The 144,179-nt window shown below is 36.6% G+C and overlaps 6 protein-coding genes across 7 annotated transcripts; 2 read left to right on the plus strand and 4 right to left on the minus strand.

Moving 5' to 3' along the window:
* The first annotated feature begins 206 nt into the window (after positions 1-206).
* On the plus strand, positions 207-83,934 carry LOC134671245 (activating transcription factor 3). Its single transcript, XM_063529049.1, has 6 exons — positions 207-666; positions 65,120-65,540; positions 72,387-72,476; positions 78,197-78,355; positions 81,575-81,733; positions 82,460-83,934. Exons 2-6 carry the CDS (start codon positions 65,283-65,285, stop codon positions 82,961-82,963), a joined length of 1,170 nt encoding a protein of 389 aa, XP_063385119.1. The 5' UTR covers positions 207-666; positions 65,120-65,282; the 3' UTR covers positions 82,964-83,934.
* A 4,922-nt stretch (positions 83,935-88,856) lies between these two features.
* Positions 88,857-108,665, minus strand: LOC134671241 (histone acetyltransferase Tip60). Of its 2 annotated transcripts, XM_063529045.1 has the most exons (14): positions 108,550-108,665; positions 108,348-108,474; positions 107,771-107,926; positions 106,196-106,342; positions 103,721-103,881; positions 102,909-103,094; positions 102,090-102,173; positions 101,668-101,869; positions 100,228-100,350; positions 99,677-99,839; positions 98,458-98,566; positions 95,002-95,105; positions 92,717-92,756; positions 88,857-91,109 (listed from the first exon to the last, which is right to left on the minus strand). In XM_063529045.1, the coding sequence occupies exons 1-13, from the start codon at positions 108,592-108,594 to the stop codon at positions 92,750-92,752; spliced, it is 1,614 nt and encodes a 537-aa protein (XP_063385115.1). In that variant the 5' UTR covers positions 108,595-108,665; the 3' UTR covers positions 88,857-91,109; positions 92,717-92,749. The 2 variants fall into 2 exon arrangements, with proteins under 2 accessions (XP_063385115.1, XP_063385114.1); XM_063529044.1 differs by lacking the exons at positions 88,857-91,109; positions 92,717-92,756; positions 95,002-95,105; positions 98,458-98,566 and having other exon boundaries at positions 99,673-99,839; positions 107,795-107,926.
* Positions 108,666-115,228: 6,563 nt separating this feature from the next.
* Positions 115,229-116,392, plus strand: LOC134671261 (mitochondrial import inner membrane translocase subunit Tim9-like). The gene is made up of 3 exons (XM_063529074.1): positions 115,229-115,398; positions 115,700-115,795; positions 116,194-116,392. The coding sequence occupies exons 1-3, from the start codon at positions 115,360-115,362 to the stop codon at positions 116,326-116,328; spliced, it is 270 nt and encodes an 89-aa protein (XP_063385144.1). The 5' UTR covers positions 115,229-115,359; the 3' UTR covers positions 116,329-116,392.
* A 1,365-nt stretch (positions 116,393-117,757) lies between these two features.
* Positions 117,758-123,277, minus strand: LOC134671570 (uncharacterized). Its single transcript, XM_063529430.1, has 3 exons — positions 123,002-123,277; positions 119,495-119,631; positions 117,758-118,606 (listed from the first exon to the last, which is right to left on the minus strand). The coding sequence occupies exons 1-3, from the start codon at positions 123,027-123,029 to the stop codon at positions 117,758-117,760; spliced, it is 1,014 nt and encodes a 337-aa protein (XP_063385500.1). The 5' UTR covers positions 123,030-123,277.
* A 453-nt stretch (positions 123,278-123,730) lies between these two features.
* On the minus strand, positions 123,731-127,019 carry LOC134671210 (UDP-glucosyltransferase 2-like). Its single transcript, XM_063529003.1, has 4 exons — positions 126,060-127,019; positions 125,293-125,515; positions 124,758-124,974; positions 123,731-124,320 (listed from the first exon to the last, which is right to left on the minus strand). The coding sequence occupies exons 1-4, from the start codon at positions 126,870-126,872 to the stop codon at positions 124,017-124,019; spliced, it is 1,557 nt and encodes a 518-aa protein (XP_063385073.1). The 5' UTR covers positions 126,873-127,019; the 3' UTR covers positions 123,731-124,016.
* A 1,851-nt stretch (positions 127,020-128,870) lies between these two features.
* On the minus strand, positions 128,871-139,365 carry LOC134671571 (uncharacterized). The gene is made up of 8 exons (XM_063529431.1): positions 138,491-139,365; positions 135,668-135,890; positions 135,005-135,221; positions 133,603-133,878; positions 132,152-132,974; positions 131,554-131,776; positions 129,753-129,969; positions 128,871-129,388 (listed from the first exon to the last, which is right to left on the minus strand). Exons 1-8 carry the CDS (start codon positions 139,310-139,312, stop codon positions 129,121-129,123), a joined length of 3,069 nt encoding a protein of 1,022 aa, XP_063385501.1. The 5' UTR covers positions 139,313-139,365; the 3' UTR covers positions 128,871-129,120.
* Positions 139,366-144,179: the final 4,814 nt, after the last annotated feature.

A 144,179-nucleotide genomic window follows, 5' to 3' on the forward strand; every position in this document is an offset into this window, starting at 1 on the left:
CGCAAATTGGACCTGTATTGTGGTAGGTAATCCAAAACGGCGTCGCAGCCAATCGCGGACTGCTATGTCGCGATATTCGCGCGCACCGATTGGTTGAAAATGACGTGATAGTTATTTTGGTGCTTGGCGAGTACGCGCGCGCGGATCGTGCATGTATGCGTTGGAAGCTTGTACGCGGAATGTGGGTGTGTGCGTGTGTTGTCGAGGCGCGCGTTGGTCTGTTTACCGAGCGAGCCAGCAGCCGGCGCGCGCACTGAGCACGGACTCACGTGCGAACAAGAGTTTCCAGCGCTGCTGAATTGTAATAGCTTTCCATGGTGTTTTCCTTTCAGTTTATCGGTGCTAATTCGTTCCGGGCGTAAACTAAACATTGTGTGTGCCGTTCGGAAACTCCGGGTTTGATTTTCGTGCGGCTAATAAAAAATTATACGTGTTTTCGGGCGGATGCGATGAATAAATTTTGCAAATCGAGTCTGTGTGTCGAAAAGTTTTGTGAGAGCTATGCTTTGATCGGTCGACGAGTGGTAGTGGATGTTGTTGGGGTTCTTTTGGTGATATCAGTGAGCTTGAGGCTGTGCCGGCTGTTGCTGTGGCCTCTGGGACTCGGAGACATCAGTGTTGGGATCATCACACACTTGTTACTCCGCGATACTGCCGGCGTCTAAGGTAAATATATACAAAACCTTCCTTCGCTAAGTGTTTGCTTCACTAACACAGCTTTTGGTATTTTCTTACTGCAATCGCTAATCATTATTATCTTTATTACTTATATCCTTAACAGTCCGCTTCATTTCGTTTTTAGGTATAACAACATTTATGTACCTAAAGGCTTTGCATGTTTGGATTTTTCATAGCAGTCATTTTACGAGAAAACTTCAGTAAACATCATGGTACTAAAATCGACAAACTAACAAAATTTCATGGTCACTCTCACTACATACCTAAGTGTTATGCATGCTCATACACCTAATTAAAACTTCAATTGTTTCAGTCTGCTTTGTTATGTTGCCAATCGCTGAAAAACAGTAGAATTCTTCAGTAGATACTAGATAGTCAGTTAGATTTTAACCAAACAGTTTTTCAGAAATATTTCAGATTACTTCATGAAGTTCATCACATTTGGATAAATAAATCATCTCTTTATATTATTATTCATCTATTTATATTAACTTTTTTATGTATTTTTTTTTTTATTATGCATGGGTTTACTCATGGCCACAGACTAGCCGAGTTTCATTCGAGTTTCGAGGTTTCGAGTTTTTATTGGTTTCATTTTGCTTGCAGATTTTGTTTACGACTGAACACATATTAACTACATGTTTCACATACATAAGACACATCTATTAGTTATGGTAAAACAGGTGCATATCGTCAGATGAAAAAATAAAACCAAAACTAATTGCAAAACAATAATTTAATATAAATCAACCTTATTTCGGTACTATGTATTACCTATTATACTATTCACTAGGGTTCTAAACTTGTGATAGTATTTAATTATAATTAGTAATTTTTGGGTATCACATGACGAAATAGAGCCCGACTAAGCTAACTTATTAGACTTTGACAGAACAAAGTGTGTGTGTGCCATTATAAACGTTATATTTTCATAGAAATTTTCATTACATTCCCACAGAGTCATCGCAAATGCCATGTAGAGTAAGCTTAGTTTGTCTCTACATACACGGTGTAACATGAGGAAACCGAATAATTTTAACCACGCATTTCTGAGGTCAAAAGAAGGAAAAAATGTAATATGAGTTTAGGTCAATTTCGCCAAAAAAAAATTTTTAATTTTTTGAATGTATTTGTACTTAAAAAATAAATGTTATTGGTAAACTTCTTACTTTAAATTGATTTTTACATTTTTTTTTTCGTAAAACCTTTTTGCAAAGTGTTACTTGTCACTTTTTGACATCTATCAATAAGGATATTTAGACTACGTCCCATAGCAGCAACATTACCATCAAAAAGGCATTTTACATTATGTAACAACAAAAACTTGTTTATTTTTAAATTAATATTATCTCTGAAACTAGGCGTTTAAAAAAAAGTTTATAGGGCATTTTAGTCTCTAAATATGATCAGGAATACGCTGTTAAAATTATTCGGTTTACTCATGTTACACCGTGTATTTAGGTATCTAAGATAGGTACCTGCCGCTAATAAGTCTTTTGAGACCTGTCATTCCAATAAAATATGTACCAACAGCGTCGTTTATAGGGTTCCGTACCCAAAGGGTAAAAAGCGGACCCTATTACTAAGACTGTCTGTCTGCCACCAGGCTGTATCTCATGAACCGTGATCTCTGGACATTTGAAATTTTCACTGATGATTTATTTCTGTTGCTGCTATACGACAAATATATGTGATGATAATATTTTATTTTCTGATGTTGACTTGTAATATTTTAAGAATATTATTACTCATTTGAGTATGAGTATGAGTAATAAAAAAGTACGGAGCTCTCGGTGGGCGAGTTCGACCCGCACTTGTCCGGTTTTTTTTCACACGCAATGCATTAAATTAAATCTGTTATGGGTTTCAAAATAGATTGGTACGCGAAGAGCAACAGTAAACATTTCACCAACATTATTTTATTTTATTTTCACCAATATTAAAATAATGCGATTGCTTCAATAACAACTGCCCCAATATTGCAGGTTTCTATGTTACATTTTCAAGATACTTGAAATTCGCCTTAATTATGACAATGTTCAAATTTCAGTTCGATAAAAGTAAAACATTAACCCTGTAATATTGGGCCAGCGAATTGTCTAGTTCCAAGAGTATAACCAGGGTATAGAACTGAATAAAATTATAAACAAGCCGAGTAAAGTTGAACTGTTAAACCATTAATCAAATACAAAATAAGTATATTCCATTGTCCAGGCGTCAATGAAGAGACCATACATACGTGACACGAATGTTTTAACGCCAATATTACCACGCGGTTGTAATAACCAAGTATGAATAAATTATTTGCAAGGCTTTATGCATAATTTATGTCATAACCGAAAAATTAAATTCGAATTTAAGTTTCGCTTCTTCTTGACATTAACTTCGACGAAGTTGAATCCTTTCCGTGAAATCAAGATTAAAGATATTGGTCCTCGATATTGAAAGTCTTTTTTTTTATTTTTTTTAGTGTGGAGCAGGGCTGTTTACTTTGGGGACATAGTCTCTTGCTAAAGTGCATTCTCAAGTCCTAACAAATACTTATATTATTATGAGGGAACAGATGTACCTTACATACCAGTCAAAATACCCTCATATTGCTTCGCTATAGTCGGGTAAAAATTACTTTTGTATCTACGAAAAGCCTCTGTAGACTTTCATTATAATTTCAAAGGTAACGATCGAATATCAATTTGTCGTACAAAAATCAGGACTGTAATTGTAGTATGCGTTCAATAAATCGTTATATGCGTGAGGCACAATTCTTTGTTTTAAATATAAAATGAAACAAACGACAAGCAACTGGAAACCGTGTAGTCGACAGTCGACACGCACGCTGTACCGAAAGAACAATGACCAATAGCAAATAAATAATATTTTACGACTAGAAAAACCAAGGGAATTATTGTTCGTGGTCGAAGCGAGTTTACTGTTTGTAAGTAACTAATACTAAACTCGAATAATTCTTAGAATAGTTAAAGGATCCGTAAGAATCGGCGAGGATAGCGGTGAAATGTACCTAAATAACGTAAACAATGTTTTTTTTGAGAAAGGCAAGAAGAGCCTGGTTTTAAAAAGGCAGTTAGGCCAGTATACTGAGGGCTTAGCCAAGATAACAATTGTTGATAGAAAACGCTAATATAAACTTAAATAATGTATGGAACTAGTCAGGTGACTTTCCTTAGCATCTGTCATCTCGATACATTGCATCTTTTCGTTTGGCGTTTGTCTATGTACGATTTCCATCTTGGCCAGGGCTATAACTGTGGTAATCGAAGTTCGCAGATTGCGAGCATCTTTCTCTGTCACTCTAGTTACGCCTTCATTGGAGTAGGTATAAGAGAAAGAACCCCGCAATTTACGAACTTCGGATTTCGCGGTAGGCCCTCCGGCCCCCTTTAATTTAAAATACCTATCTACCGATTTAAAAACAATTACTACATACTATAAATAGTAACTATGTAGCTCTATAATACACTTATACTAATGATAAAGCCTCGAAGTACAGGGCAGTAGACAAAACAATAAGAAAGATACATAAGGGTTCAAGAACGCCAACTTTTTTCTCCAACCAATAATTTGCGAACCTTTACGATATGAACGGGTCATTAAAAGCGAAATCTCGTTTAGTTTGAATACATTGCGGCATTTTGATAGATCGACGAAAATGACTGTGGCAAAGTAGTCGGCAATGTAACAAACGAGTTCTGAAAATGTGTCTAAACCTTTTACTCGTAACCCTCAAAGACCTTGGTCCATTTGGGCGTTTCTAGGAACCAAGAGGGAAAACGAAGAAGTTCGATCGTTATTCTTTGAAGCCAAATGGAGAAATTACAAGGATCTTTTGGGTTTACCCACTGACTGTGGCCTCATTTAATTAAGCGTTTCTGACAATAGGAGTAATGACGCTGAATAATTAAAAGACCTAAAAATAAAGTGGCAAGTGTCTAGGGTCAAGCTATATTTGGCCAATGGCCTCGTGTTCGTTTTTAAGTACGCGTTTTTAGTTTCCCTACATATGTCGCTTGTTAGAAAAAATTAAATAGATACTCGTTATCTTATGCACATTTGAAAAAGTTCTAAATTAATGGGTAGTACTTCATAAAAAAGCTATGGTTACTAAATAACATTTTTTTTTGCAAAAGTAGTGTCTGGTCTAGATGTAAGATATCTAGACCAGACACTACTTTTGCGAAAAATTCTGTATCACAATCTTTGTATCTTCGATAACTAAAATGAAAACATTAATTAAAATATTAGTAATTCCAGACCAAATTCTTGTTCCAAATAAAATTTGCTTGCCTACTTTGTATAGGTACCTATATAGTATACAATTTACACAGCGAATAGCGGTAATAAATATAGTAAATTTATATTTTATGCCCCTTTCGCAGCTGCCGTTATCCAAAATGACGCACAACTTCATGTGCTATAGGGACAGGTAGTTATGTCCAAAGTTTTCCCCTTCGCCCTTCGTTCTGTGGTATATTATCCTGACCGTATTGCGCATTTTCCCCTGATTTTAATGCTTAGCAGTTTTCCTTTTGTGAATTTGTTCCATTAACTGAAGCAATGTGTTTACAATTTGCAATGAGATTATCAAGAGCCATTGACGAATGTGATAATCTAATAATCTAATCGAAACTGACTTGTAAAATTTTGGCGGATTTATATTACTTCATGAAAGATTAATCGAAGTTGCCATAAAATTTATATGAAGTAGACTTAAATAACCTAAGTTCAAGTCCACTAAAATACATACTCGTGTGTGACTTATATTTTTGTGGGTGCTGATTAAAAGTTACTTGTTTTTACTGTTCCTAATCTGAATTAAGGAGTTGTGACATTAAACCCACGGATTTGGCACAAGCCAAATAAAATTAAGTACCCACCTGCATATAAAAAGAGGATTGTATGAAGTGTTTAACACTTATTGTAACTATTGTATCCGATTCTCCTTTTCACTTTTGCACAAGATGGCAATAAACAATTAAAAAAAAAATAATTATTAGGTACTGATTTTCAGAGTTGTTGTCATATCTCCATTATTCGGTTTGCACTGTTTGCAGTTTAATTAGAATTATATTCTTGGACCAGACCTGACTGACATACAGGAAGCCAAATTACATAATAATCGGCTTGTTTACCGACTTTCATTTTATAAATGTGCCAAAGTCCAATAACATAAACCCCAATATCATAATAAAACAATCCATTCAAAAGAAGAAATTCGTAATTTACGTCGAGAACGTGACATATGCAGCCGTTTCGCGAAGTTGGACACTTCATGAATGGTCCTGCGCCCACGCGGCTGTTTTTATAGCCCACGGCTCGAAAATAATTGTTTTAACAGTGCTGTCCTCGGTCCCAATAGAGGTCGAGTGTGCATAGTGCACGAAGACAGGACAAAAGGAATGTTATGGATTCGATATTTTTTTTACGATTGTTTCTGATGCGCCTATGGTCGCGTTGATCAAGTGATAGAGCCAAGACAAATCATTAGCTTTTTAGTACCTTAGTTGGTGGCGTTTTGGAAAGTTCTGTTAATGCTGAACACACAAATATTTTATCCTTTTTACCAATAATAATGTAATTTGTATTTGTGACATGCCTTTTGATTGGTTAACTCGATAAAATGTCTCTATACTGCTTTCGTGAAACTAATTTTCTGGTCGCTGATAGCACGCACCAATCAAGGTCGGCATTGTTTTTTTAATGAACTGGTTATTTTCTTAAGAAATACCACATATAATATTAAAATATGTATGTGCATCCATTCACACCAAGCAAATTACGATTGAATGCATGCATAACATTGTAATTGTAATGCAAATTTGGTCCATTTCTGCCGTTGCACATGTGTTATGTTATAAGTGCACGTTGATAAGCACTCACCGACAAGGACTCGGCGAGAATGAATGGATGTTAATTAGACATGTTTGTTTTTAACTTATCACACTCATACTTACACACACATGGAGCTAAGAACACGGAACTCACATATTTGAATGCCTAAATATTCAATTTGTGAATGTTTTTGTGCAAATCAAAACGTATGACCATGATTATGTATATTCATTTTTGCATTTTCATATACGTCTTCTTGTTTACATAGCTCATCTACACGTGTCTATGTATCATATATTCACAGAAAAATAAGCGTTAAGCATACACTAATAAGGCCGGTATTACCTTCACACATACTTTTCGGCTAGGCAATACAATCGTGAGAATCATTTGTACAAAGTTTTGTTATTTTTTATCGAAACCAACACTTAATCACTTCCTACAGCTCAAAGGGCGGAAGTCAGGCGTTTAAAAAAATAATAAATTAACGCATTTGGGTGTTTCAATTTGAAGCCTCTCGTGCCCTTGACAGAAGGTCAATTTGGCTGGGTTTGGTTACACGGTTACAACACACGTTATTAAATGCTATGAACGTTTGTTTACATCTTAGTTGTTATGTGTTCGTTAATTCTCAAGTAGCTGTCGAACACTTCACATGTGCCGAAGGACGTTTAGCGCCTACGCAGAAACTGTCACCTATCTTATCTTTATCCAATAGTTCATACATTGTCCGTTTATTAGCACCTATTGCTGTGAATTTTATTATAAATGATATTAAGTACACTCTAGTCAACAATAATTGAGTCGCTTAACTTCAAACTCGGGTAAATCCATCTGTCAGATTATGCGATTTTGCTAATAAGAAAACGTAATAGGGTAGATATTTGCTGAGAGGGTCCAATGGATTTACCCGAGTTTGAAGTTAAGCGACACAATTAATGGTTCAGTTGCTTCAGGAAAGTGAATATATATTCGCGACATGATTCATTTTGGTCTTTAAACAATTCCGACTATTCCGAGAAACTATTATATTTATTTTAACACCATGAAACATGTCTTATATGCACTAATGTACCTATACATTACAGTTTTAGTATACAATAACCATATCAAATTAGATATCTTTCTATGCAACGAAACTTTTCGGTTATATTATGACACCTGAGGCGAGTCATGTTTAAAAGGGGCGGTGCATACCGTTGTAGACAATTGACAATCATTCTTCAAATCTTTTATCGTTTTTATCTTGTTAATCGTTGCGATATTCTGCTAAGCCGTGTTTGAAACTAATTAAAGGATTTTACTAAACCATTAGGTATAAACTTATATCATTAACATTCTTTTAAACATGTCTACCTACTAAAGAGACTGCTTTACAATATTTTTTCTAACAACTATTGTCTCTTGGCTGACGTCGTGAAGAGCAACAAAAAATATTTGTAGGGATCTTACCTTCATCCACTAATGTATTTAATAGTCCATCGCATTACCATAGCCTTTAACGTTATCTTAACATTTTCAGTCGACTTTATGGCACGTCTTATCTCGGAAAATTTGCACTTGCAAATGGCTGTCCGTTGAGCTGACCTGGGGTATTATTGCCATCGTTTATTAATCTTAGACGAGTCGAACGATCAACATAACCAGTATATAAACCTTGTATTGTAAACATTTTCTAAAGCTCTGGAGGTAACAGTTACACTGGTCGTGTTAAAGACTCGATTGGCCAGCGCTTGGTAAGCAAAGAAAACGCACGACCTGCTTGCGAGATCTCAAATATTGGCTCTCCGAGCAAACAGCCTTATCCGTCCGTTTACTTCGTTTATATGGCCAGATACAGCTGTGTATAGTGCTTTATAGCTGTCGGGAATTAGCGCACGTGATTTTTGGCTCAAGTAAAGTGATAGATTTATAAATAAAGTAAGTCTTATATAAGATGTTCCCAACCTAGCTATATATTACATTTTATTTTTCTCTCTCTCTCTAAAAATCGACAAATGTTTACCTACTCATAACCCAGTCTTTAATTTGCTGGGATCCCACTATTTCACTTCATATACATATTTTAAACATAATGGTTTCCAGGCCTCTTTTCTTTTAATTCAAGCCTTAATTGACACTCTTCTTTTGAAAATGAGTAGCACATCTGCAACTAACACCTACCGTAAATGACGCTTGACACTGCTTGACCCTGCCCCAATAGTTGTCTCCTTCAAATTCGTTTCCAAACTGTAGAGGTGAAAAGCAGGATGCCAACTACATCTTATAATTAGGCTACATCTGACATTTTATATTTTTCTTCTTGCTTTGATTGATATTTTCGTACAAAAACAATATTGAACTTGAAATTGCCCCAAATGAACGTCTCGTTAGCGTCTCAAGGCCTCAATTTCTGGCTGCGGCGGAAGCATACGCCAGCTGTAGCCCAAAACGCTTAAATAATACAAAGACTCACTTCAGAATGCGAATGTTTTATTTTCAACCGTACCACTTTATGTTCAAGGTTCAATATTGTAATGAAAATTTACGAGAGTTACTAATTTGTGTCTTAAAATTTCATTAAATGTAAAAAAGGCTTATGTCAGGACGAGATTATTCACAGTTATGTCCTTGTTAAGGTGAACTACACAAACAATCGCTTTTTAATTCTTCATCTTGCGTAATCATGCTAATTCTTTTTTAATATTATCTGTGGACGTTTTTTACCCGACTTCTGGAAGGGTGATATTAGCTGTTTATAATATGCTTGTGTCTTGTGCTCCACTGTAGCGTCAAAACTTTGGTGAATGAAGTGTCGAGACTGTCGAGTTAATGAATTCGTTTTTTGTGAAGTGGGTGTCGTAAGTAGTTTACCTATACAAAAAAAGTTTTGCCTTTTTTAACACATATCAGTTGACGTTTTAAATTACGTGATTTTAGTGTTTCATTTACAAAAACTAAGCATTATGATGCTTTTTATGGGAAGGAAAGTAAAAAGTGAAGATATTTAATTATTTCTTAATTAAGTATAATATATTGTTCAATTACGCTCTAGAGCTAGCCAGCGTTACTCCTGGACTTCTTTGTGTTACTACTAGACGTCAAATACATGTTTACACTCTTGCATCTTACTCCTTTGTGATAAGGTAAAAATTGTAAACATAGCTTTGACGTCGATTGTACATATTAGCTAGCAACAAAACGAGACAGTGAGACTCTTTAAAAAATTTTGCCCAACATTGTATTGTACAATTTGTACAGGCATCGTAACACGGTGTACGAAGTCATTAATTTTCTGCCTTTTCATATGACAGTGTACCGGGTAATTTCGTTTATTTTCGGACAACCCACTTTTAGGACATTTATCAGATCGTGCCAGGACTTGACGTATTATATGGCCGTTATTTAAGACCCTGTCGCGTTTAGCTTTACTTTTCAAGATCCGAGAACCAATGTAAACATCATCAGGTGACATTGTATTACTTTATCGCGGTGATGTAAAATGAGGGTAATTTTTATTTGATTTAAAGGCATCTAGTAACTATTAAAATTATTTTAAACGGGTTGCTCACGTAGGTATTATAAAGTCGAATAGCTCGACAATCTCGACATGTTTCTATCCAATTTTTGAAACACGTCGAGCTATTCAACTTAAGGGGCTACCCGAGGTTTTCATCGATTTTTGACAAGTTTTGAATCGTATCTTCTTTTTTTGCACTAAAGATAGAATTATAAGACCAACGGTTATCGGTTCTTCAATCTTTTATCTCCGGTTTTGTCCACCGGATTTTGAAAAAAGTGAATACTTATATTTTTATGAATTTTTTAAACATTGTCTAAATAAACACTTTTTTCGTATCTAGTTTGCAGTGAATCTTACATGTACGAAATCTACATATTTGGGTTCGTCTTTGAAGTCTCGAAAATCGTGTCCAAGGTTTTAATTTTAAACTAATTAACACAAAAGTTATGGCCAGAAAACCAGTTTTTTTGCCTAAAATTGTTCAACTTTGATGCCAAATATCTCGAAGACAATGAACTTTAAAGTAAATATGGGATACTATATTGCTTAAAGCCGTTGCTGTTAATATGATAAGCTACAAAAAACATTAGAAAACTAAGGGATTCAGATCGAAGGTCATTGGCGTGGGGGAGCCCCTTAATAATACGTGAGACCCGTTTACAATAATTTAAATATGTTTGAGTCTCACGGGAGTTTGATATATAAAAATGCATCTAGTAACTACCGGCAAAATTAATCAAGTTACTAATTTGCATTAGAAATGCATTAATTAAAATCATAGCTAGTTAAAATAGACATATGTTATGTACGATGTGCAATTTGCAAAAAGTATCCAGAAAGATGGAAAAGTGCTCGTAAAATTTCAGGAAAATTACACAGAAAACAAAAGAAAACTTTCATTTTGGAAATTAAATATTGCGATTGCTATACAAAAAATTCCATGTGGACATTTCCAACGGCACATACTGATGTGTATTGACATAATATGGAAAATTTAACGAAAACAGCTGCAACGTGGAGGTTTCTAATGTCACGTGCTGTTAAAAATAATAAATAAATGCCACTAATTGGCCTGAATTCCGAGTCAAGACGACATGAGTTAGAACGTATCAATCAGAAAACGTGTGAAATTTCCTATGAGTTTGAGGTTGAAACGTAACAAGACTATTAAGAACACAAAGAGATAAAATCAAAACCTAAACCATTTCACTTGGTTTTTACGCTATCTATGACACAGACGTTTACCTAAAGAAAACCTTTCTGATGGACAGTAGTTCGGTTTTATCCATTTCTACCTAACATAGAACCATTACTCATAATTGAGTCGCTTAACCTCAAACTCGGGTAAATCCATCTGCCTGATTATGCGTTTTTGGTATTAAGAGAAGGTAATATTTGCTGAGAGGGTCGAATGGATTTACGCGAGTTTGAAGTTAAGCGACACTATTATAGTTTAAAGCGACTTATTTATGATATTTGTTCGGCCAAATTTCAACAGTCCACGTATTTTACTTATATGCTAGATGAAAAGCATAAATGCCACTTTGGATTAAGGCATATGCATAAATGAGATTAGAGAAAAAGGGTCAACTAGCCAAGCACCCAAGCACTATTAAATTATTCTATTTAATAGCCGAAACAAAGATGAAATAAAACTACGTACGTACTATCCTAAATTCAACTTGTTCGAGTTTCCAAAGTTTACCTCTATAGTCTGTCGTAGTCATCTATATAGTCTGTGTGTAGTAATAGCCTGCTGTAGAATGGCTATATGTATAGCCTGTACCTAAATGAGAAAAATGTAGACATGTCTGTGTAGGATTGAATCGCTACGCCGCCACTGACCCGGAGTCCTAATCAGGCCACGGGTCGGGCTCGGAATGCCACTTCTTATTGGCGCTTCTAATGTACAGTCAGCTTTAACATACAAATACCTAGATAAAGATATTATAATAATATGTTATACTGAAACCGGTTCACGGTGACGACCGGTCTGGCCTAGTGGGTAGTGACCCTGCCTGCGAAGCCGATGGTCCTGGGTTCGAATCCCAGTAAGGGCATTTATTTGTATGATGATACAGATATTTGTTCCTGAGTCATGGGTGTTTTCTATGTATTTAAGTATTTGTATATTAAATATATATCGTTGTCTGAGTACCCACAACACAAGCCTTCTTGAGCTTACTGTGGGGCTTAGTCAATCTGTGTAAGAATGTCCTATAATATTTATTTATTATTTATTGATGTACCTACCCGTGAATGTTCTAATTAGCAGATTTTAAAGGTCAGCAATACGAAAATGGCACTCCTGGAATCGTTCATGGCTAGATTACGTTACATCCACCATACCGACTGATATGTACTGTCGGAAAGTGTCCAAAATTTTGGATCCTTCTCATATTTTTTCATGGGAATCGATGTTTTCCAGTTTCAAATTAAAAAGTTTTCCGTGTTTCTTGTGAAATTTTCCTGGCATTTTGGAGTTTTTCCGCAACTTACACTTCAGGATGCCTAGCCAAGATGCCAATCGTTTGCGTTACGACCACGAAACGCTATCTGTCTCCTTATCTCACTAATATGTAAGAGTGACAGAGGGACAGAAATCGTTTCGTTATCGTAGCACAAATGATTGGCATCTGTGCTCCCTCTGTACGTACGCTTATTGGCAACCATCCTATCCACGTAAGTCCCCGCGTCCCTACTTAGGTCAAGAAATGAATGCTCAAAAAACGTTGTAGAGGGAAATGCTAGGAACACAATTTTTGACTCCGTAACTTTGTTTGGACTAGTTAGGAGGTGAACATATCAAAAGTTCCCGGCTGTAGCCCCGCTGCTGGGGGGTAGAGGGGGGTAAGAAGGTCTCATTTTTCGGTTTTTCACTTATATCTTGGAAATTTTGCGTCTTAGCGACATGACTACTAAGACAAACCGAAAGCTGATAAAATTAGTTACAAGTTTTATCCTGTCAAGTTTTTCGATATCATGAATAGTTTTTGAGATACCCGCTCTTGAAAGTTTATTTAGGAATTTTAATTTTATCTTGATATCTACGTCAGTGAAGCTGTTAGGCCATGTTTGGTATCATTTTCGTATAAATCGGGGGTGCTGAATTCATTTATAGTATCACATTGACACCATTCCGAAGTAAAACCAAAATTTAAAAATAAATATTTTTTTAAATCCCTCTTCACGCTTAAACCGCTGAACCAATTTCGTTGAAATTTGGTATAAAAATAGTTTAAATCTCGACACACGACATAGGTTAGTTTTTATAACCAAAAGCATCTTTTGAGGGTGTGAAAAGTGGGGTGGAAGTTTGTATGGGGAGTCAATAACCGCTGAACCGGTTTAGATGAAATTTAGGACGGAATACATCTGTGATTTAGATGAAAGTGATACCAAACATGACTTCAAACCTTACCTTGAGCAGTATTAACCTCAGGAATTCAGTTTCGTCGACGAAGTTGAATTCCCCCCATACTCCATTTCACAACTTTAAAGGATGATTATTGAGATAAAAAGTATCTTATGTCCTGTCTTGGGACTCGAAATATCTGTATACCAAATTTCAATTAAATCGGTTGAGCGGTTTAAGCGTGAAGAGGAATTTAAAAAAAAGGTATTTGTTTAAAGTTTATATGTTTTTTCTTAGGAATGGTGTCAATGTGATACCAAAACTGAATTCAGCACCCCCGATTTATACGAAAATGATACCAAACACGGTCTAGCAGCGTCACTAATGTAGATATCAAGATAAAATTGAAAGCCCTAAATAAACTTTCAAGAGCGGATATCTCAAAAACTATTCAAGATATCGAAAAACTTGACTGAATAAAACTTGTAACAAATTTTATCAGCTTTTGGTTTGTCTTAGTAGTCATGTCGCTAAGACGCAAAATTTCCAAGCAATAAATGAAAAACCGAAAAATGAGACCTTCTTTCCCCCCTCTACCCCCCAGCACCGGGGCTACGGCCGGGGACTTTTGATATGTTCACCTCCTAACTAGTCCAAACAAAGTTACGTAGTCAAAAATTGTGTTCCTAGCATTTCCCTCTATAACTTCTTATTGCTTGGCCTAACTTGTAAAAGTACAAATTAAGTTCGAGTGAAATGAACTAAAAGAACGTTCCAAATTCAAAAGCGCAAAAATAGGGACGATTCCTGTACTTAAAATAAATTATTTCAAACCGTGCACGTAATAAAGTACCAGATAATTATTAGAAAAACATAATAGCAGCTAGTTTTAAACACAATTTGTGTTTAATAAATCAGATTGAAATATAAAAAGTAGGTGAGTTTACCGTGACGTCACTACATTCGTTTTCATATAAATTCCATATTAGCAAATCGTTTTGACAGTTCTAAAAAAGAAGCTGATTTGACTAGTAGGAAAGTAGCCTATTGGCTTGGGTCTCGTAAGATTGGGGTGGGTGAGGCTGTCGTAAAAAATCATTGTAACGCTCTCGACACATTCAAATGAATGAATAGTTCGTACAGACTGTACCGCAGCCTTGCAAGCCATTTAGCCGTTTTATTTGGGATTGTAAAACGTTTGCTCTCGTTAAATGGTTATTAGCTCGAATTACCGGCGGCCGTGATTCGATATGTGATAATTACATATGTTGATCAACGCTTTACCCCGTGGGAGTAAGGTGACATTGAAATCGCTAAAACGAAATGTAAGTCAACAAAATATTATGCGAGGATGTCCTACGAATATATTTAATGCATTTTTTTTCATAGATGGTTTTCGATTTTAAAAGGAAAATAAAAGGTCTATGAGTAAAAGGACCCATACCTAGCCTCCTCCCGGAATGAAATTATTTACATGGGTTTAAGGGCCATAAGAACGTCTTCAAGGTCGTTCTTGTCAAGGAGGAGGCCTATGTTCTGCAGTGGACGTCTTATTGCTAAGATGATGATGATGATGATGAAGAACGTCTTAAACCGGCAACTATTTACATAGCACCGGCCTACCTTACGTCCTTACGTCAATTACCTATTTAAACTTGGAAATTACATAAAATTCATACGAAAAAAAAAGTTAAAAAAAACACTTTGTTTTAATTGAATGTATAGCATAAAATATCAATGATGCGGATAGATATATGTGCACTGTGAATCTCTCTGTATACCTAAAAGGTCAGATAACGATAATAACCATTCAACGAGAGGATTCTTGCAATACCCAAGTTTATTCAAATCCAAAACATACGTACCATCGTTGACACAGTTAAGTACATTCGTAAACCATATTGCAAAGAGACAATGTGTAATTGTCATGTTTGCTGGCTTGTTTTTGCTGTTAATACTTACATAAATAAAATCTTTTAAATAACTTGGAAACTTGATAGGCTGTAAAAGAAAGTAGCTGTTGGTTGTTTCGACTCGTGCCAGTACTGTACATAAGCCTAACACTTGTGAATTGACGCAAAGACTGAACAACCGAAGTGGGTCGATAGCACTCTTAATTGCGATAAAAACTATACGCATTCGATCATAAATTGTGTAATTATCTCGCTAGGTTCAAACGCGCCGGCGACGCGACGGTAAATATGTCTTGTCAACTAGAATAGGTTAAGTGCGACAATTGATGAGCAAAACTAGAGCCTAATTAAGTACTTTTATAGTCCATTTTTGCTTAGATGTGAAATGTGTAGTGGTTTGGTCAAAGCTCGGGAATTTATAAAGTTAATCGACAGTGTCGGTAATGAGGCGAACGGTTTCAGGGAGATTAATGATTTAATGACTTGAACAGATCCTGGTTGTGACATTGCTTATGTAACGTCGTTGTTGCTGGAGTTAAAAAAATATCGTAAAGTTAGATTCTATTAATTTTATATGTTAGGTTATAAATAATAACTAACGTACCAAAAGCTAAACTAAATAGTATCGATCATCCGTTGTTTACTTCGTGTTGTCGTTTTTTTTCTGTATTATTTTTTGCTACTACTACTTACTACATAGTTGGCGCGATGACCCAAAATGAGTCTTGGCCTCCAACACAAGAGCACGCCATTTTATCCGGTCCTGCGCGGATTCACGCCAGTTTTCACTGAGTGTGAGTGTGTGTCAGTGAGTGTGAGTGTGAATTATTTTCTGCTATATATATATGTCTATATCTATATATATATGTCGCAGTAAGATAGATATAGCCGTTATATAGTTATAACCCTAGGGATATAATTATATGTCGTAACATAGTTATACGAAAGCGATTCATTACTATCTTACTAGGAATATAACTATAATACGACTTTAGTTTAGTGATATAGTTATATTACTGGATTAAGTTTAGTGAAATAAATGTAGGTACCTAGGAGTGCGGCGGTGCGGCGGAGGTATAGTTATATCCCTAGGGATATAGTTATATGCCGTATAGTACGTATTATAATCATATTCCTAGTAAGATAGTAATTGTAGGTAGGAGTACGGCGGTGCGGCGGAGGTCTAGTTATATCCCTAGGGATATAGTTATATGCCGTATAGTACGTATTATAATCAACTATAATACGTTTCTAGTTTAGTAATATATAATATTTTACGTAATATTGCTAAAAAGTATTACAACTAATTGCAACCAACAAAGTTGATTTTGTAATAAAAATAAAAACGAATATACTTACTGTTTTCTTTGATTCCCTGGCAGATTTATAACCATTTAACCACATTAGTTTAGTCAAATACCGTATTATAATCATATTCCTAGTAAGATAGTTATATCTTAATACGTAATATACGGCATATAACTATATCCCTAGGGATATAACTAGACCTCCGCCGCACCGCTGCACTCCTAGGTACCTACAATTATTTCACTAAACTTAATCCAGTAATATAACTATATCACTAAACTAAAGACGTATTATAGTTATATTCCTAGTAAGATAGTAATGAATCGCTTTCGTATAACTATGTTACGACATATAATTATATCCCTAGGATTATAACTATATAACGGCTATATCTATCTTACTGCGACATATATATATTTGCATGGGTAAAATTACCAAATTTAACTCATAACAAAATTATTTTGTAAATATACTTCAGTTTATAAGAAAGAATACGAACTTAACAGTGAAAAATATAATGTCATTCGGCACATCATCAGTTCTTAGAAAATATGGAACTAAGAATGTTCAAATAAATATTGTACAAATTAATTTTCAACAATGAACGTAATGACAACTGCGGCATAAATAGAATTTATAAACACCAAACCACAATTGCTAGGTGGATCCAAAATTAGGTTTACCAAAACTAAAACCCAGACTGTCAAGGTCGTTGCAATGAAACCCATTGTGTTAGATTCATCTGTTATTCATGCCACGAACTAAACGCATATCGTTAGTAAAATGTATATTATCTATTACCATACATTAATAAGTAAGCAAGCATAGTTAGAGTGCTCACTCCATACAACATTTTTATTACCTGACTTATTATTTTCGTTATCGACATCTAGCGTCAAGTACCGGATTTATAAGTACTTAGGTAAGTAACTAAGTACTAGCAAAGACATATGTAACTTCGTATAAGATGAATAGTTAAAGTCTAAGAAAAAAACGTGCCTCGGAAATCAAGAAAAAGTCATTCTCGGATAGATGGCGCACACACCTTAAGCCTACTCTCGGCTAGATGGCGTGACGACACTGTTTCATATTTAACAATTTTAACACATAGATATCAGTGAGGGAACATGGGTGAAAATGATATAAAAATAATAAAATTATTTATCCATAATATAGGTATTCATTTTTTTGATAACTTTATACTTATCGACACACGACTTTAACTTTGAGTTATAGTCGTGTGTCGATAGATGGCAGTAAGTTTACAGTGACTACAACATGTACTATGACATGACCCCTCTATACTATCTATTCTTTTTGGTACTAGTAATGTGGTAATGTCGTGTGTCGAGTAGCAGTACCTATAATAACAAATATTATAGTAACAATAGTATAACCTGTAGTAACAAATATTCTAAATACTCCACAATTTTCAATAGATTAACCGGAACTCTATTTTTAACTCCTTCTGCTTTTAGTATTAGTTGTAAATTGTTGAGCAATACACTTTTCGTCAGTCTGTACTGATGAATCCGCTACTTGACGCTAGATGTCGACTACTACTATTACGAAAATAATAAGCGTTATGGCAAAGAGAATAGATAGTATAGCGGGCTATTGCCAAAGTAAATTATGTAGTCACGGTACATTTACTGCCATCTAACGACACACGATTAAAACTTAAAATAAAATTGAAAAACAAAATATGTTTACGGATAAATGTTTTTTAATTTTTATTGTTCCATACTGACCCATTTTCTTTCACTGATATGTGTTAAAATTGTTAAATATCAAACGATGTCGTCAACGCCATCTAGCCGAGAATAGGCCAAAGGTGTGTGCGCCATCTATTCGAGAATGACTTTTTCTTGATTTCCGAGACACGTTATTTTCTTAGACTTTATTTATCTTATACGGAGTTCTATATATCTCTGGTTATGGTAACAAAACTGATGTATGGAGTGAGCACTCTAAGCTTACTTAGTTATCTATGCTATTAAGCCCCCTCCAGACTATGCGCGTGAATCGCGGGCGAAGCCGCGAACGCAAGTGTGGAGTCGATTTCGCTGTCTGCGAAAATCGACGCCACACTAACGCTACGTCTTACGTAGGCGAACTTACGGCGGCCGCTTTCGCCGCGCCGCGCCGCGCCGCGTTCGCGCGTTGTTCGCCTACGTAAGACGTAGCGTCACGTTCGCGGCTTCGCGCCGCGATTCGCGCACGCGTGTGGAGGAGGCTTTACAATCAAGTATGTTATGAGAAACCAATTGTGTCTATGAAGACTTTGGTAGTTTATATACTGCTACATTTTAGATTTCAAGTTTCACATAACAATATTGTTATGACTATAAAGTCCATTCAATTAATCTAGTACGTTAATTACAGCAACTAATTAAGGTAAGGGCCAATTTTTATTGCGATGTCGATTTTTTTTGTTGTGTTTGTATATAATTTGGTTGAGCTCCTATATCTAGGCGGAATAAATACGAAATCAAAACTTGTACCGAAAAAAACGTACCTATGTAATTTTTCTTAACTCAAAGAAAGTTTTTTAAGGACAAACGGTGAGATTGCACTTATAATACTTATATTGTACAAACAGGTACAGTACATCTGTGGACCTTATTACAAAAGGTGTAAGGTCCACCGATGTACAGTTAACAGTGTTGGCGATGGTATAAAATAGCTCTATCTATCCAGATGTTATCTAAATCTGACGAAAAAACAGGACAATAAAATAATAACCTGCCCAAGTATGAAAACCTATGAGCTTTGCATGAATTGGAAACTTTCGTACCTACTCGGCGATAACGATAAGCAAAAGGTCTAAATGTCGAACATATCGGCCGAGCCGCCTCTATTATAATTTGTCGGCAATGGCCCAAGCTCAAATCACTACTTACAACTAGATGGAACGTTAAGGCATTCACTGCCAGGGGGCGTGGCCTAGGAACAAACTTGTATGACGGTGAACGCACATGTGCGTTGGGGGCAGTGAATGTGTTAACCTAAAGTTGAAATTTTGCAGGTGGATTTGTGGTATTTGACGATCTACAGATATTTTTTCAAGATTCCAAGATTTAAAGATATTGGTTAACCACGTAGTGAACTTCAAACATGTATTGTGGTCAATTATAAAGTAAGACTGACATTCTATTGTCACTGTCAAAACCTACATAATAATATCAGCCCAGTTAGGATTCATATAACTACGCTGCTAATTGTAGGACGGGAATTACAGTCAGTTCAGTTGGTCGGATGGTCGATCAAATAAATACGTACGTCTAGTATCAGCTATCTATGAGTATAAGTTAACGGTGCGATAAGGGCTGGTGGCTGGGGCTGGTGTACAAACATAACGCCTCCTAACGCTTGAGGTCAATAATTTGTTTATAATGTAGTTGCAATGACAAGTTTTATGAGCCGTATCATTGATGATATGTAATTTAGTTAAAATGTATTAAAAGTTTCATTATTAACTATTCGCTTTAGATTACTAACTACATACGGTAAGGTGGGGTAAGATTATCACCGGGGTGAGACTATCACTTGTATGGAATCCTCATACTGTTTGTCTTGCCCTGAGCGAAATAAACTATGTTAGTCTTACCCCACTTTACCTTAATGTATAAGTAATTTTAATTTGATTGATACATGCTACTTCATAAATAAATACATATTATATACCTACATACAAACATGAACGCTGAAAACAATTCACTCTTTTTTTTGAGTAGTCGTGTAAAAAGGGTAAAATTACTTTTGATTTTGCAGTGACGTTTAATATATACTTTTTTACTTGTAAACCTTTATATTCATAAATTATAATTATATTCATTATTTTTTATAATACATCATTAACAGATTATTATACTTTAACCCTCTTATTCATAAACGTTTACTAAAGTTGATAAGCCGATTATAATCGTTTGTCGCTTTCCGACGTATTGGTATGATGGAAAGGGACAAACGATTATTATCGGCTTGTCAACTTTAGTAAACGTTTATGAATAAGGAGGTAAATTATTTAGCTCTTCTTTATTGGCTGTTCAAAAAATTATAGCTACTTAAAATAAGTTTAAATCATTACACAGTGCAAACGGCGTATCGACGAGATTTTTATCTAGAATTTACGCTTGCTGTATAATCATAAATAATTATATCATCAGTTCATGTGATTATCCGTCATATGAACATTACGTACTGATAGATCGCAAATAATGTATGTTATTAAAAAAAGATTGCCATTCTCACCTTGTGAACAGGTGTGGTCAACCTCTGGTCCATTCCATTCACATCTTATAAAAGTGTTTGTACTGTCATCTGTCTGTCAGATGAGCGTTTAGTTTCAGTCCTGTTCATTTTGTGTGAAGGTTGCTTCTAACACGAGCTGTCTAGAATATGTTGACGCTAATAAGCTTTTGAATCACACATTCATCACGAACTAATAGGTTATACATGGTAATCGGAGGCGTGAAATTTTAATTATCTGTTTAACTTCACCACGTTTTTTCCTTTTTTTTTACATACAATATATATACAGTGGTACTAAACGAAATTAATAACTAGCTTAAATCTGAAATAGGCCCCTTAAGCATTGTACCAAGGTTTCAATTTGGAACATGTCCGTCAAAAGTCGATCATAATAAACAACTTACGATTATTATGTCAAGACAGAAAATTTAATATTATGTTAAACCTATTAAAATTATCTTTCAATACCAAATACGTACATACTTAATAGTTGTTTTGATAAATGTATTTTTAACTCACCTACCTATGCTCGAAGCTAATCTGTTTTATGTTTATCATTTTAAATATGTATTTAATATTACTTAATACGTACAAAAAACATGACATTTCAATTAGTTATAGGATTAATTTTGTCACTATATTCAATAAACGTAACTCCGGCCGAGGCTAAGTACTTTTTTTATGGCACATTAAAGTGAAAATCACTACCTTATTTTCAAGAATATCTCAGATAATGTAGGAGACGCAGCTTAATATATTCTGATGGGTTCCAATAAACATAAATATGTTAATTTAATAGGATATTGATTAATTGTGTTTAGATACGAACCTTGTGGAGGATTGTGGGTTCATCTCAAGTGTGTCAGCCTAGAATACTCGTGGATATTTAAAGGCCACAAGAGCGGAAGATATGACTATAAATTAATTGGTGAACAATACCTAGGATTGTACTCATATTATAGTATGAGGTCAGGGACAAACAACCTTTTAATTTAATTCCTACTCTACTCGATTCCATTTATTTCTGTCGTAAAAAAATATGAATGTGGATAAAAAATAGCAACGTAAATTTAGTGAAATGAGGCGTATTTTGCTAGTGAAATTATTTTAGACAGCGGCAAGCCCAATTCATTATCATTATCAATGCCCCAGGGTGGCTGCAATATTTTCGTACTCGTTTTACAAACACGCCAATGGCATATATTACTTCTTTTTGTGGTATTCTATATCTGTACCTATTTATAACTTAGGTATTTGTATTGTATTTTAGTTCGGGCGATTTTCCGCAACTCGACGTCTTGCGCCTATTTTGCGTGATAGGGGGTGGACTAGTCCTGCCAGCCCAGCTCCTCGAGGAATCCCACCAAACCTTTGATGTTGAGTAGGACCTTGGGGAGGTCTCTCAGAGATCCGAGATGTTTTGCCCTGTATGGGGCCACTCCGCTGCATTCCAACACCACGTGAGAGGCTGTTTCTTCCTTCTCCATGCATCCACGGCATAGGGGACTGTCTGTGTCTGTGACACCTGTTATAAAAAGATGTTTGTTAAGAAGTCCATGACCTGTTATAATATGACACTTAGGTATTTAGTATTATCTATAAAATTAAGTACATAATTATTCATGTTCTGTAGTATTTCCGAGGCATTTATAAATATTTTTTTAGCAAAAAAAATTGTTTAGTAACCATGTTTTAAAGAATATGCATCTATACAATTTAAAAACAAACCTATATGATGTAACTCATAAGATGCTATAAAATAATATACTCATTATAAAAATAAACTTCGCCGAATTTCGTGTGTTGGTTCTTCTGAAGACAGAGATTTATTGTTCCGTAGCGATGGTAATCTCTTGACATTCTTAAGAGCTTTATACGTTATGCTGTCTGAATTTGATGTCAAAATAATAATAAGAGAATATATTTCAGAATTTAATTTAAGTTATTTTCATAATTGGAGTGTGTAATCTTAAATATTTTATTCCTAATACCTTCTCTAATTGTTCATTATAATTACCCAATGTACAAATTGGTATACTAAATTGGCTTTTCTATGATGCCGTTCGGTTCGACACCACAATCGCATAAAGCACGCGGGTGCGGCATCAATCAACACAGCGTTTGAATTTTTATTGCTTCAAATTATATGTTCCGAAACGTTAACTCGCTCACTAATGTGGCAACCGTAATTATATCCTCTACTAAACACGGACACATCTATGTACCATAACAAAACTTATTTAGAGACGTAAAATATAAAGCTTCCCATTAAAAAAATGTTTACAATATCTGTCAAAACTCATCCGCTATCCCTCCCGACCAAAATAAAATAGAAACTGTAAATCCAGCGTTCCTCATATTCGAGAACAAATATATATGTCGAAATTAATGGCATCGGAAACATTATAAGTTATACAGCGAAAATAACGGACGGGCCTTGATCTATTTATTATTTAATAGTTATCGGGTGTGAAACTGTTCACTTTTGCGGGACACGTGTATGAACAGATCAAAATAACATTGTTCCAGAAAACTTTGAAATGGTAGCTACAGTTTGTGCTTAGTTAATTAATAGTAATGACACCCATTTGTTATCTGTCGAGTAAATTGAAGACGACGCGAAATCAAGCTCCATTGACTGCACGAAGTAAAGGATTATTAGAGACTGTCTTTTATCAGAAATGAAGTGTCAGGCGAAGCCGAGTCCATTTATCATTTTCCCTAGTTCACGGCCATGCAGTGCTGCTGCAAATCTAACTGGACGTTGAGCTTAGAGCATTCAATAACCGGAGTCGCTTTTAAGAGCTTACCTCTCTGCCGAAAACTCTGCACGATTGTGCGAACTGTTGTATGGGCTGACGTTTTCTGACATTGCTATTTGTACATTACGTTCAAATCATGTATCACGTGCACCTTCCCCGCAAAAATCGGCAGACTGTTTTGTACAGAAAATGACAGCCAAGGCGTCTCCAGTTACTAAATACTCTAAGCCGTAGAGCGCCGTTTGGCGAAAAGCCAATTCGAGATTGTTTTGTTTTCTAAAAAAGTTAAGCTTATTTTGTAATCTAATAGTACGCGCCATATTGTTTTGTATGTTTAGAACGATAACGTTTGCAAAAACGTTCTATAACGCTTTTTTACAAAAAAATCGAGGTCGTCTTTAAAATAAATACAGCACGTGTAGTGTATGCATATTTATATTGCGTAGGTATTAACATTTGCCTCGCTATTTTTTATTATAAATGAGATAAGATATTTTTTGTTTTTGTTCGATATTTTTCTATCGTGGTCTTAAATGTTAGGTTTGTTATTTGATTGCCTATTGCGCCTGTTTTTCAATATTTTTAATAGGTAGGTATTTTAAAAATAGCTAGGCCTACCTATTTATTGAAGTTGTCAACTCCTGTGATGTATATAATTAATCATTTTAACTCCGCAGATTTTCCATGTAGATTTTAAGAAATTCATTTTATCTTGTAATCCATCATTTGTTCAGCCAGTGGTGTAAGGAATACCCACTGCCCGATTCGAACTTTAAGATACGTCGATTAATAGATCTAGAAACGATATACATTAGATGTGTCAGTGTCAAAAATGACGTTTTTGTTTGAAGAAACGTCACATTTGACACTGACATATCTAATCCATATCGTTTCTAGATCTATTGATCGACGTATCTTAAAGTTCGAATCGGGCCGTCAGTCAGTTGGGTGGTCCCCCCATTGGCACTGTTCCACAGGTAAAGGTAAAGTTATTACGAATCGCCATTCATCTTTGTGTGAATAATTTTTTTTTTTTTTTTTATTATATTCTATACTGAAATCTTACATTAAATCAAACAGAAAAGTGCCGTGAAACCCTATCGGGTTTGAACCGACACGACATTCGTGGATACATTTTACATTACACATTGTTGTGATACATAGGATAATCAAATGTTATCTCTTGACACTATGGGTGGCAGTGGCAGTGGCACTGACTATACTTGGTCAAGCAGATCTTGTCAGTAGAAAAACGCGGCAAATTTGAAAAATGTAGGCGCGAAGGGTTATCGTCTCATAGAAAATTTGAATTTCGCGCCTTTTTCTACTGACAAGATTTGCTTGACCGTCTATACATTTGATGGCTTACGTGAAGTTAACCTTTCTTAATAACACGAAAAAATAGTCGTGTTGTTTTACCACCTCTATAACACGAAGTTATTTACTAACAAAACTCTATAACTCGAAACAGCTCTGAAACGAATTTTTCAAGCGTTCTACCTCTGTGACTAGAAACCTCTTTAAGACGAACAAAAACATATAAGAACCTATCTAAGTCGATGCCCTTGATAAGATGAAACCTCGCCACTCACACACTGGTTAACACGAAGTTTTGGCGTTTCCCTTGAGATTCGTGCTGTAGAGGTTCCACCGTATTAGGGAAGCTAGCTGGAAAGAAAACATAAACATACCGTTAATTAGGGCACGGACTGTACCTACCAGCCATTTTTTCCATCCTATTTTTTTAAATTAATGATGATATTTAAAATGGCGACTTTTGTTACAGGTAAGATTCTACATGTGACTACCACAACGACCACAATACACTGCAAACAACTTTCGTGCGACAAGTGTAAGGACCGTTACACACTGCAACTTTGTGCAGCGCATTTGGCAGCTGTGCGATTGCATTGCTACTGTATCGAAACGGAGGGTCAACCGGGAACCACGCTCTACGTGTTGCCTCCCCTGTCACACTTACGTGCCATTGTACAAGTGCGACAGAGAGGCAACACGTCGAACGTGGTTTGCGGTAGACCCTCTGAAAGATTTGTACTTTTATCATTGCACAAAGTCGCAGAGTGTAAAATGCCCAAGGAAATTAAAATTGCGTATTGCTGGAGTCAATGTCGGTACGTACATTTAGTGGGTTGGTATTTTTATAGCTACATTGGGCTCAGCTGGAATCCGGTCTTAAATTAAACGTGAAAAAGAGAATATCATTTGATATTTACCAGTCGCTTTTCGGTGAAGGAAAACATCGTGAGGAAACCGGACTAATCCCAATAAGACCTAGTTTACCCTCGGGTTGGAAGGTCAGATGGTAGTCACTTCCGTAAAACTAGAGTGCCTACGTCAATTCTCGGGATTAGTTGCCAAGCGGACCCCAGGCTCCCAGCCGTGGCAGCATGCCGGGATAACGCGAGGAAGACAAAACGTGAAAAACCGAAATGGATGTTCGAAAAAATATATTTCAATGATCGAATAAGTATACTAACATATGTCATATTTAAAATAATTATTGGACAAAAATAGTTGTTAACAGTTGTAGCTATTTTGTATTAAAACAACATCAGAAAAGATAACCACTAATAGAACACGATAACGTGCAAATGCCTTGTTTTATAGCTTTTTAATATCCAATTAAGGAGCTATATATAATTATATAGTCACATTGACTGATGATAATGATTTATCAGAAGTATTCGTCCCGCGAAAACGGCGGGCGCGTTGCCAGGCGCTGTTATACCCATCCTATCGTCTGGAACTGTCCGATATAAGTTGATCCCCAATTCGACATAGTATTTACGAATCATGAGGTCACACTTATATAGGTTAGGGTTGAGTTTTTTAAGCGATGGGAAGAAGATAGGGCGAACTGGGTCGACATTCGATATCGCAGTAGATAAATATTATTTGTATTGCTTTTTGGATCATTTTTCATATTCCGATAGTTGACAGGTATAGACGCGGCTTCTGTGGGTGTTTGTGACATTGTATAATGTTGTTTGCTGCAATTCCAAGCCAAATTAGCAGTTCGGCCAAATGCGAATAGAGCTTATTCTAAAATGAATCTTTAAAATTTTATGAAAACTAGTGACGATCAAACGTCGATCGCTTGCCGATTTCGTTCGAAAAGTAGCGAAATAATCGGCGATATGTTAAAGTTTCGCTGTTTAGAAAACTTTTGATATATGTACTTAGGTAACCTTCAGTTACCTACATATATATAGGTAGTGTATAGTAGACAATTAGAGTGGGCACATATTATGCCACTAGGAATTGCCGGACCGAAAATTCGAAATGCTATGGCTCGTCGGTAAGAGATAAGTAGATATACGTCTCAATAATTATCTACAACAAAATAAACTATACGGCTTATTATTTTTAGTTTTGACTTTCGCTGTCTAATCGAATTGGTACAAAAATAGCTAAAGCCCTGCTTTATGTAATACATTAGCAGGGTTTCCCTGCCTCAATAAACACGGGCGCTGTGCCAACTAAACCAAAAAATACAAATTATTGTAAAATATGGCTGCTATTTAACTGATCACCAGATTTAATAAAATTTAATACCAAAAAAATCTACTTTACCACCCTAAAATAATGAATGATCACCAAAATGATAACACCATTTTAATGTGAAATGATTACCAATTTTAATACATTTTACTATCCTATTAAAGGAAATGACACCAAATTATTCATTATTAACCCAAAAATTGTAAATAATTATCAAATTTCAAACCCCAATTTAATGTCAATTGATAACCAAATTTTTACATCGTGCTATCCTATTAAATAAAATGACCCCAAAATAATCATTGTATACCCAAAAATAGTAAATGACCACCAAAATTAGAACTCCATTTTAATGTAAAATTATAACCAAATTTTTAAATTTTGCTATCCTATTAAAGCAAAGCAAAATTTTCTAGTAGCATTTCGTTTCTGTATGGGTTGCAGTTCAAACCTAACCTAACCCACTTTTCTAGTAACATTTCGTTTCTGTAAGGTTCGCAGTTCAAACCTAACCTAACCCACTTTTCTAGTAACATTTCGTTTCTGTAAGGTTCGCAGTTCAAACCTAACCTAACCCACTTTTCTAGTAGCATTTCTTATCTGGAAGGGTCGCAGTTCAAACCTAACCTAACCCACTTTTCTAGTAGAATTTCGTTTCTGTGTGGGTCGGAGTTCAAACCTAACCTAACCCACTTTTCTAGTAGCATTTCGTTTCTGTAAGGGTCACAGTTCAAACCTAACCTAACCCACTTTTCTAGTAGCATTTCGTTTCTGTAAGGGTCGCAGTTCAAACCTAACCTAACCCACTTTTCTAGTAGCATTTCTTTTCTGTAAGGGTCGCAGTTCAAACCTAACCTAACCCACTTTTCTAGTAGCAATTCATTTCTGTAAGGGTCGCAGTGTTAACCTAGCCCTAAGTGGGGGACTGATAGCAGTACAAACCTAACCTAACATACTTTTCTAGTAGCATTTCAGTATGCCTACCTAAGTTATGCGGTGCGGGGTACGGGGGTTGAGCGGGAGGGGCTAGTAATTTTGGCATCATTTTACTTGATTTGGTAATATGTATAAAATTTTTTGGTATCATAGTGGTTTATTTAGGTGAAAATATCGCATTTATTTGGTCTTCAAGATTTGGTGATCATTAATGATTTTTGGTAATCATTCAATATATTTGGTATTCGAATACAATTTGAAGTGCAGTCGTAATTAAAATGGTGGTACATTTGTAATTTTAGGCCTTATTTTTTTGGTGTTCAGTAATTTTTTTTGGTAAGCATGATTTTTTTATTTAGGGTACCAAAGTATTTTTTGGTGGTCATTATATTTGTAGCCGTAAAATATTGCTAATGTTGTGATTTTTTATATCAAATTAGAATTTCTATTCCTCGTTATTTATTAAGGAACGTGATAAAATTGCCATTGCGTGAACCCATTAATCATCGGATCATTTAAAAGTTTCTAGGTATTTATAAAACTTTTAAATATCGCTTATGCGGGTCGATTCCTTATGAGCGTTAGACGTGCCTAGCAACTGATTTTGATAAAAATATGCCAAAGTGTCTATGAGCACTGTTATAATAATCAGTAATCATGGTAAAGTTTAATTTTAAATTCGCTTGAAGCGATTGTCGTCGGAGAGCTCGGGTCATAAGAATACTAAATTACTGAAAAAACTACAATTTCATATGTTACTCCCAAAATATCTACTTACCAAATTTGTGTCTGAAACCGAGAAAGGGGAATGCCCCGTCGAATCATGTAACACTATCACATTACAGTCATCAACATTATAATCCCTACCTTTCAAACAAATTCCAGCTCTGTATCAAAGTAATTAGGTTGCTTTTTAAACGGTTCCTTCTAATACCGGCTGTATGGATTTCTATTAGTATCGGATTTCAAGTCATAACAATAGTGATTCACACTAACACGCCTAGGAATCTGCGGATCCTGCAGCTGCAGGTATTCAGTGAACAATAAACAGACGGTTCGTGACCTTTCCTTTACTCTGCACCTTCGTATTTATTTTACACGTAACATTATTAATTTGGTAGGTATGCGAGCTTAATATTTACAAGCTATGTATTTAGATATTTTTATATTTTTACATTTGAGTGACAAAATTACTGTCGAATATAATTTGCTAAATCAAAGCATTTTCCCTTAGCGCTTTGTTACAGCTGCAACTGCTGCAAGCCTGGGGTCCGCTCGGCTACTAGCTATAATCCCTAAACTTCACCTAATAGATACTATGTTGCTAAATCATCATTGAGTATCAGTATGACTGTATATTCCTATTTAAAATTAGATAAGGTAATACGATAGGGAATAGAATTTTGTATATCAAATGGTATTGTACATAAAAGAGGTATTCTCGATCTGATCATTGGAACATCCTTAATGGGTCAATTTTCAAATAGGCATTTTTTGCTGTCCCACGGCTAAAACTCGAAGTCCATAGGACTAAAAGACTGGGTATGTATATATTTTCATTTAATGTTATAAGCTTTAAAAATCATGCACAACTGTACCTAAAATATTATTAGTTCCTGACAAAATCGCATTTAAAGTTCCAAAAACGGCGAAATTTGCAGTTTTTCGCGTGTCCCAGTGGCGGCATAGCGCAATTAAAAAATCATAACTTTGGATGTAGGCAACGTGTTATAAACAACTTTGTATTTTTATAAAGAACATTTTCTAGAGAATTGATTTAATCATATTGATAAATTAATGCGTTGTTTAATAATACAAGGGAAGCCTTTTTATCGCTGTCCCGCGCAGCACCTGTTTTGTTATGACTTAAATATACCCCCTATAATCTTCTTTGTCTATTGAATAACGGTTAGATTAAATTTACGACGCAATAGTGCGGTTAGTTGGGCATCGATTGACATCGAATATAGACGCGGAAACAGTTTAATTTATTTAAAAACAGGTAAGAATCTCTTTCGATATATTTTGGTACGATACGACTACAATGACATTTGTATGGACGCTTAAAACGTTGGTACATAGTTAAAATAAACATGTTTAATTTGTAATAATAGTTGTCGATATAGTGTTAAAATATATAGTAAACTAAATAAGTGAATCGGTTGTATTGTGTAGGAAATATCGCTAAAAAATATTATTGGCGATATGTCGCGACATTTGTATGGCGACATTTATTTTGACCGTAAAAATGTCGTTTGTGGCATACTAATATCGACATAGTGTCATACAGATGTCGAGAAGGTACCATACAAATGTCGTCAGGGTCTTATAAATGCAAGAAAAATAATAAATAGTGGCATATACATGTTGACACTGCCATATAATGTCGAAAAAATGCCTTATACATGTCAAAAGCGCCTTGCAAATGGCTAAATAGTGGCATACAACTGTCGATCTTTAAACGCCCATTATCTAGCTAACTATAAAAAGTACAGAGGTGCCTCATACAGTATATTTTTTGTTATTAAGAACCCTTCCTAAAACGATAATTAGGTATAAATCAGATTTACTAAAAATAAAAAATTGCCATACAAATGTCGAATAAACACCCTCTTCAAAAATTGACCCTAATATATTAAATTTAATGTTTCTAATCGTCTGCATCTGTAACCAAATTAGGCTCTCCAATTGTTTACACATGTTTAAAAACATCGGCGCATCGGCCAGAGTATTTGTTTTGAGAGATTATCTATTGAAACCCTTTGTGTAAGATGATTGTCTTATTGTCTACTCAAATATTTGCATTAGTCTGTTGTGCAAAGGGATAAGAATTGTTTATTTATCATTGTTAGTCACTGCAAGATAATAAATACCTGGAAAATATCTTACAAGATTAGAATGGGGGCCCGATTCGGATTTTTAAATAGACATCTATTAGATATCTTTTAGACATCAAGATACGATAACGATATGTTTAAGATCTAACCTGTCAAATTTGACATTTGCTCGATTCTGGGGATACTCTTGAACGATTTCCACAGGATATGACTTAGAGATCCAATTCACATCTAATAGATATCTTACTCTATCCAACGTAAAAGTGACATTGGTTGCCCGGATTGCGCTGCAAAAGAGAACTAGTTGATATCTAAACTATAACGTATCTAGAATGGATCTAGTACGAGTCGTCTCTTGTGAATATCTTGAAGTTCGAATACGGCAGTGGGTCTCACCTACAGACTTACTTAAATTATTCTAATACCTAATAAAATCTAATGATTTATGAGGTACTAAAATCACTTAGATGCCAGTAAATAGCGATTGTCCTCAACATTATTTTCACCGATCAGTTTCTAACAGATGATAATGCAGATAGAATGCATAAAGTCACCTTATTTGTTCTCAAAACAGAAAGTAACGATATTGCGCCCACAGACTAACCAAAACTACTTAAGCACCTTTAGTGGTTGGCGTAAACAAATGTTGTCTTGGGTTGAAAATAGTTTTTGAACCAACGCTTTACTTTATTCAAGAGGTTGTTTTGATAAAAATGCACTAACTTCGGTTAGCAACAGTATACAGTTTACTCATTCGCGGTTGGTGTTGTTTAAACAGCTTGGTTGTAGATTAAAAATCGGTTTAATCGTGCATTTATAGTACCTATATTATAATGACAAGATTTCACTTATCACCAACCCATGTTAATATTTTATAGACAAGTATTTATATCTTGATATTGACCAATATTTTAGCGTCTATGCAGAGAAAAGTAACACCTCTTTCCGCTGCATAAAAATATACAATACAATAACTCATTGTTGCACACCTGAATAAAAGAAAACAATACAAAAAAACAGCAACATAAGCAGAGGTAAACAACAGGCGGTCTTATCGCTAAACAGCGATCGCTTCCAGATAACCTATATAAGTAATAATACAAATTGTTACGAAGGCAGGCGTGGCTCACTCCGCGATTTCGTCGCTTTGCTACAGGTAGCTAAAACTTCATCCGTTCGACCCCAATTTTGGGGTTTGCCTTAAGCCGCGCGTGGCGCTGTCGCCACCTAGCGACCATATCTGTGCTGATCGTGACAGACGCGTTTTGTTAGAGAGTGAGTCTTTTGTACCTAGTACTATTATTTATTCTGTGACGAAGGTATACTAAGAATTTCTTTTGTTTTTCTACCTGGTACCAGTATATACAAACAGTACATATAAAAATTATATTTATATCTATAGTGGCTTAAGTACCTACCCAGAGTACCTACTGCCTACGTTCTCATAAAAGCCTTTCAAGTCGAACGCACCGCGGGCGGCGCATTGGGACACGTAACATGTACTTACTTACTTTATTTTTTATAAGACTATATTGTTTGTGACTTGAGAGGGACAAGATAAATTGTCAGTATCATGACAACTGGTTTTTATCAATAAAATAGCTGTAATTACATGCGAGTTTATCGCATTAGGTCAGGGGTCAGTATTGTCGGCAATATTCAATACCATTTCGGCTCAATTAGTTTAATAAAATATGATATTACCAAAGTAAACAACCTTAATTATACTGAAATTCGTGGCATTAGAAGTAAGGATGGTTGTCGTATTAATAAATAATAGAAAATCCTTTCAAAAATAAGTAGGTTTTTATTTACGGACAAAAATAACATTGATGTCGTATTATTTACGATGAAGAATTGTTTTTATTTTTGTTCAAACGTTTGTTGTCATAATATGAACTCTTTTTATAAAAACACAAAGAGTGGCCGTGAATTTATCATGACATGTGATTTTTCCACACCCGCCCATGTCATGTAAGTAGTTTTATCAAATATGACTAATGTTAAATAGATGGTGAAAAAACTGTACTAAGATAAATAGTGTGTAGGACGGTACATTTTAGTATGAAGAGCATGTTGTTACTCAGAAACCTTTGCTAAACGCTACCAAAAAACCAGTTAAAATGTAACCTCTGACTGTGCTCAGTTGTTACGGATTGAGAGATCAATTTATACTGGATAATAAGTAAAAAATGTTTATTAAATTGCCTTGCAGATGCGACGCGTGATCAAAGAGACATAGCTTTTATTATAATGCCTCTGATATACGAGACCCGGCCATTTTGTTAATGCTTTATTGGTGTCGTGTCTCTGTAATGGTTGCATTTTTATGACGATGGAATCTTAAGGACACTGCTGTAAAGAAAACAAACAGAAGCATCATCATCAGCCAGAGGACGTCCACTGCTGGACATAGGCCTCCCCCAAAGAGTGCCACAATGACCGGTCTTGCGCTACCCGCATCCAGCGGACTCCCGAAGAAGTTACGAAGAAAGAAGCTTACATGGTCATAAAAAAATAATTCAATTAATTTGAAGGCTTCATATTACGCCTCAGGGCTGATTTAGATGGCGCACGAACTCGCATGCGATTTTGGTTACATTGCGGACTGTTGGTTACCTCCAATTCAACCGACCGACCAGAAACCGCAACAAATCGCATGCGAGCTCGCGCGCCGTCTAAATCAGCCCTAGAGTTAGAGTTTCAAACGGACGTGCTTTCAGCAATTTAGCAATCATACCACGTACGAAGTGAAAATGCAACTGCCGCCTCAACCCACCAATCACGGATCCCCATTTCCACGAGGCCACGCCCACACGCTGCGCACTGACACCGCTCTGTGTAAACTTAATTTATAACACACTTAATTGCGTAATTGCATATTTTCTGTGCACCAATAACATAGAGGTCGTCACGACGGCTTCTTCACGTATTTGCAATTTACGATTTAACAGACAATCGACCATTATCGCGGAACGTTAAAGTTGATGTTTGATCATTATTATTGATACATTTTGTAGAATAATGAGATATTGATGGATGTTAAAGGAAATAAAGTACCTAATGCTTAAGCGCATTTATTTATGACTACACCTCTCGCGTCGAATGATGGCCCCTATGACAGCGAATTGTGATAGCTAGGCAGTTGAAATTTTCACAGATGATGTATATTGCCGCCATAACACCAAATACTAAAAACAAAATAAAATAAATATTTAAGTGGGGGGCCGTCATACAACGAACGTGATTTTTTGCCGTTTTTGCGTAATGGTACGGAAGTTCGTCCCTCCGCGGACGGAGCTCCGTGCGCGAGTCCGACTCGCGCTTGGCCGGTTGTTTATATGGAGTAGCGTCACGTAAAATGTTTGTAGACAGTTTTTGGATGTAAACATTATTCAAATCTCATCTTTCAGATTTTTTGGAAACTTCGGCGTTTTCTCTTTATACTTATCTTATTGCATGATTTATTTATATTTATTAGTTTTATTACCTATGTTGCCTATAGAGAAAATGTTTAACTTACCTAACCTGCCTCACGTTTTTCATTGACCATAAAACAGAAAGTGAAGTATTTAGGTCAAACGGAAAATCATTTTCTCGACATGAATATACAATAAATTTGTCTCTACAGGATGTAAATAAATGAAGAGCCGATTAAAATATTTTTGGAGCTAAACATTTAGGTCATATCAAATCAAACGTCTTTAGATTATACAGGGTAATTTTTGGACTGTTACTCATATTGTGCCAGGTGATTAGGTAGTTCATACTGAACAACTTTTTCTATGGGACCAACGCCAAAATCCCGAAAAAAAATTTGGTCTTCCCATAGAAAACGGAGACTACCACTCGTCAAAATGTATGAAACGGCCAAAAAAATTTTTGTGAATTCGGAGTTGGTCCCATAGAAAAAGTTGTTCAGTATGGCCTACCTAATCACCTCACACAATATGGCTAACGGTCCAAAAATGACCCTGTATGTATACTCGTAGGTAAGTAGGTAACCTAATAAGATATCGGAATATGAAGCTACTTTTACATAGAACATTAATTAGTAAGTTACTTACTTACTACTTACTTACTTTGTTGGCGCGGTGACCCAAAATGAGTCTTGGCGGCTTAGCACGGTAACCGTGCTGCGCCCGCAGGCCTCCAACACAAGAGCACGCCACTTTGATCGGTCCAGAGCGGTATCCCGCCAGCTTTCGCCGACGCCGAGCTCACGGAGATCTGCCTCCACTCTATCTGCCCAACGGTATTTAGGACGACCAACAGGACGGCGCCCAGTTGGTCGACCCAGGTAGGCCCATTTGGCTGCCCGATCTTCACCCATCCTTTCGAGATGGCCAAGCCAGCGGAGACGATGCGCTTTGGTCTCACCTATTATGTTCGGCTCGGCTATCAGGTGTTCTATTTCGGCATTCTTTTGGATCCTCCAACTGCCATCGTCTCTTTTGACGGGTCCCAGAATCTTCCTTAACACCTTACGTTCTGTGACTAAAAGGCTGTTCTCCTCCTTGAGTGTTAGTGTCCAAGCCTCACACCCATACATCAGAATGGGGCGGATCACGGTCTTGTAGATCCGTAGCTTAGTACGTCTACTAAGAAGCTTAGACACCAAAACCTTATGGAGCGCAGCACTGCAGCGTAAGGCGTTATGAGTTCGGATGTTGATTTCGTCCTCCCTTGTGTATGTATCCGTGACAGTGCACCCAAGGTATTTGAACTTGGACACTCCTTTGTAAGTGTTTTCACCCACAAGTAGGTTCTGTCTTTGGGTGCGACTGTCCCTGTACCGCTTCATGTGGAGGTATTCCGATTTATCATGGTTGATTCTGAGACCCACTTTTGCTGCTTCTTGTTCCAAGATACTTGCCGATATTTCTACCTCTTCACGGCTTTCCCCTAGCAAAGCTAGATCATCCGCGTACCCTATCAGTCTATGCCTTCCATTCAGTTCGACTCCAATGTCAAGCGTGAGTAGTTTTCGGACAACATGTTCCAGAACCAAATTGAAAAGCACAGGGGACAGGGCATCGCCTTGCTTCAGACCGGTACTCACCGTGAAAGCCGCCGTCAGCTCGTTACCAACTCTTACGCGCATTTGGCTTTTACTAGTGGCTACTTGGATCATATCTACAAGTTTCTTGGGAATATGGAACTTTCTCAAAATGGAATACAGGGCGCCTCGGTCAATGCTGTCGTATGTCTAATGTCTAATGTTTTTTTTTTGAATTAGTAAGTTACATTTAATAATTATTTTAGTTTTAATACATATGTAATACCACTTTAGTTTCTAAAAATATCGGTTTATCCAGAATTAGGTAAACTGACAGCAGTGCAATATAACTAATTTATTTTTACATTCGATTCGTAGGTAACTACCTATATGAGTACCTAGGCATAGACTATAGTTTGTTTCTTTTTTTACACCACGTCGGTGGCAAACAAGCATACGGCTCGTCTGATGGTAAGCAGTCTTTTTCGCGTATGGTGTCACGATTTATTTGTAAACTAGGAACACTCTTTGATTAATAACGATTGATAACGATTAATTATATTTTAAGTTTTTTCGTCGTTCACCTATTTCCCACCGTCTATAAAGGTGAGCAGGTTATTATTAAACATCACATTTATTTATTAATAATCATTAATTATTACAGAATAATTAATAATCGTGACATATAAAATGTATTGGGAAGTAGTTAATAATCACGACTAGGCAAGGTCACCACACCCATATGTCATTGTGTCGAGATGAGATAAAATAAATCTATGTGTTATTTTATTCGATATTTGCCATCTGTGTCGGCACGAGTTTTTGAATATCGGAAGGCTGTGTGTAGTCTAGATCGATGAATTAGCTTGACCGGGGTCAAATTTTGTAATGCCGATCAAAAAAATACCGGAAAATTATGTAGGTACGCGATTCGGGAAATTAATTAGAGATACACTAGATATGGCGATTGGCTATGACTAACGTCGCTCCAATATTATTGCGGCGCTATGGTACCAGCCATAATGTACCTTTTCCTGTGGGACGTCACATATCTTTACTATATCGTATCTAATTAATCTCTAATTCATTTCTCGAATCGCGCCGAGTGTCAAACAAGTGACAAAATTGACGTTTTCAAACAAAAACCTCACTTTTGACACTTCTTTGACACTGACATATCCAATCCATATCGTTTCAATATCTAATATTTGACGGATCTCATTGTTTTAATACGGCTGTTAAAATACGGCGGAACTGTAGTAAGAGCGTCTTATATGGGGAGAAATTTTAACATCCGTTCATACTCTGCGTAGTGACTTTATAGGTCATACTGAACAACTGTTATTATGTGGCCAATGCCGAATTCGCTAAAAAAAATGGTTAAAATATCATCCTGTATAATTTGCCGCTGGTCTAGACCAGTCATTAGCAATATTTTAGTAACTACTTTGTACATCAGAACAATACTGCGGAAGTTCCGTTGCAGATAAAATGTGTCATATTAAAATTGGCAGCTGAAGGCAATAATATCTATTGTTTTAAGCAAAGCTCCGATTGAACTTATCCACGTGATAAATGCAAACGTCACTTTTATAACCGCGTGATTAAAAATACAGATCACAGTCACATTGACTATAATAATATCATATTTGCACGCTGTTGGGTAGAAAAGTGTGACACTTATGTATCTGCATTAATAAATAAATAAATAAATATTACAGGACATTTTTACACAAATTGACCGAGCCCCACGGTAAGCTCAAGAAAGCTTGTGTTGTGGATACTCAGACAACGATATATATAATATATAAATACTTAAATACATAGAAAACAACCATGACTCGGGAACAAATATCTGTATCATAATACAAATAAATGCCCTTACCAGGATTCGAACCCGGGACCATCGGCTTCATAGGCAGGGTCACTACCCACTAGGCCAGACCGGTCGTCAAATTAATGGTTATTTCTATCCATCATTCGCTTGCCCTTGTCTCATTCACTTGGGGTCGGCGCAGTATATTTTTTCGTCCATACTTCTCCGTCACCTGTCATCTCATCATTTACTTGCGTTCGTTTCATATCTTCTCTCCGGTTTTTCTCTCCTCGTACCTCCCTCCACATTCATTTTCGGAATTCAATATGTTTTGAGATTCGTGGCCATTTCGCAAATCTTATCGTTACTTACCGTTTTGGTGTAAGGTGTTTAAATAAACTAATAAAAAGAAATATTTCCTGCTTCATTCCATCTAGAACCAGAGAGTTAAATCACATTTTTACTACGCAAAAGCAAAGTGGCGCCATAAAAGACACAACAAAGCCAACTTGAAACACTTAAGATTCCCAATGAGCAGCATGACCCAATTTCAATGGCGGTGTCGAACAATGTGCTCACGAAGACACATTAACAGTAACAGCCCGCGCGACCTATTAACATGATTATTGGGAATAAACTACAGTTCCATTGAAAATTGTATTACTGGACACAATCCTCCTTCTGTGGTTTTAGTATCGTGCACTTGAACTAGTTTTATACTATGTATTTATAATTATAATGTCGAATGTCGTGTATAGTAATTTTCCTTAAATAGCGTTTTAATGATTTAGCTAGTAAGTATCGCAAATGTAAATTATAATTAAACATAAACATGTCGCAAGAGAACCTATTTATTCACAGGAATTTTAAAAAGCACATGCTTTTAAAAATTAGCGAGCGTACAGTACAGTCGCCAACAGATATATCGGAGCAGCCAAGGTGCTCATAAATATCTGAACACGCCTCTATTGTCAAGGCGTTAGAGTGCGTGTTCAGATATCTTTGAGCACCTCGGCCGCTCCAATATATATGATGGCGACTGTACATCCGTTTTGATTTTGATATCGTTTTAGTACAAATTTAGGGGCATACGATCAAAAGGTCTACTTGTCGGGAGCGTTACGCGTATGGCAGCTACCTCTGTACGGATATGATGGTTGTTTTTGTCTACGTGACAGCGTGATAAAACGGTGTCCGTCACTTTCTATCCCACTGTATTAAAGGTGACAGTTATTTTATCACGTGGATATAAAGATGGATAAAGCCATCCATAATACACAGGCGCACACAGGCGAAAAATCAATAAAAGTCGGACAAAACCTAAACATTCAGGATTATTATAGAAATCGTATTAATGCAGGTTTGCCAACTAATAAAAACAAAATTACAATTATATTATGACATTTTATTAAATTTTGATCATAATATCTTCTTCTAAAAGCGAAGCTTCTTGGGAAGCGACTTTTTACCACCCAATTTTCTTAGTCCTGTTATATAAGGATCGGAAGACACTAAAAGTCTTTTGAAAGTGTCTTCCATAGCCATTTGCCTAAAAAAAAATGTCGCTTAGTCACATTTTTGATTAAACTAGTCATCGATTAAAATGAAAATTTTGTTAAAATGTCGCGTAAGGTCGCATAAAATAATGGTTGTATGTTAAAACCCAAGTTCTGTAGTTTCTAAAATTGATAATATCAAAACCGGATCTATCAGGAAGTTGTACTTTTCTCCTTGGTGAAGTTGAACAATGTGCAAAAAATACAAGACATTACACTTATTTTTTTTTATAATAAACAAGCAAGCATAGCTATCAAAAGTAACTATTAGTAATTAGGTTATTACCTCCTGGAAGGGTATCCATCATTAAATCACAACTTTCTGAAAGCAAACGATAAATAAGTAAGCACATAAGTAACACTTCGCAGAGCACTAAAATATTCGCCTTTGAACAAGTCGAACTTTGGAATGAGAACGTGTCGCGTAGATGACTCTAACATGAAAATGATTATGCGAGTAGTGTGCACTGTTTATTGGACTACCCGCTAAGATTGGTTTTTGCCTGTTGGGGCTACTTAGAAGTTTTTTGGTTTTGTCCGACTTTTATTGATTTTTCGCCTGTGTGAGGCGGAATAACTTGCAGAAATCTGCATTATATCAAATGTTATCAAGCTTCATAGCTTTATCAGAAGTGTTAAAAAATAGCGTCACATACCCGATCCCTTTTTTGAATACCCCAATAGACAGTTTTCTTATACCTAAGCCTACAACAATGTTATACCTACTTAACTCAACCATTTACTTGGATTAGCAACGGTGACCTACCTTTCTGAAGAACTAGAACTAGATCATTAAGTATCCCTTGATTAATGATATCTAATCTTATCTACTTCAAGTCGGTTATATTGGAATGCAGTGTACGTACACTACTGGAACTATTGGATACAATATACAATGCCCACTGGTTATTACAAACTATAAACACATCCATCAAAGTTTAACAAAGGCGTTTAATAAATTATTGTCGTATCAGGGTATTCGAAACATTTTACTACCATTGCAAGTTTACGTAATGTTATGGTGAAAATTGATTTCCTCAACAATTTTCAAGGCTTTTGCATTTTTCTTTTGTTTAGTATTCTTGATTTCTTATCGCAGTAGTGACGTTGGTTCGTAAAAGCGTAAAAGCAAAAAGAATAGATAGTAAAGAGGGGTCCTGTCAAAGTAAATTTTGTAGTCACGGTACATTTACTGCCATCTTTCTGTCTTTTTTCTTAGACTTTATTTATCTTATACGGAGTTATATATATCTCTGGTAAAAGTAATGGATGCCGGAAAGATTTGATATGGCTATTCGCTGAATAACCATAATAAATAGTTAGTAACGATGGCGGTCGGTTTTGTATGTACTTATAACTCCTATAAGTATTTACATAGAATGGGGCTGTAATTATTAAATTAAATACAATGTTAGAAGACTGCATGATCTGGGAATCAACTTCAATTTATGAATAAATTTTATTATGAATAAATAATATACTATGAATAAATTTTCGAATTTACTTTAAATAGGTAAGTACACTTTGTCAATATGATTTACAGTACACATCTGAAGTAACCTAATAAGAAGATAGATAATAATACATTGAAGTTTCGTAGCAACAAAGATATCGGTCGTAAAATCAATTTTGATTACAAACATTAATTTAAACGACAGCCTATTGTTCGTAATCTGGTTATGTTCGTATATTAAGTTGCTTTCAATGGTGTAATAAGCGAGAAATCTAATACTGCTCTTAAGTGTGCTATAAATTGTTATGGAGAGCGCGTGTAATGCCGGGCATGTTGGAGCCTACTGCATTAGGGGATATTCAGTGCGGCAGGGCAGTTTAACTAGATAGTTAATAGGTATGGACATGGACTTATTTTACAAATGTTTCAAGGCCAAGAATAAGAATATATTTTTGAAGTGAAAACTTCTTTAGCGGGGCTGTGCTCTTTTTGTGATGGGGAAGACGTAAGACGCAAGACGCTTAGTAAGACGGACCCGTGACCTGATCGAAAAACTGTTAAGTACAACGTCATTGACTTTTCACTTCTGCTGGCACTCCCGGAGTACAATCTTTTTTTTATTACGTATATTTTTTAATACTTTATTTTAATACTAAAAAAAACGTAAACACTCGTATAATTAACACCTCCTGTTTTTCTGGCAGCAGTTAACCTGTAAAACGACAGTTTCAGTTTCTATACAGCTGTCTGCCAATTCTCACGGCGACACATTCGGCTCGATTCAAAACTTTAAGATACGTCAAATGTAACGTCTAAAACTAGATACGATATGGATTAGATTATATCAGTATCAAAAGTAATATTTTTGTGTGAAAAAATATTTTAGCAAAGTTGAAAGCTCAGGACACACATCAAACAATCTTCTATGTCATGCACAGTTACTATATTCACTTCACATGGTATGGTACTATTGTACTATGGTCACATAACGACAGTACTGTAAATTCGGATATGAAGATTAATATTCTTTTTATTTTATTTAGGACGAAACTTTATTCTATTTATTTAATTTAGGACGAAACAGGTATGACTTACAGCTATAGGTGGGATAAATGTAAAAGAGGGCTAGTCTATGGTCACCTATAGCTTTTTATAAGTAAGGAACAAGGACCATGTATTTTTCTAACAAATTAGCTGGACCTTCGAGAATTTGCGATGATAATTCGCATAAGCATATAAATAAATAAATAAATATTATAGGACAATTTTACATACACAGATCAACCTAGTCCCACAGTAAGCTCAATAAGGCTTGTGTTGTGGGTACTAGACGACGATATATATAATATACACATATATAATACTTATATACATAGAAAACATCCATAACTCAGGAACAAATATTTGTGATGTACACACAGAAATAAAAGCCCTTTACCAGGATTCGAACCCGGGACCTCCTGCTTCGTAGGCAGGGAAATTTACAATGCGGCTCAATGTGTATTAGTATGAAGAGACTAATCCGCATTATATTTAACATTAATTTAATTCTTCTCTTCTTCTTTCTCCTGGCTTTTGTCCCAGTTTATTTGGGGTCATCCCTCCTAGTAATCTTGCGCCACAGCTCACGGTTGTGGGTTGTCTTGTCTGTTGCGTTCAGCAGTGTCATCTCGTTTTTTGACTGTTTGGAGCCAGGGCTATAACCGGGAAAATCGAAATTCGCAATTTGCGGGCATTTTTCTCTGTCACTCTAATTACGCCTTCATTGGAGTAAAAGAGAAAGATCCCCGCAATTTGCGAATTTCGGTTTTCGCGGTAGCCGCTCAGGTTGTTGGTGGTCGCCGGGTCCTCTCTTCTTCTCTTCAACACACATTAACACACATAATAACATTAATTTAATTATGAGATGATAAATGCTATTTATGTTATTATTTATTTTGCTAAAGCTTGGGCAGCCGAGACGCAAAATATTGATTATTATCTTCTTGGACGGCCCCAATGCAATTAACGTGCCTCGAGGTCGCGCCGCATTGTAAATATCCGCTAGTTTATTGTTAGCATTTTGGGGTTCCTTGGTAATGATATTATATAACTATAGATAGGTTATAATCATACATAAGCACCCAGATTAAATAATAGTACTACCGCACAGAAAGGAATCTTCCTACAAAACCGAAGTTTGACAGCGGTTCGGGGTCGAATCAAGCCCTCCCTTTCATCCCTTCCCCTTTCCCTCCCTTTCATCCCTTTCTAACATATGGCACTAACCCTTTCAGCTATTTAGGGTTGTCAAAATTCAAGAGATTATCTTATCTGTGATCGTGCACGCAAAAGGAAGTCAAGTGGTGCCAACTTTAAAAATTGCTCGGAGCAATGCTGAGCCGAGCGGAGCCGAGTTTGGCCGAAGTCAGGAGTTTCGCACCCCTGATATAAGGAGCACAATAAATACAATCTTATTTATTTCTATTACCTACGAAGAAATCTGTTATTTTTGATTAATTTATTACGCATCCTTTGTCATGTTGTATAAGTGGAATATGTTTATTAAGTAGTTCTAGTCTCGTCTCATCGGAATCTAGACAAGTACTTTAACAGTCGCTACCAGCTGTAGCTAATTAGAAAAATGCTTAATAAAATATACAAGAACATACTTAGTTAATATAATGTATTCGTCTGTATATTAGAATAGAAGGTTTATTCTTTTTTTTGCGACATCATTACATATAATTTCAATAGAATATGATCATAAAACTACTAACTAATCTAGCTCACTAATACTAAAACTATAATAAACCACGAATTAAATATAAAAATAGAAGGTGATATTATATTAGAAGGATAGAATCCCGTGGTTGTTGATTTGTAAAGTGGTTAGGTATTTATAGCGACTTCCAAAATATATAATATATAAATATATAAACCAATTATTTTAATTGATAAAGGAGTATTTGTTGTAATAATTATTCAGATTCACTGCCACGTCACCTCAACTCTTGCAGTTGGTGTTGAATCCCAGACTGAATCAATAAACTTTACGCTCAATACAATACAAATAAATACCAAATGTAAGCGCGAGTCATCGAATCGCAGCTGATAAAACAACGACGGAACCTCATGCAATCAAATCACACACTTGACCATTTTTAGGGTTCCGTACCCAAAGGGTAAAAACGCTGTCCATCCGTCTGTCACCAGGCTGTATCTCATGAACCGTGATAGCTAGACAGTTGAAATTTTCACAGATGATTTATTTATGTTGCCGCTACAACAACTAATACTAAAAACAGAATAAAATAACTATTTAAATGGGGCTACCATACAACAAACGTGATTTTTTGCCGTTTTTTGGGTAATGGTACGGAACCCTTCGTGCGCAAGTCCGACTCGCACTTGGCCGGTTTTTTTACGTCAAGCGTGGGCAAGAGTAACTTAATATTGATCGTCTTGGACCATCAACGAATCAACGTGTCAACATAATGAATCGGGTTTCCGCAATTTGTGTTATCAGTACTGACATTTGAGGCATTTGGGTGTGGGTCGAATAGATTGGGCGGACCACTATTTAGGTCTGGACGTGACGGCTAATATTGGTGTTTTTTGTTGACCATTGAATTGGCTTATTTATAGTTTCACTGCCTATAATTGAGCGTTTCTTTTATTTTTCGCCATTTTTATATATTGTGACCGCGGATCGCGAGCCCTTTTCATGATTATAGGAGAAATATGGCCTAAAATTTCCATACATTTTTCATACTTTCCTATTTGTTACCGCCATACAAAGTATATGGGGAAATGGTAACACAATAGGAAAAAACCCTGGGACATTTTTTATCCCAATAGGATCGAAAGATCTCGTGATTCTGAGAAGAAATAACACAAAAGTGGCAAAAAGATCACAATATTTAAACATGGCAAACAATATAAGAAACGCTCAACTATAGTACTACCACTTGTAATATAAGGTATTCTTGTTAAGAATTTTTTGCTTAAATTTATCGTAATAACAAAACATCTGGTTTTATCTTGAGTATAGGAATACTCAAAGAAGAAGTAGGTATAGTGGCGTTCAAAAGTACATGGATAGATGTCGACCGTAATGATTTAATATTACGATTGAAACATCTCCATGTACTTTTGAACGCCAGTGTACTTCTCGCTTTACCAACGCGTTGTAACTTGAATTAATAACTGTCAATATTTGAGGTTCGTCTACATCAATGGTAAATAAGTTACGCCTGCCTAATAGTAAGTGGTCACCGTATGGCATGAACAACAAATAGATATTAGGTGCTTCTGTCAACAGTAATATTTTATTCAAACGTTTTTATGTGTTGCTGTTGATTGGATGCTGTATACAGTCAGCAGCAGAAGTTGCTAAGCGGGCAATGTGTTCAAAATAACCTTGACGCGCTCTTATTCTCTTAACAATAAAGTCGCGTCAAGATCATTTCGAACACCTCGCCCGCTTAGCAACTATTGCTGCGGAATGTACTCTGACTACTGCTTAGTTCGTTTTTTTAGCGTTAGAAATAAGGTAAACAATATTGATGTGTCTTTTAATTGAAAAATACATTTTAAATAAGTTACGGCAAATAGGTATGTAACAATTATGAATCTAATATGATCATTTATATTCTTCTGCTTTCATAAGTAGGTACCTAATAGTTACTGATTGATGAACGAACTATAGACGAGCACAAGGTTATACTGCCGTATTCGAACTTCAAGATATTCACAAGAGACGACACGTACTAGATCCATTCTAGATACGTTTTAGTTTAGATATCAACTAGTTCTCTTTTGCAGCGCAATTCGGGCAACCAATGTCACTTTTACGAGAGTAAATATCTATTAGATGTGAATTGGATCTCTAAGTCATATCCTGTGGAAATCGTTCAAGAGTATCTCTCCAGAATCGCGCAAATGCCAAATTTGACATGTTAGATCTTAAACATATCGTTATCATATCTTGGTGTTGTCTAAAAGATATCTAATAGATGTCTATTTCAAAATCCGAATCGGGCCCTACTGTCTTTACTTAGACTGGCTGACCAGCTACTGAATCTGTTTATACTATTTTTATTAAACGTTTCATAAAATACATGATTGCCATTGCATCGAAACTGTTAATGCTTGGACAAACATTGCAACTCGAATCAATAAAGCGATAGCCGTGGGAATATTTATTTACATTACATCAACCCGAAATATCGCACGGTATCTCACGTTTTTATGTGCGAGTGTTTGTTTTCATATTCAGGATTACGAAATAGGAAAATCATTTCCGAACCTCCTAAAATGCTATAGTTAACATATTTATTTGTTGTGTTTATTTGTGTATTTAACTTATCATTTTTAACGCATGACGAAAAATTTTAATCTTAGGCAAGCTGGGAGATTTAGCATTCAAACGTATGTAATGTTATTAATATGGTAATTAATTATTAATTTTTGTTTCTAGTAAGTAAATATTTTCGTACTTATATGTACATATATTCCAATTTTCACAAAATAAACTAGTATTCTTAGCTGACCGACCAGTTTTGTTAACCATTCTTAAGTTATAAAAAAAGAAACGTATATGATTCTCTATGAAGCTATCATACTCTCTAAAATAAAATACCTACTACTAGTACTACTTAGGTAGGTATGTATATAAATATTTATAATACTATAGGTAGCTGTCATTCTACACTGGAAACTGGTTTTTAAGTCCCATTAATACTGCCCGGACCGACATTCAAAATTTAAAATAAATATATTTACGTCTCGTTCGTACCAGTATAAAAATGAGGAGAAGACCTCCTGTAGCGGTGCAAGCTATTATACCCATCTCTAGCCAAATGTTTAGCTAAAAGCGAACCATCACTACACCTCGTAAAACAAAGTCCCTAGCCGCGTCTGTCTGTTTGTGTGTAATGTAATTGTATGTTCGCAATAAATTCAAAAACTACTGAACAGATTTTCTTGCGGTTTTCACTTATCAATAGAGTTATTCTTGAGGAAGGTTTAGGTGTATAATATAGTTATTAAGGTTTTGTAAGCCGTCCGAAGCTAGTTATTAATATGACCACATGACCCGTGACTAATCTTAGTATCAGAGAATTCAGAGACCACCTACACTAGTTTAGCTGAACCGTGGGGTGCGGCAAGCGTTGTGAATGTGATGCGCCCGCGCAGGAACTGGTTCCACGCCCACAAAACTCCAAAACCCGCTGGCATTTGCAAAAGTTTAAAAGTCGGAAATATGTAGGTATATAATGATATATAAGATGATTGTCGAGTTGAATGAAGTTGTTTTTGTGGCCTGCGAGATGTAGTTTCTTTAATCCTAAATACACATATACTATAAACATACATATGTCTAATTACGTTATACATCATACTGTCTCACACTTGACTATAACCTCTACAAGTTAGTTCCAATTGTAATAAATGTAGCTATCACAATCCATGAGATACAGCCAGACAGACAGCCGAGTCGTAGTAATAGGGTCCCGTTTTTACCCTTTGGCTGCCTTTGGGTACGGAACCCTAATAACTAAAAAAAATCCTAGAAACAATCACGTGTACTAAATGAGGAATTATGATGGAAATGTACTTATACTACCTATACCTATAATTACTCATAAACATTATGATACATGTGAGAATTTTAAACATAGTGCTTACACAAAATGATCTCATGTTGACCACATTGTCGATTTGATATAAATAATGCTCCGCGCTCATAATTCTAGGAAGCATATATTTAAATACTGCGTTACTGCGTAAAATGAAAATAATGGAATATGAAAGAAAATATGCATCTTCGTGGAAACTATTGTCTCGATTTTTACAAACATTTTAAATGCCAAAACCTTGTCTTTCAATATGTCACTTATAATTATAAGTACAAGTCGCAGCACTTTTTCGGATAAATTATCACCCTTTTAGGAGTCTTAGGTGTTGAATATAAAAAATCCTCTCAGTGCAATTTTAGGCTCGTGGGTCATTCCTCAACAATCTCATTGCCCTGGTTATACCTATTCGCAAATTCCCAGGAGATTCCGCTAAGCAGTTTTGGTTGTAGATGGAGCTTGGCACGGGTCACACAGTCACCAAAAATTTGATGCTAATAAAGAGGTGTCTCCTGTGAATTTGTGAATATGTATGGCTAGGGGAATGAGATTTTTCACGAATGACCCTTTTATCTTCAAATGTTTAGGGTTTTAGGATAGACATACAATACACGATTTCTAAGTATCAAAAGCAACGGCAATACTTTCATATACAGAAGATTAACACACCCTTCCTCTCCATAAGTAAAAATCATATAGATAGAGGAATCATCTAAATGATAATTCTTAAACAGTCAGAAATTATATTCTATGTAAAATATTAAATGGCAGCAAAATTCCATAGGTACTAATAGTACATTACTACAGAGGCCGGGACAAAAGGGGTTGCCGGCCGAAGACATATAGACGGCCGAGCGAAGCGAGGCCGGATAGGTCTGAGCGCGGGCAACCCCATTTCCCGCCGAGGTATGTATAGTGCTTTTCTCAAACATGCAATGAAATAAATAAAATAAAAAATCCACGAAACCCAAGTTTTATTTCTAGAAAAAACTACACCCAAAATATAACCAACACGTACCTATATCATTATCACGCGTATGTTTTACACGAGTCGTGTAGTTTTACTACCCGTATATTTTCATGTATCTTTGATTTTTTCGCCTTGTATCCGTCTGACTGTCGTTTTCGTCACATAAGTTTACATAGTCTTTCATATTGATAATCACGTTTCACATACATCGTTGCTTAAGTTGCTTTATGCATGGAGTAAATAAGTATAATTTCCACAGTGTTGACGAATTTGTAGTTACATTCATTTAAAATATGCCACAAAACTGTTTCTAATAAACTGTAAGCCATTTTTCTTAGTTTATCAAATAATAAAATTGCCATAAGCAACCATATACATACTTCGTCTTTGACTTGGCGGCAGAGCAGCAAGTTATTTAAAATCAATTCTGCTTACGCTGCCAATTCCAACACCTACGATTACAATAAATTTCATTATTTCGTCGGAACTCATATTAAAATAAAATAAGTGTTCCGTGAACAAAGTTTTGTACGGAACACTAAAAATCAACAACGCACTATAAATGCAATAAAACAGAATGAAAATTTTTCAACTTTACCTCCATAAATAAAAAAATAACTACGCGTGTTTGAGTAGACGTTTTTACCGCTAACGTTTAGATGAAATATTTTAAATGTTTTTATTTGTGTAGTTAAATTTATAATTTAAAATTATAAAATTTAGTTAATAATGTATTATTTATTAAGTTCATGTTGATTTTATACAAATAAAACTGCTAATTATAGCAAACATTGTTTTTTTTTTTTATAGGGGTAGTGGCAGTGTCATTACGAACCATAAAGCCAATACTGCCTCTAGTTTTTTTTTATGGATGAATGCCACGATGCTGTGTCACAAATATCTGTGAAATGAAAATTAAAAAAGAGGACTTTGCCGGCCTAGGCCTGCAAGATTTGTATGAAATTCCATTAAATACCTTTTGTCCTAGCCGCACCTGAAACGTCATACTTCGCAGCCTATTATAAGGAACATAACATCAATATTTCATTGCATGTTTGAGAAAAACTTATTTATGTATTATAAAAGCCACATTTTGTAGCTTATGTAAAGTTATGATGATGGGATGTTAAATTAGATAGACTGAATAAACAATAATCATAAATGTACCTTAAGTGTTTGTACTGTGTGAACTATAAATAAAGTTTAGTGCTATTTATTTTATTGCTTAGGTATATTAAGAGTGCAACTTCAACAAAAAGGTTAAATAAATTTATTTCTTTATTTTTTTAAAACATTAAGTATGTACCTACTTAAATCTTTTATATCAATGTCAAAGAAGACGGTACCCCTTAAATGTCGTAATTTTAATAGATGTTTAAGTTTACTTTTAAATTATTTAAAAACATAAATTACTTAGCTTTATGATTTACTTATAGATTTTATCTTAGTAAAATTATATACGTAACAACAACAGATAAATTTTAACGCTTCTACAAAATTATCCATCGAAACCAATGAAATGATATTTTTAAGAAGTTTGTGTTTTATTACGTCGTGCCCATGCTTTAAAATATTGTTTTTATTTTTCGCATTTTTCTTGTGACATGGATAGTTCAGGCCACTTTTTCTAGACCATTTATTATCTTTTATCTAGATGATTACCATTTGCGTATGTTAGTAGCAGTAGCAGCACTGACTATGCCCAGCAATTTGCCTTATCTTGTGCAATCTGGCTTTACTTGACAAATGGGCATGTACTTCTGTAATTAGTCAGTGCTTTGTGTGACTCCAGGTATTATCATTTTATTGGTTTCCTGTCGTAAACGGTTCGAGGTCAAAGCATACAGTGTGAATACTGTGATCAATAGGATGCATAGGTATTCGATGTGTGGGTGCAGTTCTTTTTAATATATGTCTACTCAGATTACTACTGAGCAGCTCTTAAGCCGACCACTGACCGCCGGACGATATCGGCCTGTCAGTTAGAACAAAAATTTGACAGCTCCGAACAACTGACCGGCCGATATCGTCCGGCGGACTGTTAGTTAGTGGTCGGCTTTATAAAATTACTTAAAAATAGCCAGGCTAGACATATTTATAAGGACACCTGCAATAATCCGGGCAATAAACAAACAACAAAAAAAATACGAGTGCGATCTTAGTTGTTAATCGTACATACATTGTTTGAAATTCTAAAAACATTGCATGATTTAATCTCCAAGCAATAAAAGTTATGTTCGACTAATCTAATTATTTATTTTACACACGTGTGTGGCAATGGCTACTTGAACATAAAATGTAAATAAACAAATAAAACATGATATTTTACTAAAAAATACTATTCAAGCATACACATTAACATTCTAATCGGCCACATTAATCGTGACTACACATATAGAAGTGCATAAATAGTAATAACTAAAGACATAAAATCGGTGAAGGCTGTTTTAAACTTATCTAGTATCTTTAATGTAAAATAGTAAACACATCTACGTTATAATGTAGATACCTATCAACCGACATAATGAGACAAACTACAACTTAAAATGTAAGGTATATTTATTCTCCTTTGGTCGCCTTTGCTTTTGTTGTAGTTTTTGTTCGTCTTTAGGTATATTGTGGTAAAGGTCCGACAACAAACTTGAAACTCAATAGAACAATTTTGCAATGTTGTGTTCTCAGATTGTCGGATCGTCACCTATTTATTACCTTACCTGAAGGAGATTCCTATATTGCCGAAGAAACAAATAGGTACAAAGATAAATCCTATAAGTATAAGATATTTTTCTTATAAAAACTGTAAGAAGATTATCGGTACCTATGCTACATATAGCAAAGTAATGTGTTATCCACAATAGTGTAGATTTATTTATGTCATATTTACTCCAAAACTGACGACCGGTCTGGCCTAGTGGTAAGTGACCCTCCTGCGAAGACGATGGTCCTGGGTTCGAATCCCAGTAAGGGCATTTATTTGTGTGATGAACACTAACATATATTTGTTCCTGAGTCATAAGTGTTTTCTATGTAAGTATATAAGTATGTATTAATCTACATAAGTATGTATAATGTCGCCTAGCACCCATAGTACAAATTTTGCTTAGTTTGGGGCTAGGTTGATCTGTGTAAGATGTCCCCAATATTTATTATTTTATTTATAAAACTAGTTTATTAATAAATATATATATCTACTGGTTAATATAGTTAGGCCGGACACATTAAGGAACGTGTCTAGATAGTGTCGATATTATTATTCGAGCGAGCGTATAAACGCTTATAAAAACGTCGGACGTCTGCTACCAATCACATTTCCTAATCTCCGGATACAACACGACGCACGAATTATAAATGGGTGGACTTGGCCTATTAGTTTATGTGAGACGAGAATAATATTAATGAAACTAAAATTTAAACAACAATTATTTTTAACATGCGGTTGTTTCAAGAGAGTATACATTGAAAATCTTTTAAAAACCTTTTTTACGCGGTTAGACACTTTGGTTTTAAGTAGGTAAGTACCTAGTTTCAAGTCCCAGAAAATGATATAAGTAGGTAAGTAAAATACCAAGTTACGAGCATTATTAATAGTATCTGGATACAAAAAAATGTAGTTTTAATCTAGTGTCCTAACCTAATAAAGTGTCATGAAACGCTTCGTCAAAAATTGCACGTAAACACACCTGACCAAAACCACGACTTGATATGAAGTCGTTGCTTGTGGTGAAATGGAGTGATTTTACATCAAGTCAATGGCGGTTTACGAGGTTTAAATTAAGTATTTATAAGCGTTGTTGTAAAAGCAGAAATAAAAACATCAAGAAATGTAGGTACTTAACGCTACATAAATCAAATTAACTATTATATGAAAGTAACATAATATTAGACACAATCGAATAATATGTACATCCTTATCTTTGTAATAACACCTGTGTAACTTAAAATAAGACGAACAAGTACCCGGTACTGCCAATATTATTCTAAGACAACAATATCGTGGGTGTTAAGACCGACACTTGAATTGCAAATATATTTTTTTCGAAGTCAGACGAGAAAATCGAAGGAACAATACGTTGCCAAACTTCCTTTGTCCCGTATATGAGAATACCTATAATATACGAGGAGGCGCCGAATTATAGAGCATTATAATAATGTAGATATGACACATTGTATTAACTTTAATGGGAAAAGAGATTCCGAATAGTGCAAATCTCAAATATCAATCTTTTTTAATAACGAACCTCATAGAGTCCATCTACTTTAAAGCTTGTACATTGCAACCGTAAAATAATGAAACATCAAGATTTTCGTAAAATAACTACGAAGATTATCTTATTACAAACATACACAATTAGGAAAATTTCGTTTCTAAAGAGCTGTAGTAAAATTATTATATTTGCTCCTTTAAAAAGTGTAACGCTCCTAGTGAATAAGTTCCAAGACCATTAAAGGTATCTACAATGACAAGAAATTCAATTTATAAGTAATTAGGTTTTTTATTTTATAGGTAAGTTTCTTTTATTTTAGTATTAATTTTAATTTGTTTGTAGTTTTAGTTTAATTTAAGAACACGGTTTATGTAATACCAAAAACTGACAGAATAATTGTAGAATCTAATAGCTATTACAAAAAATATATTCTCATTTTTAGCCATCTTAATAATAAATTCATAAGTTAGATAACTAAATTCGTCGTTTGTTCTATACCTGCTGCTCCTTTATCTTGTATTAAAACTTAAGATTAAAAATCACGAGTCTTAATAAACTGTTAAGTGTCTGTCTTTTAAGTTAAAGTGAAAACTTAACTCGTCTCTCTACAACGCATTGCTCTATGGCCGGCTTATAGCGAACACACCCACCGGCGAACCCACGAGCCAAATTACGGCCGTCGGCCGCGACTGCCGCGAGTTTTTGTCCGCCGCAGTGTCAAGGACGCCTCTGTTGCCACGTTCCGAATACTCGGTTATATTTAACGTCGGTTAGAGAAAGAAGCGATGATTTTTTTGTACATCTGCTTTGAATGGCTTCAGTTGGGCATTTGTTTTTTGCTGCGGTCACGTTTGAGTGGCGAATTTTGGCTAAATTACTTGGCTTCAAATCTCAACAGCGTCAAATACAAGTATAAAGGCCGAACAAAGGGAGAGGAATCTAATTGCCTTAAGGCAATCTGTATGTACTCGTACGGTCAGCCAAGAAAGTGCTTTGCCACTTTTCGACTCTATCATCTGATTGATAGAGTCGAAAAGTGGAGACCACTTTCTTGGCTGACCGTACATGGCTAGATATATGTACAGATTTCCCGCCTGACTGAGCCTGTCAGATGTTTTAGGCGGAGAAATCTGTCAATTTAAGCTAAACATTGAGCCATAGATCGAAATAAAAACAGACTTAACGTATTACTCGTAATTGCAAGCATTAGTATACTGAAATTGATGTTACGTTGAGATGTGGTGTTGTATTGTATACGAATAAAAAGTGATCAAGGCCTCCAGTGCTCATGCCCAGTGCTGGGCTAGAGCATTCGCGAGAGAAGCGAATTAAGCCTTAGGGCCCGATTCGGATTATGAAATAGACATCTATTAGACATCTTTTAGACATCACCAAGATACGATAACGATATGTTTAAGATCTAACCTGTCAAATTGGGCATTTGCGCGATTCTGGAGATACTCTTGAACGATTTCCACAGGATATGACTTAGAGATCTAATTCACATCTTATAGATATCTTACTCTATCTAACGTAAAAGTGACATTGGTTGCCTGAATTGCGCTGCAAAAGAGAACTAGTTGATATCTAAACTATAACGTATCTAGAATGGATCTAGTGCGTGTCGTCTCTTGTGAATATCTTGAAGTTCGAATATAGCAGTTATGGTCTCTATAGTGGTTATCCACTGGGTCACCAGATCATCATCACTCTTTTACCAAGGTTTTTTACCAAGTTGTGTATGCATGTTAAAAATAATATTACATTTGTATTGGCACTAGCTCTAGTTTTGAGCAGTATTTCAGTATTCCGGATATTGCAAGTCTATCAGTGACTATCCTCTAAAAAGTGTAATGGCATCATGTTTATGTTGTGTTCGGCCAAATTGCTGTTACGACTTGGCTCTGTTTCTGGTTACGTTTTACGTTCTGCCTCAATATTTCAGTGTAATGTCACAACTTTTTGAATTGAAAGTAGTAAGAGCTGGTTTTATATTTACCAGCACTTTTTACCTTTACCCGCCCAGAGGCCTGTAAAAAGGTCTCCCAATTGCATTCTAATTAGAAATTTAATTTTCAAAAATTAAAATTGCATTCGTCTTGGCAAGTTTTGTTGGTTTGGCGGCTGCAGGGCTGAATATATTAAATTAACATTCTTGAAAGTCTTTGCTCAGTATCCATACAAAATGGGATTAGTAAAAAAAACACCAAAAGGTAATGTAAAACCGAAACATAAAAAATAGCATCTCCACTTCTTGTATTCTATTATTTTTATATTTGTAGTGTTCGAATTGGCTACAAATATAATGACCACCAAAAAATACTTTGGTACCCTTAATAAAAAAATCATGCTTACCAAAAAAAATTACTGAACACCAAAAAAATAAGGCCTGAAATTACAAATGTACCACCATTTTAATTACGACTGCACTTCAAATTGTATTCGAATACCAAATATATTGAATGATTACCAAAAATCATTAATGATCACCAAATCTTGAAGACCAAATAAATGCGATATTTTCACCTAAATAAACCACTGTGATACCAAAAAATTTATACATATTACCAAATAAAGTAAAATGATGCCAAAATTACTAGCCCCTCCCGCTCAACCCCCGTACCCCGCACCGCATAACTTAGGTAGGCATACTGAAATGCTACTAGAAAAGTATGTTAGGTTAGGTTTGTACTGCTATCAGTTAAGTGGGCTAGGTTAACACTGCGACCCTTACAGAAACGAATTGCTACTAGAAAAGTGGGTTAGGTTAGGTTTGAACTGCGACCCTTACAGAAAAGAAATGCTACTAGAAAAGTGGGTTAGGTTAGGTTTGAACTGCGAACCTTACAGAAACGAAATGTTACTAGAAAAGTGGGTTAGGTTAGGTTTGAACTGTGACCCATACAGAAACGAAATTCTACTAGAAAAGTGGGTTAGGTTAGGTTTGAACTGCGACCCTTCCAGATAAGAAATGCTACTAGAAAAGTGGGTTAGGTTAGGTTTGAACTGCGAACCTTACAGAAACGAAATGTTACTAGAAAAGTGGGTTAGGTTAGGTTTGAACTGCAACCCATACAGAAACGAATGCTACTAGAAAATTTTGCTTTGCTTTAATAGGATAGCAAGATTTAAAAATTTGGTTATAATTTTACATTAAAATGGAGTTCTAATTTTGGTGGTCATTTACTATTTTTGGGTTTACAATGATTATTTTGGTGTCATTTTATTTAATAGGATAGCACGATGTAAAAATTTGGTTATCAATTGACATTAAATTGGGGTTTGAAATTTGGTAATTATTTACAATTTTTGGGTTAATAATGATTAATTTGGTGTCATTTCCTTTAATAGGATAGTAAAATGTAATAAAATTGGTAATCATTTCACATTAAAATGGTGTTATAATTTTGGTGATCATTCATTATTTTAGGGTGGTAAAGTAGATTTTTTTGGTATTAAATTTTATTAAATCTGGTGATCAGTTAAATAGCAGCCGTTCCAATTAAGTTATATCGTTAAAATTTAAAAACGTAATTAATCTATGTAAACTGCTTTTAAGATAATTCCAAATTCGGAACGGCTTCTTAATTACGCTTCTAATTCCAAAATCGATCGATTCTCGTTGATTGAATGTTTACGACCATAAATAAATCCAGGTGGTCGTTTGATTGGGTAGATCTTCTCGATTCGATTCGATATTATTTGCATTCCAACTCGATTAGGCGTAACGAATCGGTAAACGTAGCCTTTAGACGTTCATAGCCTTTACATACTAACTTTCATTGTGATTTATAAGGACGTTTGGTATTTTTTATTGTAATTAAACAATCAGAAAAAAAAAAACAATAAAACAAACAGTTATAGGGCTCATTTAGACGATGCGAGAACTCGCATGCGAGTTTCATTACATTGCGGGTTTCGATAGGTCGGTTGAATTAGACGTAACCAGCAATTCGCAATGTAACCAAAATCGCATGCGAGTTGGCGCGCCGTCTAAATCAGCCCTTAATCAGAAAACTCTACACTAAAAATTGTCTAAGAAGAAAAAAATAGTAGGTAGTCTAAGTAAGTATTTAAAAGTGTCATCGTCCGTTGAAGCTGCTTTAACTACGACGCAACTTTCATCAGACTTGCAAACTTTTTGAAGCCATAGAAACTGTGATGACGATAGATGGTAAACCAATGTTACTCCTAAATTAACGTCAGTAACGCATCATGTCCCTGCATAAAAATACGCTAGAGGCCGATTCGGACTTACTCGAATTAAGAGATAATATAACCTCGCTCAATTTTTTGCTCATATTACAGGCCACACCCGGTATAAATTTAATGTTAGTGTGCAATTCCTGAGGACCTGTCGCAAACACCGAAGTTAGCAAATTGCGGGCATCTTTGTCTGTCACTAATTACGCCTTAATTGGAGTAAAAGAGAATGATGCCGCAAGTTGCGAATTTCGGTCTTCGCGGTAGACCCTCCACTGGTCAAGTTTCGGTATTCGTGCGTGATACGTTTTGTCTCCTACAGTTTTTTTCTGCGTAAACAAAGTGTGGGTGATCTCTAAGTTACTTAATCGAAGATTTGAGTAGTTTTGACGGATGCATTATATTTTATGGAATTCTCACATCAACATCGTGTGTTGTTTGACAGTTATTAATGGTCAGGTGTTATTTACCTTCAAACGCGTCAAAGCGTATATTATAATATAATCAGCACTATTGTAACTAAACAATAGGCCCTTGTTTTGGTTTCCATTTTATTTCGCTTAATCGTATTGTCGGAGCTTATGTGTTTTGTTTTGGCTGTAAAACGGTTTTTGTTATGCTAATCTTATTGTAATATGATTCGACACGAGTTTAAGGAGAATTTAATGAGGTGGCTTGAAGTGTGAATCTATGAGTTTTCCTTGAAAATTTATGAGTGTGCATTTTCAATAGATTCTTCAAAGTACCTATGTACATAAAAAAAAACAGAAATTAAAGAGATACATATTTACATACCGAGGGGACATACCGAGGGAATACTTCACTCATTCTGCTCTACCGCGACCTACTATAAAGTGGAGTATATGTGAACAACCGCAATAATTAAAACCGGACAAGTGCGAGTCGGACTCGCCAACCGAGGGTTCCGTACTTTTTAGTACCTACTTGTTGTTATAGCGGCAACAGCAATAGGTACATCATCTGTTCAACTATATAGCTATCACGGTTCATGATATACAGCCCGGTGACGGACAGACAGACGGACGGACAGACAGACAGACAGACATAATAGTCTTAGTAATAGGGTCCCGTTTTTACCCTTCGGGTACGGAACTCTTAAAACGACGAAAGAGCTTGCATATGGTCTTCGTCATATTTACCTTACTTACATTTTCATAAAATTCATGCCCTTAAAAAATCCCTCGCAATGTGTCACTTTACCTACACCTAGAATCTGTATCAAGTTTTATACTAAGATACTAAACTTTTACACCGACATTATTTTATATCATTTACCTATACACATGCAAAGGAAAATTGAAAGCTAGCTTTCATTATCTTCCTTTCCACGGTGTTGTGAGCCGTCAACAATATTTACATTTTAATTTCGTTGTGCTCATCTGTACGTGTCGGTGTTGACTCGGTGACCCAGTTCGAACCCCGCCCTAGCCCGTCTGATTAATGGGACTCCATTTAATTGCATTATTCCCGTACATACTTAGTGTTAAAGTTCTTGTAAATTAAATTTTGGATAGAATTATGATAACATTCCATTTCTAACCGCAGCTGCACTACCGGTACTGAACGCGTCGCGGTCATTGTCAATTTCCATAGTAAAATGAACAGTAGTGCAGCTGTCGTTGGAAATGGACTGTCACCTTTAATATCATCATAGCGTAGCACAATGACATTAAAATTTAAACTTGAAATGTAATCGCTTTTGATACCTACATATCAAAGCAAAATAATAATGTTTAAGCCCCTCTAAGATGTGATCTTAGCAATAAGCAATCAAATTGCTTGCAAAAAATGAAATATGTAATCGAATAATGAAATACTTAAAGTTTCCTACGAGGCTACACGTGTATGGATGAATCAAAGCACTATAAACTGAAGTACTATTTTTTTAATATTCATAACTCAAACGTCAATTCAATTGACTCAATTGTCATGATTCATTTACTTATTTAAATTAAACTAGAGATTACCTATTACTGTCTGATCATGCGAAATGGAAATTCCAGCTGAAATTAATGTACAAATACTGTAGGTAGGTAAAACGTAGGATTTAACTGAAGAGGTAAACCGCACACATACCAAAGCGATAAATCCTATAGCACAAACATTGTTTATGTTCTATCATTCAAATACATAGTAATGGTTCATTTCAATAATTCTCTAGCTGTAGTCAATGGCACGATGACCAACTACGGTTATTAGAATTGAATAACTCAATCCTGTTGTTTCATTGAAAAGCGAATTGTAAAAATAGATGTTTATGTTTTACAAGTTTCTATTTTATTTGTAACTAATTTAATATTGTCTATGACAAATTGCGTTTCTATTTTACCTTTGTAGATAGGTCAGGAAACTCGGAATAGCTGTGTTGCGATATGTGAGTGTGTTGCGATAGAACTTTAAGGGCATCCCATGCCCCGATGACCTTCGATCTGAATCCTCTAGTTTTCTAATGTTTACAGAAATGGAGATAAAAGATTGAAGAACCGATAGCCGTTTGTCTTATAATTCTATCTGTAGTGCAATAAGTAAGAGGTACGATTCAAAACCAGTCAAAAATGATAGCCCCTTAACTTTTAAACTAGGTACTTACTTTGACGAGTAGTGTAAAGGGATACACGTGCTAACTATTACTAATTAAATACTACCGTGGATCATAGGTACTTACGTACACACCTACGCAAGGTCATAAGACTAAATCACCATTTTATTATATGTTACTTTATTGAACAAAATAAAAATAACTCAAAGCACCTGTCAATATTTTAATATCTTACATACACATTAAAATAACCTGTCAAGCGACTCCAAGTGGATGTTACAAAAACCATTTCCATTTTTACTAATTGCCAACAAAGTTGGCAAGTATACTCGACTAAGCACTTACCGCTCGACCTCGCTAAAGGAAGCTCATAACCTCGTTCCGAGCTTTCTGTCCTTGGCACTTTAATGCGCTTTTAAAATACTCGGTGTTAAAGTTCCGTACCACATGGGTGCTTGGAAGTTTATCTACGTCTAACCTGCGTAGGTACTCACTTATTTTAACCTTTGATTGTCGCAATTAGCCGTCACAGCTCTAGTCGACAATTATTACAGGAGATTTTCGACTCAATAACTTTTAATAGCTTTGAAAATCAATTTCGGATAGACCCAAACATTGACGTTTAACTTCTTTTCTGTGTATGTTAATGATCCTGACCGAGATTTTAGATTATTAGTCATCTTTTTGATTTTTTTTTTCGATTTTTCTGCTCTAGGTATACCTATAGCACAACCAAGGTTTAGACCTAAGGCCCCCCCCACATCTGGCGTCTTTCGAGCGTCGGCGTCTACAATTCTATGGCCGACGTCGACGCAACGTCGACGCAGCGTCGACGCAACTGCGCAGCGACGTCATTTTCCATAGCGCTGGACCGACGCCGACAGACGCCGACGCTCGAAAGACGCCAGATGTGGGGGGGCCCTAACATGTCCTGGAACCAAGTTAAAAACAGTTTGTTTTTACTGTAGCAACCCAGTTGTTAAGTAGCTACATCGTTATTTAGTTCACCACTTACACAGTGCTTAGTCACAACACCTTAGGTGCACGATTCTCGAATCCTACGCAGACCGGGCGCATAATTTTTCATTTCCCATAATCGGTCGCGGACGTCCTACTAACATATTTGCATCGTATCGGTGCCTACGCGATTAACTCCGAAAGTTTGAACACCTATGGACATGATAATTATACCTACGCTTGTATAAAAAAATGTACGTACCAACGTAAATAGGGGATTTAGGTAAGAGTGATTAAGTAGGTGATTGAAGAGGCGTTGTTAATATTAATCTACGGTCTATTACAATATTAGCATTACAACTTACAAGATTAATTCAGTTACCTAATGAATCGACGTAAGTGCCTAACTACCGTACTATGTTGTATATTTTAATTTATGCTAATGTGTGCATTAATCCAAATGACATTTCATTGAAGAAAACGTAATAACGATAGTTACATAGTTAATTGTTTATTTTTATATTTTTCATAGAATAATAAATGCTTTGTTAATAAATAAACAATAATGCTTCTCTGCTATACATACGCTACGTATTTCATAAAACTTAAGTTTTTGTGTTGTGTTGCCTTAAAAGAAAAAAAAGTGGTAGATATGGTAGGTCTTATTGCGAAAAAAAAAAACAAATTCCTACGCCCACGCTCCGTGACGATTTAAGTAAGTATGTGTAACAGATGGACAAATTAAACCTTCCCTAAATCGTTGAAAAATGTACCTTGATTTCAAATAAATGGTGGGCATGATAAGTGGCAATTTGTTAAAGCATTCTAAATACCGTGGGAGCACGATAGCTACTCTAACAATTGACTGTAGTTCAATTGTTTTATTTTTAAGTAATTTGGAAGTTATCTGCCTATGGCGTGTTAATTATGCCATTAGTTAACACCAACTGACGTTTCGTGCGCAGTTCATTGGAATTATATTTGTTGTCATGGATTCTATAGACTTGTTGTAGGTGTAAGTATGTTATTAAAAGCTAATTTGTGATGCGATTATATTAATCTCCCGATTAGAGGATAAAGCTTACAGTCACTAGGGCTGATTGCGACTTAAGAAAAAAAATGTGAACGTGATATGGGTACAATATTGTATTCATGTGGCATACTTTCTGATAAGTGATGATGATGATGATGATGATGATTTTACGGCCGAACAATAAGGTCTATAGTTTTTTTAATATTTTCCAATTGATCCGGGTCAATGTCATCTGTACATAGAACAAATTGTAACATGCCAAATTGACTTGAGAAAATGATCAAATATGTATCATTACCAAAATATATGGTTACTTTCAAACAATAACAATAACATTACCGAGGGAGCCTATAAATGACGCATTCTTACAAAACTTTCCCCTTTTTCCTTTGTCTCTTTGTTACCGACGCACGAAAGTTAACCTGAGAGGGTGAGGGGCGAAAACGCGTAGAAAACCTGAAAGCCACAGACTAAACAGACACCGTATTATTAAGAGCCCTTCAACGTGCACACTAGCGCCACTGCTAAATAATCGTGATTATTTGAATTTAACGACAGGTATTTAAAAATGGGGGCTGCTACGGACTGTATTGTGTATTTAAGTACCTTTTGAATACATCAAACTAGTTTTTATGTTGCTGGATTCGTCGATCTAGGAACTCAAAACAAAAACGGCCGTGTTTACTTTGGATGCATAGATTGACAAATCCAGCAACATAAAAACTAGTTTGATGTATTCAAAAGGTACTTAAATACACAATACAGTCCGTAGCGGCCCCCGTTTTTAAATACCTGTCGTTAATTTTAAATAATCACGATTATTTACTTAGCAGTGGCGCTAGTGTGCACGTTGATGGGCTCTTAAAAGTTATCGTAGAGCGCGAGTTCATCATATATATACATATAATCAATTTTTTTTTACTCGTAAGTGCTACTCTGTGAGCAGCTACTACTAAGTTTAAGATTTTTTATTGTATGTAAGAATCAGGTTACATTGCAGGTGGAATATATACAATTGCATTTTTAGTTACACCGGAACTTTAATTTTTCAGGCGTAACTACATACATTTACAATATACATATTTAGTTACATATTAGGAACACTCATAAAGTCATGATAAACATAAATAATCATTTATGCAGTAATAACATTTTTCTATTAGCCACATTTTTATATGCTTTGAAAAGCTCTAGATCCATGTCTTTAAAACGATCGGGTAATTTGTTGCATTGTACCTACAACATTTTATACTGTGGCATGTTGATCTCTAGAAATATTTTTGTAAATATTTTCAATTTACATGAATGCAACTTAAATAGGTACCTACATAAGTGGTCGCGCTCCTTCAATGAGTGTACGGGGAGGGCTTTTTTTGTTGACCACCAGTTTTCCATGCCCCACCCTGGTAGTAGATTTTGATCAAAGCAGATTTGACGTTTTTCTCACAGTAATGCGTTGTCTATTTGATGGTAAATTTCTCCTCGTCCAACAATGTAGCGGTTTTATGATCAGTAAGCCGCTTTACGGCGTCGCAACTATGTTTGTATTCAATCCAGAGAGTGTATTTTCTATATTCACTCACATTATTTACGTAGAAGATGAATGTGAAGCCGAGTTTATGAGTTAGAAGGTACAATGTACCTATATCCTAATTTATTAAAATATGTATCAGATTTCTACTATGTTGCACCTTTTCAATTGTTCATACGATTTAAAGACCTCGAGCGAAAAGTTAAACTGTATACTTACCTAAGCAAAGATACCGTGACCTTTAAAAACTATGACATTATTTTGTTTGAAGCTGTCAAACTGTCCATGTATCTACTTAACAGAATTATTTGAATTTTATACAAACATGTAGGCAGGTAAATATGTTTCGATGTGATTTTATGTACATTATTTCGGTGTGTTTTCCTGGTTTGTTTATTTTATGCATCGCACGATTCTCTAAATATACTTAGAAATTCGTATAACAATGTAAACGACTAGCTAGACTATAAAACAAAGTAGCACGGTGGAATATCGAACGAAAAAAGCACTGAGGAATATAAAATGGACATCAAAATTTACAAAATGAAAATGCTGTTTACGGCAACTTATTAGTAGTAAAATTAATGTCCGAGCTTTCCCCGTTGTCCGAACTTTATGGACGTTTGCCCACGTTACATGATTGCTCAGTTGTGTTTCATTTACTCACCAAACAACTAGTCGCTACTCGATGATGTATGAGATTTAATATTGCGTAAAATGTTTGCGAACGTCCTAGAGGCAACGAGTTTTTGCAACCGAAAGTTTTACAAGGTTTCATATAAAAGTTCAATTCAATTTCGTTGAACACATTTGATCGAGCAGCCTGCGTATTATGGATGGCTTTATTCATCTTTATCCACGTGATAAAACAACTGTCACTTTTTAACACCGCGCGGGATAGAAAGTGACGGACAACGTTTTATCACGCTGTCACGTAGACAAGAACGACCATCATATCCGTACAGGAGCTTTTATTTGCAACAAATTTATTATGTTTAATCTAAATAAGTAATTATATTTTATACATTGCTAGGTTGGACTATATGACTCAATATAAAAGCAAATGAGTATTGAGTCGAGTCACTTGTACTAATACCATATGTTCACGTTCATTATTATGTTGCTTTAAAGCAAATAATTACTGCCACATTACACCGAGTCAAATAGATCTCAAGTTAATTTGTATGGATTATTTTAACTTTTGCATTGTATTTAAAGTACAAATAGATGATAGATATTTTTTTATTAGGCTGTTTCATTTTACACATCTATTACCCAAGCGTAGTAATTATTATAGGGATTTAGATAATAGCTAGAGTAGGTAGGTACCTATCTAAATCCCTATAATGTAATAACAATAACTTATAAGGAAAATATCAATAGGTGTACACATATATGTAGGTACATTTGGAACAAAATGATACAAGGAAAATTCGACGGTGTCTACGTTAATTAAAATAATGATTTGCACTCTCGTATGTTGACGGTTTTCGTCCACAAAAAACATAGATTTTAAATGCATCCAATTTTACCTAAAGCATATATTTCTGTGACACATTATCCTCCGTCGCGAGCAGAATAAGCAAACTCGCCGCAACTAGGTTACAGTTCTTTATTGTGTTTACGTGTCTTTGATATGAGATATACAGATATGCAGCAGGTCAAGGCGCCAGACAGCTTTCAACGCACCTATATATGGAAACATTAGCTCCCGTTTTCGCTAAGGACTTTTCGGTCACGACTTTAGACCTAATTTCCACATAATGGCTAGACTCCTTAATCTATGCGTGTCCTCGCATCCGGATTACAGCCTCGTGACAATGAGCGACGCGGAAGAGCCGAGCGCGTCGTAAAAACGCGCTTAATTTCAATTTTATGGCGCACATTCAATTGTGGCCTGTAAAAAAGCGTTTTATTGGAGTCGCATCCTGGCCCCGAGGCCGCGATGCCCAGATAGCCCTAATTAAAACCAGACGCGTACTCTTGCGAAAGAACTTGCGAAACGAACTCTGTCCTCTGTTTTACCGAATTGTTAACATTTGATTTTTATGGCCAGAACAGTGGCCATGTATTTCATTACAACCAACTACGGAATTACTGTAATTTTAAAGGTTCATTCAGTTATTGACTATTTACTTAAGTTACTTTATTTTATTTTACCTCAAATATTTGTAACAACTACGCCCAGATTTAAAAAAAGATTTGACTAATCAAAACCTGCTAATTAATTTATCTTCCTCAACATTTTCCGCTTGTCAACTAGTTGGACGGGTGATTAACGCAAATTTTTCTTTCATTTCAGATATACCCGCGGCGTGCAAAGAAGACTAAGTGCCATTCAACCAGTTTACCACACAGTGATATTTAGCCTTAAACTAGCGTTAGTGTCAGTGATATTAAAGTGTTAATCTAGTTTTACGAACGTTACCAAAAAATCAGCGAAACTGGCTCCTTACAAGGATATAATGAATCAGTCGAGCATGAGCGCAGTGCCGACGATAAAGTGTGAAGAGGTGGCGTCCCCGGTAGGTGGCGCTGCTGGGGCGGATGACCCAGGCGGCTCGTACAATCTGAGTGTGAACCTCAGTGCGTCCGTCATAGGCCTCCTGACTGCGGAGTCTGCGAACACAACGTTGCGGACTCCGGAGATTGTGAACGATCTCATCACCATGACGAATCCTCTGGACCAGTACAACTACAGTGAGAAGACGTCAGGATTCAAGGTAATACTTAATAAGTTTTAGGGCTGATTTAGACGAAACGCGAAATTGCATGCGATTTTAGTTGCATTGCGGACTGTTGGTTTACATCCAATTCAACCGACCGATCAAAACCCGCAATGTAATGAAACTCGCATGCGAGTTCTCGCATCGTCTAAATGAGCCCTTAACTTAACATACGATTCTCAGACTCGTAGGTTTTTAACACAAAGTTGGTAAATAAAGCAAATTAATTCAATACAAGTCCCGTTTTTAAGTTAAGTAAGTAGAGATCGCAATAATTATTCAATTAGACCGTATCGACAACCAACAATTACATTAATTAATTACTGATTAGGTAATACGTTTTGCCGAAAACTGTCATTATTATATTTAGTGTAGGTACCTGCTCATTACACCTTCATATAGGTACTTAATATTATAACACAATTTGCCCATAATACTGGAGTCAGTTATGTAACGCTGCCATACATGACCCAAAAATTTTTTATTAAGCTATGAGCTTCATCACATCTGATATTTGAGTAATTCTAAGCATTTCTAGCCTGAAGTGGGGGGGAGGGTGGGGTACAAAGACGGCCGCCATCCGTCATCTTTAAAAAAAATCTACTCTGATCCTGGTGGGTACTAGGGCAAGTTTGGTATCATTTTCGTATAAACCAAAGACGTAGAATTCATTGCTGATATTTGTTTTTTCAATTTCATAGTAATTTTACAAGAAAAACGTAAAAAGGTGAAAAATTTGGTTGGAGATTTTTGCTACGCGGAGCCGAAACTACAAAAGATAGAAAGTTGAAATTTGCACACTAGATTACATTTATAAAGTGTACAAGAGATAAGAAGCGATTTTGAGAAATTCAACCCCTAAGGGGGTTAAAAAGGGGATGAAAGTTTGTATGGGGTTCAAGTTTTATTTTAAGCTAGGAATTTGAAACTTCGTAAAACGATATATTATTAAAATACAAGAAAACTAATTTCAGCGTTTTTGAAAATTCATCCCCTAAGGTGGTGAAAAAGGAGTTGTAAGTTTGTATGGATATCAAAAAAATTTTCGAACGCGGGACTTGAATCTTTGTATTTGGGGATATTATTAAAAGACAGGAAAAGTAATTTCAGCGTTTTGTAAAATTCATCCCCTAACAGGGTTAAAAAGGGGTTGAAAGTTTGAATCCATTACAAATCCGAGTAGACACACATTTCTTATTGGCTCCCAGGCTTGAAATGCTTAGAATTACTCAAGGAACATATGTGATGAAGCTCATAGCTTAATAAAATTTTTTTGGGTCAACTTTATAACTGCTTCCGCTATAAATATAAAACAAAATGTATATGTGCCATATGGCATGATCTTTTATAATTTGATATGGTTTAATATTTTGCGACTTTCATACAGATAATATTATTATATAATCTGGCAACGAAACCAACAGAACCGTGACTCAGCACAGCACCCATTCTCTATTATTAGCCCTTACATTGTGTTGAGCCATCAAAATGCAAAGAGGTCCCTTAGTGCCTAGGCTATCTAACGCATGCAGATGGACTGTTTAAATGCAAAATAAGTGTTACAAGTATCTTGAAACTCTGCCAAGTAACAATCACATAACGTGGCCCAAGCGTCATGGAGAAAAAGGTCCTAAATGACGGCAGTTTCCTAGGAAAATAGATCATATTTTATAAAACGTGGACTGTCACGTGACAGAAATCACCACCCCTTTATAAACATTGGATAAAGATGCCAACACGCTATGAGTTCATGCACCTTTTTGCTGCATTCCGTAGTTTAATTTCACAACGTCGCATCTCTATCGCAGTTGCATCAACATACGTCATTTCTGCAGCTGAGTGCAGCAACATACTTTAAGCAGACTCAATGGCGCCTCCGTATCAGTTTATCTATATTTAGTTATCGTATAAATACACATTATTTGTACAGATTATCTCATACATGGAAGTGTTGTGAATGAGTATAATTATGTATGGGACGGGATGGCGCATTCAGAGCGTGAAAGGACAAAGGGGACATATTATTTAAAATGTCATTTTGGGTGCATTTGGACTTGACGCGCTTTATCCGATGATGTTTATTATGATAATAAAAGAAGGGTTCATTTTTTAAACGCTGGACGCAACCAAATTTTTCTAAAATGATCTTTGCCGTTGAAATTTTGTGATTAAAAAATTTAGAAAAATTCTCGTTTCAAAATTTGCTTAACCATCTTCCTATGTAAATAAATAAATACTTACTAACATAAATACGGCGACCTGGGGCAAATTTTTTATCTATAGTTTTGTAAGTTTTATTATGTTTGTTTATTCCTTTCTTTGTTTTTATCAATAAATTAACTCATTTATAAAAAAGAAACATAAATATTATAATTATTAAATATCTACTTACATAAATATTGAATTTAAGTTGTTGTACTCTTTATGAAACGGATTTGAGTTCAATATGATATTCTAAAATGTCTTATAATAGAACATGATGTTAAAAACCTGTCACGTAAACTGACCAACTGGTTATTCTATGCATATCGATATTCGGGAACCCAAGCAAATTATCCTCGTCGTGTTTGGTCACGGTGCTACACCGGAAGTCGTTCCATTAGCCTGTAGCTCTACTATGAGTTCCGTGAATGACAGTCGATAGTGAGAAAGTTAAGGAAAATGTATGGAGTAATTGTACAGTGCCTCTACCGGTCACGTAAAGAACTAAAAATTTCAATTTGTACCATGAGTTACAAACGTTTTTACGCGAGTTTTCCATACTTGCCTAACTTCACACCTAAAACGCTCTCTTTCTAATTATATAATGAAAACTGAGCCAGAATTATTCTGCGTAAATACTTTACGCGAGTAAACGTGACAGATGTTATGGAAAAATACGTGCGTTTCCAACGTGACATTTCTGTCAACCTGTAAACACAACAAATACGCAGATTTTTCACGAATATTAATGCAATTTTCAACGTAATATGTATAAATTTATAACAGTATGTGAACTTCAAGCAAAACTTTAAGGGATAAATCAATTAATAGTTCGATAAAAGGCTGATTTAGTACAAAGGTAATGAGTTATACTTGACATCATATTTTCCTATTTCTACTGCTACATTTGCGAAAATCACATTGCTTACGAGCAGTTTTTGGTTTTAGGCAAGAAGCTGATTGAAAACAACATTTCCATGAAAACCCGGATTGCATCATGTATGCATGCGTATGCATGTAGTAAGTTACATATGTATTAAGAATTAAGGCTCAATACAAGGAGCGGTACATAGACATGTTGCTGTTTTTGTTGCTGGGTGCACATAACACATAGTAAGAACATACCGCAAGACCTATTATAATATTTACACAAGAATTGCTACGTATTTTATTAAGCACTATTATCTTAAATAAAATAAAACATACAGATGTTCTGTGAGTTTATTTATTTTTCTTTAAGTACTAAGTAAGTATTATTTTATTTTCCGTTGTTTAAATTATTGTTTTTGGTACCTAGGTTATCGTTTTTCATGTAAACTTGGTAACAGGAAATATAAAACTTTCTTCAAAAACTTTTGCTGGTGGTTCAGAATCTGAAAATTTAAATAAGATTTAAACACATTTATTGCCAAAAACCCGCTGCGTGGATTCATTTTGTATTGGAAATGGGGCGCTTGGCACTGAAATATACTCGAGATCATATAGTTACTATAAAATTAAGATCGCTATTAAGGTCATACGTAGGTCTGTGCGGAAAGAGAAGAGTCGTAGGTATAATGTATGGGCTCCCCTAAATTTCACGACTCTTCTCTCACACTCTATTAGATAATGTTACTTAGCAGTAGGAGACGGCCGCTGTCATGATGCGGACTGAAGCGGACCATTATAATACATACTTACCTATTTTAATATTTTAAGATTTCTCCTCATGTGTGTACTATTTTCGTCATAGGTAATAAATATGTAGCCAAAAGTAGCCTGTATAATCGCGCCGTATACTTTGCTTCCTATTTTTTAACACGCAAAGTCATAATTTTAACTCGATTATTAATGATGTTTACGTAATTATCATATTTTGCAATTTTTGTCTTAAATACAATATATTTTAATTTATACATTGTTTACTAACATTGATGTGTTTATTATTTTCGTAACTATGGCTACGTCAAATCTTTAAAAAATAGAATGAAGGTTGAGTCAGTAACATAGTGACAAAATTGGTCTTAGAGCATTTAATAACTGGAGTGGCCATTGAGTGCTTACTGTTAGGATTTAGGATTAGGGTTCCAAGCAGGAAAGAAAAGCTTGTTTTAACACCATATAGGTAATGTTTATTAATCTCAAGCAAGACTACATTGGCGTCTCATACGAGAAGAAAGAACACCTACATTTGTTTTTTCACGCCACTGTTCGGAAATGTGGCAATAGATGGTCTAAAACCAAGCTGGAAAGTAGGCAATAGCTGTAGCACCTGAACTACCACTACTACAATGTTTCATTGTTATCATCATCTGTCATTGGTGACAGTTCGCTACAGCAATGAGTATAATTTAAAACATAAAAAACAATAAAAGGTCTTTTTTTGCGCAACTTTTTCCTTCAAAAATAAAATTAGGTTATTTATAGAACCAATTTCTTGTTTAAAAAAAAAGAAATGTCAAAACCATTCACTTCATTTTTTTTTACAATTATCCATTCAGTTCACGCTTAAGGCGTTTTTTACTTTTATAGCTGTTTGTGTTTTTTTTTAGCAAAAACGCTTCTAATTTTAGAGTCGGTTTGAAGCAAATAACAGAAAAACGCCTCTTAAAAGTGGTAAAAAAAGTAAAAAAGGCGGGATCTGAAAATACTTACTGAATTGGATAGTGTAAATTGTGTTTGACTAAAAAATATAAGAAACGCGCTCGCTATAAAAATGAGTTCTTCTAGTGAAGAAAATGATATTCTTACGCTGACGCCTACTGAAATTCAAGAGACAGTACAGGCAGTGGCTAGTAATTTGCTACTAGAGAAATCGCGGGCTAGTACTTATAGTTATGCAAATGTTTTCTTATTTCCTCGCAGTAGTCGTGAAAAGCACTATGTAATGCCTCGGCCGGAAACGCTAAAGATGGACTCGTATTATTCGAGGGCCTCCACTAACGTGTCGGCCCTCGAACTCACTCGTCCATCTTTTGGCGGTTTTCCGTCCTCTCCTACAATGTACTATATATTGACAACCGAATAAATCAAATATCATAGTCGTAGTAGTCTCGAAGGTATACTCTTTATTTTTTTGTTGACATTATTACTTCCCCTCTCCCGAAAAACTTGCACAATTGTGCAAACTTTTGTTTAGACTGACATGGCTATTTGTACGTTACGTACAAATCATGTAGAAATAGCAATACATTTGACGTCCCCTCCCCCGCAAAAATCGGCAGACTGTTTTGTAAAGAAAATGACAGCGATGACATCTCCCTTCTAAATGCTCTTAGTGGATGGTAGAGGTAAGGAATACTCCATGTAATTAATAATGAAAAAGTGTCCGTCAAAAACCTTAAGAAGGAAGTATACTACGTAATCGTCCATACAAAAAGAGAAAACGTTTTTCCACTTGTAAATACGAGTATCTTCCATTCTCCATGATTTTTAGTACGGTATTGATACAATGAAAAACTAGGTTTATGTGTTTTCTTTTTTTCGCTACTCTGGAGAGATTTAGAAAAATTATAATAGCTGACAGCGTGCCCAGTTTTTGCAAATATTCTCCCATTAAGGAGTTTTCTCATAAAGTCATAAAGGATTCTCCTTACCTCTACCCTCCATATTCACGGCTACCATCAGTATATGTATGTCAGTCATCAGTGCATCTTACTTGCACTAATATGCGAGAGCGAGATCCATAGATAGTAAATTACGTAGACGTGAGAAAATGTGTCAATTTTGTTATTTAGTTCTTTAGGTGAATCCTAGAGGCGCTGTATAAAACTCCGATATAACTCTTGCTCTGTTGTTTAGTATACTTAGAAAGGGACAGCATCGTTTGGAGTGGAGTGAAGTTAGGTACATAAGACCGTAAAGAAACGTAAAACGTGACTCACGGCACGTTTATTCACTGAAAGTAAGTGAAAAATACTCTGCCAACTGATGGTAGAGGCACTGGACACTGAGACGCGGACAAAAACGCTGAAATCCGAAACCACTGTCGTCCGCTCCCATCAATTCTTGTAAAGAAAGTCGTAGTTTCTAGAAGGCCCGGTTTAATCGGAAATAGTAGTTCTGTTAGAATATTATGTAGGTATATTGTTCCCATATTACAAGTAGTAGAACAAAATAAATCATTCCAAATAAAATCCTATTTAACATATTTTCTTAAATTTGAGGAAGAATAAAAGCGAGGCCTTTGCCAAACAGTGGAACAATATGGGTTCATAATAATAATAAATATTGTCTAATATTAATAAGTCGAAAAACATTAAATTATAAAGAGCCATGCCATATGGCACATTTTTATGGGCAGGTTGTATTTTTTATGTAGGTGTAATTTACTTACATACATAATACGAGATGAGCGTTTCCGGCAATACGTATTTTATTTGTAGTTACTTTTAGTTAGGTTATAAAAAAATATTTTCTTAAATCAGTGACTGATCAGGTGAAGTGTTAAGGCCTGACTCGATTAAGAAGGGAGGCATGTGTTTTTCTTTATAGGTGCTTATCTAAATCCTTTGCGTTACTTTTGAACACCGAATGCTGTGGCTAATGCTTATTATACATATAATTAAGGTAGATAAGTAAATGTCCCAACTAAAATCACAATCGGCTAAGTAAATGGAAGAACGTCTTGTGAATGCTTGTGAATATTATTTTGTGTTTCAGAGTGCGAGCGGGAACGACTCCAATTCCTCCATGTCCAACGGCTCATCGGCGACTTCGCCAGCCTCCGGTACTCCGCCCAGCATACAAAAGGTACCTTAACTACATTCTATTCTATTATTAAAGCTTTTTCTACATTGACATATCTCAGGACTGGCCTTACGGGCAATAAGAATGGTGCATGAATGGGGCCAGTACAGCGGTGTGACACCGCTACAACGCGATTGGTTGATGAGTTCGCATCACGCGCGCGATTGGTCGCAATTAGTTGCGTTAGACTGCACGATTGGCTCGAATTCGTGAGTGATACCGCTAACCTAGCACTATTCTTAGTGCGCGTAAGGCCCGTCCTGAGATATAGTTACGTCAATGATAGCACTCTCTTAACTCTGTTTCCAATTTGAATTCGAATTAGGCAGATTAATCTTGCAAAATCAGGATTTTATGTAGGCCCTGACATAGAGTCTCGCCAGATAAATAAGCTTTGAACTTTCAGTGATTATTGCAAAAAATATGTAAGTAGGTAGGTAGGTAGTAAATTTCAATTAAATCGGTTGAGCGGTTTAAGCGTGAAGAGGAATTTAAAAAAAAGTATTTGTTTAAAGTTTATATATTTTTTCTTAGGAATGGTGTCAATGTGATACCATAAATGAATTCAGCACCCCCGATTTATACGAAAATGATACCAAACATGGCCTAACAGCTTCACTGATGTAGATATCAAGATAAAATTAAAATCCCTAAATAAACTTTCAAGAGCGGGTATCTCAAAAACTGTTCATGATATCGAAAAACTTGACTGGATAAAACTTGTAGCTAATTTTATCAGCTTTCGGTTTGTCTTAGTAGTCATGTCGCTAAGACGCAAAGTTAGATATAAATGAAAAACCGAAAAATTCGACCTTCTTACCCCCCTCTACCCCCCAGCACCGGGGCTACGGGCGGGGACTTTTGATATGTTCACCTCTTAACTAGTCCAAACAAAGTTACGGAGTCAAAAATTGTGTTCCTAGCATTTCCCTCTACAACGTTTTTTGAGCATTCATTTCCTGACCTAAATCGTATGAATTCTTCAAATGATTTGAAATACCTTGGTTTACGATGCGCTCAGTATACTGGCCGCTAATTGCCGCAGCTTCGCACAAGGCTATCTTGTCCGCGCACGTTTGATCTTCTTCATGCCGCCCGCTGGCTATCGCGAGATAATTATATGCGTATTAAAGTTAATCGGTAATATTCACGTTTGAAGTTTGAATAAACAAATCATAGAAGAGAGGTAATGGGTCAGTAATAGGTAGGTCACATAATAGGGTTAGGTAAGAGCTTTGATATACGGCTCGATTCGGAAAATGAATTAGATCTCTGCTAGACCTCAACATGTTACGATATGGATAATTTAAAGATATTTGTAAGCGGAAGCAGTTATAAAGTTGACCCAAAAAAATTTTATTAAGCTATGAGCTTTATCACATATGTTCCTTGAGTAATTCTAAGCATTTCAAGCCTGGGAGGCAATAAGAAATGTGTGTCTACTCGGATTTGTAATGGATTCAAACTTTCAACCCCTTTTTAACCCTGTTAGGGGATGAATTTTACAAAACGCTGAAATTACTTTTCCTGTCTTTTAATAATATCCCCAAATACAAAGATTCAAGTCCCGCATTCGAAAATTTTTTTGATATCCATACAAACTTTCAACTCCTTTTTCACCACCTTAGGGGATGAATTTTCAAAAACGCTGAAATTAGTTTTCTTGGTTTTTAATAATAAGTATATCGTTTTACGAAGTTTCAAATTCCTAGCTTAAAATAAAACTTGAACCCCATACAAACTTTCATCCCCTTTTTAACCCCCTTAGGGGTTGAATTTCTCAAAATCGCTTCTTATCTCTTGTACACTTTATAAATGTAATCTAGTGTGCAAATTTCAACTTTCTATCTTTTGTAGTTTCGGCTCCGCGTAGCAAAAATCTCCAACCAAATTTTTCACCTTTTTACGTTTTTCTTGTAAAATTACTATGAAATTGAAAAAAACAAATATCAGCAATGAATTCTACGTCTTTGGTTTATACGAAAATGATACCAAACTTGCCCTAGTACCCACCAGGATCAGAGTAGATTTTTTTTAAAGATGACGGGTGGCGGCCGTCTTTGTACCCCACCCTCCCCCCCCACTTCAGGCTAGAAATGCTTAGAATTACTCAAATATCAGATGTGATGAAGCTCATAGCTTAATAAAAAATTTTTGGGTCATGTATGGCAGCGTTACATAACTGACTCCAGTAACATATGTAAAATTTGATGTTTCCGCGATTCTGGAGGTCCTCTTGAACGATTTCAACAAGTTATGACCAAGTCACATCTAGTCGATATCTAGTTAATGTAAATCTAGTTGATCTCTATATCGTCTCTAGATCTTGTGATTATCTCGTTTCCCGAATACGCGTGATATTCCCTTACGAAATGTAGTGATAATTATATCACTGCATAAGTACAACTAGGCTTGGTTTCAGTGGTTTTGTAGGTACGAGTAGATCTGGTAGATGTAAAGAGAATACTTTGGTGTCCCAACAAAGCAACTGTAAATAAACATGCATGTATTTATATGTATGTGATATAATTACCCTAGGAAAACGTATTATGTAATTTATGTAGCTCAAGACCATCTCTCTCCTCTCAGTAAGCATTTGAGTTTAAATTAAACATGACGTAGGATTTTAAAAATTACGATAGTTTAAGTAAACCGTTGTGGTCACAGGTAAACTCATTAAAGATCTTGCGTTTAAGTTAAATGTCGCGAGTTGAATACCTTTTAACACCAGCCTAGACAATGAGCGGACGTTTAAAATATGAGAAAAAGAAACAATTCTTCTCCACACAATGGTCATACAGTTATTACAATTGTAATGTAATTGACATATTAAGATTATTATGGTTTTTCAATCAGAACCTTGAATTTATCCTATCAAGGCAGATCATGAATCATACATTGCAGATAAAAAAGTCACATTCATTCAATAGGTAATGGCAATGATTGATAGAGAATCTCACGCATAAAAAGTGCTTGTACATATTGAATAATGAATAAGTATTAAAATGGCACATCTACCTAGGGTTGCGGGGTGGACATCCTGACAAATATCTGGACAAAAAATCCTGACAGGAGATTCATGGTGACTAATCCTGACATAGAAGATATAAGACTCATGGTGACAGTACTTAAGTATATCAATTGTTTTTTTTACAACTCCGCTCATTTTAGTTAGTAGTTTATTACCTAACTAAAATACGGAAAGATAAAAACTTAAGGTAGGTATATGTTTAAGTAGTTTCTACTAGGTAACTTTGCTCAAATCGGTTCATTCATTTTAAAGCTATGATGCTACAGGTACAGACACACATCGATACAAGTTTTACCTTATGAGTACATATAATTCGTGTGTTCTAAGAACCCTTCCTCAGAACATATGATTTCCAACCCAATCATTTACAGGCTAAAGAAATATACTGACGTCTGGTAACCCTAGTCCCAATTAACTTAGACTGCTTGGCTCTCACATCATTGAAAAATGAGCTTAATTCTAATAGACTTAAGAACGATGGCCATTACAAATTAAGCTAGTAGACCAGCAAAGTGATTTTACGACTATGTTATTTGCATACTCAATGTCCGGGTCTCGATGTCCTTCCATTGTTGGTCGGATAATAATCAGCCATTTTCTTTTTAAGTTGAACACGCAATTGCTTAATCTTTTATCACGATTTGCCTATTAATTGAGCTGTAGGTAGATACTACATAGATTGCATCACAGCTCTAGAGTATCTATGACTATATGGCGAGACAAAAATAGTTTGATAATGTAAATATATTCATGTTTTACATCTAATTTTAATACATTACGTGAGATCTATGATGCTATCTACCTACTAATCATAAAAAAATATTAAATATTAATTGAATTCTTTAGCGGCAAACATAATATTCTTAAGATGCGGAACTAAGCGTAAAACGCCTCAAAGTCAGCAAATGCTAAGGGCCCCCCCACATCTAGTGTCTTTCGAGCGTCGGCGTCTGGTCAGCGCTATGGAAAATGACGTCGCTGCGCAGTTGCGTCGACGCTGCGTCGACGTTGCGTCGACGTCGGCCATAGAATTGTAGACGCCGACGCTCGAAAGACGCCAGATGTGGGGATTGTGGGGGGGCCCTAAAAGTACGTTACGATTATTATATGTTTATTGTTTAGAAGTACATATTGTGTTATATACTTTTCTCAAACATGCAATGAAATATTGATGTTATGTTCCTTATAATAGGCTGCGAAGTATGACGTTTCAGGTGCGGCTAGGACAAAAGGTCGTTAATGGAATTTCATACACATCTTGCAGGCCTAGGCCGGCAAAGTCCTCTTTTTTAATTTTCATTTCACAGATATTTGTGACACAGCATCGTGGCATTCATCCATTAAAAAAAACTAGAGGCAGTATTTGCTTTATGGTTCGTAATGACACTCTGCCACTACGCCTATAAAAAAAAAAACAAAAAACAATGTTTGCTATAATTTGCAGTTTTATTTGTATAAAATCAACATAAACTTAATAAATAATACATTCTATAATTTTAAATTATTAATTTAACTACACAAATAAAAACATTTAAAATATTTCATCTAAACGTTAGCGGTAAAACGGTCTACTCAAACACGCGTAGTTATATTTTTTAAATTGTTATGGAGGTAAAGTTGAAATATATTAATTCTGTTTTATTGGATTTATGGTGCGTTGTTGATTTTTTGACTTTAATATGAGTTCCGACGAAATAATGAAATTAATATTAATTGTAATCGTAGGTGTTGGAATTGGCAGCGTAAGCAGAATTGATTTTAAATAACTTGCTGCCTCTGCCGCCAAGTCAAAGACGAAGTATGTATATGGTTGCTTATGGCAATTTCATTATTTGAGAAACTAAGAAAAATGGCTTACAGTTTATTAGAAACAGTTTTGTGGCATATTTTATATGAATGTAACTACAAATTCGTCAACTGTGGAAATTATACTTATTTACTCCATGCATAAAGCAACGATGTATGTGAAACATGATATCAATATGAAAGACTATGTAAACTTATGTGACGAAAACGACAGTCAGACGGATACAAGGCGAAAAAATCAAAGATACATGAAAATATACGGGTAGTAAAAATACACGACTCGTGTAAAACATACGCGTGATAATGATATAGGTACGTGTTGGTTATATTTTGGGTGTAGTTTACTTTTAGTTTTTTCTATAAATAAAACTTGGGTTTCGTGGATTTTTTATTTTATTTATTTCATTGCATGTTTGAGAAAAGCACTATACATACCTCGGCGAGAAATGGGGTTGCCCGCGCTCAGACCTATCCGGCCTCGCTTCGCTCGGCCGTCTATATGTCTTCGGCCGGCAACCCCTTTCGTCCCGGCCTCTGTAGTAATGTACTATTATACTGTATAAATAGTATGGTAGGTCAACGACAGTTTTTACCTAAAGGAGTTATAAGCATTTAATTTAAGGCTTCGTCACACAGGCGCGTTTTCCGGGCGGGCGGCGCGTAAGCGGGGCGCGCCACTTTTACATATACAGCGCTCACGCCCGCCCGGAAAACGCGCCTGTGTGACGGAACCTTTATACTCGTACTTTTCTAGATACTTTTGCTAGTAAGGGGAGACATTAAATTAATCTTGGCAGCCCGTAGGATATTTGCAGATCCCATACTTAATGACACCACCGAACCGACTAACAGAAAATCCTATAATACCTTTGTTTTTGCCTTACAGACTTGCTCGGAACTAATAAAGGCTGGTTTGAAGCTGTCCATCGAGTCGAAACGCAAAATGTCCGGCAGCGACACGGACATGGGCGTCAAGAGGATGAAGAGGGAAGACAGCGACGAGGATTATGACAGCAGTCACACGCACACGACTAAAAGCGAAGGGGTAAGCATTTGAAAGTTTTGAAACGCGGCTGACATTATCAGCAGCATTCCAGAAGAGTGTCGGGTACGTGACGCAGTAAGGTAGCACAAAGTTCTGACGAAGATTTAATAATCTCTGTAGCCAAAATATAACGCACATCTTTTATTACCTACACTTATCAAGCTCTATTCTAATGAATTATTTAGCATTATTATAATTTTATGGACATTTAATTTTCTTTTCTTTCAATTTAAGAGCTGGGCTCTTGTCGGTGCAGCGTGATGAAGATGTCTCCACCTTGGTCGGTCCAAAGCCAGCCCCTTTGTGTCCTGGTACGACACGGCCCCTACATGCTCCTTTACTTGGCTCATATAGCTCTTCCTTGGTCTTCCCCTCCCTCTCTTTCCATTTATTTTCCCTTCTATAATGTTTCCGATGAAGTGGTCGTGTCGTAACAGGTGTCCTATCATTCTTCCTCTTCTATTTTTAATAACACTCATTAGACTTCTCTTTTCTTTCACTCGCTTTAGAACAGCTTCATTCGTAACTCTTTCAGTCCAACTTATTCCTTCCATCCTACGCCAACACCACATCTCAAATGCTTGTAGGTATTCTTCATCTCTCTTATTTAGCGTCCATGTCTCACATGCATATAGTGCGATGGACCATATATATGTTTTCATAAATCTCTTCCGTATGTTTAAGGATATACGTGATTTAAAAAGGTTTTTCTTCTTATAGAAAGTCTGCTTAGCCATTGCAATTCTTGCTTTTATATCTGGAGTACATCGTGTGTCCTCTGTTATAATACTTCCCAAATATTTGAAGTTCTTGACTTGTTCTATATTTCTTCCCCTTATTTTTAGCTCACTCTTTATATTACCTGTCTTAGACACTTCCATGAATTTAGTTTTATTGTCATTAATTTTTAGTCCAAATTCTTGAAACACTTTATCCATTGTATTTACCAACTTTTCTAATTGAGTGTTGTTATTGGCTAAGGCTGCAATATCATCCGCAAACCTAACAAATACTACTCTCTTTCCATTTATTTGAATGCCCTGCTCTTTTACTGAATCCAAAACCTTTAGGATGGCAGCTTCAATGAACACGTTAAATATGAGTGGTGATAATGAGCATCCCTGTCTTACCCCCTGTTTTATTTTAGCCATTCCCTTTTCATTATCTACTTCTATAATTGTTTCTTGTTGTCTGTATAGTTCATATATTATCTTCCGATTAATTGCCTACCAATTAATGTAATTATGTGTGTTACAAAACCGGCTTGAAGAAGTCAGTTTAAAAAAAATCAAAGTAGAGTCAACAGTTTGAAAGCTACTAACGAAGCCAGATCTAATAAGTAGTTAGTAGGTTAGGTATATTCTTGTGTGCAAACTTACATTAAAAATTGCGTTCGCTGCGTTGCGTTCGTTAAAAAAATCAAAGGAACTTTAATCGCTACCTATTGATTTCATACATTTTACCTTTTCGAATTTCGGACCAACTGACATAAGAATGCGCAAAGTTTAAATTCAATTTCATCCCATTCTGATAAGATTTATTTTCGCGTGTCTATATAAAGTAGCCGTGGCGATTAAGGCGTTAAATTGATCTAAGATTAGTTATCTTATCTTATCTTATTGTTTTCGGGGGCCCTTGCGGATACACTTCGACCCATAGAGATCTTTTGTGCAATGGCCCCCTAAGATTAGTTACTGCCGATTAAATACCACCTCCTGATTATTCACTGAAACTACAAGGTGTTTACTTTGTATTATCTCTTTGGAAATCAGTTAAATATATAACTTACTGCACGCTTGACCTTAAGCATAAAGGCAGTAAAATGTTTTATGACTAACCTAGTCCACTACTCGGAATAGACAGAAACGAACGATTGCGAATATCTTAACTAGCTTTAATGGCTACGACGGCTGCATTGTAATGCACGGTGCTATTGAAGTTTTATAGCATCGTGCAAAGAAGGCTTGATTATGAATGCACTAAATATTATTCTCATGGCTTGTTAGACTCATCGCCTCGTGAACCAGTATAACCCCGGCTACACACATTAACTATAAATCGTAGCGATTAATCTGTGCAGTCCGATTTGCGCAGTTTTATCTACCGTGTGTATGAGAAATCGTTACGATAATCGACAACGATTTGTGGCGACAACGTGGTCTATGATCAGGCTTGCAGTTGCAGTTGGGCCTCTTTATAGAAATGCGTCCATACTTTAGCATATTTGCTTCAGATCACGCGCTTAGTTAGCAATTAATTAGTAATACAAGATTTTGCTTAAAGCGCACAATCTACAGCAAAAATCCATGTGCACTCACATCGCATTCGCTAGACTTGGCTAGACCTTTAAGTAGAAGATTAGAGGGCCAGGTTGAAAATCGTTTTTCTAAATTCAATTTCGTAGTCTGTACTGCTGGCCTAGCCAAGGTTACAATCGCTATCGCTTCGACAACGAAAAGCTTGACGTCTCTCTATCACTCTTCCATATAAGTGCGACAGTGACAGTTGCGTTTCGATCGCTACGGAGCGTAAGCGATTGGCATCTTGGCTACGCGGCCTGGTTCCTTCGCCAGGTTCGCCTGGTTCGTTCAGGTCACCGGAAGACGCTGGATGCGGGTCGCTTCCAACCGGCGCGTATGGAGATCCAAGGGGGAGGCCTATAATGTTCAGCAGAGGACGTCTTATGGCTGAGATGATGATGATGATGACTGGTTCATTAGAGGCAATGCACTGGGCAATCGATTTGAATAACCGCCGCTACGTGTGAATTCACTTCCTCGATAGTACGTGGTTGTAAAATTACGATGGCGTCGGAATAATTTATTTAGGAACAAACAGCACCTGCAGCAACACTCTTAACTGTCCATCGGTGGACCTTATGCCTTTGTTATAAGGTTTACAGATGGACAGTTAACAGTGTGGGCGATGGTAGTTAATCACCTCATTTATTTGCACATCAGTCGCATTGAGTATTCTTAATCTCTTACAGGATCTTTAAACTTGATAAAATCAAATCAAATCAAGAACAAACAACTAATATTTGTGTAAAAGATAGTATGGGCTCGAGCTCCTAGCAATTTTAGAGCCTCTTCACTGTTTGGCCCACATCCGTATATGCAGCGGCAATAACAAACTATTCAAACTGAAAATTTTGACAGAAGTATTTCACTGTTCTATATTTTTATAAATCTCATAACTAAAAGGGTGTTTCCTCCTCAGCTTACACCCGAAGACGAGGAACGGCGGCGGCGACGAAGAGAGCGGAACAAAATCGCAGCCACCAAGTGCAGACTGAAGAAACGGGAGCGCACCGTCAACTTGGTCTCTGAGAGCGAGGTTCTTGAGAACCAGAACATCGACCTGAAGGCGCAGTTAAAGGTATAGTATATGCCACCATTTCACTCAAAAGACGCTCAAGCTACAAGGCCTGATGCCTTCCTCCAAACTCCTTCTTGATCGCTACAAAAGGGAGCCATTATGAACTGTAGGGAAGCAGCATAGAAGTTCTGTTTATAGGGTAGATATAGGCAAAGATTAATTACCACAATTTCAGTCAAAAGACGCTTCTTTCTTAGCTGGATATACTTAGGCCTCGCACAAGTTTTCTAGGGCACATAAGGCATAGGCAAAGATCGCCGCTTCAAGATGAGACTTCCACTCGCTAAAACGCTCTTACATTAAATTTTTCCCTTTTGCCCGTTAATTTAAAAATTGTACCTACAGATAATTTTGCAGCTGATACTTTGCCCTCCTGGACAATGACTTAAAGTCACAGAAGGACACATGCCATTTATCACCTCAAATGCCCAAACACGTTATGTTATGGCTCAAGTCGTTAAGATAAGCCGAGATTGGGCTGGAAGTAGGGAGATTATGCGGATATTTACTTGGCTTGTTCACTTATTTTAAAACACAAGTCTGGAGCTTAGATACTTATATGTATACCGTTTCTACATGGGTTGTGAGAAAACAACGAAAACCAAGATGTACAACGTATCACCCACATATTATTTTATACGGTCATTAGGTACAATGTTGAAATTATAATTAAAATAACTATAATGTTTTTTAAGTTAGAATTTAACTGAACTTTTATCTCTTCAGGACCTGGAAGTGGAGAGGCGGCAGCTCTTGGAAATGCTCAACGTGCACAAAGCCTCGTGCGTCAAGAACGGAGCGCGGGCCTCGCCCACGAACCATGGCTACAACCTCGTCCGCTACGACACCAACACATTCCCCGCCTTCGAGCAGAGCCCCTACATCCGCCCCGAGTCCGCCAACATCCTCGCCTCGGCCACCAGCTTCCCCGGGGAAATAGAACCCATCGCGTCCATCGAGCCCCTCTACATGTCCCAGATCATGGAGGGCGACTTCACCCGGCCCGACAGCGTGCTCAGCCTACAGACCAACCCTGACGCCTTCGTCACGACCGACGGCTTCATATCCAAGACCACAAACCTCCTCGTCCCGATCGAGTCTGAACAAGAGTACTACGATGCGGAGGCCAACTACAACCTGAGCACGCAGCAGTGCCATACGTACCCCGCGACCGTCCCCGACTCGCAAACCAAACTCAACAACGGCCTAAACGACGGCTGCCTGGTCTAACCTCTCACGAGTATACGTATGTTTAAGCATTGAGAAATTCGGAATAGAGCGTCATCACCGTTGCAACTTTTACTTCACTTTATTTCTTTGTCCAATGTGATAATTTTTCATAACTTTGTCTTTGAAAGTGAAGTAAAAGCTGCCCTTTGTTCGTATTATATAGAAATTTAAGCTAAAGCAGGGATGGGAGGTATATTTCGAAACGAAGTCGTATGTCTACTGTGTAGAACAACAGCGTAGATTAGTATGGTGCCTGTATCGCGTATGACGAGTGAAACTAAAGGGTATTGGCGAAAGATTACTCCGTATAGGTAGGTATCAACATTTTCATTTCAAATATTTCGACATTGTGACCATTTATTTATGTTATGTTTATTTTATTCCGCGTTGTGAAATAATAAAATTATTGCTTAACACTTCAATAGAAACTGTGAAACAGTTGATAGGTAGGTACCCCCTATTTTATTTTTACCTAGATGTTTAACTCTTAACATATGATTAGGTACCACTCGATTATTTTTTTCAAGTTAAATAATTTTGCTTTGATCTGTTTAATAATAAGTTTACTGGTTGAGATCTGATTATGTGGTGCAATATGAGAAATGAGATTAAATCGATGAAAGTATCTCATGATGAAAAAAATTTGCACGTTATGAATTTGTTTTGTTGATTAAAGTGTGTAAGTATGAAATATCTTCCACAAAACAAAGAAAAAACCTAAAATATTATACATCACATTAAAATATTTTATCTTCCAATAGATAAATAGAATAACAAATACCTCCCGTTGATATTCCGAAATTATATTGTATTGTTGCTAAAATATATTCACAGATTATTAACGAATAGATTTATAAAGATGAAAACTTACATGATTTATATAAGTAGATAAGTGTTGTAGCTATACAAAAAATAATATTAGCGAGTAAGGTGCTTTAATACAAAATACAACATTTTATGGCTTTATAAGTAAGGCATCGAATAATATGTATTATACTACTATACTTATATATATATTTGAATGTATCTTCGGTATGAAACATATATTTGAATTCGACTAAACTGTATTCTCCGTTAACCTTTTCGACGCCGTGTCAAACACAAAAGCGCGACGCCACGTCACCGAAGTGTCAAAACTGAAATTGAACTTTATGCATATGTGACCGATTAATCAGTCTTTGGCGTTGAACCTGCGGATATATCCGTCATTGGCGTCCAAAAGGTTAATTGAGGCGACGATCAGGGCCAATTTCTTTTTCATTCTAGCTAGTTACGTTTATGCAAGTGTGAAAGAGATTACGACCCCTGTTGTCACTTTGGTTTGCACTTTGCAGTGACCTAGATATCCTAACAAACCGTTTTCTAGCTACTAGGTACAGATAGAAGAATAGGAACCTATAACTAAGTTTAGCTACACGAACTTCTAAAGTTGCTAAGTAATGAAAAGAAGATCGTAGTATGTTAAATTTAAATATTTTAGCAGGTACAGTCAAGGAATTTAAATTCCGACCCATTTCGTACTTTGTCACAGTGACAACCGTATGAGGTCTCTAGCGGCTTTCATATTGATTGTCACTGTGACAAAGTACGAAATGGGTCGGAATTTAAATTCCTTGACTTTACCTACTAAAAACGTAACAGCCAGGTTCCTTCCAAAAATCAGGGCTTTACACGATATTTATAAAGAAGGTACTTATGAATTTTGATTCGAAATATTTTTGAAAATTCAAAGCCTAATTTTTTCACATAACATGCAAGCTGGTTTTGAGTAGGTCTTGAAATACAGTGTAGCAAAAGAATGAGCCTTACATATTTGTACAAACGAACATGCTATAATAGTTTATTATGATATGGTGCCTTTGGTTTAACACAATCAGGAATAAGTATTACAGTTTTGTTGTGAAATAATGTTATATTTTTGTACTATTTTACCATATTTAAGCGATAAATGCGATTGTATCTGAGCTACCATTTGTTAAACCTTTAAACGCCACTCCTATCGTACGCGGCGTGTCATTATGAACCTTGTGGGAATGCACGAAGGTTGATTTTGGGTTGTAACTGGGCGCGTCACTTGACGTCTTTAGCGGACTTAGCGGTCAAAGAACGTTATAAGATAACCAGTTACTTTTCAACAAATAATGAGATAAAATATTCATTGTGTAGCCAGTAACCGGAATTATTGCTTTTACCGAGAAATAACATTTTACGAGTACGTACATTTAAGAAATAAATCCGTTAATTTACCTCTTAAATTTTAATGACTGGACAAATTGTGTGTTGCGCGTAAAACTCAACAATTTGTTCATGTATGGAAACTTATGAGTTAGAATGGCAAACATTTAACTTATTGTTATCCGCAAAGTATATAATTTGTACCGTGGAAATTCTGTACTCTGTGCGTTTGTCATTTGACTCAAAAGTTTTTCCCCTTAATCAAAAATATACCTAATGCTTTAAAGTTTTTCCCCTTAATCAAAAATATACCTAATGCTTTCTTTGTTAGTAACATAAACTACGGGGTTTAGGTATCTACGGTTTAAAAAAACCACCATGAAGCCAACTCCGGTTCACAATACCTATAATACGAATACTTACAATAAAAATGCTTTTAACCGTTTGAACGCCAAGAACGCCTAAAATCGTCATTAGTAGAAGGCGTCACAATCACAACTCCAAAAACAAGCAACACTTTTATATCACCCATGATGTTGGCGTGTGTCGGTTTAAGTAAATGGCGTTTAAATGGTCAAGTTTCGTTAATTTGCATAAAAAGTTAATTTAAATAAGATGCACGTGATAACATAGTAATGGTTTAAGTTCACTTTAGCTCAGATACATGGTATTGCAGACCAATACTGACAGCAGTGCCTTTCGCGTATGGAACCAGTGCCCCTAGTCTTTTGGCCGCCGAGCCAAGTCGCGCAAGCATTTATTTTTATATTGTTGGTAATACAAATACATTGTGATAAAAGTTAACTTAAGCGTAGGTACACTCAAAAATACCTATTTATTGACAGCACAATTTTTAAGGGAATGTTATTGAATTATGATTTCTCTTGTTTAACAAGAATGTTAGAAACGCAATGAGCTTGAATTCCGTTTATACATACGTTTGGTTTCAGACACTATTTTTGCTAATATTTCTTTTTTTTTAATAATTTGGGCATTAGATATAAATATCATATAGTTTCATATTTTTCACTTTTGTCATATTTGAATTAAATAGGGTGATTGCTAAAGTTATTGGCCACAATAAAGATGCAATTGGTCTTAACAATAAAGATGCAATTGGTCTTAACAATAAAGATGCAATTGGTCTTAACAATAAAGATGCAATTGGCAAGTTTCTTTCTGATTTGTTAGAAGTGTGCCAATTACTATAGCAGTCACCCTAACTTGTGCAAGTGTACATACAACTTATACGAGTAAAGCTCATTGCATCTTAGAAGTGTGAAGGTACCGTCACAGTAATCTTACAAGTAAGATTAACTTTAGAGGGTATAGTAGCGTATAAGAAAGCTTTCTGTCTAAGCAACGAGCCGGTTAAGTTTTCGACCTTATTAACATATAAATAAAGTTCAAAATGTTAACCGCTGTTGCTACTTGTACCGCGTTTTTTTGTGTTACTAAATTATCTGTCCGAATGGTCAATTTCAGGGTGCATAGCCAAGATGCCAATCGTTCGCTTCGTAGCGAACGATACGGTAATCTCTCTCTCTCTCTCTCTCTCTCATTCTTCCATATTAGTGCGACAGAGACATTTGCATCTCGATCGCTACGGCGCAAACGATTAGCATCTTGGCTAGGCAGCCAGAACAGATAAATTGGTATCTTTGCTCTTTGATATATAAGTATAAAAAAAAAGTAACTACTTTTTCATGAATTTTGGTTGTTATATAACTGCTAGTATTACACCTATTTAAGAGTTATTGTTGTAATATAGATGTATCTATTTATATTCCTTACTATTAATTATAGTTCTTGCATTTTGAACGATGGTATAAACCCCTTGGTACATAAACGATTACTGGAAATATCGTATTGAAATGGAAGAACTATAAGTCCCATTAGTCCCATACAGATGTAGTGCATAATTATTTTCCTTCTTATTGTCACGGAAACGTACAAACGTGTCTTGCTATTTCAGTCACAGTCGGTACAAAAAGTACTAAGGTTGACTGAAGTAGCATGACAAATACGAACGTTTCCGAGAAAATACGATGGAAGACAATTATGCACCACCTCGGTACCATGTACAACTATTTAATACATCTTTTTATGTCTATTATTAAATCATTATTATGCTTCTCTGTGAGTCAGATGGAATGAAATAGTACTGTTTTTTTAAGGATATATTTTTATAAATATAATATCACATTAAGGATGCGTTTCCACCATAGATGTGCGAGGATGTGTAGCAAAAGTTGTATTTTGTTATCAATCAATATATCGTCCAATAGAGCTGCGCTGAGCGAGGATAGGTTAACGCAGTGATTCTATTGGTTCATAGCGGCCTCCTAGCCTAGTCGGTAGTGACCCTGCCTACGGAGGTCCCGGGTTCGAATCCTGGTAAGGGCATTTATTTGTGTGTTCGTCACAAATATTTATTCCCGAGTTATGGATGTTTCCTATGTATATAAGTATTTATATATTATGTGTGTAGGTATACTATATATATCGTCGTCTAGTACCCACAACACAAGCCTTATTGAGCTTACTGTGGGACTAGGTCGATCTGTGTAAAATTGTCCTAATAATATTTATTTATTTATGATAACAAACACATCCTTCGCTACACATCCTCGCACATTTCTGATGGAAGCGCAGCCTAACGTACACATTTGGTACTATTTGTCACAAAGTGATTCTCATTATAAATTCTGTAAGACACATTGTTGAGACATTTTAACGCAGTTGTGAAATGTATATAGGTTTTGTAAGTGTTGTAAACATCACTTGTACCTGCTTCTTTAAACAATAAGACAGACAAAGCAAAATTATTGTGCTTACAAATATTAAAAAATAAATCATATATTGCATTATGTTATTATGTTTCATTACATTTCCCCTGATTTGAACACATTTACACTTTTAATAACAAAACAGTGAGACACAGACATATTAAATATATGTGACGTTCCACGGCAAAAGGTACCTTATGGCGGCTGGCGCTTACGTCGCATAGCGCCGCAATAATATTGGAACGGCGTTAATGATAGCGTAAGCGCCAACCGCCATAAGGTACCTTTACCTGTGGGACGTCACATATTAAGAACGGGTCACTTACGTATTTTAAGTCCTAAAACGCTCGTCATGTTTCACTCCGTACCGAGGAGTGTCATCAGGAGCTTGCGTTCACGGTGGCGGACCGGCAGACTGCGGGCCGACTTAAAATACGTGAGTGACCTGTACTTAATATATTTACGAGTAACACATTCACACTTACGTAGTTTGCGGCTCAATAGTGTGTATTTATAATAGAAAGTTTACACTCAACTAAAGTAAGGACGCGAAGCACGAAGAATTTCGCACATTGACACGCCATTTCCTATCTCTATCGCACGCGTATAATTATATTGCTGTCCTGACGATGATATCAGCGGTCAATGCAAGTCATTGACACGCCATTTCCTATCTCTATCGCACGCGTATAATTATATTGCTGTCCCGACGATGATATCAGCGGTCAATGCAACTGTACTGTGCGAACAGGGCAGCAACATAATCATGCGCGTGCGATAAAGATAGCAAATGGCGTGTCAATGTAGGAAATTCATCGCGCTTGACGTCCTTACTTTACATCAGATAATACGCCGTAAATGTGACTGTCTTAAAATAAAAAAAATATTGAGAAGGATAAATAAAGATATGTAGTGAAAAAACAAACAAGTTTTACTAGACTGATATATTTTAATATCACAATTAAGGCTTAGAACAAATATCTAGTCTTACTGCTATATGTACAAGCGCTAATACAGTCATCTTGTCATACGATAAATTAAACAATTCATACGCTACTTGAGTCATGACATGACAGACAAATTTTACTTCAATTTATCAAGATTGCTTACAATGGATTTATGAAATATTGTTTGAGCTACATGCTCAATAGCTAATAAACCGGTAAATACATAATCGTAACAATAGTAAACAGTTACTGAATATAGTAAATATGTATATTTAATTACACAAATGGGTCTACCGCGATATAATTTCATTGTTTTTACCTTTAATTCCGACGTTTCAGCAGAGTTGCACCAGCGGTGGTCACGGAAAGACCACACCACGGTTGTGGTGTAACTCAGCAAAAAAGTGGGAATTAAAGGTAAAAACAATGAAATTATATCGCGGTATACCCATTTGTGTAATTAACTATAGTTCGTTTTTTTTTTGGCATTAGAAAGAACTCCGCAGAAGCAAGCGTGCAGTTTTAATCAGGCTCGTTAATTGTTAATAATTATTGAATTATCTAATGTAGCATGGTCAATACATATAATTTACTTCAAATTGTTACCGCTAAAAGTGCCAGATTTAGAACCACAAGCGAACTTCTGCGAAGTTCTTTCTAATGCTAAAAAAAACGGACTATATGTGTACAAAACGCGAGAGTTTAAAGTGTTATAGAAAATATGTAGTTTAAGAAGATCGTGTTCCTAGTTTTACAGCTGAAATAGCGCTGTAGGTACTGCGTCATGTTTTGTGGTCACTGAATTGACGAACGAATTGAAAAGTCAAAATTCCGACAAACAGTTACCGCATAATGTACATACCCTTACCGCGCCATCTACATAGATTGTAAAATACGAAGCAAGAATTTGTCTCAAACTTTACACATCCTTATACAGTCAATAATTTCTTGACAACAGTAACGCCAAGGGCCTAAGAGTCATATTCTAACATTATTGGTTACTTTAGTCTCTTAAAAGAAATAACACCAATTGATAGTAGCTAAAAGAAATCAAGTCAGTTTATTTAAGATTTACAACATGATAGAGGGGATTTCGACTCACTCTATACAATTAGCAACCCTATCCAGCAGTAACAATTTTTTTATACAGAAATATATACAGTGAAACCTGGTTAAGTGGGACCTGGATAAGTGAGAAACCTCTATAGCTGGGACTCATGGTGCGGTCCCGACACTTTAGCACTGAATTACCTCTGTTACTGAGATAAAACGAACCTCTATAACTGGGATCGTTGTTGTGATTATATAGTCACATTTACCTCTATAATTGAGACAGAGTGTATTTTACCTCCTTTACTGAGACTATATTTATAAGATTACATTTACCTAATTGTTTTTTAGAATTTTATGGGGAATTGACTTCTGTATCTGAGATAACGTCAATCTATGACCTCTCTAACTTGGACTTCATTGAACAATTTCCGTATTCTCACTAACTCTTAGTCTATCCACAAAATTCCGCATTTGCCTAATTGTATCTAAACAACTTCAAGTTTGATTTAGTTAATTTATGTAAGTAGTTAAAACTATCGAAACGAAAGCTGAAATTTTGATAAGTAACACGAAAAAATAATTAAATTTTATTTATTAAATTTCTAATACGCAATGAAGTCAGTATCAAAATTAATTTAATTTTGAAATAACTATCCTTTGGAGAATCATTCAAAATAAATTCAAAGAAATATTTAAACAGACTTAAAAAATATTTAGGGACAAGGATTATTTTACCTTATTTATTTTTTAAAGATAATTACTAAATACCTTATTAACCACCTCTATAACTGAAATATACTCTATTCTCACCTCTATTAATGGAACCCTCTGTAAATGAGACAGAAATTTATTTGTACCTGGCTAACTGGGAGCCTGGGTAAGTGGAAAACCTCTTTAAGTGAGACAAATTTGCTCGTCCCTTGAGATCTCACTTATCCAGGTTTCACTGGATATACATATAGGTACCTACTAGAACTTGTTTAGACAGGTACATAAGCTAGTACTAAAGTACAGTTGAGTTCACAAACTTACAGAGCCAACTTTCCAAAAATGTATTTACAGGTCTCTAGGGTGGTATTCTACCTGTCCAATTTATTTGTAGCGAAGTTAGATATTAGTTGTAAGACATAGATACATATTTACCCATTCTTCTATGAAGACTTTTGCCCCAAATTCGGCTACCTGAAATCATTTTATTTTATTATATCAGGTTCATGGTATTTATTTTTTAAATGAGTATTATTATTTTTTATTTCAGGTACATAAACACAAACTAATCTATACTTATATAAACATACACTAATTGTTATATTTAAGTGACAAATCACTTTTAATGAAAAAGAAACCTCCATGTGGCTCCAAGACCAAGAAAAGCAGTTTTTTGATTTTGCCACTTTAGTTAGGTACTCAATAAAAGTCATAATCATAATATACTGTGGAACATGTGCAAAAAATTGTACACTGGGTCTCAAGGGGGGGGGGGCGGGGGGGTTAAAAAGGTAATCTATGGGTCTATGCACTAGAACAAGCCCTTAAATACTATTTCTGAAAGGCATAATAATGAAATGAGTTTATACACACGTTCCGCGTATGTTTTTCCCAATGTAATATTTCGCCGAATTCATCTTTTCTCAGAATTGTTAACATACTAAAGAATTCGAGCCTGTGCACACAGGAAACGTGCATGTAGACATTGTAGACGTGCACTTGCGCGCTGTGATATACAGACCCTTATACGAGACGGCACAACGGTTGCGTCATGTGTGCGTGCACGACTCCAACGCTTTAGCGCACGTGCACAACTACGCACACACAGCCAGTGTGCTCTGGCCTTTATCAGTTATTTATTAAGCAAATGTAACCCTAGCCAAATATCTGTAAAGTGCTAAAAAGATATCATGAATATTTGTTTGAATTGAAGATATGAGAAAAGATGATTTCGGCAAATATAATCAGCCGTAAGATGCGTAATGGAGGATAGCCAGGTGAAACATGAGCGCATATATTTAAAATAGCAATGTCAGGAATGAATAAATATAATGAAAAGCGGTGATAGGTAAAATCGTCTACTAGAACAAGTAGATGTACTAAGCATGATTATTTCTTAACTAAATTCGTTAAATAAATGTACAAGTAAATATTTACAATTCAAATTTCAATGACATATTGTTTAGCAAGTGTAGTATTTAACTTTTCACAATAAATAATAGTTTTAATACATACATACTAATAAGATAATTATGTGGGTAAGTAAAAATGCTTTTACAACTTTTAAAATTCACAAAGAGTTCAGCAAAAGTTCGTGACGATTTTAATTTTAATAAATAATAAAAATAAAGTTTATGTTGTTAATCGCGTTAGGTAAGGTAAAGTTATTTTCTGCTAAATATTATATAGTTAATCATTAGTCTTATCACTGATATAATAAATAAGGAAACAGGAAATAAAAAATTAGATAACATCGGCTTATATACCATAATACCAATAAACTAACATTTTTATTACAAAATGGCAATAATCTCTTTATCAAGGCCTAAGGGGCCTTGCTTGGGCCCCTGGGCCTTGGGCCTTGCTTTGCTTGGGTAGATAGATCGAAAGATGTACAAAATTTCTCTCAATTGTGAACTTTAAATAATCAACCGGAATGAATAATATATGTTAGTGATTAGATACAATTGCAAAGAGTTACAGCATAATGCAATGATACATGATGGGATGGCAACAAGATAAATAAATGATTCCATTAAAATATGTAGGTAGGTTAAATACAAAATGAACAAAATGCGTACGTGTCGGAAGCCACAGTAATATCTCGCAGCTCCTCAAACACTGGCGACAAAGAAAAACCAAGTTTACCCTCAGAAATAAAACATTCAAGAGGTCTTGATGGATCTAGTGTCGGCACCTTAGATAAAAATACTACACGATTGTGGACGACAGGCTCATTTTAAATTTCGAGTTAATTTTAGATTTGAAACGCAAATTGGTCGTGTTGTAATATTAAAAATCACTTTAATTTGGAAGCAAATGCAAATATCATAAAGGTGACAGTCCATTTCCAACGACAGCTGCACTGCCATTCATTTTACTATGGAAATTGACAATAACCGACCCGTTCGGATCAGTAGTGCAGCTGCGGTCTGAAATGGAATGTTACCATTAGGCTGCGCGAAGCAGCTCGGTCGGTGGGGACGTGCCTCGCCCGAGGCAATGGAGCCAAGGCAAGGCCGTCTCTGTTTCGCGCGGCAATTTTCCTCGCGAGGCATCTCGTTCAACACGGACTCGCCTATTCGAGTTTTTTTTGTTTGTAACATACATTCATTTTGTAAATATCACAATCACATTCGTTCTTTTCACTTTCCACGGTCACGATTCAGTCCACGATCGCGAGTATGCGAATGGATAATGTAATCTACGAAGAACACAACGGGAGGTCCAGATGTAATCAAGAATATTGAAACTCTAACTGGTTTTCTAAGGATATCGGTCTCAAAAGCCGCTGGGCGATTCCGCACCGCCATTTTTGCACGACATCGTCTTGCTTGTACAGTCGCCATCGGGTACATCGGAGCGGCCAAGGTGTTCATAAACATCTGAACACAGCCTCTATTATCAAGATGTTAAAGTGCAGATAATTTTGAGCACCTTGGTCGCTCTGATATATCTGGTGGCGGCTGTGCATTGGTTGTAAAATACGAAGCTTACCTACCGATACTTTATCGACAAGCCAGGTACGGCCCTGAGTAGGTACGAGAGTGTACAGCGCGCAGCGGCTTTCGAGACCGACCGTACGGACCGCTTCACCAAAGTTGACGTGAATGGAATGAAGTAAACAAATGAAATCAATCATTGTCAAAGTGATTTTCCGTCTTATCAGTCTTATCACCATTACAGTCAGCAAAACTATTAGCTTAGCACCCCTGCATACAAATATTATGTATACATAAGGGTCCCGAAAGATTTGAACGGTTTGCTCTTACCATATTTTTGATAAGGTCAATACGTGTATAGTTCGTAGGTTTCTAATAGAGCCCGACGGCTAATCCTATTGTCTATTGTTAAGTAAAACCGCACGTGCATCTTACCTGCAAAAAAAGGGTCTCAATTATTCTATTTTTGGCACCTGAGCGCGGGCTAGTCCAACGCTCAAAAAACCAGTGTAGGTGCGCTCTCCGATAACGCGCCTTTGTTACGCATCTCGATGACACATTTTAGACTGGTTCTGTAGCGTTTGACTCGCCGGCACTCAGTAACCGAAGTACTGTACTTTTTATGCAGGTGGTTGTGGCACGTGGCACGAGCGCTTTTACTTAACAATAGACAATAGACTTAGCCGTCGGGCTCTATTAGAAACCTACGAATTATAACTGGCCTTCACATTAGGGCTTACTTGTAAATCCATTGATTAGTGTTTTTGTATTTATTTGTGTGATGAACACAGATATGTGTTCTTGAGTCATCGACGATTTCTATGTATTTAAGTATTTGTATAATACACATGTATGTATAATTGTTTGAGTACGGTCAGCCAAGAAAGTGGTCTACCACTTTTCGACTCTATCAATCAGATGATAGAGTCGAAAAGTGGTAGACCACTTTCTTGGCTGACTGTACCTACAACACAAGCTTTCTTGAGCTTACCGTAGGACTCAATTTATGTAAGAATGTCCCTATATTTATTTATAATTTAATTTAATATTGCGAGTTAATACTTACGTGTAGTGGTAAATGTATGGTATTAATCACATAAACGCCAGCTTTGGTGAATCGGTATCTAAAAGCCATAACAGAATACCGCACCGCACCGCGACCTCGGTGCGGACAATGTATCTCGTTCTAGCTCTAACGTATAGCAGCGTTTTTAACGCACGTACGGCGACCACCTTACACACTATCGATACGTGCGCCGCATCGCACCAAGCTCGCGGTGCGGTAGTCTGTTACGGCTATAAGAATCTAAGTATTCTAAGTATATAATTTTGACAATAATCGGACGCACCGTCGATTGAAAAATCAACTCTAAAATTTAATGGTGCCTTTATATTCCATAAAAAAAAAATTAAGTGAAACTTACCATTTGGCACGTTTCGACCAATCTTTAGGGGTCCAATGCAAGCATTTCGGGTCTATCTTCAACGTTCGTTTCTCCATACTCTTCTCGTGTTGCTGCATTAGTTCCTGGATAAGTCGAGAGATATCAAATCGGGAATGGAATGCGTACTGGCCATCAATAAAATCGGCATGACAGAAAACTATTTAGAAAACACATGCAAAAAAAAACAAGCGGCTAAGAAAAGGCTAAGGGTTGGTGCACACAGACTGCAACACGACTGCAACTTGTATGGCAACTGCACGCCGACGTTGCAGTTGGCGTGCAGTTCCCATACAAATTGCAGTCGGGTTGCAGTCCGTCTGTATTGGCTCTAAGAGTCACACGAAGCAAGCCGTCGCCATACAGTCGGAATTTCCCTCTCTTTTTAAAACGACATGCTATGCTAAAATGATATTTTCCTAAGGCCCAAGGTCCTAACTATCTTCAGTTCGATGAAAGTGAAACCCTATTCAATTGGAACAGAGTTACATTTCATTTGTTTTGTTAAATATTCAAACTAATAAAAATTCAACCCTATTTCCTGCAGTATATGTTCTGGCAAATTTTGGGTTGGGCTGGGCCTTAGAAGGATATGAAACTTGTCGTTGTAAAATGAGAGCGTAACTTAAAATTGTATGGGAGCGCCTTTTTGGCGGAGAGTTCGTGAGACTCTTATGTAACATATACGAAAGAATACTGAGACGCGTAAAGTAGTGCAAAAATAATGACGCTGCAAATGTGATAGCTGAAGTAAATGGCGTTTTATGGCGCCATTCGTTTAGTGGTTTTGTGGTTTCTGGATTGTTAAATCAGTGAGTGCAAATGTAGTGCATGCGCAGAAAGTACTCATGTATATTTGTTGTACCTGACCGTCTAGCATGAGTTGAGTCCATTTTTTAAGTCGCGCTTGATATATGGAGTCGCGCGCGAGAACGTAACTCATGCTAGCAGATCTTAAGAAAACATGCGTGCGCACTTGCAGCACATTCGCTCGATCTGGACGCGTCTTTAGCAAGTGTTATCGCATAACGAACGGAGCTGTACAGTCACCTGCAATAATATGTTACACAACGAACGCCGCAAAAACATCTGACACGATCTTATTTGTAGAGCCATAAGAGTGTGTCACATATTTTTGCGGCTTTCGAAGAGTAACACATTATTACAGGTGACTGTACAACACCATATAAACTTTTAAAGTTTTGGCTACAATATTTGGCACTACTTCTTTATGTGTCTTTGTACTCATTCGTCTATGTTATAAACTAATGAATTTAGCAAACTCAGGCACACCAAAAACGCCAACTTGTTATGAGATTGTTGAAGATACGCTTATGTATAACTATAACCCATTTTTACATTGCGCGGCCCCTCTAAGGCACTTACAGATGTAGCGCATAATTATTTTGCATCGTTTTTCACGGAAACGTACGAACGTGTCTTGCTATTTCAGTCAGTCTCGGTACAAAAAGTACTGAGGTTGACTGAAGTAGCATGACAAATACGATCGTTACCGAAAAAAATACGATGGAAAACAATTAACATACACTACATCTGTACGCTCACATCTACAGGGTAACAGGGAGGCAACCCACACAAACACAATAGTCAGTACCTACGTTAGCAGTGTATGTGTGTGAGTGTGAGTTGCGTCTATGAGATGGAAAGGGGGGCGCCATCTATATAATTATTCGAGACTTCTCGTAAATGTACTAACCTATGTCTATCTTCAACAAAAGTAATCAAGCTTTCATTACCGACTATCTTAAATTATCTCATTAAGCAGTTACAATAAGACATATTTTTTGAGTAACGAGTGGTAATAATGGGACAGGTTTTTAAATAAACCACTCAAAATAAAGCTCGATTTTACTGATGGCCAATATAATTCTAATGCCGCGACCGTTTAAGAGCCAATTGAAAATAATACGTAGTTATCTTCAGAATTTTGAATTATTAACGATTTGTGAAATAAAGAATATTGGATTCATTACAAATGTGAATATGAATTTATACTACAATTTAAAAAACAGCATACTACTGGAATTCAGTTGTATTATTTGTCACTTTTCATACATTCGTGCATAAACATAAAGGTTACAAAAGCGACGACAATTCACGACACTGGATATGTAAGGATAATGAGTAGGACGTATTATTTTTCCATTTTGAAGTAAAATGATAGATTGATTAGGTGCTAAATAACATGAGGGCTGTCAAACCGGCACGTTCTCTATGTAGGTTTACGCTAACGAACTAGAATAACTATAGAAGTATGACTAGAGCCAAAGAGAATTTGAAATAGAGGGAGATTGTCAAAGTAAATTATGTAACCACAGCACAGAATAATTAATAGTACTACCGTACAGAAAGGAAACTTCCCACAAAACCGAAGTTTGACAGCGGTTCAGGGTCGAATCATGCTGTCCCTTTCTATTTCTAATATATGGCACTATCCCTTTCGGCTATTTAGGTTTGTCAAAAATCAAGTGATTATCTTATTTGTGGTAGTGCACGCAAAAGGAAGTCAAGTGGTGCTAACCCTAATAATTGCTCGGAGCAATGCTGAGCCGAGCGGAGCCAAGTTTGACCGAAGTCAGGAGTTTCGCACCCCTGACCACAGTAAATTTACTGCCATCTTTCGGCAGAAGATTAAAATTGTTAGAACGCCATTTGACTTTGATCCTTACTCTCACATTAATAAATAATATTAACCCCACCTACTCGACACTAGGCCAACGGTATGGCGCAATCTTTTCGAGCGATGGCACCATAACCTTCAGCCTACTCTCGAGTAGATGGCGTTAATATTAAAGGCCAACCTATATGTATAGGTATTGCGTCGCTAGATGCAACTCAATAATAAATCATAAGGTGAATGTGACCGAAGACAGCCATCTTTACGGCATTTTTATTTTGACAATCCTACTAATGTTATTTAGCTCGCTCACCTAATAGGCCAGGAAATGAATGCTTAAAAAATGCGTTGTAGAGGGAAATGCTAAGAACACATTTTTGACTCCGTAACTTTGTTTGGACTAGTTAGGAGGTGAACATATCAAAAGTCCCCGGCTGTAGCTCCGGTGCTGGGGGGTAGAGGGGGGTAAGAAGGTCGATTTTTCGGTTTTTCATTGATATCTTGGAAACTTTACGTCTTAGCGACATGACTACTAAGACAAACCGAAAGCTGATAAATTTAGTTACAAGTTTTATTCAGTCAAGTTTTTCGATATCTTGAATGGTTTTTGAGATACCTGCTCTTGAAAGTTTATTTAGGGATTTTAATAAATCACCCGAACGATAAAGAAAAAAAATAGTTACAAATCTAAATTTCACTATTCGTTTCCAATTCTGGTATTGAACGTTTAGGAGTAGGATTCTACTATGAAGGGCTCTTAAGCGGTCGCGGCAAGTATGGTGAAGGCAACACAGCTGTACCTGATTGACCGATATGATGTACTGGCCCTTGTAGTAGTTGATCAGGTTAAGGTTCTGGAGCGTGCTTATCACGTCCTCCTTCTTAATACTGGTCAGCTCGCAGATTTCACTAGAAAATTATAAGTGGTTTTTAGAGAAAGGAAGAAATGGTGGGACTCGTGCAATGAGAGACATTATTTTCACGGAGAAATTCGATTCGAATTCGTGATTATCTTGCAAAGACTACGTATTTGTTGTCCACGATTTGAAGCAACGAGAAAAATATAGATTCATCAACATTTCACTGCATTTGTCACAAAATAGATAACGGGGAATCTTGTCCATTGATAACAATTTCGACAGCCTATGATGACAAATTCAAATATGCCCTTTAGTAAATAAGGCTGATGGCTAATTTTATGGACGAATCAACATCTTTTCAAATTCTTGAGCTCGCTAGCGTTCTTCGTTTAGAGGTGTAAATCCTTCGTCACACGAATGCGTTTAGCCAACCTTAAAGTATTTGGATAAGCCATATTAGAAAGTGGCCATCCCTCTATTAGAGCGTACACTCACCTGCAATAATGTGTTACAAACGAAGGCTGCAGAAATATCTGATACGATCCTATTCATAGAGCAATAAGAGAGTGTCACATATTTTTGCGGCGTTCGAAGAGTAACATATTATTGCAGGACTGTACGTAGCTGAAGGCACCAACGTGCTACTTACTTTATAGTAATGATGGGTTTCTCATTGTCACCAACTGGTTTGCTGTGCATCAGAATGTCCAAGATGGTCTGTGCCCAGTAGCTCCGATATGAGAGGAGTCCCAAGTCTGAGAGCAGTTTCTCTGGTGAACCCGTCTTGACACAAATATGGACTACATAATATCTACTTACTTTATAGTAATGATGGGTTTTTCATTGTCACCAACTGGTTTGCTGTGCATCAGAATGTCCAGGATGGTCTGTGCCCAGTAGCTCCGATATGAGAGGAGACCCAAGTCTGAGAGCGGTTTCTCCGGTGAACCCGTTTTGACACAAATATGGACTACACAATATCTACTTACTTTATAGTAATGATGGGCTTCTCATTGTCACAAACTGGTTTGCTGTGCATCAGAATGTCCAAGATGGTCTATGCCCAGTAGCTCCGATATGAGAGGAGTCCCATGTCTGAGAGCAGTTTCTCTGGTGAACCCGTCTTGACACAAATATGGACTTCATAATATCTACTTACTTTATAGTAATGATGGGTTTTTCATTGTCACCAACTGGTTTGCTGTGCATCAGAATGTCCAAGATGGTCTGTGCCCAGTAGCTCCGATATGAGAGGAGACCCAAGTCTGAGAGCGGTTTCTCAGGTGAACCCGTTTTGCCTTCGAACTTGGACAGTTCGTAACCTGTGGAAATATTAGAACATAATCAGATTAAGTGGATACGGGAGCTGAGATTTAAATAATTTAGGTAAATATATCCGTTTCGCTAACTGAAACGGCTCATAAAACTAGTGCGATAAGGACAAGGCGAAAATCTTGCGTAAAAATCTCAAAAAACGAGGTTATTTGTGACGTTATCTATGAAAAGGGACCTTATTGTCGATGGCGCTTACGCTATTATTAACGATGTTCCGATATAAATACAATGCCGCGCGACGCTGTGCGGCGTAAGCGCCATCGACAATAAGGTCCCTTTTCATAGATAATGCCCCATTTATAGTTTAATTTTTAATTTTAACTTAAGTATTCATATTTAACTTATTATAATACTAAAAAATCCCATTATACTTACTAAATTCTATTAAAAGTTTTCCATATCCTTTTCTTTGGTATGGAGGTAGAGTCAGTATACACGCTACATTGTAGTCTTCTGTACTTTCTTTCTCTTTTGAAAAATATCCTACTATGTGAAAACCTGAAAACAAAATGGATAAGCATTTAAATAAAACTATGAAAAAACCGGGCAAGTGCGAGTCGGACTCGCGCACGAAGGGCTCCGTAGGAGCATTCCACGGGCTGTCCCGTACAAACGCATTTTATTTCCTGTGTTGCAACTTTTTTTTCGACATTTAAAGCAGGCGATTATATTTCTGTGCATATTTTTGACCATTTGTCATAGAAAAGGAAACTCTTATACCTTTAAATCTTCAGAAACTTCGCATTTGTACGGGACAACGGTAGACAATTTCATGGAATGCTCCCGTACTATAATGCAAAAAACGGCAAAAAAAAAAACGGTCACCCATCCAAGTACTGATCCCGCCCGACGTTGCTTAACTTTGGTCAAAAATCACGTTTGTTGTATGGGAGCCCCACTTAAATCTTTATTTTATTCGGTTTTTAGTATTTGTTGTTATAGCGGCAACAGAAATACATCATCTGTGAAAATTTCAACTGTCTAGCTATCACGGTTCGTGATATACAGCCTGGTGACAGACGGACGGACGGAAGGACGGACAGCGAAGTCTTAGTAATAGGGTCCCGTTTTACCCTTTGGGTACGGAACCCTAAAAATTATTTACAAATGGTACTTATAAGGGAGTGATAATGATAATCCAGATTTAGAAGCGATATCGTGTTAAATTTACAATATCTCAATTTTAAACATTAAGGTCGTTTTTATGCCAGCAATGAATCCGCGCAGGACCGAGAAAAATGGCGTTTGGGTCATTTTAGGTCATCGCGCCAAACTAGTAAGTATAATTAAATTTTAAAATATTTCATAAATAGAGTCTGTGCGGAAAGAGAAGAGTCATAAAATGTATTGTTTTCCATACATTTCACGACTCTTCTCTTTCCGCACACTCTATACCTCTAGAGTCAAACTCTGTCATAACATAGAACAGGAAGGGATCAATGTCGTAGTGGGTTTTGTAGTCGAGAAACAATTTGGCAGAGGTTCTGCGCGTAGCATTTGTTCTTACGACAGTCTATTTCGAAGAACCAGATGCCTTTGCGGTAGACATAGTTGCTGGGAGGGTGTTTTAGCTTGAATTTAATATATTTCACACATACCTCTGGAGTCAAACTCAGTCATAACATAGAACAGGAAGGGATCAGTGTCGTAGTACAGTGTTTTGTGGTAGAGGAACAACTTGGCCAGCAGGCAGAGATTCTGCGCGTAGCATTTATTCTCCCGTCCGTCGATCTCGAAAAACGAGATACTGCCTTTGCGGTAGATCTCGTTGCCGGGAGGGTGTTTTAGCTTGAATTTAATATATTTCACACATACCTCTGGAGTCAAACTCAGTCATAACATAGAACAGGAAGGGATCAGTGTCGTAGTACAAGGTCTTGTGGTCGAGGAACAACTTGGCCAGCAGGCAGAGATTCTGCGCGTAGCATTTATTCTTCCGTCCGTCGATCTCGAAAAACGAGATACTGCCTTTGCGGTAGATCTCGTTGCCGGGAGGATGTTTTAGCTTGCATTTGATCTGTTGACAAGTTATAAAGGTAAGTTAGGGTACAACTCCAAAAAAGAAAATAAATCATGTTGTCAAAACAAGTTTTTGGTGCTGTGATTATGTGTAATGGCTTGGTAATGTGATTTTTTGCATTGTGTCTCTCCGAATCCAACATGTTCCGTTCCTATTTTTTTTAAAGAAGGCAACTTGTGCTTGTAGCTCAATATAATAATATATGAAGGGTACTTACCAAGTGCCTTTCCAAGCATTTTCTACTTTTCCTATATTTTAAACAGAAGTCGCATATGTATATGCAGGGGAGATTCACCATTTCCTGAAAAATAAAAAGTATGGAATTTAATGTCACAGATAGAGTTAGACCAAGATAAGTCTGCAACGATTCTGATAGCACACGCAGTGCAATTGTTATTTGTACGTCATAATTTCATAGATGTTTGACATTTGAAATGACACTTGCACTGCATATGCTATCAAAATCGGTGCAGGCTTGTTCGGTATGACTAGTAACTTTTGGTATATCGTGACACCATAAAATATGTTACTGAGGTTGAAAGTCTCAATAAACAAAATTAGTCGATTAATTATAGTGGCTTCAATCACACTTTCTAGCGTAAAACGTAGATTTTAGTAGACTGAAGTAACCTTATCAGAGAGAAACAACTCTAAACAAACCCTATTTGTAGGGCACGAATAATAGTGTTATGTGGGAAGTATCGCATTAAAAGTGTACAATGCCCTATCTACATGCCCCTTGCGCTACGGAGAGCCAGTACCTGTGGGTATCTCGGTGTTTTTAATGTGTCTGTCACATGACCAAGCCCTACAAGAGAGCGGGGTTGTCGTGGCCGTGTGGTTGGTTACAGCCACAGTTGTCACAGCCAGTAACTAAACCATCTATAGACCGACCGCTTAAATGAGAAAGGCGGGGAAGGTGCCCCCCAATCCCCCCCCCCCGCCCGCACGTCGCCCCGCTCCGTCGCCCCCGCACCGCGCAGGCGAGGACTCATTCAAGCGGTCGGTCTATATACCATATATGGATATGTATTACCTGTGGGTAGGGCGCGAAGTACCAGGGTCTGATCCGATGCTTGCCGAGCTCTATCATCTCGATGTTTTTCATGCGGGTCACCAAGTCATCGTGACCGTGTGCTACGAGAGAGCCGGATTGTCGCGGTCTCGTGGTCGGTGTGGCCGCGCCTGATGCGCTAGCTTCGCCTTCTTCCCCAGCCTCTGACTGTGAATAGTGGAAAAGTATTGTTAATTGAATATTTTTTATTTGTTTATTAGTCAAATAAGTAACACAGTATTACAGTAACACCAGGGCATTGTGAAACTACAAAATAAAATACAATATAAAGAAACTACAAATAAAAACCAAAGACAAATTAATTGCGTCGTCTGACTTGGTGTAGGATTGTCACAGTATTGTATGAGTTATTACATAATTATTTGGTAGAGAACAATGTTTTAAGCATAACTCGGAAAACTTTTGATCAAGTAAGATAACTCAAGGAATAAGTGGACTAAACCCGTCCAAACATATACAAAAACATAAAATTGTTTCAACACTTTGTTGGTGATTGATAAGTAAGTGGTTAATGTGTCTGGAGATGATCGATATAATTGACATAATTACAATCGTCTGATCGGCTCTGAACTTCTTTAGTATGAGGGCTACAGGACCCCGACACTGGTGTGCGTCCCAAAAGTTGTGCCTCGTCCAAAACTTAAGTCATAACGGCGCGTACTGTAGGCACATGACGGATATGCTCTGAACACTCATCGCGACACGTCATGTGCCTACAGTACAGGCGCTAAAAGAGCAATAATGCTTCGCCTTCAGTGTAAAAAGAATCTCACCTCATTGTCTATAGAGTTAGCTTTCCGTTTCCTGTTCATCTTCTTGTGTAGCGCGGCGGCCAGCACGGCCTGGCCGTTGACGAGAGGGGGCTCCGCCAGCAGCGTGGGGCTCGCGGGCCGCGACACCAGCGCCCGGGGCTCCGCCATCGGCGTGCCGGGGACTGACACACAATCACATCATAAAACCACCTACATAATTAGGGGTCATCCATTAATTACATCACACGTTTAGGGGGAGGGAGGGGGTCAAGAAAATGTGACATATTGTGACATGGGGGAGGGAGGAGACACAAAGTTTGTGACGTCACTTTAACTTCATCAGTAACCGAAAATTTATTTAAATTATTTTATTCACTGTACATTTAAATAACAAGTTTTTAAAACGATAATTTTTAAAACGTTTTAATTCGTTTAATTTTCTTTCCTAAGCAGTTTTGGGTTATAAAATTACTAATATTTATATCGTCATAAATATTTTGATAAAACATTAATAATACTTAGGTACTTACTTAATTCGATTTGGCGATTTCGTAGAAAAAATGTGACGTCACACTAGGGGGGAGGGGTTTGCCAAATGTGACCAAGTGTGACAAGGAGGGAGGGAGGGGTCAAAAAACCTAGAAATTCGTGTGACGTAATTAATGGATGACCCCTTAGGTACTATAGAGGACCTCTTCAGTTCAATGAAATTTAAATTCTATTCAATCGGGATAGAGTCGCTTTTGCTTTAACGTCCCTCCCAAGGCAGATCCTACTTATAGTACCTCTTCAGTTCAATGAAATTTAAATTCTATTAAATCGGGTCAGAGTCGCTTTTGCTTTAACGCAAAATCAACTCTATTTCTTAGCGCGACACCAGCGCCCGCGGCTCCGCCATCGGCGTGCCGGGGACTGACACACAATCACATCATAAAACCATAGCCTCCTCAGGCAGATCCTACTTATAGTACCTCTTCAGTTCAATGAAATTTAAATTATATTCAATCGGGATAGAGTCGCTTTTGATTTAACGTTGTAGTTTTTCTGGGTGGATCCGCGTTTTTTTGTCACTCTTTGTTGTTGTGAGTCCTTACCATAAGTAATGGAAAATCTATCATAGGATATCAACCATAGGTATCAAAAGAAAGTGGTGCAACATTTAATCCAACGAACTGTGCTTTACTCTGGATGATGGCACATAATAAAAACTAATGGCTGCTCTACACGATGGGCCAACGCCGGCCACTCCCAGGGACGCATTTATGCGTTAGAGGGAGCAAGTGATATTGCTATCTCCTTCTACCGCATGTCTGCGTCCCTTGGAGTAGCCGGCGCTGGCCCATCATGTAGAGGAGCCATAAAAATACTTAGTTGATCCACCACACACCAGTCATTTTAGTAATCTCATATCCAATCTTCTTCTTCCTCGCGTTATCCCGGCATTTTGCCACGGCTCATGGGAGCCTGGGGTCCGCTTGACAACTAATCCCATGATTTGACGTAGGCACTAGTTTTTACGAAAGCGACTGCCATCTGACCTTCCAACCCAAAGGGGGAACTAGGCCTTATTGGGATTAGTCCGGTTTCCTCACGATGTTTTCCTTCACCGAAAAGCGACTGGTAAATATCAAATGATATTTCGTACAACTCCCGAAAACAAGTTCCGAAAAACTCATTGGTACGAGCCGGGGTTTGAACCCGCGACCTCCGGATTGCAAGTCGCACGCTCTTACCGCTAGGCCACCAGCGCTTGTCTTCGCTTCGCTTCGCTTGTAATCTCATATCCAATGTAGTTCATTATTTTATTCTACTGCCCACAAAATATTATATGTACATGTTAAACACAGGAATGTATGTTTAGATCCAGGGGTTGGACACATGATAGACACATACAAAAATTGTAATAAATGTGCACAAAAAAAATAAGAAACATGACAATACATATAATAACCCAGCTTAATCAATGGGTGGTTTATGTGAAATGCTGGCCCGTGGGTATAGGCTCAATTGTGCATTTAACTTTGGCCAAAGGTTGACTGGTAGAGAATACCTCATAGCCTTAAGTTCGCATTTTGTATGATTGTATTTTCTTTTGTGCAATTAATATTAAATAAATAAATTCTATACATATATTCATATGATAAAAATTAAAAACTATTCTCTTTTCCTCTAAACCTAAAGAATAATCTACTATGCATAATATGTTTCATGCACTAAGTATTTACGACACATTCTACTATTATTACTACATACTTACCTATAAATCACACAAAACAAACTACTTTGGTTTAAAATATCATTTAAATTAATTCCATTTTAGACCAGTCAATAAAGTTTAAAAACTCACCACTAAAAATACCTACGTACTCACTACTACCAAGGTTAAGGTTAAAGTATACATAAAATAGCAGGGTTAAAATATTCCTTATATAATTATAGACAACCAATATAAACAACAACACATATTGAAAATTTACAGAAAATGTGCAGACATACCGGGTGCATTTTTGTGTACGGAACCATTGAGCGCTTCGCCAAAATGTGTTCTTTCTGGGGCTTTGTGCTGTAACGGTGTCACACTAGCTTGTAGCTCTCTATTGGTATCGCTACTAGATTTCGGTATGTCATTGCAGACTCTATCATCTGCCAACAAAATATCACATTTACAGCCATAATTATGACTTGCGGTTTGCAAATCATAAGACACACATTTTAATAAATGCCAGACACATGTTTTGCCTGGTCATGAAGCATACATGTGTGACAATACAATGACAATTTTAACAATTGGCTGTAAAGTAAATACAAGGAATCAGTCACCAAATAGCTGCATGCAAAAACTAAAAAAAAAATCATGCGGTATAACCTATGGCACCACTATTCTTTGCTTCTAAGTAAAGTATAAGCATTAAATCTGTTTTGACATGTATCATTAAATATCATTAAACAGCTTGCAAAAATATTTTAAGAATGCCACTGTTACATGCACAAACGGAGGGCCTTCCGCAAACCATGTTCGATGTGTTGTCTCCCTGTCACACTTACATACGAATTTTCAAGTGCGATAGAGAGGCAACACGTCGAACATGGTTCGCGGTAGGCCCTCTGATCATTAACTAACGGTTAACTATATTTTTTTTCGTAAAATAGGACATTATGATACATGTGCGAAAAGTAGCAAATTCGCAATGAGTGGTGATAAAATAAAACACGACCAAAGGGAGTTTTTTAAATCGACAGAGTTGCGAATTACTCATTCGCACATATTTTATAAATAGTTTACAATACATAAAGCCCTTTAACTTTCAGTGCCAAGAACCCGATAGTTGTGTTCATTTTGTATTGGAATTGGGGCTCTTGGCACTGAAAGTGTTAAATTTTCAATGCAGGCACGTAAATTGCTAATTACTGCACTATTGCAGTAAAGTAGCACTATATGTACTGTAAGAAAGCTTTCTACCCTATAGGGGCCATACAATAATATTCATATACCATACACATAAATATTTCAAATATGTCACTGTATATACTTCTTCATCATTCCCTCGTGACTGAGGATCGTGACCAACAACTATGTCCCTCCATTTATCACGAACAAGGGCTACGTGGGCTGCCGTCTGCATGGAACCACATTCTTGTTTTATGGAATCCGACCATCTTGCAGGGGCTCTTCCTCTAGCGCGCTTGCCTTCAATTTGCCCCATGGATAAATAAAGCTATAATAATATGTACTGTAAAACACCCTACATTACTACATGTGCACAAAATTTCATTTAGCAGTATTTGCGTGAGAGTATAAAACAACCACTACAAAGACTTTGACTTATCAACAAGATCTGATTGTGCACACTTTAGAATTTTAGGTCCATTCACTCATTTTTCAGGCCCGGCTATTATTGTTATGTTGATACCAATAGCTCAGTTTATTCATCAAGCTAGTCATTTGATATGAAAAAAGCATTCTTAAAATATTTTTCGCAAAAGCAGACACCAACTACAACTATTATTAACTTAACTGTGCAAAGAACCATGTACCGGTGACTTTGAAACTAAAAACAACAAAACACATACTAATAACATGAGGCATAATGCCACCTCCTGAACCAATGTGTGTCTTCTTCGGAGTGGTGGTCCCCGCTGGGGCAGGGGCTCCATCTCTCCGGGGGAACTGCACCTTGCGAGTATCCAGCCAGGACTCGGACACCCATTCATCAAGACGCTTGTTGACTGAAATTTATAATCTGGTGTAAATATACTTGCTACTCAAGCTACGGAAATTGTTTTTTTTTCTGAAACTAAATGTAAAACAGACTCCAATTCATTCCTGGCTCTCAACAATCAAATGACCTAAAAGACCGAAGTAGTTTGTTTGACCAATTGACTGCGAGTGGAGCGCTCTCTGTAGTGAAGGAGCAGGCACAAGCCTACATTCAAGAGCCTAATTACAATTTCCATAATAATCAAATATGCAATGGAGTTTTAAACAAAATACAAACGTTTTTAAGTATGTTTATGGTTTTAAAAAAATAAAATACAAACATAGTAATTAGGTGGATTAAAATGAAAACTTCAAGCAGACATTTACAGAACAGTTTATGGAGGGAAGAGAAAATAACAATGATTTTGTTTGATATCAAAGACAACTTACAGTCAACATAATGCACGTAGTAGCCTCGTTGTCCACGAATCTCTTTAATACTAATAATTTCTGCTAGAGGCCAGTCATTGCCTCCCTGCATGCGAACTGGCAATCTACAGCCTTCTACCAAAGCAGCCTGGAAACAATTTTTGAGTAGAATTATTTTGTCACAAACAAAGATAAATGATATATCATTCGAAAGTTAACTTACTGCTGAATCACAAAATGTAGTAAGTTCCTCGTCGTTTTCGTTCATTATGCTAAATATTTACAATTAAGTCCAAAAAACAGAAGCCTGATGTCTAAGCAACTGTCAACACTAAAACGTCAGTTGGAAAAAATACCACAGCACAGACAACATATGTCCATCAATGATACCAGTAAATAAAGAAGAAAATACCCTGAATCTCCATAACATCGCTGAAATAAATGAAAAAAAAACTAAAAAAATTAAAGTTCTTGTAAAAATACTCTTCTGTGGTTTTTTTTCAGCTTTTGAATATGATTTCCATTTGATAAAACAAATATTTATATTCAAAAAAGTAATATTATTTTACTGAAATATAAGGTAAATAGAAGACCGGCAACTCCCCATTTTTTTTAATCAAAACTTTCGATGTTAAGCCTCCTCCAGACTATGCGCGTGAATCGCGGGCGAAGCCGCGAACGCAAGTGTGGCGTCGATTTCGCAGATTGTTCACGTCTTCGCGCCTTGTTCTCCGTTTTTTGTCGGTATTTCGGCCCGCGTCAAAGGAGACGCGAAGCGCGAACTTGCAAGACTCCACATTACACACTATTTTGGCTCTTCTGTGGCCAGATAAATATTAATTATATTATGATTATATTACATTAAGCAGCTATATTTTACGGTTTCACAAGAAATCAAAATGGAAAAACAGCTAAATCACGAATGATGCCATAGATAACTAACAGTTAACACGTTCGCGGACGCTCAGTCACACCATTTGGACACCTAAATTTTGTATGGAAATTTTGCGACTGTTATAGCATACCTGTCACTACAAATATATCTTTTAGGTTTGTATATGACGCGTAATGCTATGCAAGGCGGATGCTATGCAATCCGCGTCAATATGAAGTATATTTTTTATACGCTATGTGACAACAAATGCTATACAATTCGGATGCATAAGCATCTCCGTCACATGACGTAGTCAAGATGTGATCTTATATGACATCGCATGTTATAGCATTCATTAATCGTACTTGATGGACTTAATGGCTGAGACTTCTGAATTCCTAGAGGCGAGATTTTTGCTCTAAAGACTCATTGCTGACCTATTCAAACATTTTTCTACTTCTGTTTTGTTCCCCCATTTCTTATCATTGTAATATTATGTCCTTTTCATACATGCCCCATCCCAAGCACGTTCGTCATTCATTGGACCTAAAATTATGTGATACTACACATCATGCGTTGGAGACCGCATAATATGTCTGAAGAATCTAAATGCCCACTCATGGCATGTTGCAGAGAGCCATGTGGAGCCGGTTGAGCTCTCATAAAAGAGAGAGGTTTTTTCTTCCAGCTGTCCTAGGTATACGCAGCATTTACGCCACCACCACTTTCGAAATCGTCAATCTCTACCGTATTACACTTTTTGAGTTCCCTGTAAGTCACCGCCGCTTTAAGTTCTGGACGTAAACCGTCCACCACTTTTCCTGTCAAGCGATGATTCACCCAACTTTATATTCTTTTTCGGATGCATCTGCACCAAACATAAGGCGTGAAATATACAAGAATTATGCCACAATACTTGTCATAAACGGTCTTACCTTGTAAGAGGTGATCATCGAGCGCCAGCAGGCTTATAATTCACAATTATATCATCAAAACTATGACTAGTAACGTAATTACTTGAATGATAGGTTATACACATTCATGACTCACTTTTTCACATTCACCGTTATCAAAATTTGATTGTAGCACAATAAACCACAAGTAAACATGTTTGTTTATTAAAACACATTGAAAAACTTAAAGAAATTGTAAGAAAAACATTAATTATGATGTTATAAACAATCCGTAAAAATGGCTATCGCGCACGAAATTCACCCAAATTGCACGTGTCTACTCCCAGACGCACCTGCCGGGCTACTAAGGGAGCTGCCATACAAAGACGAATGCTATAGCATGTGCGTCACAGAAAGGGGGGCTCAATTGGGGACGTCACAGGATAATTTTTAACTTCGATAAAACTATGTAAAATGGCAGTATGCAAACTTTGAATCTGGTGACTGGTAGAGGAAAAGTTGGTGAATAATATTATACTGTGGTAAAGCGGATTGATAAGCATTTCAATGCAGAAATTTAAAACGAATAACGGATGCTATAACATACGCGTCACCAGGAGTAGTGCAAAAACGGATGCTATGCAATCCGCGTCCGCGAACGTGTTAAACTCGATCAGCTGATGCTTTTCCGCCATCTTGCCGCAAACCAAACTGCGAAATCGTCGTGAAGTGTGCGAGTGTGGAGTCATACGTCAACTTCGCGATATGTTCGCTCCGCGACGTCGCGCCGCGATTCACGCACATAGTCTGGAGGGGGCTTTACTTCGAAGATTCGAGATCGTTCAGCCAGCTCTGGTCAATAGGTGACAGAAAATGTAATAATGTAATTTTCTCAAACATGCAATGAAATATTGATGTTATGTTCCTTATAATAGGCTGCGAAGTATGACGTTTTAGGTTCGGTTAGGACAAGAGGTATTTAATGGAATTTCATACAAATCTTGCAGGCCTAGGCCGGCAAAGTCCTCTTTTTTAATTTCCATTTCACAGATATTTGTGACACAGCATCGTGGCATTCAGCCATTAAAAAAAAACTAGAGGCAGTATTTGCTTTATGGTTCGGAATGACACTCTGCCACTACGCCTATAAAAAAAAAACAAAAAACAATGTTTGCTACAATTTGCAGTTTTATTTGTATAAAATCAACATGAACTTAATAAATAATACATTATTAATCAAATTCTGTAATTTAAAATTATAAATTTAACTACACAAATAAATACATTTAAAATATTTCATCTAAACGTTAGCGGTAAAAAGGTCTACTCAAACACGCGTAGTTATTTTTTTAAATTGTTATGGAGGCAAAGTTGAAAAATTTTCATTCTGTATTTATGTTTTATTGGATTTATGGTGCGTTGTTGATTTTTTTTACTTTAATATGAGTCCCGACAAAATAATGAAATTTATTTTAATTGTAATCGTAGGAGTTGGAATTGGCAGCGTAACCAGAATTGATTTTAAATAACTTGCTGCGTCTGCCGCCAAGTCAAAGACGAAGTATCTATATGGTTGCTTATGGCAATTTTATTATTTTAGAATCTAAGAAAAATGGCTTACAGTTTATTAGAAACAGTTTTGTGGCATATTTTAAAGAAATGAAAGTAACTACAAAATCGTGAACACTGTGGAAATTATACTTATTTTCTCCATGCATAAAGCAACGATGTATGTGAAACATGATATCAACATGAAAGACTATGTAAACTTATGTGACGAAAACGACAGTCAGACGGATACAAGGCGAAAAAATCAAAGATACATGAAAATATACGGGTAGTAAAAATACACGACTCGTGTAAAACATACGCGTGATAAAGATATAGGTACGTGTTTAGTTATATTTTGGGTGTAGTTTACTTTTAGTTTTTTCTATAAATAAAACTTGGGTTTCGTGGATTTTTTATTTTATTTATTTCATTGCATGTTTGAGAAAAGCACTATACATACCTCGGCGGGAAATGGGGTTGCCCGCGCTCAGACCTATCCGGCCTCGCTTCGCTCGGCCGTCTATATGTCTTCGGCCGGCAACCCCTTTTGTCCCGGCCTCTGTAGTAATGTACTATTCTATTTTTAAAAACCATAGACTTATAATATATAAAGACGTAGTCTCAGCGAGCTGTCACTGTTGCCACTTTTGTTTAGTGTACGATTAACAATGAGGCCCACGTTGCTGTAGCCATGTCGATAAAGTCATATCGATAAACTATCGACATTTCTTGCAATTTTAATTTTACTTCAAAGGCTTAACGATACCTAAAATGACCAAAAACGCTTTTATTTTTTATTGTGGTTATCAGATCACAATTTTATAGTCACGCCCCAGCAGGGAACCAAGGGAAAGTTCAGATATTTAATTAAAATACATAAATACCTCCTAAAATAGGTGTTCCGCAATAATTGAATTATATTATTATATTATAATATATTCATTATCCATTAGCATTTCAATTATGTTTATGTTTAACGAAGATATTGAAGCTTCACTTAATCGCTATTTCGTTCCGCTGTGTAGCGTTTATCGATATATAACATGATTAAAATCGACTTTTCACATCCCTAAAAGAGCACACATACACGCTATTACGCACACATACACAGCCTGGGCGCATCAAGAAAGGCAACACTTGATTTGAAGTCCACCTTGTCAACAGTATGGTTGTCCTTTTTTGACAAACGGCATTTTAAAAGAGCGAGGAGAGAGAAATGATACTAGTTGCTGCGTCGTGAAAGAGAACAGAAAAGGTTGGGCCCTTGCTTGATGCGCCCAGGCTGTGTATGTGTGCGTAAAAGCGTATATGTGTGCTCTTTTAGGGATGTGAAAAGTCGATTTTAATCATGTTATATATCGATATACGCTACACAGCGGAACGAAATAGCGATTAATTGAAGCTTCAATATCTTTGTTAAACATAAACATAATTGAAATGCTAATGGATAATGAATATATTATAATATAATAATATAATTCAATTATTGCGGAACACCTATTTTAGGAGGTGTTTATGTATTTCAATTAAATATCTGAACTTTCCCTTGGTTCCCTGCTGGGGCGTGACTATAAAATTGTGATCTGATAACCACAATAAAGAATAAAAGCGTTTTTGGTCATTTTAGGTATCGTTAAGCCTTTGCCGAAATACCGACAAAAAACGGAGAACAAGGCGCGAAGGCGTGAACAATCTGCGAAATCGACGCCACACTTGCGTTCGCGGCTTCGCCCGCGATTCACGCGCATAGTCTGGAGGGGGCTTTTGAAGTAAAATTAAAATTGCAAGAAATGTCGATAGTTTATCGATATGACTTTATCGACATGGCTACAGCAACGTGGGCCTCATTGTTAATCGTACACTTAACAAAAGTGGCAACAGTGACAGCTCGCTGAGACACCGTCTATATATATATTATATCTATGGCATCAAGAAAGGCAACACTTGATTTGAAGTCCACCTTGTCAACAGTATGGTTGTCCTTTTTTGACTAACGGCATTTTAAAAGAGCTAGGAGAGAGAAATGATACTAGTTGCTGCGTCGTGAAAGAGAACAGAAAAGGTTGGGCCCTTGGAATTGCTTAAAATATAAGGTTAATGTTTGGTTTATAATTGAAGTATAATATCGTAATAAATAGCTTTATAAATAAAATTGAAGCCATTAATTAATCGTAAAGGCAAAAAATGAAAAGTGCGTCTGTCAATCATCACGAGCGCTCTCGCGCAAGCTTCAATCAATGTTCAGATTATTAAAAAAAACACTATAACCCATGGACCTAGAATATACGGACGTAGTTTTGCTAAGACAAAAACTGTGATTCCATCATCCACCAATTTCCTAGTATTTACGCGTGACACACACACATTGACAGTTATCTCAATGCCCTCATCCACCAATTTGCCGTCAGACGGATCAAAACGTCAGTGAAGTAAATTTGTCCAAGAAAAATGTAAAATATGCCGGCATGTGTAGTTAAATCCTGCAAGAATTGTACCGATCGAAAGAAAAAAAGTGACGGAATAACTTTTCATAGCTATTTTTATCAATTATCATGGTATTGTACATAAAATCTCCATATTTCATTGTTTATAAATGCGAAACAGGAGTGTGACCAGGAAGTTGAATAGGGTAATTTCCCGAAAGTAGGGTAATTGATGCCCTTCTTATTAAATCATTATGTATATAAGAGATCATTTAGGACATTTAGCTAAATTATTGATTTTGCATTTCAAACTAGATCGGTATGGTAATTTCCCGATAATAAGGAAATTAAAGACGTTTACATGAATAATTTTTGATAGCTAACGTTTATTTGTTTTTAACCATTTACCCAATAGTATAAAAATGTTAGCGGACAATTATTTAAGCGACAGCTAAAGCAGTGGCTAATACATAGATCATGTTTTTTACGATTTAAATGAGTATTTTTTATTTAAGACTATGTAATTTTAGATGTACTTATTATAAATTTAAGTGATCTGTATATAATATTGTACCTAATTATGTAATATTGTATACCCGAACAGGGTAGCCGTTGCGACTTTGTATTTTTTTGACATCTTGTTTGACACGGTAAACAATAAATGAATTCTTATTCTTAAGGTAAACAAACATACTTATGTTGCTCGACGCGGTCCCAGTCCAGTACATGTCATCTTGAAACTTAAGTCATTGTCAATAGAGGTGACAGCAAGGTGTCATCTATTGGGCATTAACATGTCGAGCACTAGTACATTTACCTTATATTTATTTTTTATTTAAAACCAGATATGTTACAAGTTAAATATCATTAGGTATTGAAAATAATATTTGCACAAAGTAATTGTGCAACAATGCGCATTTTCAAGACCTATAACATCAGTTAGGTAGACACTTTTTTATCGTCTAACGTAAAACTGTACTATTTTAATATTTGAAAACAAGGACGACATTGAAAATAATTGTTTCACCATTAGGGGAGAATTTGCGTTACATATATGGTATCACTCGTCTACACGCACACTTTCAAACCGTCCGCCATTGCAGGGTCACAGTTTGTCTTAAGTGACATTCCCTCTGTCAAATATATAACTCTATGCTATAACCTAAAATTTTCAACAAATTTTAGTGTTCCAATATTTTAGTCAATTAAATAGTTTTTTAATTAGAAGCTATTACAGCGTAGTAAACGCTAATACCTCTCTGTGTTTAAGTTCCCACCTCGTACCATTCAGCATGGCAGCCGAAATTAGTGAAGCCGATCAGATCAAGACGGTAAAATAATTGTTTTGTAAATGATATCCCAAACACTTCGATCTAAATCAGTGTTCACAAATAGACTTTTGAAATATTATATTGGCTCTTGTTCTGTGAAGAGCTGTTTTAGGTTTCTGTACCTCAAAAGGAAAAAACGGAAGCCTTATAGGATCACTCGTGCGTCTGTCCGTCTGTCACAGCCTATTTTCTCGGAAACTACTGGACCAATTAAGTTTTTTGAATATTACTTACCTATTGTTATAAGCAATATAAAAAAAAAAACTTCCAGAAATGTAGTAATCTTCTTTTTCGATTCCAGTTCAAGGATTTCCTGGTGCAATACAATAAACTGTCAGAACTGTGTTTCAATGACTGCGTTCATGATTTCACTTCAAGAACTCTGAAGTCCTCTGAGGTAAATATTGCTTAGTCTTACCTAAAATTTTAAACTCACCATTACCCTTTCAAGTGGCAGGCCGCCGGCTCGTGGTCGATTACTTTAATTAAATTTAAAATTTGACTAATTAATATAAAGTTAAAATCCAACTTTTTTTTTTAAATCCATCTATCGATAAGTGATGTTGCCACTTGAAGGGCTATCCGTGATCACTGTAGATTCAATGGATAACAACTACAAGGCAAACTCACTATTTTCACAGATTTGTGTCATATTAAGGTTAACACTTTTACCGTCCATGCATTATATGACATGCACCATCAAACTAGCTCTGTCACATCCAACATTTTGGTGCTGTTACTGACCTAAAAATATCAATATAGGTACCTCTAGAAAGTTATAATTTTTGTTTTCAGGATAAATGTACTTCAAACTGCATGGAGAAATACTTACGAATGAACCAGAGGGTCTCGCAAAGGTTCCATGAATTTCAAATGATAGCAAATGAGAATATGCTCGCAATGGCCCAAAAAGCTGGGAACCCTAGCTAATTCCTGCTGAACGTACTCCTATAAGTAGTGACTTCACACTTCATTATTATATTTTTTGTTAGAATTTATTGTCTTCAGTGAAGACTAATAAAATTGTTATGGGTTAGAAAATTTGCTTTATATTTAGCCATTTTGTTCAATCATCCTTTAGCTGACAGCCCCACTATGCAGTAATATTGGTTTCTGAAATATATTCTGCGGTTAATACTGAGGCTGACGATATAAGTGCGGAAAGTACGAAATACGTAACGAGTGGGGATAAATAGGGAATACATATTAGGCAAAGCTCTGCGTAGGTGGCACTATGGAGTGCAGAAGTGGCACCTTTGTGGCACATACAGTAAACAAACCACATTGACACATCACACGTCCCGTCAATCACATGGCCTACTACGAAACAAGAAAATCGAAATTTCGTTATCTAATCTCTCTTTCACTCTTGCATATTCGAGCGATAAAGAGGCAGATAACTAAATTTCGATTTTCGCGTTTACCGGTAGGCCCTTGTTAACAAACCGCCTTGATGCATCAATGTCATAACTTGTCAAAAAACAGTTTCAGGCACAGTATGTATAAGTTAGTCTATGAATTTACTGTCTAGGTAGTGCTGCACTCTGGCGGCAGAACATTGCAGTAATATCCCCTATTAAAACACACGTGTATCGTACAACGTTTTACAGTACATATGGGCCTTTAATTTCTTGACGAGCACAGAAAGTGCTTATTCCCGCACTAGTGCGGGAAAGTACCACCAGTGTTTTTGGAATTTTGGCCTGTAAATATGTACTTGACTGTATATGATGTAAGAAGAAGTGAAATGAGCCCCCGCTTGCCCCCACGCTCCCGCGGCCGAGTAGCTTGAATATCTATATACCTATCTATCACCTTTAAACGAGCAATTCTTGTTTATTTATATACCTATACAGTATGTGTCGGACCATGGGGCTTTAAATCCAGGGCTTGATTTTACTCGCTAAACTGAGCTACTTTTACTACGGGACCAACCCTAAAATCGGGAAAAAAGTTGGCAAAGAATATTAAATCACTACGTGAAGTAGGTATAGCGCCTGGATAATGCTAATAGCAATCATTCAATTCGCGCATTGCTTACTTCAATTAGGTATTAGGCAATTCATTAACTCTTTAAAGTCCACCCCCCTTTTCACTCTCTTTAGGGATGATTTCCGATATAAAAACTATCGTGAGACTATCCTATCCTATGGCCCGTGACTCAAAATATCTCTATGCCAAATTTCAACTAAATCGGTTCAGCGGTTTAAGCGTGAAGAGGTAACAGAGAGATAGACACACTTTCGATTTTTTATAACATGTATTAGTATGGATAGCAAATAAAACAATTAGATGCTCGATGTATTATAAATCTAATGTAAACATTGTGTCTACGGTTACAAAAATGGTATCAAGTTACCTAAGTAGCTATTTTATTTTCGAATTTGTTGTAGTCTTCAGCACAATTATCAGCACTGGGATCACGTCTGGTGGTACCAGTCTTGGCATTGTAATCTGCAGCACAATTGTCAGCAGTGCCATCTCTTTTTGGAATGCCAGTGTTGGTCGCGTAATCTGACACACAACAGCTGTCTGCACTTGCGACACCACTTTTGTGGGTGGTGCTGGCAGCTGACTTGAATTTAGTAGTAGTATTAGGATCGCTACTACTACTAGTAGGATCGCTTTGTTGGGGTGTACTCGTAGATCCATTATTATCAGTTGTGCTCGGCGGCCAGGTATTACCGCACTGTCCATACATGCATAAAATACTCCTCTTTGGGCAAGGTCTGGAGCACGTCGGTGGCGGAGAGAAGTCTAAAATAAACGAAGTCTGCGAACTCGTATAATCATATTGATAATTGTTGAATTTCGCCTCGATACTGAATTTCGTTGTAGAAGAAGTGTCGGAGTCGGCGTTTAGTACGTATTTAAGCGGATAGGGGCCGCAAGGCGAATTGTTGAGGTTGGAAGGCTTCGTGCATATTTTGTATTTGCCTGCGTGTCTTATGATTCTGATTAAAGGCATTCCAGGTGGGCAAGTTGGCCCAGAGCAAGAAGGTGACGGGAAGCAGGGTTTAACGCAAGGCCTGGGGCAGGGTCTTGAGCAGGGACGGGAGCAGTAAAGTCTGGGTGGGCATCTAGATGAGCAAACTCTGCTTGAGCATCTCGACGGGCAGATGGCGCAGATTTCTCTTGAGCCGTTGTGGGCTTCGATTCGGCGGAGGACTGTGCAGGAAACGTGACCGGGCCGCCAACCACATCTTTGCTGCGGATAAAAAGCAATGATATTAATACACTCAGTCGCGTAGCGTGAACTAATCAAAATCAACCCGTGGACGAAGTCGCATCTGCGACACCTTCTTCCTTCATTCCCTTCCCTTCCTTCCTTTCTTCTTCTTCCAATGTATATTCCCAAGGTAATAAAAAGGATTTGCTCCCGTAGGGCCCCGCCCTTGAGGCCGTGGGCGATGGGCCGCTTTGCCCACACCTAGCAACATCACTGGACATACCGATCCATGTAGTCCATAGATCCAGTGGTAAGAATTAAGTTAAGGCAATATGAGACCAAGTATTGTCGTGGTTCTAGGGTGAGATCAAAGTACCCAATTACAGGGTAGTAATATCTATTAGTTTTTAGTTGATGATATTTTTAGTTTCTTACAACTCGAGTTATGAACACTCCAGTAGCCGAGGACATAATTCGAACTGGCGTCTTCTACTTCCGCAGGTATGGTTACATTGCCTTGTAAGTAATTGTTCCCAACTTGTTTATTGGATAATGGTAAGCGAGGGATGTGTTTGTTAAGCACCAATAGAAAATTACCGACTATTAAGAGTTGCGCTGAGCGAGGAGCAATGCGTTAAATGCGAATGATGTGAGCATGAATCTAGTATATAACTGGATCAGGCATGAGGCTAGGGGGAAAATGACCGAACGGGATAGTCTTATGTATCTTTCAGTAGGAGTAGTAGCGAACGCGCTATTATTGTTTGTCCTTTTTTATTCCCCACCGTAAATTTAGTAGGTATGTATTATGGTGGGCAACAAAGAAATTCGACCAATCATAGTGTCGCATAGCGTATGTTTTGTCCCTCACCGAGACACGCGTATAGCACGTCTATAGGATCCTACCATCTATGGACGTGAGTGTACCTGAAACCGAGGAGAAGATTTAGCGCAGTACATCCATCCCATATGTTTGGGAATAGGTCCAGGCCTGACGTCTTCCTTCTCTAGGCATCTGTGCTTTGGCAGGTCGCATCGGCCGAGGCAGCTGGATGAGATTTTGGCTGCAAACAATTAAGGCGATAGGTATCTGGGTTCAAGCAGGGAAAACATTCTATACCTACCTATCTGTACCTGGCTATATCATGCATTACCTATAAGTACCTTCTTTTTTATTCTCCCGGAATTAATGTAAATAAACTACTGTCATTGTCTTCTCAAAGTAAGGGCTCGAAGAAAACCTTAAAATAAATGTAAGAACTGAATTATCTCAGAAACTATTACCTAACAAATTTATCATCCTTAATTTTTATAGACTTGATTTCAAACGAAATAATAATTTTCTAAATGAGTCCAGGCGGCGTAGCACGGTCGCGTTTTTATCGCTTGTCACCATGCCTGTCACGTTCTAACAAGTATGTTAGTGCAATAGGGATGCGCATAGTTATAGTCGATAAAAATGGAACCGTGCTGCGGCCGCAGGTGGCGTAGCACGGTCGCGTTTTTATCGCTTGTCACCATGCCTGTCGCGTTCCAACAAGTATGTACTTAAGTGCGAAAGGGACGCGCATCGTGACAGTCGATAAAAATGGAACCGTGCTGCGCCTGCAGATATGACAAATTTCTGCGGCAGCAAACTAGCATAAGTATACCTTTACCTATACAAAAAAACGGTCAAATTGATAACCTCCTCCTTTTTTGAAGCCAATACCTCTAGCGGCCCCCCATACAAGGAAAATTGACAATCGAATTTGAATCAACGGTTTTAGAAAATAGAGTTGAATTTGTTTTGTTTTAAAATCCAACGAAACGAAATAAAATAAACTCTATTCCATTTCATTAAGATTTAAATTTCATTGGAGGTAATTTGTACTAGTATTAGGACATTGAACCCCAAGAGGTTAAATTAAAATCATTAAAAGCGATTAGATACACGGGATTACTCAATCTCCAAAGTTAGTGCAAAATAATGTTTAGTGATCCGCAACTTTTGGTCGCCCGGGTGAATCTCCACAGCGATACCAGTGCAATAAATAAAGTACCTTACTACCCGACAAAAGTAACTTTTTATTTTCCAATAATATACCAACATGTTCTATGCTATAATTTAGTTTTCTTTTAACAAAGTCATTATTTCTATAGTAGAATAAAAAAGATTTCTAATAAATATGGAAATTATCGACAGCTTAAATACCTTGAATGCTGGAAAGTTTTTTGTCACCGGCCACACCTTTGTTTATATTAATTCCGTCAGAATAAAAACAAAGGTATAAATCTTAAATGCAATAGTATTGGTACCTATAAGTATTACGATAGATTATTAGCTATTATAGTCTGTATCTTTAGGTATTTAAATAAAAGTAAAACAAACAATTTGTACATTTTCGGGTAGGTTTTAATCATTTATTGCTGGTAAACCAACCAAATTCAAAACCGCCTGAACTGAATGACAGACCTAGATAGGTATAGGTACATTATTAAATTTGATCATGTAATGTTTTCATCTACCCTATAATGGCTCCTTAAGCCAGTTGAGGATATAATTTTAGTGTTCCGTACAAAACTTTGTTTACGGAACACTTATGGGATCACTTCGGTCTTGCAAATCAGCATACCCCGGCCGGCGAGAGCAAAAATGCGTTGACAGCTTAATAGTGCGAGGACACACACTTTGGTCGATGTCGATAATAACAACACGATGTACTGGACCACCGTTATGATATGCAGAAGTATTAATTATTGTTGTAAACAAAATTAAAACCAAGTGTTTGTATTTATTCAGTATTTTATATAATTTTCGTAATATACAATTAGCATTTTTTCTAAATTTTCTGATTTTAAACTCCTTCGCCTTGCCGATAAAATCCATTTCATCCAACTAAAGGACCGTTCTAAATCTACTGTAGTAATCGGAGCAAAACGAAATAATTCATAGTGATTATGAATTTGTTCTGTATTAGGTAGTTCCACTTCTCTGCCAGATATCAATTTATTTAAATTGTTTAAAGTTAGAATGCCAACGTTCTTCTTCAACACATTCTGATACTTATTGTGAATAACTTTATAATAATAATAATTTTATGTTGATAGAAAATTGTTTTAGGGTTATTCTTAGAAACGCGTGGAGGTATCAAGTTGAAATAAATAACAAATACTAATGGCTCAGTTTAAAAAAAAATTGTGCTTAATTAAAAGTCGACTATTCTATCGACATCCATATGTCGATAGAATAGTCGATATTTAATTAAGCACTAGGAGCAGACGCATTTTTGCTCTCGCCGGCCGGGGTATGCAAATCAGTTAAATACGTTTTTTTTTTACTTTTATTTAAATATTTAAAGATACAGAATATAGTATACCTAGGTAGGTATACTATATTCTGTATCTTTAAATATTTTTTTTTACTTTTATTTAAATATTTAAAGATACAGAATATAGTATACCTAGGTAGGTATACTATATTCTGTATCTTTAAATATTTAAATAAAAGTAAAAAAAAAACGTATTTAACTGATTTGCATACCCCGGCCGGCGAGAGCAAAAATGCGTCTGCTCCTAGTGCTTAATTAAATATCGACTATTCTATCGAAAATATTATTAGGTACCTACCTAATAATATTTTACAGTAGGTACATATGGTCCTATTTCCCCGCACTAGTGCGTAAAATAGCACTTTTCGTGCAATGTTAAAAGGGCCATATGTACTGTAAAACGTTGTACGATACACGTGCGAATAGGTAATTCGCAACTTATATGTGGGATAAGATGGTGTATTTTCCATTTTTGATAATTGTAATTTTCAAATTTTCGTATGATTAGTTACCAACTCCAAAGCTGTGCCAAATAAAACTATAATGAGTAATTAATGTTTGATTAATAAATAACACTGATACCATTTTAAATATCCGGTTTTTAGGGTTCCGTACCCAAAGGGTAAAACGGGACCCTATTACTAAGACTTCGCTGTCCGTCCGTCCGTCCGTCCGTCTGTCACCAGGCTGTATCTCACGAACCGTGATAGCTAGACAGTTTGAAATTTTCACAGATGATGTATTTCTGTTGCCGCTATAACAACAAATACTAAAAACAAAATAAAATAAAGATTTAAGTGGGGCTCCCATACAGCAAACGTGATTTTTGACCAAAGTTAAGCAACGTCGTCGGGCGTGGTCAGTACTTGGATGGGTGTTTTTTTTTTTGCTTTATGGTACGGAACCCTTCGTGCGCGAGTCCGACTCGCACTTGCCCGGTTTTTTTTACACCTTAACCTTAGCGTCTCCGTCTTATCCGCATCTCCCCTAAAAGCGCTTATTACCGTAGTGTTTAGCAACAAGGGACTAAATTTTGTCTCAACAATATTAGGCACTAGCTAAAGTTACAGCATTCAATTTGTAGGTAATACCTAGTACTATTATTTTCTGTGGTAATACTTACTTTTGCAGGATTGACAGCAACAAGCCATTTATGCGATAGGATTTTATATGGTTCCTATTGGATTCAGGATTCTATAGGGTTTGGATGGGATGGTTGGTTGGTCGGGTGGTTGATGGTATGTTAGAGTAGACAATTGTTAGTCATGTTATTTGTTAAAACATTGCTCAGTAAAAGTTGTTTGGTCCGCGGTCATAGTGGTAATTTTATGATGTTAATGTACATTTTAAGGTAAAATCCAAAATTATTACTTGTGTGATGCCTACATTCTGTTTGAAGTGTTATGTTTGACATAAAAAAGATTTGTCATTGGAACTTATTTATTTTTCTAGAATTTTTCTATATTGTAAGATTAGTTGTTGTTGAAGGTTTAATACGGGTTCAAGATGAGCCATGTACTTATATACCTAGATATCTATACTGGGTCAAGCAAATCTTGTCAGTAGCAAACGGCGGCAAATTTGAAAAATCGAGGGTTAGCAATAGTTACCTAGATTACTTATTTTACTCCTGACCTATTTACCTAAGTCAGGAGTACCATAAGTAATCATACCTAGGTGGGTCGCTAGTTAAAGAATAGACAAGTCAGACGATAAGTACAGAGTAGTTTCAGGTTATGGGCCTAGCACCAATCCCTATGTGAAACTTAAATCAATAAAACTCTTGTTTTTATAAATTCATCTATATTATATTTCGAGCCCTCTCGCGCTCGAGAGGAGGCCTGTGCCCAGCAGTGGGACGTATATAGGCTGAGATGATGATGATGATGATGATATTTCGAGTACTTACATCACAATCAGATCACAATGATTCAAAATACATTAATATTACTAATCCTTGAGATGCCAGAGAGTCTACCGCGAGAAACGAAAATCGAAAATTCGTTGTATCTGCCCTCTATCACATGGAAGCATATTATACGATAGAGAGACATAAATTAATTTCCGTTTTTCGTTTCGTTTTAAGATGTTAATGAACCTACTTAATGCTACTGCGTTATTCTGTGAAAAACGTGTTGTCATTCACGCTTTGACTTCTTACTTGTCTTTTTGTCAATTGTTTTGACATTTTTTACACTTGCCTTCGAATTGCATAAACCTAATAACAAACTGAAAACTTTTGCTATAACATATAAGGAGATAACCAATACTCCTATAATATCTAAATAGAAATGTTGGTATAGAGGTGTGTCGGCTGCCGCAGCTCTGAATGTAAAGTTACGATGCCTAGCTGCGTACTCGGTCCAGTAGATTGCTGTGTCTAGCGGACGCATTGGTCGATCATGCCAGGCTTTAGAAATCTGCTTCACTTTTTCTCTGAACCTGAAAAGAGACAATAAATATTAAGGTATGCCAGGGAATGGAACAGGACAGAGGGCGCTCCGTTCCGTCACATATTTTATTTTCCTTTTTTACTTTAGGTTCTTTATTATTTTATTAGGGTCCGACTGAAACTGGTTTTCTGACAATTTTACTGCAACATCATACTGAGTCGAGCCCCTTTTTAACATCACGCTGTTTTGTTTATATGTTAACATAAATTTAATTTGTTTTAAAAGTTTTTAAGATTGTATGTTCAAATGTACCATGAATGTGATGTTAAATAAAGTTTTTCTATGTCTATGTCTAAAATGATAGCCGAGATTGGGCGCCATGAGTTGATCATTCATTATTATACTTAAGGTTTTCTCAATAAATTATTCCTATTCAATTATTCTTATTATAAATAAGCATTGGTAGGTAGTTAATATTAATCTTACTTGGGATCTAAAACTTTTCGGAATGCTGCCAGTAGATTTTCTTTATTTAAATCCCTTATTTGAACTTGTACGCCTAGTCCGCTTTCTTCTATGGCGGCTCCATTTGCTGGCTGGTCGCCCAAAACTGGCATGGCGACCATTGGGACGCCGTAATGTATGGCTTCAGTTGTGCCACCCATCCCGGCATGGGAGAAAAAGGCCAATGTATTTGGATGACCTGTAAAGAAACATTAACATCAGTCTTATTTTACTTGCTTCAGTCTTTTGGGTGGAAGTTTTTGGGAGGCCGTTACTAAAGTTTATGTTGTTAAATCATCTTCGTCGATAGCGACACATTCCCGGTCGCAAATAACAAGATCCTTACGGATAATGGGGAGACTTGGGAGAAGTTTTAGCAGGAGTGGTTTCTTTTTCTGTTTATCTCTGATACCTACAATGCTTTCATTTTTAACAACTCTGAATATTTACTAAACATGATGTTTTACGTCTGCAATCAATAGCATTGTACAAGAAGTGTCATATCTACTGTGCTTACCCAAAATATCAATCTGAGGCAGCCAATTGCCAGTGTAAAGTTTATCCTGAGCCACAGCTAAAGTCTTGTTACTCCATTTCCAGATAAACCTTTGCGGCAGTTGAGCCATCACGTCCAAAATGGCCTGCACCTTCTCAGGAGACAGCGAGGTTGGGTTGAGCACGGATCCGAAGCTTATATAAACTACACCATGTTTCGCTCCTTCAACGAATGTCTTCAAAGCCTGTGAAAAAATAACGAAGAAAGGCTAATAATTCAGGTAACTGTAGCTTTACCGTTAACTTTACGGAAGAGAGCAAAAACTGTCTGCAAATGAAACAAAAAAGCTAATAGGTAGTTAGTTAGTACCAAGGTTTGCTTTAAAGTAATTGAACGGAACTAGAACTGGAGTAACTAGAGTTAATTACGAGGCAAAAGTGTTACTTAAGGTAATAAAAAATTTATGAATACATTATGATAATGTCTGTGTGGAAAGAGAAGAGTTGTTGAATGTATTGGACCGATTTGGATCCCATACATTTCGCGACTCTTCTCTTTGCGCACAGACTCTAGGTATGGTGCTGTTTCTAGTGGCTGACGAGTTTGTCAACCAATACTTTACAATCTAATAATGTGTGATCAATGATCATCTGTGTGTATTTATTTATGCGTCATCGGTTAGTGGAAACTTAGTGACTCGGTCTTTATTATAGACGACAGGGGTCAATCTTTCATTTTCATGACCCGTCTTACCTAGGCTTTTCTCTAGTGATAGTTCAGATACTTACGCCAGCTAAAGATTTTGCCCGTGCGACATGGTAACCGCCGACTTCAATTACATTAGGCGGGAAAAGCCTGGACCCAGTTAGCACAAAGTTGTGGTACACAAGGAGGAACTTCATCTCTCTAGCCAAATCTTCCAAAGGCGGAATATCATCGTAGTACTGAGCGAGGGTCTTCTGGTCGCTTCTTTGCGTTACAAAATAGTAAAGAGTTCTGAAGTAAACATCGAATAATAGTCTTTCTATTCTTTGGTATAGCGTAGGCTTAGAACCTCCTTCTAAGAAGTGAAAAGGCACGTAGGCGGTGTTGTATGGGATGCCTAGTCTCCTATAATGCCAAGGCATTAGTATATGAGACATCATGCCGACTACGGGGGCGTTCAGTTTGTATGCAATGCCGAATGCGCAGTCGCTGTTGAATTGCTCAATGATTATCACATCGAATTTAGCTTTAGAATCGACTAAATCACGCACTCTTTTGTTCTTGAGCATCACTTCACAGTTCTCCTTACCGGTGGACGTTAAGAATAGTCCTGTGTTGAAGATGGTTTTATATGATTTTTCTATCGGCATATCATCTTTGAGTATTTCTAAGGTTCCCGCCAAGCTGATACTGTGATAATTAGGCGGCGGATTCTTTTCCGGAAAATGCGATATAACGGTAACATTATGGCCTTTATTAACGAGTCCTAGAAGATAGACGCGGAACACCAAGAAATGGCTAGTTCCATGATACGGAAATATACCTAGAATGTTGAGAGCATTAGCGGTATGCGCTAGTGCTATAAGTAAAGTGAATGCCAAGCTGATTGACTTCATTGCGTTCAAGGCCAAGGATGTAACAAAACACTTCTGCTAAAAACCTTCGTATGTGTAACTATACCCATGTAGTCAATGTCACTAAATAACAAAGTCAAATTTCAATTATCTCACTAATAACTTATTCCTTTGGAACAACTGTTACACGATCTTTTTGGGAAGTAAGCGGTCAACGCGTGAAACTATACGTCGTTCGTGTCTTAGAGTCAAACCAGACTGGCCATGGAAATGAAGCTCTGAGCCCAACATAATGATCGTAACGGTAAACATGTCGAGGGAGTGCTTGGGGCTTGCGCGTTAGGTTCAATACTCTTTTTGGGCATGAGAGTTGCTGATAATTACAAATCATTCAAAAATTGCGCGTTCGACCATAGAGAAAAAAGTAAATATATAGAGTGCTTACTCCGTACATCAGTTTTGGAACCAAAACTACTATAATTTTCGTAGTCGACAGCTTTTTCAACGCGCGTTAAAAAAGCGTTTGAATGACACAAATGGATAACCATTTATGTATTCACACGACAGCGGTGGCGCTTTTAATCCAGTGTTGTTGGATTTTAGACTTTAAGCTTTGGTCGATAAGTCGAATTTAGAGTGCGAACAGATTCAAGCGCTTTTTTAACGCGCGTTGAAAAAGCTGTCGTGCGAATGGGGGCTTAGCATCAAGTTGCGGAATTATCAGTACTGCTACTTTAGACTTAAATTACATTAGTAAGTACTCGATATAGAACCTTTTGGAAAAGTTGTTATCTGTATGGAATCTTTTGTTATTCATGCATTTCATCTTGCACACGTAATTAGCGGTTTGGTTTACAATACCATTCATCGGCAGGTAATCTCTCAAGTGCCGACATTTTGAAACCATTCGCCTATATACGGAGGGGTCCATGTGAAACTTTTTATAGGTATTTGTAACATCTATGTATAGTCAGCTGCATTGACTGGCATATAAATCTGTTGTTATACCGTGGTTTGCAATAAATAGTTCCTACTATAGTTAATAAAGTTAGAGTTAATGACGATCATTAGAATAATTAGGTACCTACTTAAGGTACGAGTATTTAAATAATAAAAAGCCATTCATATCGGTTTATTAGCAAAAGCTCTCGGACCTATAGGTACATAATTAAATTACATTTTCTTTATTTACATGCTTAAAAATAACGTTAACCTACTTCTTTATTAAGCAAGACGCATGATAGATAACTTAGATTAGGTATATTATACTGACTTGCTTGATGAATGATTTATTTATCGGTCTAGCTAGACGAAATTGCCTACATTGATAAGATAACTTATATGACGATATTAGTTAAGGTACCCACGGATTACCAGTCCGCTGGACGATATCAGCCCGTCACTTAAACGCAATTAAAGGTACCCGAACCACTGACAAGCCTCCTCCACACTCCACGGCGCGAAGCCGCGATTCACGCGCATAGTCTGGAGGGGGCTACAGGCTGATATCGTCCGGCGAACTGGTAATCTGTGGGCCCCTTTACATATGTTTATTTAAATTATCCCTAACTTTGATAGAGAGAAAAGAAAAGAAGATGGTTTATTATTCAAGTAGGCATATTACAAAGCGGTTATGCGCTTTTTACCTAACTAAGCTATAAAAAAAACAGCTGAAATCATTCAAGCAATAAATTATAAACTTTGAAAATTTGATTTTTATCCAAAGGTTAAATTATAAGTACTTAGGTACTCACCTAGTTGCTAATGTTGCTATGCATTATGATAGTACTGCCAAATTTATGAATTTATGATACTTATAGCACGGAAACGTTACTAGTTATCCATGTTTTTACAAGTTTAGAACTTAAATTATTCGTTGCACATTAAACTCTGTTACTAAGCGATCGACACTTATAATTTAGCCTATAGGAGTGTCCCACTGCTGGGCAGAGGCCTCCCCTCTATCCCGCCAGACTTATAATTCTAATAGTTATACATTAATACTACTTATAATACGAAAGACAAATTATTGACTCTCAGATCTCAATGCGAGTTTGATAGCGATTGGACGATAGATAGCAATTACAGCGTAGTGAAAATTATACAAGTTTGTACCTAGTCATGTTTTGTAAAATACCCATGCCTTTAACTTTATTCGTATTCTAAGTGTAACCTAGGTGTTTGACTCGGGTGAAAAGCACCCTCTCTTAATACCTCGTCAGAAATGACTGCCTTTTATCCATTGGTTAATAATATACCTACTATTATTACTATACATCCAATCACGACCTCAATCCTTCTTTGATTTCGTTCTCTTTCCAAACACAAAGAACTTAATAGCGAAAACAAACACATATAGATTAATAAACAAAATAATAATAATATCTAATAGTACATCCAATCCTGAAAGTTGGTAGTAAGGCTTGCCGACCGCGGGTATTCGAAGCGTGGAATTTGGATGGCGGACGGCGTACTCCGTCCAATAGATGGCGGTGTCCATCGGAGACATGGGTCGGTCGTGCCATTCCCTGGAGATTTCTTTTGCTCTTCTTCTAAACCTAAAATCATGAGGAAAGCGTACACATGTGAATGCTGATTGAAATCTAGATAAGAGTTATCGCCAGTCACTATGATGTAGTATATTACAAAAATTCGCTATGTCACGATTATGTATAGTATTTTTTGGTAAATTTTCTGTAGTTACCTGATAATTAAACGAATTCAAATGAATTAGACCGACTGAAATATGCCGTCCGTCGATTTGTTTCCACAAAAATGACCAACTCTGTTACGAAAATACATAGATAATCTTGTAATAAAGAAAAAGGGAGAGGAAGAAACTTATAATAACACACAAATGCATCAATTTTATAAGCCAAGAACATAAACTATTTTCAGTTTTTTGACCACAAAAATACTAACTCTGGATCCAAAACGGTCTTAAATTTTTCTAGCAGTGCGTCTTTGGTAAGTTCATCATAGGGCATGCGAACGCCAAATCCCTTTCTTTCCAAAGCCAGAGTGTTCACCGGCTGTTCGGCGAATACTGGGGTGAGAACCACGGGGACGCCGTGGTGTATGGCCTCTGTCGAACCCAGGAGCCCGCCGTGGGAGTAAAATGCAACGACATTGGGATGAGCTGAAAAAATTTTCAAAATTGTATTGTCTACTATAATTTTCATACTTAATAGAGTTATCAAATGTTCATTAGAGAGACGCTACACTAGAATCTTCCGAGCGCCGGCGTCTAGTTAACTCTATGGCTGCTGCTCGCAGGCGCGGATCCAGCCCTCAAAAAAGGTTGTGGTTACAGCCACTCCAAAATCCGTCAAGTGTGAGTCGAGGGTACCTGATGATTCCCCGACCAATAAATTCGCACAGAGGGAGATTTATTTCAGTCTATACACTCTTAGATAGATAACTACGCTAAAAAACTCCTTCAACTGTAAATTAAAAGCTGTCATTAAGCTAGAAATAATTGCCCCTGTTAGTAAATAATCTATATTCTTGCAAATAATTAGGGCTCTGTATTCAGCTGGGATACCTACCCTAATGATTCCCCGACCAATTTTTAGCAGATTGTCGAGTCGCTTACAAGTCTTACAATGTTTCGCCGAGTCAATTATTCGTAGACGTTACTTCAAGTCGACTTTTGGTAGACTCTTGATTCACAATAAATCATTCATTTTACCCGTGGACACTGTCGGTATTTGAAGAACTACTAACGATAAGCCTCCTCCACACTCGTGCGCGAATCGCGGCGCGAAGCCGCGAACGCGAGTGTGGCGTCGATTTTCGCGGACAGCGAAATCGACTCCACACTCGCTTTCGCGGCTTCGCCCGCGATTCACGCGCATAGTCTAGAGGGGGCTATAGACTACCATCGTGAAATTAGAAAAATGCATTTTTAGGGTTCCGTAAAAGGAAAAAACGGAACCCTTATAGGATCACTCGTGCGTCTGTCACAGCCTATTTTCTCCGAAACTACTAGACCAATTACCTAAGTTGAAATTTGGTACAGATAATAAGGCCAAAATCTGGAAAATGTCCACATGTAGAGCACTTGCCCCTACAGCTACACTTAAGTAGTCTGAAATTTACCAAAAATGCCATGCGATTTTTTGTAAGGTCTATGAAACCCTTTCCATACCCATATAGACCTGCGCTCTAAAACTCCTATGACAGTCAATAAAAAGCTGGAATTGTTTTAAGAAATTATACAAAAATGTCTGATTGTTTAAATTTAAGACTCCATAAGTTAACAATTTAAGAAAAGTCAGCTGCTATAAATATTTATGACAGCTAGGAGTTCTATTTAACTAAGTACCTAGGTACCGTGTTTCGGCCAATGGTCAAATCATTCTACGAAAAGTGAATCTGCGTATCGATCAACTGACTACTCTGCGTACTTATACCTAATGAAATTCTTCCAAATGTTCCTCTGCCAAAGCGTCTGTTAAACAAAAATCGGCATATTTCTACTCGGGGAATCAATAGGGCACCCTATTAGGGTTGTGGGCATGCCCACCGTGCCCACAACGGTGGATCCGCGCCTGGCTGCTCGATCTGCTGACTAGACGACTTCGCTCAAAAGACGCTAGGGTAGGGTCTTTCTTCATCATCTCGGCCATAAGACGGCCATTGCTGAACATAGGCCTCCCGCTTTCTTAAAACGGCTGAAACGTACTTAATGCCGATAAGTTTCTGTTGATCTTTGACGTACCTAGAATATCATTTTGCGGTAACCACTTCGATATGTAAATGTTCTTCGGATTCCCAGGCAATTGTTCCGCACCCCATTTAAAGACGACTCGTTGAGGTAGCTCCGACAGCGCTCCAACTATGGCCTCCAGTTTATGCATCGGCAGGCTTGTCGACTGTACCATTGAACCAAAACTTACGTATATAACTCCGTGTTCTGATTGTTCTATAAACTCTTTTAATTCCTGGAATAGGAAAAGAAAGTAGTTATGTTTTTGTCGTTTTGATATGCTTTTGTCGTTTAGATATGAACGGATAAATTATATGATAAAGTCAGCAGTCCCATATTCCTGGAACATTTTATCCACAAGAATTTAAAAAGACACCAATAATTCATTAGCTTATAGCGGTGTCTCGTATAATATACATATTCTTCCATAAAAAAATTTTTTTTTTATTATATACAGGTGTTAAAAGGTTACACAAAATGCCGCGTTAGATAGATATGGCCTTCGACTACATACTTCGAAATGTTAAGTTAGAAAATAAAAATAATATTTTTTCATAAATAGCAGTTTCAAAATGTAGAAAAAGAGAGTCTAGTTGGGTATAATATTCACCTCAGGCAGCGGTTTCGGTTTGGCGACGTGGTATCCTCCGACTTCTTTTATATTTTCGGGCCAAGCTTGAGCACCGAACATGGAATTGTGAATGTATGCAAGAAGTAACCTGATATCCTGCCCTAACTCTTCGAGCAGTGGGATGTCGTCAAAATACTCTGCAAGAATCGCCTGTTCCGCATTTTGATAATATCGATAATACCAATTAAGTGGTGGTGAAAGCACTGTTAATAAAAAACGTGTTAAGAAATCTGGATTGGGCCAAATCTGTAAAAGTTGATGGGGTACGCCAAATCGATCGTAATGAGATGGAATTACAAAATGCGACGTTAAAGCTACCACTGGGGCTTCCAATTTGTAAGCTACTCCTAGGGCACAGTCACCGATGAACGCCTCTACTAGCACTAGGTCATATTTCGTCCGGAATTTCACTAATTTCTGCACAGCCTGGTCTTCCACTAGTATCCTGCAGTTTTCCACAACACTCTCGAAAACAAATTTTATCAGTTCAACCTTCGACCATATAGTCTGCTCCATATTTACAACACTTTCAAATATTTCCTTTTTACCAGCCAAACTGATATCGGTGTAGTTTTGTAAGGGTTGTTTTTGAGGAAAATGCGATATGACTGTAACATTGTGCCCTCTTTTCGCTAATTCTCGGAGGTACGGTTCGAACACAAAGAAATGACTCTTTCCATGGTATTGAAAGATTCCAAGTATGTTCAAAGATTCCACTTCACTTAAATTAATTGTTACTAATGCTAAGAATAAAGCGGTGACGACTTTCATTTTTTTTTGTCGGTTCCTATCCAGCAACACAATGATTAATTAGAGTGTAAGCAGCAATTGTTATACTATTTCGTTTGCTTTATCATGCCGATAACTAGAGATAAAAATAATTGATATAAATTATATGTCAATTTTAAATTATATAATTATTGAACACGTGTATAAGTAATTGAACAATAATGTTGTGATGGACAATGGTATTTTTTGAAATAATAAATATACTCCTGCTAGAACAAAGGGGAACAATAAATTGTGTGATGTACGGAACCCTTGGAACGGGAGTCAGACTCTCACTGCTTCTCTAAAAATATTTAAATGAAATGAAATCAGCCAAAGTAATTTATATTTACTGTTTATTTTTCAACAATACTTTGACTAAATTAATGTGTATATTAAATTAAATAATAATAGTAATGATTAAAATAATGGATCTGTTGAGAATACTAATATGTGACATTAAATTACATTTGAAATTTCAGGATCGGGCGAAATAAATATGTAAGTAAATGTAAGAGTACGCGGTAAATATTGTAATGTCAAAACACTTTAATAATCTAAATATTCTACCTCATCTCTTTTAAAACAGTCAAACATTTATGCTGCATTCACAAAAATATATAAATAAATACTACAATACGCACATGAAAATTTCATAAAACTACGCCTTCTTGGATTTTTTACTCTGCTTATTCGATTGCGTTTTTCTTAAACTAAACACAGATCTAATAACATAAATCAGAGCGTAAATTATAAATGTAAATATAGCTAAAACATCTAAGTTAAAGTATTTGTAGAGAGGCAAATCAGCCGCGGGCGAGCGGAAGTTGAAATCTTTGTTTCTGACCGCGTATTCTATCCAATAGATAGCAGTGTCCATTGCAGACATTGGGCGGTCGTGCCATGCCTTGGAAATTTGTTTTACTTTACGCCTGAATCTGAAATCAAAAAGAAGTAATTAATAATCATGTCAAAGGCACAGTTTATATCAAATGTTGGCATATAAATACTTAATAGAATACAAAACACAACGGAAATGAAACCACCAATGTGATTTCTCATTATGTTTTCACTTCCCTCGCTTGCACAGGATTTGCATTATGTAGGGTACAAATGGTACAATGCGTTTGGCCAGTTGCGTTGCATTACAACGTTACACCATGCGTAGTCAGTGGCCTTGATTGCAGGTTAGAATAAATTAGCTAAACTACATAGGCGAGAGCGGGATTCAACGTGCCGGAGGTAAGTTGATCCGATGGGAATAGGAACGCAAGTAAACCACGGAGCGATTCGTATGATGTTTGTCGCGAAAAGTCACACCACTATGCGGTTGCAGGAGCCGTTTTCGTTGCTTCCATTATAGTAGAATAGTAGTTATGGAAAATAAATCAAAAACGAGGGCACAACGAACCCCACGGATAATCACATTTTTGCTTTGGATTTTTTTTACTATCTGTTGATAGTACACAACAAATTATCATATATTTCGACGAACTGCAAAATACTCTTTTAGCGTGTGTGAACTGCGATTTAAATATTTGACGGATAAGTTATAAATTTTAGCAACGGAACAACCCGCCCCATAGCGGGGTTAGTTGTCCCGTTCCGACCTATCTCATAAAAAAAATTCTGATAAAAAAACTGTTTAACGATGCACAAAATAATATCGCTACTCAGAAACGCAAATAAACATTATCTAATATAGCGCAACGCACGTACCTTATTCACACTGTTTTCATAGATCAAATTTGTATTTTATGAAAATCGGCACGTTTAACCCCGCTCTCCCCTACTAAAAATGCGTAGTTTTATTTTCTGCTAGAGTTAGACCAAGCTAAGTTGTCAGCGATTATGCTAGCTCAAACTGTGCAATAGTTAATTAAACGTCATAATTTCATAGAAGTTTGAAGTTTAAAATAAAGCTTGCACAGCCTGGGCTATCAAAATCGCTGTCAACTTATCTTGATCTAACTCTAGCAGAAAATAAAACAACGCATTTTTATTAGTTTCGCTAATTTATTCTACCTTGTGTACGGTTTTCTAGACAGAGAACAATACACTTACTCCGGATTTAAAATTATTTTGAGCTTGCTAAGCAATTCTTCCTTAGTCAGGGTCGTAATGTCGATCCGAACGCCAAGGCCGCTCTCTTCAACTGCTGCTGCGTTTGAGGGTTGATCCCCAAAGATTGGCATGCCCAATACGGGCACACCGTGGTGGATGGCCTCTGTTGTGCCCAATAGACCACAATGGGAGTAGAAAGCTATCACGTTTGGGTGGGCTGAAATAAGAAAGATAATATTATAATGAAAACAATATTCAGCTACCTTCCATAAAGTTTAAAGAAAAGCATTGCTTGATATGATGACGATGATGATGAGGTCATTAAAAATATACGACAAAGAAATACGGTAATGCTATTCCGTTCGTCGTAGTTGCGCGCAAGCATTAAATTTAACGTAGTTAGTTTATGAGTTTGGACTATTTAAGATACAACCCGAAGGTATATCAAGTAACTTACTTGAAAACGCCTTTATATTTGTAACAATATCAGGATCGAAGCAAGGGCCTTTACATACTTATCTTGTTAAAGTACTTATAAACTGCGCCAGTTTGAGATACAATCCGCTTCTCTTAGCTATTTAAACCAATGATAATGGCACCAAACCGTTTTACTTTTTTCCGGCGTAGGTACATATAAGTAGTAATATTTTTTCTTTTACTTACCTAACATGTCGTTCTGTGGAAGCCAGTTAGAGACGTAAATATTCTTAGGGTTTCCAGGAAGGTTCGGTTCTTCCCATTTGAACACGATCCTCTGGGGCAGCTCGGACACGGCACTGATGATGGCTTCCAGCTTATCACGAGGAGTGGAAGTGGCCCGCAGCATCGAGCCGAAGCTGATGTAGATCACTCCGTGCTCCGCCTCGTCGATGAACTTTTTGAGGTCCTGGAAGGTTTATGTTTTGTTATTTTTATGGGACGGTCGGTGCTCCAACTTAAGTACCCACGTCGCCATATTTTTTGTATGGCGACGTTTTATAAAAGAGGATACTTATGTTAGGGAACCGACTGTACTGGTAGATATAATTTACTACGAAGGGAAGTGTTGGTATGAGGTTTGGGGATTTTTTAGAGAAGTGCAAAAGTGTGGAAGAACAAGAGAGCCTTTTCTGGAATTTCGTAATGTGGCAAGAATTTCGCTCATTGGAAATGTATGTCCTGTAGTGGACTAGAATAATCTGAGAAGGTATAGTAATCTGTATAATCGGCGGTAGGTACAGCCGCGCCGTGTTATTAAAACCGTGGCCGTGTACAAAGCTCCATAGTATAGCCCATACAACATTGGAAACCGTGTCACAGAATAAATAATAGTACTAGTAGGTACAGAAGACTCACTCTCTAACAAAACGCGTCTGTCACGATCAGCAGAGATATGGCCGCTAGGTGGCGACAGCGCCACGCGCGGCTTATGGCAAACCCCAAAATTGGTGCCGAACGGATCTACTTTTAGCTACCTGTAGCAAAGCGACGAAATCGCGGAGTGAGCCACGCCTAAAAACCGCGTATTTTTACTACAAAAAACGTGTGTGTAATACAAGAGGTCTAACTAACTAGGTTTATTTTAATCTCTTGTGAACCAATTAAAATAGAGACAAAAGGATTCTTGAGGAATATGTTCCTTAGTTCCTAGTTTCAAAATACGTTAAAACCCATTTAAAAAGAAAATCACCAATCATGTCAGATTTTACAAGCGCAGCGACGATAATTTAGCCAAGTATTACGTGCGCTCGCGGTTTAATAAGTGGGACCAGTATCATTTTAAATCACCGACCTTAATGTGTTCTAATGTTACCAGTTCAAGTGTGGGCTAACTTATCATTTGCCGCCGTTTGAGCTAATCTATCAAATTTAAAAACCGTTTACCACAGTGACTTGAATTATGGCTAGCTTCAAGGTATGTAGATATATCTTGATAGCTAAGTTATTGCGAAAAAAAGCGCTAGAATGTAGGTATTTTTTTTGTGTATAAAAATCTATCTGAAACTAAGCGATATACCTGCTTACCACTATGGACGTCAAGTATTTTTATAATGTATCATATTGTGTTACTGAATAATAAAATTATGTCATCGCTTCTAGGTATAGGTAGGTACAGTCAACGGTAAAAATATGGGTGTACAAATCATTTCAAAAATATGTCCCATAACTCTTATGTCAGTGAATTAAGAACTATGGGACATATTTTTGAGTAAGTTGTCTACACCCATATTTTTACCGTTGACTGTACGTATCGTATCACCTACCTACTTAATTCGACCATACGTCATCATTCATAATAATCTAGAGGTGACTGACATAATTATATCTAGTTCTTCAGAAATCATCTCTTCAGGGGTTGAAAAGAGGGGTGGATTAATTATTTATTTATTTATTTATTTACATAAGGAGATCCAACAGCTAACTAAATGACAATGGAATCTTAAATAGATATATAGAGCCAATTACAGGAACTCGCAAATAGATATGTAGTAAAAACATATACTTAAGTAACACGCATCACACACACACACACACACACACACACACACACATCGCACACATGAAAGAGATAAGACTCAAACCAAAACTAACAACATTCGCTTACATAATCAAACCCTACTACCGGTGACATGACACCAATTAAATAGTGTAAAAACAAAGCAAAAAATAACTGAAAAACTAAGAACAAAATAAAGTGTTATGTTATAACTTAGATACTACATATACAAAGCACTCTCACTTACGAGATAAATAAAAAGTGCCTAATTGAAACACATTTCCGTCAATTTACGCCTCACGGAGGGAATGTCGCAATTAAATATATCAATATTATAGAAATATAATACGGATATAGGTATTAACTGCACGCAGAGGAAGTCGAGGGCAGAAGATGGTAGGTACAACATAAATATTAATTAACGTGCTAAGTATCTAAATTAAATTGTAAATCGTGGTAGAGGACAAAAATCATGTATCATCTGCTATGCGATTTCTAGGAAAACGATTTTATTATAATTAAATACCTACCTATATTCCTCCTTATTTCTGAAAATTAACATGAATAATGGAAACTTACTAAGTAGGTAGGTACATTATTTCCCTGAGATGTCGGTTTTTCAGTCAGTGATCGCCTTAAGTAAGTCAACGAAGATTTATAGTTGAACTTTCAGATAATTGGCAAATTTACGAGTATATCGTCGCCACACATGGTAGCGGGAGCGACGCGTGTGGCGTACTTATACCATGATTTAAGTTGCTTCATAGATCTCATACCTAGTCAGTTTTATTTGATCTTGAGCCTTGTCTGCTTTCAACGCAGAGTCGTTTTTTGGATATGTCTATTTACTTTAGACAGGATTCGATCCTATAGTTCTAATGCGAGTCACAATGATCTAATAAGATCAAGGCTATGCATTCGTAGTTCAATTCACTTGTGCTATTAAGTACATTCTCTCGTAATTTATTAATCTAAAGATTCTTGAGGTGAGAATAAATGTAAATACTTACGCCTGATAACGGTTTTGGTGCCGCAACGTGATAACCTGCAACCTCTTTGACATTTTCAGGAATCAACGACGACCCAAATAATATAGGGTTCTTGTACGTGAGGTAGAACTTCATTCGTCTTCCCAACTCTTCCAACGGAGGCACATTATCGAAATATTGCGACAAAGTTTTCTGATCGGTTCTTTGAGCGTACCAATTGTATAAAGTTTTGAAGTAAGCATTGAAGAAGAAAGCCTCAATACGTTGGTACAGAGTTGGTTTAGTTCCCCCTCCGAAGAATAAACATGGAACAAAGGATGGGTTGAGGGGCATGCCAAAGCGGTCATAATGCCAGGTCATCGGAGTGTGTGAAGTCAGACCGACCACAGGCGCCCCTAACTCATATGCTAATCCCAGGGCACAATCACTTTGGAACTGCTCAACTAATATTACGTCAAACTTTGTTTTAGATTTCCATAAGTTTTGCACTTCTTTATTTTGCAACAACACTCTGCAATTATCCGTACCAGTGGTAACTAAAAATATAGCCATGGCTAGAACAGTGGAATAAGACTTTTCAATAGGAAATACGTCTTCCAAAATTTCCATTGAACCGGCAAGTGAGATGTCTGTAAAGTTTTTGACTGGTTGTTTCTGAGGAAAATACGATATGGAGGTGACATCGTGTCCCCTTTTCGCCAGTTCGAGCAACAACGGTTCAAATACGAAATAATGACTCTTTCCTTGATACGGGTTCACTGCTAAAATTTTCAAACAGTTCACATCACTAACTGTTAAACTACACACTGAAATAGCAAACAAAATATTCACTATTATTTTCATTTTATTGGCGGTCTGTACCGCGGCAGGAGACTGACTGAGCAGCGGCAAGCGCAAATTCTATTTAAGTGCAATACAATTGTTTGTGTAGACGATCTTTTGATAATGAGCTTATATGAATGTATGAATATCCATTTCACGTTGAGCATAATATATCAATTTACAATGTGTCCTAAGTTGTCCTTATTCATTATTATATCTAATAATGATATTAACATAATACCACCACATTTAAGTGCTCTTAGAAAAATAGCATTGGCCATTATAAGTGATTTATTTTTTATTTACTTCATCACCAACATGAAATCTCATGATTTTCGAAGCTATAATTATAACTGTCTGGAAAGTAGACTTATATTGACCGGGATATGAACGGTGATTACCTTTTTTATTGTTTTCGAGCTCTCGATATTTCGACGCAGTTACAACTGTTACATGCATCTTGTTCACGGGTAACAATAAAAAAAACCGGCCAAGTGCGAGTTGAACTCGCGTTCCAAGGGTTCCGTACATTACTCAATTTTTAACAATGTATTTTTTATATGTGAAACGCGAATGAGTTGCCTTTAAAAAACCCGTAGGGGTCGGATCAAAAACTAAGTAATTAGTCCGACTCACGCTTGACTGCATATTTCTAATAGGTTTTCCTGTCATTTATGGGTAAAGACCTATTATATGTATTTTTTTCAAAATTTTAGACCTAGTAGTTTTGGAGATAAAGGGGGGAATGGTCATTTTTTGTCTATTTTCTTGAATTACTTCTAAACTGTTTATTTTAAAATTATAAAAAATATATATTTGAGATTCTTATAATGAGCTCTTTCATTTGATATGTAAAACGATATAGTTTAAAATACTTTATTTTTTAATTTTCTCATTTTCCCCCCAAAAGTGGCCCCTATGTTTAAAAATTATTTGTTTACGTTACATGTCCCTCTTTGGGTCACAATCTTACATATGTGTACCAAATTTCAACTTAATTGGTCTATTAGTTTGGTTCGGAGAAAATAGGCTGTGACACACGGACAGACAGACAGACGCACGAGTGATCCTATAAGGGTTCCGTTTCTTTTCCTTTTGAGGTACGGAACCCTAAAAAGGTAGCTAATCACGATTCATATCCCGGTCGATAAAAGTCTAGTGAAACTAACCGTGAATCATTCAAAATTGTTATTGTCTGGAAAGTGTTTTACTACGAGTATATTTTTACCTACATACGGTGCTACTTTACCGCACTACTGCGATGATTAGCACATTACGTGACTACGTCGTACTGTAATCCGTACGAACTTGTACGATTCATGTGCGAATAGGTAATTCGCATCACGTGTCCATCGTGTCGAAATTATCGCCACTCGTTGCATATTTCCTATTTTTCGCACCTGTATTGTTATATACTTTTTAATACAGTTGCTCAAAAAGTGCTACTTTACGTAGCTGTTTAGCGTGCGGAAAGTTGGTTATCTCGAACTAGTGCTTTTCACTTTTCCAATTTTTTTAAATTTATACTTGTTCCAATTCACGACTACTTATTGATGAGTGTTAATATTAGTTTCCTTTAAACGTCGTAATCAGCATAAAAACCTACCGTTAATGTAAGAATACGAAAAATATTACTTATTTCATATTTAATTACTTACCTCTTCATCATTATAACACGTTTATTTTTTAATATTCAATATTGAAAATTCCGTTCTTAATAAGTTGACTGAATGGAACGGAATAGCTGCCAAACGCCCATAGATATAATATACTTAAAGACGACGTCTAACCGAGCTGTCACTGTTACCACTTTTGTTTAGTGTACGATTAACAATGTTTTTCTTATTTTTTCGCAACTGTATTAAAAAACGTCGTTCGATACACGTGCGGAAATGTCATTCTTCACTCGTCCCGAGTCTTGCCACTCGCCTGCGGCTCGTGGCAAGATATCTCGGTACTCGTGAAGTAATGACATACCTTCCGCACTAGCATCGAAATGTACTATACTATTACTATTACGTTCAGTACGGCATTCGGCAGTCAAGCCGTTCGCTAAAAGGAATTTGAACTTGGCTGGATACGCTACCGCGTGTCTAGATTAAGTACTTTTATAGAATTAGGAAGACTAGGTAAACAGCTGAGTCACGTACCTAAATGAAAGTAACTGTGGTGATTAAAATGATAAGATTTAATACGATAACGCGCTATTATCATGAATCACACGCCCGCTACTGTCAGCTTACTCTTCCTAATTCTGGATAGGTACCTACTAGTTGTTGATGCTAGTAGAAATTAGAACAATGCTGCTAAATAAACTGTCAGTGTTATATTTTAAATAGCTGCTACTTCTACCGAGACATTTTGCCGTGTGTAATAGCGCAAGGCAATGTTCATACATTTGAATAAGATGTAAATTCAAATACCTATATATTCATATTTGTCAAAGCTGCTAACTAACTAATTTTGAAATCAGTCAAGATTATTAAAGAGTATGCGTCATCCTTACCAAAAACCTCCTCCTCCTCTTAAGGTCCTGATGACACTCCTCGGTACGGAGTGAAACGTATCGAGCGTTTTTCGACTTAAAATACGTGAGTGACTCCTTCTCAATATGTACCTATATTTAATACCATTTTAATACCTATGTTGTCATCCTTACTAATATTAATAAAGTGAAAGTAACTCTACATGTTTGTCCGTCTGTCTCCTACCTCTACACGTTTAAACCGCTTAACCGATATAGATGACATTTTACATGGAGATAGTTTAAGAAATAATATGGAAGGTCATTATTCAACCATCATAATTATTCCATGTATAAGAAGTACTTACGACTCGATTCGGGAAATGAATTAGACACTCACTAGATATGAAATAGTAAAGATATGTGTCATTCCACTGCAAAAGGTACCTCATAGCGGCTGGCGCCGCGATTCGGGAAATGAATTAGAGAGTCACTAGATATGAAATAGTGAAGATATGCGACGTTCCACGAAAAAGGTACCTTATGGTGGCCGGCGCTTACGTCGCATAGCGCCGCAATAATATTGGAGCGGCGTTAAAAATAGCGTAAGCGCCAACCGCCATGAGGTACCTTTACCGTGGCACGACACATATCTTTACTATATCGTATCTAGTTAATCTCTAATTCATTTCCAGAATCGCGCCGATAGTGTCCCACTGCTGGGCAAAGGCCTCTCCCCTTGATTTCTCCGTAGAGCGTCAAACAGTAAAATTTGTTTAATGTTAGTTAGTTTGGCTGACCAGAGTTTAAATTCGACTTGGCCAATTATTGCTATTTATACTGACCAAAAGTTAGACCAAGATAAATCTGCAACGATTTTGATAGCACACGCATGCAGTTATTTTAAACGTCAATTTTAATGAAATTATGGCTTTTATGATGTAAGTATAAATAACACTTGCACTGCGTGTGCAACCAATATCGTTGCAGATTTAGCTTGGTCTAACTCTATAAAGCTATTAACGATTCACATTACCATTGTAATAAGGAAGATCAAAATATAAAACAGCACGTTACATATATCCAAAAAATGGTAAATATACCTACTAAATATGTTTAAAGATTCTCCCTAGGTATAGTGTGATTCAATGTATAAACGCCCGTCATTTTGAAAACATAACCCTATTCCGTATAACAGAGACTTCCTTATACCATTGTCAACGATTAAGTATATGTAGGTATATGTTCCAATGACGTCCGTAGACTGTAAACAAATATTTTTGACTCGTAAATTGGTCCTAAATTATAATTATATTTTCAAAATGACGAGCGTTTTTTCCTAACCTTCGTTCTAATCAAGGATAATTAGGTACCTACAATGTTTATCTCGCTTGTGCTAGTAAGCAGGTACCTACATATCGGATGACTTGCAATCTATCATATAGGATAAATGGATGGAATACTTACGCCTGATAACGGCTTTGGAGTCGCGACGTGATAACCGTTAACTTCTTTGACATTCTCCGGAATTAACGAGGATCCAAATAAGATTGGGTTCTTGTACAAAAGTAAGAATTTCATATCTCTTGCCAAATCTTCCAGTGGAGGCACATCATCGAAATATTCAGCCAAAGTATTCTGATCAGTCCTTTGCACAAATTTGTATAAAGTATTGAAATAAACGTTGAAAACGAAGACTTCTATACGTTGGTACAGAGACGGTTTGGTTCCCCCTTCGAAAAACATGAAGGGAACATATGATGGGTTGTCAGGCATGCCAAACCGGTTAAAATGCCAAGGCATCGGAGTGTGCGAAGTCAGACCAACCACAGGCGCTCCCAGCACATATGCCAATCCCAGGGAACAGTCACTTTGAAACTGTTCTACTAATATTACATCAAACTTTGCTTTTGATTTCCACAAATTCTGTACTTCGTCATTTTGCAACAATTTTCTGCAATTATCAGTACCACTGGTAGCCAAAAACATACCGATACTTATTACGATTTTGTACGATCTTTCAATAGGGAAGACGTCTTCCAAAATTTTTACTGAACCGGCTAGGGAGATGTCGGTAAAGTTATTCACTTTTTCTCTCAGAGGGAAATACGAAATAGAGGTGACATCGTGCCCCCTTTTTGCTAGTTCTAGCAGCAATGGTTGAAACACGAAATAATGACTTTTTCCTTGATACGGATTCACAGCTAAAATTTTCAAAGAGTCCACATCACTAATTGTTGTACTATATACTAAAGTTACTAACAAAAAAATCACTTTTATTCTCATTATATTAGCGGTTGGTATCGTGGCAGAAGGCTGAGTGACGAGCAACAAGCGTAATGATAATATTTATATACCAACATAGATGATATCATGATAAAGAGTTCAAGCAATTTTCATATTACGTTATTATGCTAGTCAATT

The sequence above is a fragment of the Cydia fagiglandana genome, chromosome 15, assembly GCF_963556715.1.
Source record: "Cydia fagiglandana chromosome 15, ilCydFagi1.1, whole genome shotgun sequence".
NCBI lineage: Eukaryota > Metazoa > Arthropoda > Insecta > Lepidoptera > Tortricidae > Cydia > Cydia fagiglandana.

Excerpts from the sequence above, each read along its gene's own strand:
- LOC134671261 (XM_063529074.1), top strand. The coding sequence starts at position 115,360 with ATGGCAGCCGAAATTAGTGAAGCCGATCAGATCAAGACG. Across the intron at positions 115,399-115,699 it reads AAGCCGATCAGATCAAGACG|TTCAAGGATTTCCTGGTGCA; the intron begins GTAAAATAATTG and ends TTTCGATTCCAG. Across the intron at positions 115,796-116,193 it reads GAACTCTGAAGTCCTCTGAG|GATAAATGTACTTCAAACTG; the intron begins GTAAATATTGCT and ends TTTTGTTTTCAG.
- LOC134671210 (XM_063529003.1), bottom strand. The coding sequence starts at position 126,872 with ATGAAGTCAATCAGCTTGGCATTCACTTTACTTATAGCACTAGCGCAT. Across the intron at positions 125,516-126,059 it reads GGGCAAAATCTTTAGCTGGC|GCTTTGAAGACATTCGTTGA; the intron begins GTAAGTATCTGA and ends ATTTTTTCACAG. Across the intron at positions 124,321-124,757 it reads CGAAAAGTTTTAGATCCCAA|GTTCAGAGAAAAAGTGAAGC; the intron begins GTAAGATTAATA and ends GTCTCTTTTCAG.
- LOC134671570 (XM_063529430.1), bottom strand. The coding sequence starts at position 123,029 with ATGGCTTGTTGCTGTCAATCCTGCAAAA. Across the intron at positions 119,632-123,001 it reads TTGCTGTCAATCCTGCAAAA|CCAAAATCTCATCCAGCTGC; the intron begins GTAAGTATTACC and ends AATTGTTTGCAG. Across the intron at positions 118,607-119,494 it reads AATCTTCTCCTCGGTTTCAG|CAAAGATGTGGTTGGCGGCC; the intron begins GTACACTCACGT and ends TTTTATCCGCAG.
- LOC134671241 (XM_063529045.1), bottom strand. The coding sequence starts at position 108,594 with ATGAACGAAAACGACGAGGAACTTACTACATTTTGTGATTCAGCA. Across the intron at positions 106,343-107,770 it reads CATTATGCCTCATGTTATTA|ATGATAGAGTCTGCAATGAC; the intron begins GTATGTGTTTTG and ends TTTTGTTGGCAG. Across the intron at positions 100,351-101,667 it reads GACTGAGTTTGACTCCAGAG|GTTTTCACATAGTAGGATAT; the intron begins GTATGTGTGAAA and ends TTTTGTTTTCAG.
- LOC134671245 (XM_063529049.1), top strand. The coding sequence starts at position 65,283 with ATGAATCAGTCGAGCATGAGCGCAGTGCCGACGATAAAGTGTGAAGAG. Across the intron at positions 72,477-78,196 it reads CTCCGCCCAGCATACAAAAG|ACTTGCTCGGAACTAATAAA; the intron begins GTACCTTAACTA and ends TTTGCCTTACAG. Across the intron at positions 78,356-81,574 it reads ACACGACTAAAAGCGAAGGG|CTTACACCCGAAGACGAGGA; the intron begins GTAAGCATTTGA and ends TTTCCTCCTCAG.
- LOC134671571 (XM_063529431.1), bottom strand. The coding sequence starts at position 139,312 with ATGAAAATAATAGTGAATATTTTGTTTGCTATTTCAGTGTGTAGTTTA. Across the intron at positions 129,970-131,553 it reads ACCGCAAAATGATATTCTAG|CTCATCCCAATGTCGTTGCA; the intron begins GTACGTCAAAGA and ends AAATTTTTTCAG. Across the intron at positions 129,389-129,752 it reads AAGACCGTTTTGGATCCAGA|GTTTAGAAGAAGAGCAAAAG; the intron begins GTTAGTATTTTT and ends TCATGATTTTAG.